This window comes from Grampus griseus, assembly GCF_964374135.1.
Source record: "Grampus griseus genome assembly, chromosome: 11".
NCBI classification, from domain to species: domain Eukaryota; kingdom Metazoa; phylum Chordata; class Mammalia; order Artiodactyla; family Delphinidae; genus Grampus; species Grampus griseus.
Genome location: NC_139005.1, coordinates 77,856,653 through 78,000,831, shown reverse-complemented (window position 1 = coordinate 78,000,831; position 144,179 = coordinate 77,856,653). Strand labels below are relative to the sequence as shown.

Below are 144,179 nucleotides of genomic sequence, written 5' to 3'. Positions count from 1 at the left end.
CTCGCGCTTAGGAACACGAGACAGCACTCCAGCATTGGCTTGGAGGATATTTTAAAAAGCGAAATCACCCACAATAAGCGCGAAAATGTGAAAAACGTGAGACTAAATAAACCACAAAAATGACAAGTATTCACAGTATAAGAAGCAGAAACAAGAAAGCTGAGCTCAACCTCAGCTGTGCAAGTCGAAATTTTTACAGCTCTGTTTGTGTGCACAGATGACCGCAAGTATTGATTTGGGGGCAGAAAAGAAATTTTAGCAAGTAGGCAAACTCACGAATACGAAGTCTGCGACCAATGAGGGTTGACGTGTGTGTGTGTGTGTGTGTGTGTAACATTTGCACTGAGAAAATTTAAGGACCCAAAGGGAAAGGAAAATACATTAGGAAAATATTCATGGAGAAAGGGGGCGGTGAACAGAGGTGAGAGAAGGGGGTCTTCTAGCAGGGACCTGGACGAGTACAGCTGAGCACGGTGAGGTGTGTCTGTGGGAAAGGAAGTGGGGTTTGACTGGAGAAGTTGGCTGCGCTTGGGAGCCAAGAGGAAGCAGCTTGGAAGGGTGGTGGGAACCAGGTGGAAGAGGAAGAATGTGCCTCAGCTTGAGAAATACCTAGACACGTCTGCGGGAGAAGGTGAAGACTGTCAAAATTGTGAGCTTCTTACACGAGTTGCTCAACTCCAAATACTAAGTAAGAGGGGCCTTTGATAAGAAATGACAGAATAATAGTTAGTTCCTCAAACACGGATTTGTAGATGAGAAGACTGTTTAGGAGGAAAGCCATTGGGGCGGGGGGGTCTTTGCTGAAAACATATTTCACCAGCAAGTAGTAATAACAGGCTCTGTTGGCAAAACAAGAGAAATTGGGCTCAAAGCCATCCAATGTCAGACAGAAATTTTGCTTTTGAAAACGCAACCTTGTAGACACTTGTCAAATCCAACTCATGCTTTAGAACAAAAGGTGAAAGTACCTGTTCTGATGAAGTACCACTGGCCTCTTTGTAGGAAAAATGTAAGTAGAGCTGGAATCTCTGAGTCAGGAAAAAAACCCGGTAGAGCTAAACCTTGAAATCAGTCGCACCTAGAAAAGAAACAAGTGACTGAGGGGGAAATAAAGTATGATCTAAACCAGTACTTGCGAAGAATTTTATTCTTATAACTTGAAAACAACTTCCCTCCCTGCCTGATCCACCTTCACAAGTTGGAGGGTTGTTGGGTTTGCGTCCATGACTAGAGATCCTGTGTTACCCCAGTGACTGATTTTTTGCTTGGTGCAGGGGTCCCACGGGAAATTTCCTGGAAAAACGCTGTCCAAACTTCAAAGCAGCACATCAAAACCTGGCTACAATATGTTCACCAAAGACATGTTCTGGAATGTCCATAGCAGGGTTATTCCCAGAACTGAAAATCACTCTGATGTCCATCCACAGTAGAATGGATAAATAAATTGTGGTCTGTCCACACGTGTCATACTACACAGCAATGAGAATGCACAACCTGGAACTGCACACAACAGTATGGAGGGTCCACAGACGTCACGAGCTAAAGAAGTCAGGCACGAGTGGACCTCCTGCACGTTTCCATTTATATAAAGGAAATATAAAGAGCAGGACAGGTAGAAGTAATAAGTTACTGCAAGTCAGGCAGCAGTTACCCCTAGGGAGTGAGATTTATAGAGACTGGAAGGGAATTTGACGGGGCATCTACTGGGGTGGTGGTCATGTTCTGTGTCTCATCTGGCTACTGCTTGCACCGGTGTGTTCAATTCATAAAGTTCAGAGAGTTATACACTTATGTTAGGTGCAATTTTATGAATGGATAGTTTGCTTCAAGAAAAATGTTTTTAAAGTGTATACCATTAGCAAGAGGGTGGTAAGCGCATTCCCTGTTGCAAGCAAACGTATTGCCTGGTGACATCAGAGGACAAGGAAGTGATCAGAGGGTAGTTTTCTCTCTGCCCCATAGTCAACACAGAGCAACGCACCAAGTAGAAGGAAGCCTGGAACCTCATATGAAATCTCATTCATTCATTTACACATTTGTTCATTCATACTACAAACATGCTGTGAGAGAGAAAATATACGTCTGGGACTTATATTTACTGACAGTTGTGAACAGTGCGGTGGAGTGCTGTGCTGGGGATGTCATTAAGGTGTTATGGGCGTACTGATTTGAGGGTCCAGGGCTGTGAACTCCAAGAGAAGGAGTCCTGCCAAGTCTGATTAACTCTGGAACTGAATTTCCTCCAACTTCCAAAGTATCCTTTGAGCCTATAAGGCCGTGGTTTAGTTTAATGTGCCCATGAATCACCTGGGGATCTTGTTAGAATGCAGACTGTGATCCCCTAGGTCCGGGATGGGGGCGGGGCTGACAGCTGCTGGTGCTGGAACCACTCTGTGTGGGTTACCAGAGACTGTCACGTGACCAGAGTGATTCTTGGGCTCGAACCCAGGAGAGCTTGACAATCTCTCTTGTTCAGGCTGGTCTCTCCCGAGGGCACAGACAGAGAAACAAGACAGGCCGTGGTGGGAGACCAGGTAACTGATGAGGCTCTCCTGACCCTGCCTGCTTCCAACCGTGTGAGGGACAGAGAGAGAGGCGGTGCAAGGAGAGGGGGCAGGTGGAGGGGCAGGTGTTTTACGAAACTGGAAGGACTTTGTCTCGTGTTCCTTTCATTTCTGCCTCCCCAGCTGCCCAAACCTTTTCTTGACAGGAAGAACAGACTGGAGATGTGAATGTAAATCTAAAATTCTTACAGAAGGCTGAGGAAGCAAAACCAGATTTGACAGAAAAATGCAGAAACGAGTCAGGGCTGCCTCAACCCTTTGGGGAGCTAAATATAAAAAGAGGTGGCTGAAACCTTCTGTTTTCTCACCCACTGGAAGGAGGTTGTGAAGGGCATCACATATACCTCATTCCATTAGGGAAAGAGATCCTACTAGACTCCCACCCAGACCCAGGCTGGAGGGAAGGGAGGAATCGTCCTGAGAAGGCAGGGGAGGGCCCTGCTGTGGAGCAGCGGGGTGCCGGGCAGCGTGAAGAGGCTTCCAGATCAAGGGAGAGCAAGGGAGAGCAGAGATCTCGGGCAAGTTGTGTTCAGCACGGCTGAAGCGCGGCAGGTGGAGCTGACCGCAGGGCTCCAGAGCCAGGGAACTTCACGTAAATAAGAAGTCACAGATGGCTGTTTTGGGTTCTGCTTGCACGTTTTGGGTCTGGTGACATTATTTTTTTTAAATATCCACAAATCACTTTTTTTGAATAGGTAATATGTTCACATACATCAAAATTCAAAAGGCTTAACAGGTTACTTGGTTGAAATATCTCCCACTCACCTCTGCTTCTTAGCCACGTCACTTCCCCTCCCCACAGGCAAACCATACCATGAGTTTTTTGAGTTTCCTTCCGGAATATTTTACATAGGTATGAGCAAACTTTACATATATTCTCCTTCTCCCTTTTATATAAAAATAGGCAGTCATCCATAATCTTATTCTGTCGGACTCCCTGACCACACACAAGCCCTTATCTTTCCAGTTATGGACCCTGATTCCAACCGTCCTCTGGCCCGCCAGGAACTCTAATCCGCTGCCTCTACCTCTTCATGGTCTCTCACACCTCTGGTGTCTGCACCTTGCCACGCTTCACTAAACCACCCCTAGGCAGCCACGTCTACCCAAAAGGTAGAGAATATCTAGTGCAGATTAGATTAGAAAGAATGCTCTAGCAGAAAACACAAGAGAGGGGGAAGAAAGCCAATCTGATAACTTTTTCCAAATTTATGCAATAGTCCACAATAAAGTGGTGACAAATGGATGGACAAAAGTAAGTATCTCGGGCAAAACTGATAAACCCATCCAACAGAGAGACCAGGTGTCCTGGTAAAGACTGAGTTCCCAGGAGATGATAGAAAACCCAAAATAACTGTCTTAAACCGAGTGGAAGTTATTTCTCTCTTAAGGAGAGGAAATCCAGTCCACAGGGGCCTTCCACAATCACCAGAGACCTGGCTACCTCCAGCCCATAGCTCCTTCTATGCTGCTACTTCACCATCCTCGCAATGGTTCCAACCTCATGATACAACGTGATAGTTAGAGCTTTAGCCATCAAGTCCGCATTCCAGATAGCAGAATAGGCAAAGCATTTATTAAAGAAATCCCTGTTAAGGACACTTCCTAAAAGTCATAACTGACAATTCTGCCTACCTTCCATTGGCCAGAACTTAGTTATATGGCCATAACTTCAAAGAAGTCTGGCAAACGTAGTCTTCTGGGAGGCCACGTATCCAGCTAAACATTGAAGGTTTTACTACTAAAAATGAAAAGAAATATATCCATTGGGGAACAGCTAATGGTCTCTATCATGTCAGATGTATTACCTGGATTTTAGATCCTCTACCCCCAGAATTGTTCTTTCCCAAACACATCTCTGCTTTTTGCCCCATGACTTGATTCTCTTTTTAAATTAATTAATTAATTAATTTTTGGCTGCGTTGGGTCTTCGTTGTTGCGTGCGGGCTTTCTCTAGTTGCGGCGAGAGGGGGCTATTCTTCGTTGCGGTGCGCGGGCTTCTCATTGCCGTGTCTCCTCTTGTTGCGGAGCACGGGCTCTAAGAGTGTGGGCTTCGGTGGTTGAGGCGCGAGGGCCATGCCTTGATTCTTGCTACTATTTCTACCTGGAAAGCTGCCCACCTCCCATTCCCCATGCTCAATCCTACAGCCCTTACCACTTTTCCTATTAAAATCCTGCTTGTCCTTCAAGCCTCATCTCAAATGCTACACCATCCATGTTGTTATTCTTGACCTTCCCTAAAGGGAAAGAACCTGTCCCTCTAGAACTTCATTTATAGTTCTCCTTGGGCCTTGGCCTTCATCTCAACATCATGCTATCTTAGGTCATTGGCATAGCTTATAACAGAGTGTAAATTATCCAGCAGGTAGGACAGAAACTCCCCTCACTCTATTCCAGGTAACCCAGTGTAGTAGAACACACTTAATATCTGCAAACTGTACTGACTATTTAAAGAAGGGAAAGGTCTATGTGAAGTAAGGGGGAAAAGAAATGAGAAGTCTTTATACCCTTTTAAGGAACGTGTTAATGCACCAATTGCAATTCCCTGAATTTCCTGAATGTAAATGCATTTCAAAACATATGATCATTGCTAATGTTGCAGACTCTTTTTAGAGGCCTAATTTAGTGTGATTTGCTTCTCATTTCCCAGGTCTTCCTAAAAACTCATGCTAACAAAACAAGGGGAAAATACGTATTAAAATTATCAAAATAGACAAAATAAAAGCCAGCCGAAATAATGGTACTAGCTAACACATAACAAAGGATTATTCTAGGCCAAGCACAGTGCTGAGCATTTCACAGACGTGATCTCATTTCATCCTTTCAACAACCCCATTAAGGCAGAGGTATCTCAATTGTCCTGAGGGGACTGAGGCCTAGAGGGATTAAGTAACTTTTCAAGGTAGAGTCGCAGGGCAATAGAGCTGAAATACCTCCTGCTCATATGGCTCTGTAAATACATGTGCATTTCTTTTCAGAAAACTTTATGTAACTCATCTTTTTCATCCTTAATAAAATCTCCTTTTGATGGGAGTTTGGGATTAGCAGAGGCAAACTATTATATACAGGATGGACAAACAACAAAGTCCTACTGTATAGCACAGGGAACTATATTCAGTATCCTGTGACAAACCGTAATGGAAAAGAATATGAAAAAGAATATATATATAAAACTAAGTCACTTTGCTGTACAGAAGAAATTAACACAACATTGTAAATCAACTATACTTCTATAAAGTTAAAATCTCCTTTTGTAAATACACCCTGATATTATCTTTATTTTATAGAAGCATGGAAAGCTTCATTTTAAAAACTCAACCCACCATTGGATACGAATAACCCTCCTGTTGTGTGTGAATTGTCAATTTTGTACCCTCTATATTTGGGAGTCAGTGGCATCTTAGAAAACAATTCCTATTGCATAGCTATCTTTTGATTCATCTATTAATCAGTTTGAGGAATTCATTTGTGGTTGTCTGTGGATATCTCTTCTGGAACACAGAGGCGTAAACTCTGTTGGTTACTGGTAATCAATAATGGAAGATGATGATATTGACATTCTTTTATTAAAACAAACAAACTATACTTTCTCAGTAGGAAGATAATTTGATTGTGTATTCTTCTACTAAATCAATTCTACTGCATATTTGTCACCCTAGATTTGGTGACACCAGGAACACTTTTAGGCCTCAAAAAGTGTTTGCTAACGTCAATCATGCCACGGATTCTTAGGTCCTATGGAATTAGGATTTATGCACGTGTAAGGTATTCCATGTCATAATTTAGGATGTTTTTATTTTGTTTTCCTCTGGCTTACAGGGGCCACCACAAGGATACCCAAATGTATAGCCTCTCTTTCTGTTGCTGAGGTCAAATTTAATTGTTAGATCACTTTTATATAGAATGGAGTGACGCAGCACTTTCCAACTGCTCAATTCATCTTCTCTAGAAATCTTTCACCTCTAAACATGTTCAAGTTTCCCTCTCCCTAAAAACATAAAAAGTGCTTTCTCAGCACCATACTCCTCCCTATTCCTCTTTTTTTCTTCCCTTCTCACACTGGCCACACGTCTTGAGAGAACAGCCTCTGCCCTATTTCCTCTCTGCTCTTTTATTGCTCAGTCACTGTTCTGTGGCGCCCACCTTCAACTCAACCACAAAAGTCAACAAAACCACCATCTTCCCACCTCCATCCCACTGCCAAATCCAAGGAAGACTTTTTACTTCTTATTGTAATAGCCCTCTAGGCTGTATTTGACATTGCTGCTTGGTTCTTTCTAGTTTATTTCATGAGTTCCTCTTACTCTAGCACCACCCACCCCCCTTTTAAATAAAATTTCAGCTTTATTGCGGTATAAATGACAAATAAAATGTTAAGATATTTAAAGTGCGCGTCGTGGTGACTTGTTATACGTATACATTGTGAAAGGATTTTTCCCATCCTCTAGCCTTTTTTTCTTAAATTCTGGTGTTCTCCCAGCTTCCCACCTGTTTTCACTGCTCTTTTTACACACTGTCCTTGGGCTGAGTTTACCCACTGTCATAGTTTCACCCACCACATTATGTGATACTCTCATATCTACCTGAAACTTCCCCAGAGCTACTGACTTAAATACCCAAGTGTCTCGAGGACATCTCCACTCTGACTCCCATACATTCTCAAACTCCATTTGTCCCAAATTAAACTTAGAGCTTTCCCACCTAAATCTGTCCTCTTCACGTAGTCTCTTCCTTTGTTTAATGATTATCCAGCCACTGAAGCCAAGAATCTGAGAAATCATCTTAGGCTCCTTCTTAATGTGAAATCACTTATCTCTTAAGTATTCCCTCCATTCCTTCCTCTCTATCTGTACTTATTACATATTACATATTACCTATGTCAGGCCCCCTTCAGCATCTTCTTCCTGGACTATTTTAACAGTGGTTTCCCAACTCTCCTGTCTCTGGTTTTGATACCTCATACCCATTCTCTGAACACTACCACTGTTCCTTTGATAACATGAATCTGACCACGTCACTCCCCTGCTTAAAATTCTTCAATGAGTCCCCCATTCATGCATTCAAGATTAAAGGTCCAGCGGTTCAAGGTCCTTTGACACGCGTGCTTTTCCAATTTTGCCAGTTTCAACTCTGAGGTCCCATGTTTTAGGCAAGTCGTCCTTCAACCCTTCCTCACTTCCAGGATGTCCCAGCTCTGCACTCCCCTTGCGGCCACTGCACACTCATATCATAGAATTCTCTCATTACAGTATGCTGAGGTAATCCTTCTAAGTTTCTAAGGCGGGAATGTGGCTGATTTCCATTTTAGATCTCCAGGGCCTGGAAATGTACATAATGAGCACTAAATAAATACTTGTTGAATGACAGAACTGAGCTCACTTGTACTGGGTTGCCAACATGGAAGCAGTAACAAAACAGCTTTAAAATCTAAATCTTGACGTTGACTCTTTCTTTCACAATTGCTTTTGAAATGTTTGTATGAACATTTTCGTTTTATTAGCGAGGGGGAAAAAGAAAAAATCACTCCCGTGCCTCCCCGTCGGGGAATCGAACCCCGGTCTCCCGCGTGACAGGCGGGGATACTCACCACTATACTAACGAGGAACTGCACGAACGCTGGTTTTCTGGGAGGCCTCTTATCTCTCTTCACCCCGCCCCTTCCTTGCCATTTGCAACTACCAGTAGGCCTGATATTCTTCTACTGCTATTGCAATTTCCAGAGAAGTTGAATGGAACTAAAATGGAAGCGTTCAGTTTGATCTCCCCGCCGCACTTAATTCCATCGGCTTACCCTTCCTCTAACTTCTACTCCCTTCCTTTTCCTCCCCCTCCTCTTCCTCCCCCTTCGGGAGCAATATCAACCCACCTCTGCACCCCTCAACACACACACTCCCAGAGAACAAAGCGCACGCCTTGTCGCGCTGCACCACGGGACTTGTAGTTCCATCCATGCCGTACCGCACTCTCCTCCGACTTTAAAGAACTTCCTTTCCCGGCGGGCGCCGCGAACCCCTCCTCCTCTGCTTTACCTCCCTCCCGCCTTCTCTCGCTCTCAGTCGAGTAGTCAGTCTGGCAGCTGAGTGTTGGGGTGCTGATCGCGTGCAGCGGGACTCCGCACAGCCATGCCCGAGGTAGTGGATACGTGCTCCTTGGCCTCCCCGGCGTCCGTCTGCCGGACCAAGCACCTGCACCTGCGCTGCAGCGTCGATTTTACTCGCCGGGTACTGACCGGGACCGCCGCACTCACCGTCCAGTCCCAGGAGGACAATCTGCGCAGCCTGGTACGGTGGGACAGGCTCCCAGTGCCCGCCTCTCCCCGGCCACCTGCCTCTCGTCTCTCACCCCGCTTCGGCCCCTTCCCGGTCCCACACCCCCGCCTGCTTTGCGCATCCCTCGGTGCTCCTCCGCAGCCCGCAACCCGTGTTCTGCACCTCCTCTTCAGCCCACACTCATTTCTCAGCGTCCCCTTCTTCAGCCCCCACGCACCCCATATCGATCCCTCCCAACCCAACTTGAGTCTCTGCAGTCCTTCCTCACCCACTACGTATACCTGCCTTCTCCTCCACCCCTTCCCCCAAAGCCTCCTTCCCAGTCCCTGGACACATCCCAGGGCCCATTCCACGCCCCGCTTCTCACCCAGCGCTCAAGTTTCATTTTAGCACGAATCCCTCTTCCCCCGCTAATCCTAGTTCCCAGCGCTAATGCCCCCTGTGGTCTCCCCATATCCTCGGCCTGCAGCCCAGAACTCCCTCCTCAGGCCCCAGAATTCTTCCAGTCCCCAGTGCACCTTCCTCAGTCCACAGTCTCAGCTAAGTCTCGGGCCCTATATCCTGCCGATTCTCAGTCCCACCTTTCCCTCCCAGGCCCCTTTATTTCAACCCTCAGGTCTGCCGGATACGACCGATCACCGTCTCCCTGCCAGTTCTCAACCGCCCTAGAGAATTCCCAGCCCTGCTTTGATACTTGCAGTCTCTACTTTCTAACTCCAGATGCACCTCTCTCCGGGTTCATGGTCCTTCCTACCTTTGATTCTTATCACTCTTCTCTTCTAATAATTTAAGCTCTTCAAGCTTCCTAAGGATGTCTCAATACAATTTATTAATAGTTGGTTCCCAGAAGCAAATAATATTGCGCTTCTTAGAAAATGACTTCTACAAGCTCTCTAGCCACTTGAATGACGAAAGACTTGTTTAGATTTGTGGAATGTTATTAAATTATTTTATCTGTACAACATAACCTGTTTTCAGTGTTCTTACTCAAATTGTCTGATAGTATTTGGATTGTACCTATCACCTGAAGAATTTCATAGATAAGTATTTTAGAAATAAGAGGAACAAGAAAAGGCCAGTCACAGTGTATTTTGCATAGAGTAGTATGGCGATAGCTACCAAAGCCCAGCAATAAGCAATCAGATAAGGTATGTTGTAGACTTGATGGAGGGAAATGAATAGAGTCAGTTAATTGGGCGTAATAAGTTTAGATAAGAGTTGGTGGTTTTCATGATTTATTCCTGCTTGAGTAATAGGCCTGTATTTTGAGTTCATTAATATGAACTAATATAGCATGTGAACTTTCTTACTTTGTGATTTAGCAATTTGCTAGACTAATTATGATTTGAAAAATAGGTTGACTCCTCTATGTATTGATTTGCAGTCACCACAAGTACTATAAGGAAAATAAATAATTAAAGCATTATAAGCAAGATGATAACTATTTCCCTATAGGCTGTACTTTGGTCTGCTTCAAGTGCCAGGCTATCGTTTATTGCAGACAGCTTTGCCCAGGCAGGATCAGCTGGACTGAAGTCCTGTTTCAATGCAATATTTCTTTTTATTACAAGAAAGTGAATTTTGATAGTTTATCACTGCTTAATATGACCTTGCACTCTCACTTATTTATAAAAGTAAAACCTTTACCTCTGTTCCATGAGTAAGCAAGAGTCAGGGCGCTTAAATTTTGAAAAGAATGTCCCTTCAGTGTCCCAGTCTAAAAACCTGCCTGTTTTTGCATTCCCCAAATCTCAAGAGAAGATTTTTAAATTACTAATTCCAACTTGTCAACTATCCAGTTTCCTTTGTTTTTCTTTCTTATTACTATTATTGATCAATTGCTTAATAACATTTATCAGTGAAATTTGCAGGGAAATTTCTTAAGTAATTTGGGAGTGATAGCTGAGGTCAGGACTTGAGATATACAGCTTAAACATTGCATCTTCTATTTTCTCTGGGTCCAGGACTTGCTTCATGCATTACTTGGCACGTGCTGTTTCTCCGGCACTGTGTTAAACCCTGGGAATGCAAGCCTAAGTAACTTTTTAAGTAACTTTTTAAGAACCCTCAGTCTAATGGAGAAATAAATCATTATAATGTGGTACAGTAAGCGCTACTGGAGAGGGTCGGGCCAACTGCTATAACAAACACAGAGAATATGAAAATGGTTTCACAAAAAATAGGTATAGTAGTCTTCTGATTCAGAACAGATTTTAAAAGTTTAGGAAATACAGAAAATAGGATGTGTTCCACTGGGAAATGACCCAAATAATTCACCCTTATGGTTATGAGTAGTATAAACGTAAGTAGTTTATATACATAAGATACTCGAAGTTTTTACAACAAATCAGATATTCAGAAATAGGTGCCAAAATATAACAAAGGAGTAACTTATTCTTAAGCTATAAAATCTAATATTTCTGAATATGCAAATGCAGGAAGATATATCAGTCTAATGTAGAGTAAGGGCAACAGTTGAGGGACCCCCAAAAAAGAGAGTACCCCAAAAGAAATAATTGCCCATTGGGAGGGAAACAGATGATACTCATAACAAATTTGGCTGCTCTTAAAAAAAAGAAAAGGAAAGAATAATACAAGCAGGATGGAAATTTCTTCCCAACCAAAAATTGTTGCCTCTAGAGAGATAATAAAATTGTTAAAATTTCCTGAGCTTATCGCCACAGTTAACTGATACAAAAGAAAGGTGACTGGAAAGTGGCTGTTTCTTGGCAGTCTAACTCCTCATGCTATTCCAGGCCAGATTTCAAGGGAAAGATGCCAGAGGTAGGAAGGTTAGTGAGCAGTTCTAATAGTCCGGGCCTGACCTGGGGTGGTGATAGAAGAAAAGAAAAAGCAGGAGGACAGTGTAAAAAACTTGTTAACTGGCTATGCAAGATTGGGAAGTGGGATCAGTTGTGGATTAGTTGAATGTTTCAAACCTCAGGTAAGTTGAGGAGTTCCATCAACAAAATAGAGAAATCAGCAGAGAGAGCAAACTTAGGGGACACAGTGGTGGCTTTGTTTTTAGAATTTCTAGAAGCCTATTAAATATGAGATGACATTTCCCATGGAAATGTCAAGCAGGCAGTTAGAGATATCTGCTGAAGTCCTGGGCAGGGGATGAAGCTATGAAATAGATGGGTAGTCATCTGCACAGAGGTTCTAGGTGAAGATGTGGGCATGAGTGAGAACTAGGGAATGAAGAATACGGTAAGAAAACCAAAAGGCCAAGGCTAGCGCATAGGGACGTATCCATATTTAGGAGTTAGAAAGGAGGGGGAGGGAAAAAGCATTAGACAAGGAGGAGAACCATTGATGTGTAAAGTCAAAGCAGCCAAGGAGAGTGCTTCAAACAGATGCTGCGGTCCATTAGGGCTATGAGCGGCAGAGGTCAAGGTTACTGAACAGAAAAGACCTGTTGTTCAGGAGGACTTCCCTTTCTGTGGCAGAGGAGCTAGAAGACAGATTGAAGAGGGGGAAGGGAGGAGAGATTGATGAGGAATTGGAAGTAGCAACCATAGATTGCCCTTGAAGATTAAGAAAGGAAGGAGAAAAATAGAATAATTAGAGTGACAGAAGGATTGAGTGAAGTTTTAAAAATAATGTGGAAGGCTGGTTTAGGTTGATTGGAAACAGTCTTGTGGTGTAGGAAGATTGAAGATTCTAGAAAAGTAGTTGAGAGATAATGAAAGGGTATGGTTTCTAGGGCACAGATAGAGGATTATTGGGATGGAAAATCCTCAGACACTTGCTGACCCTCCCTTCCTGCCCAGAGCAGTTGTCTTTAATCGGCCATAGCAAGTAGATATGCTCTCCCACTCCTCTATAGGGTCATTTGGTTAGAGTTGCCATACCAAGTTGGGCTTTTTCTAGATACACAACAGCAGTGAGGTACAGTCTACTTATTTGCCTAACAGGTTCCAACATTTGTTTTAATTTGGGGATATATGAAAGTAGTACAGAGCAGTAGGACTATATGAATTCCAGGTAGAAATATATGGTAAGGTATATTGAGGAGTCATGATGAAAGAAACAAGTTATAGATGGATTCTTTCCTAGTAGAGAAGTTAAGTTTTAGGAGACAGAAGCAAAGGCGTTTTAATTTAGATCTGACTTTTACTTAAAGCTGGAAATGTGTGACTGTCCCAGAATTACCTAACGATATATATGCAAATCTTAGAGCCTCCCAAAAATTTAAGGAAGTTTAAAGTCCCATGAATTGGGACCTATGCTAACTTTCAACTCCTTTAATTTCCTGTCTTTCACTATCTTACTCTCCCTAAGCAACTAGTTCTACTCTGTAGTCATTGCATTAGCCTATATGCTATATTAGTTTTCTCTGGTGCCTAAAACTATATTCTTATCATATAAAAATATTAATTTAATTCTAGACTCTGGATACAAAGGACCTTACAATAGAAAAAGTGGTCATCAATGGACAAGAAGTCAAATATGCTCTTGGAGAAAGACAAAGTTACAAAGGATCACCAATGGAAATCTCTCTTCCTATTGCTCTGTGCAAGTACGAATGTTCTCATCTTTCTCTTTTATAGCTAAATAAGGGGGATACATATTTTTATTTAATTTAGATTTTTTTTCATTTCCTATTTTCAGTGTGTGTGTGTGTAGTAACTGATACACCACTCCTACCAATCTGCTGTTCTGATTGAAGCTTATAGTGAAAATTATATGTTCTTAAGATATTAAAGAAATTCATCGTATAAGATACTCCAGAATAGGACTTTTGATAACTGTTAACTTCTTTACTCATCATTTTAGTGATACCTAGAGTGATGGTGGGAGCATGCCACCTAAGGAGGCATTTCAGGGTCACCTGGGAAGCTTTACAAGCTGCACACTTTTCACCTTCTCCCAGAGGCCAGCCACTTTTATTAGTGGAATAACAACAGTGGCAAACATAGAACCATTTCTATGTACTTAAAAAGTGCTGGAAATGTATTCTTTCATCTAATCCTTATAGTAACCCTTTGTGGTATGATCTGCATTTTATAGACGGGGAAAGGAAACCTCAGAGAGAGAAGGTAACTTATTTAAGAAAGTGGTAGCCAGAGCTGTCATATTGGGAGTATATCCCACTCCAAGATATACTGGGGAGGGAGAAAAGGGTGGGAAACCATTGGCCTAGAACAAGGTCAATCTACCCCATCTTTCAGCGGTCAGTGTTTTCATGCATTCTCTTCCCATTTAAGAAAAAGAAAGGAAACTCTCACACATAATTTGTGAGATCTATCATTAACCATATTGTACAGATGAAGCAACTACCGCATAGGGAGGTCAAATAATTTGTCTAAATTCACAGCACCAGTTAGTGGTAGATTCAAGCACAGGCACAGCCCCTCCAGGGCTCTTGCTGTTTCCTCGTTAACAGTGCCGCCCAATCTATCTGGGGTGAAGGACCAGTTTTTGTTAGTTCCAGTCCGCCACAGGCTGATACTTTTGTGAAATGCAATAAGAATGAATTCCTAGGAAGAAGAGATTAAATACAAACACATACATCTTACTATAAGTTCAACAGACATAAGAATTTATTCTCAAGTTCTTGACTTAACTTGTCCAGTAACAGTTTTCAGACTAGCACTGCCCTATGTTATGCTCTGGCACCCACCACGGTGGTAGCTGAAGTTCCAAAATTATTTCTTCTACCTTCCCGCCACTATAAAAGATTACATGATATCACAGAAAAAAAGTTGGGGTATTCAACTAATATTAGTTCCTGTTACATCTTCATAAGCAGTTACCATGTAGAGAAAAGAACCCACAGGCTGGCATTCAGGTAGGAATATGTGAGGCAAACATTCCTAAAACTTACTCTCAATCAGTGATGAGACCTCATAAAATATTATTTATATTATTTGTGTTATTTATGTACTATGAATTCAAATTTTAGTTAGATTGAATTGTACTCTACTAATGTATTTGTTCCTTTCATACAGAAATCAAGAAATTGTTATAGAAATTTCTTTTGAGACATCTCCAAAATCTTCTGCTCTTCAGTGGCTCACTCCTGAACAAACTTCTGGGAAGGAGCACCCCTATCTCTTTAGTCAGTGCCAGGTAAAAAGGACGTGGAATGATTTATTATCCCCAGTTCATGCAGTTGAATGAAGCAAAGTAGACAGTGGTCTTATGGATACATGGGTCTTACCTAAGATAGTACTTTATTTTATCTTATATTATTAAAACTACATATATTTTCATTTATACCTGTCATTATTGACACATTCATATATTACTTTTAAAAAGAAACTTCCTTCAAATTTGAAAACATGTCTACCTAGATTGGACCATCTAGGTCATATTTATATTCACATCCTCAGCACCTAGCATAGAACTTGGCATAGAGTGAGAACTCAATAAATGGTCATAAAATGAAAGGAAAACACTGTTAAACAAAGTAGGTACCGGTTATGAAAATTGCTAACAATAAAGAAGGGGAAAGGGAAAGATCAGATTTCCCATTCCTCTCCAATCACCATTGCCCAGAGGTAACCATTGAGTTGGCGTGTAGCCTTTCCAGATTTTTCTTATACATTTACAAGTGTACATATTATGTAAATATATTGAATGTACCTTTAAAATATGATATGATTTAGACTACATCTGTTTTCTGTTTAACAGCTAAGAATAAAGAACCACATAGAGACAATCTGTCACAAGGATAATAAGTATCAAACTTTCTTCTGAAAAAAAAGACTAATTCTTTTAGTAATCAAATAGTTTACAATTAAAGGAACTCGCTTCATTAAACATTGACTGTATTTCCAAGCACTGTATAAGGTACTTCACATGTTTAATCCTTTTAATATTCCTCTGTGATAGATACTATGGTAGGCTCACATTTGAAAACAAGTCTATCAAAAAGGAAGCAATGTTGACACCTGTATAGACGTGTTTACTTTCTATTGCCAATTGAATTTTTTTTTTTCTAAGAAACTCATAGTTCGCTAATCTGGAAGAGATATCATGTTCTAGGCAAGAATGTACCAATTATGTAGTCTCTGTCTCTTATCTGATTTTCATCAGTAATTCGTATGGAATGTCCGTTGGCAAGAAATGCAAGATTTGTGAGTCAGAAGAATGTGAATTTTGAACATACTATTCCATTTCTTGTTGGACACAGTTTTTGAAACAGAGATTTCAGTTAAATGAAGAAATTACTATAGTTGATAGGAAGCAGGTAGACATGATTTTGTGTGATGAGTTTGCTTACAGCCGTTCTCTATGCATATTTTCCTGGGTTTGGTCTTATCGAGTGAAATACATATAAACCCCACCCCTGGCATTGCTGAGCCACATAACCAGGGACCTTTAAGGAACCCTAAAGGCATATGGTCTTGGAAACTTATTTTGGGAGAGAGAACCAGGTGGTTCTTCTAGTTCTACTTAATCCATCTAGAGGTCGTTTGGGATTTCCTATCTATGAAGAATCTATTAGATTTGAAGTGAAAAGTGCTGGAGTTTGAGGATAGAAGGAAGTTTGCAGAGGCGTGAAGTAGGTCTGGGATTTGTAACAACTTCAGAGAGAGATGTTAGTATCAGTGTTCCTTTAAGCTCAGTAGACCATCTCAGTGAGGCTGGGATTCCTTTGCTCACCAGCAACAGATGCAGACTTATCTGTAAACAGGCCAGGGTATAAAATCATAGGTACTCTGGTCATTCTTAATGGAACTGATCTTTATGACAGATTGATACGGAAGCAAAGAAACACTCTACATATTATGTGAATGAATATGTCTAGATGGTATTGAAAGAGACTTTTCTTTCGCCTTCCTTGTCTTCCTAGTGTTTACTTTCAAAGTTTGCTGCAAGATCAAAATGTCAAGACTGTAACCACATTTCCCAAGCAGAGTTCCTTACAACACTGGCACCCGATTAGACGTTAATAATTAACCAGAGGAAAATGGGTTTTGTGTTGAAATAAGTATGAGAATTCGAACAGGTTTCCTTATTATCGGTCTTTTCAGAACCTTCAGGAGGCTAATGTTCCTAGTGACTCTCCCAGGCATGCAGTGTGCCATGGTTCTCAAATTTACTTCACCAAAGAGCCCTTTTTTGTCAGGGTTCCTAAAGGCTTCTCACTGGGCACTACTATTACTCAGGAATCACTGCCTAACATTGCTTCATGCGTCAGCTGAAACGTGAAGGTTGACCGTTACATTAAAAGGGAAAACCAGATTTTTTTAATCCACAGATCTACTTTTGCTACTTTAAAAGAGCTGAAGAAATGTGAGACATTTTGATCTTTAAAAAGAATGTGTCTAAGAACAATGCTACAATTGTAATGATTTCTTAATGACTTGATTTATGAGACAGGGAAATAGCTGTTTCTTTTTTTTCCTCCCTCTCCCAGGCAATCCATTGTAGAGCAGTTCTTCCCTGCCAGGACACTCCTTCTGTGAAATTAACCTACAGTTCAGAGGTAAACATCACTGAAATTATTCACTGAATTAAATGATCCATACAATTATTTTAATAGGGATTACATTAAATCTGTGGATTTCTTTGGGTAGTATGGACATTTTAACAATATTAATTCTTCCAATCCATGAACACGGGATATCTTTCCAAAATGATCCATATAAGTAAATGTGGTATAAATGAGAAGCAGAGATAAGAATTGAATTTTGTTGTTTTTTTTTGCGGTACGCGGGCCTCTCACTGTTGTGGCCTCTCCCGTTGCGGAGCACAGGCTCCGGACGCGCAGGCTCAGCGGCCATGGCTCACGGGCCCAGCCGCTCTGCGGCATGTGGGATCTTCCCGGACCGGGGCACAAACCCGTGTCCCCTGCATTGGCAGGCGGACTTTCAACCACTGCGCCACCAGGGAAGCCCAGAATTGAATTTTTATAGCTAGAAATACTTTACTTAATTAAATTCTACCTGAAATATGTTAGAAAAAGGCTATGGATCCCATTTTGAATCTCTGTTTTAAAGGCAGTTGCAAACATAAGTATAAAAAAAAGGGGTGTCAGGGACTTCCCTGGCGGTCCAATGGTTAGGACTCCACAGCCGGGGGTGCAGGTTTGATTCCTGGTCGGGGAACTGAGATCCCACATGGTGTATGGCGCAGCCAAAAGATGAAATGAAGTAAATAAATCATTCTGATTTTAAAAGGAATTCAGAATTCTGGACCTAAGAACAAGAATTTGGGAGCAACTTCTTTTAACTTAAAAAAATTGACACTTGTAGGATTAAAGTTTCTATAAATGTACTTTACAGCCTTGTAAATATCTATCTAGGTATCCTAATGGGCATATATTGCAGACTTATCTGTATACATTTCCAACTTAATCTTGTTGTAGGTACTGCTAATCCTTTTAGGAAAAGGTAGACTATAATTAATAAATAAATACTATCCCAGAGGCTAGACTTACTTAGACCAGGCAAATAGAATTGAGGACCAACCTGTATTTATGGGGCCTTCTTGATTCCCATAATCGTTCCACAACCAAACCACCCCTAGCATAGTGCTGCAGAAAACTTTACTTGGAGGCCAAGAATCCCTGGACTCTGGTGCTTTGTGACCGCCTAGAGGGGTGGGATAGGGAGGGTGGGAGGGAGACGCAAGAGGGAGGGGATATGGGGATATATGTATATGTATAGCTGATTCACTTTGTTATAGAGCAGAAACTAACACACCATTGTAAAGCAATTATACGCCAATAAAGATGTTAAAAAAATTTTTTTTAAAAAAGAATCCCTGGACTCTTCTCCACCACTTAATAACTGCATGACCTTGGGCAAGTCTTATGACCTCACAACCTCAGTTGTCTCATCTGTATAACCTATCACTGCCTAAATGAAGGGAGGAAGCAGAACCAAGGTACTTCCTGAATAGTTTTTAGCTCTAGGATCTATGGTTGTTGCAGCACTGATTCTGGAGGTCCTGATTCTGTGCCTGCCTCAGTAATAGCCTTGAGGACTGGGCCGTGCAGGAAGAACATGAAAGCCTAGCCTTGTTGGAATGGATGTTTGCTAGATCATTAATACTCAGGTGATGGTCCTTTATTCTGGCATTCATTAGAAGTAAGACTTGGAGAATCATGGAGATACGGTACACACTTAAGTGACCATACAGTTTGCCCCGTAAGGACCTTTTCCATACAAACTTCCAGAGAAAATTATTTCACATTTCTCAGCAATAAGTTTAAAAGCTTCTCACACTCGTGACCCTTAAAAAGTAGAATTTGTAACTCCAAGTTTATGTTTTAAATATTAAATTTTTCAGAATTGTATTCTCTGATCTAAAGTGAGTATAGCATCCTTTTGAATCTCTTCTGAGGGTGTGGAGGGGAGCAGGGCCGGTGGCTACCATTGCCAGGCATGGTGCTGAGCTCTTCGTTTATATTATTTATTCCTTGCAACAGTCCTATGAAGTATTACCCTCATTTGATGGGGGAAACTGAGGCTCGGGGAAGTTATTTGCCCAAGTGCATGAAGTTAGTAAGTGCAGAGCTGGGATTTTAACCTAGTTTCCAAATGCTCTTAATATGGATGGATGGATGGATAGGTAGATATGTCACCAACATTTTTAAAGAAGCCAGTTTTACGTATTGCCAATTCTAGTTATAAAAGTGATACAGAGGAATGTATTGGGTTCATAGTCTATTGTGTCGATAGTCAAAAAGCAGGGGGAAAGGTTATTTTACATAGAACTTTTCATGTATATCTTTATTTATATCTTTTCCTTCTCAATTAGGTGTCTGTCCCTAAAGAACTGGTTGCACTTATGAGTGCCATTCGTGATGGAGAAGCACCTGACCCAGAAGACGCGAGCAGGAAGATATACAGATTCAGCCAAAAAGTAAGATCTTAGGGTCTAGATTTTGTTTTAGGTGGTGGTGAACTACACATAGCTTTTACCCATCCAGAGAGCAAAATGGCTTTTGAAATATTCCAGAATTTAGAAAGCAGCTCCTGCTTTTTGTTTTCTTCATTTCTTTTTCTTTTGTGCTTTTAAAATCTTTGGTTCTGCTCGCAGCGTTGTACTGAAGTAGGAGGGTGCTGGATAGGCACAGCAGGGGGCGTGCCTGATCCCATTTCCCTGCATCCCAGTCAGTAGCAGGTTTCCTGTTTCTAAGTTACACTTTGACCTGCCCTGGTACCAGAGCTCGGGCGTGTGGTGGTGTATTGTTTACAGATGGAAGAGCTGTCTTAGACCAGAAAGCACTCTGTTACAGTACTTTTAAGTTAAAATTTCTAAGTAGCTGGTAGTTTGACTTGTATCTTTGACCTTTAATGAAGTGTGTGTGTGTGTGTGTGTGTGTGTGTGTGTGTGTGTGTGTGTGTTTATTGATGCTTTTTATTTTTTTATATATTTTTATTGGAGTGTAATTGCTTTACAATGTTGTGTTAGTTTCTACTGTACAACAAAGTGAATCAGCTATATGTATACATATATCCCCATATCACCTCCCTCTTGAGCGTTCCTCACACCCTCCCTATCCCACCCCTCTAGGTCATCACAAAGCATCGAGCTGATCTCCCTGTGCCATGTAGCTGCTTCCCACTAGCTATTTGACATTTGGTAGTGTTTATATGTCAGTGCTACTCTCTCACTTCGTCCCAGCTTACCCTTCCCCCTCCCCGTGTCCTCAAGTCCATTCTCTAGTAGGTCTGCATCTTTATTCCAATCTTGCCCCTAGGTTCTTCAGGACCTTTTTTTTTTTTTTTTTTAAGATTCCATATATATGTGTTAGCATACCGTATTTGTTTTTCTCTTTCTGACTTACTTCGCTCTGTATGACAGACTCTAGGTCCATCCACCTCACTACAAATAACTTAATTTCGTTCCTTTCTATGGCTGAGTAATATTCCATTGTATATATGTGCCACATCTTCTTTATCCATTCATCTGTTGATGGACATCTAGGTTGCTTCCATGTCCTGGCTATTGTAAATAGAGCTGCGGTGAACATTGGGGTGCATGACTCTTCTTGAATTATGGTTTTCTTTCGTCCTCCTTAGCAGAACAGGTAACTAAGCCACAGTGGACAATTTTGCCCCTATCCCAGCTTCTGGGATTCCAAAACCTTCAGCACCCTCTCGTTGCTGGATTGCTTTGTATGTCTCTCAAATATACCAGGAGTGATTTTAAGAAGGAATTTAAAACAAAGTTTTTTAATTCAAGAGAAAATGACAAGAAACTTAAAAGCATAGTTGCCTTTTTATATGTTAATTTTTGTGAAATGCTTAAAATGTACCTTGTAATACTATGTGCAACCATGTTTTTCACATTTCAGAGTCTTCCCTTGCTAATGGGATAAAAGGGAAATAGACGTTTTGAAATGTCTTTACATCGCAGTTTTGAACTACTTGACCCCCTCAAAAATGAGAACCATTTGAGAAGTACAAAAGGAAAGTAATCCACACTAATGTTTGGAGATTTGAAAGGAAATTGACTGACTTCTGAATACAATCTGTCTTATTCTGTAATATTTTTAAACACTAATTCGAGCATTTGGTGTGTTTTTTTGCCACCTTTAGGTTCCGATCCCCTGCTACTTGATCGCTTTGGTTGTTGGAGCTTTAGAAAGCAGGTGAGCCTTTGAACACATTTTGAAGTTTATGAAAAGATTAAACCTTAGGTGTCTTGAACCTCTGTCAGGATTAATTGGTAGATCATTTTTGTATTTCTCAAGATATCAAGCCAACAGCTCTAGAAACATTCAAATCTAATCATGAAATGTAAGCAACAAATTAATTTTAAATCAAAAAAATCTTTACCACTCACCCCTTAGATTTTCCAAGTATTATAGAATGAGCATGGTCTTACCTACCTTTATAGATCTGGAATCTAAGTTTGAACAAGTCACTTCTCATAACCTCCATTTCCTCATCCTTAAAATAATAATATCCCCTTTCCTACTTCATTGGGTGGTTATGTGCAACAAATGAGATAAATTATTTTAAAGCACTTGGAAACCTATAAATATCACAGAAATGTAAGATATTTTGTTAAAATTTTACCAGCAGCTAGAGTGCCCTTCTTTCTTAATTTCTTGTTTGTTCTTATTTCTAAACAACTGAAAATTAAGAATGGCTATAGTAATCACATTCTTTAAATTGCCAGGGATGTGGACACAGTGGACAAATCAGGCAAATATAGATTCCAGGGCTTCCCTGGTGGCGCAGTGGTTGAGAGTCCACCTGCTGATGCAGGGGACACGGGTTCATGCCCCGGTCCGGGAAGATCCTACATGCCACGGAGCGGCTGGGCCCGTGAGCCATGGCCGCTGAGCCTGCGCGTCCGGAGCCTGTGCTCCGCAACGGGAGAGGCCACAACAGTGAGAGGCCCGTGTACCGCAAAAAAAAGAAAAAAAAAAAAAAAATATATATATATATATATGTAGATAGATAGATAGATAGATATAGATATAGATTCCAGTTCCAGCTGTAGCAGTTAACTATCTACATCCTTGGGCAACTCACCTCTCTGAGTTTAACCTTCTTCGCCTAAAAACTGGAAATAATCATGTTTACTTCAAGGGATTTTTGTGAGGATTAACAGACCTAACATATGTAAAGGTCCTGGCCTATAGGAGGCACTCAAAAATGATAATTATAATCATTGTCACAGCAGCTGACAGTTATCGGGTCTCATTAGGTACCAACTCCAAGGCATTATGCCCTTGAATTCTCACAACTCTGTAGAATGGATACAATTACTCTTTCTCATTTTACCAATAAAGAAACTGATGTGTGGTGAGTTTAAATAGCTGGCTCAGAGTCACAGAGCTAGGAAATGTCAGAGCCGGGACCCGTCCTAGACCATCTGACTTTAGAGCCCATGCAGCATAGCCCTCTGCTGTCTGGAGTGGCAGCCACTAACCACATAAGGCTTGAGATGTGCTGGAAGTGTAAAATACACACCGGATTTCTAAAGACTTCATATGAAAAAAAAGAATGCAAAATATTGCATTAATAATCTTTCATGCTGATTACATGTCAAAATGATACTATTTTGGATATATTGGTTTAAACAAAATATATTATTAAAATTAATTTCATCTGCTGCACTTTGCCTTTTTTAAAAAATGTGGCTACTGGACAATTTATAATTACACACGTGGCTCACATCTGTGGCTCTCATTCATTTATATTGGCTAGCACTGGCCACCACTGCTACTCACTGTGGTCTACAAACCAATAGCTTTGGCATCACCTGGGAGCTGGTTAGAAATGAAAGTCCTTGGGTCCTACCCCAGACCTACTGAATCAAAATTTGTATCTGAACAACCTCCCCAGGTAGTTTGTATGCACACTGAAGTCTGAGAGGCCCTGCCCTAGAATCCACTGCCTCTCTGGGCCAGGATATCAAGGCAAAGACTTATTGTTTGGGGTTTGGCACTGCATAACAGTTTTAAGATGAAATTTACATGAAAAAAATATTTTTGAGTTCTAGTCCTATACAAGTGATATATAGTTCTATTTGTTTCTTCTTTTTTTTATTGTGGTTAAAAAAACCCCACAAAATTTACTGTCTCAACCAGTTTTAAATGTATAGTTCAGTAGTCACTAGTGTTAAGTATATTCATGTTGTTGTGAAACAGATCTCCAGAACTTTTTCATCCTGGAAAACTGAAACTCTGTACCCTTTAAACAACAACTCCCATTTCCACCTCCCTCCAGTCCCTGGTAACCATTGTTCTATTTTCTGTCTCTCTGGGTTTGACTATTATATACCTCGTAAGTGGAATCGTAGAGTACTTGTTCTTCTGTAACTGCCTTATTTCACTTAGCATAATGTCCTTAAGTTTCTTCCATGTTACAGCATGTGACAGGATTTCCGTCTCTCTCTGTTTGTTTCTTCTTATTTAAAAGTGTTCAACCTTTAAGTACATAACAGAGTTTACATCCACCCCCTTCTGGAATAATCTCTCACTGAGCCGTGACTGGGTTTCTATAGTTGTAAGATTGAGGGAAGAAACTAGATCCCTACAGGTCTTACCAGAGCCAGTAAGCTAACCTTTGGGGGCGCTTCACATCAAGTTTTCATGTGGCCCAGACTGCACCCCCTTATAGACATGCAGACTTATTACCTCATTTACAACAGGAGGTTTGCACCTCAGAGAAGCCGCTTAGCCTCACCTCCTCCCCATAAGCACGTAGTACATCACACTGCTTCTGTAAGGATTTGTGTACAACAGTTTAAATCGTTCCTAGAACCAGGTGAGTAATTTGCTTTGAATTTCATTTTTATTAAGCTTTTCCATTTTGCAGGCAGATTGGCCCAAGGACATTGGTGTGGTCTGAGAAAGAGCAGGTGGAAAAGTCTGCTTATGAATTTTCTGAGGTTCGTCATAAAGTTACCCTTTTTAATAACTGTGGTAGATGGTAGATTTAAGATTTTGAGTATGAAATGCGATGCTTTTAAGTAATGTGGTAAAAGAATCAAATAGTATATCTTATTTTAGGTGTTTGCAGTTGATGCATTTTTGGGTATCATTTTCATTTAAAATAAGCATCATTAATTCATAGCCTTCACAGAAAGCAATGTACACTTTAAAGAAATTTATTATGGCAATTTGTAAGACATACAAATATATATACATTAATTTTCCAGACTGAATCTATGCTTAAAATTGCAGAAGATCTGGGAGGCCCATATATTTGGGGGCAGTATGACCTATTGGTCCTGCCGCCATCCTTCCCTTATGGCGGCATGGAACATCCTTGCCTCACTTTTGTAACTCCTACTCTGCTGGTAAGTGTAAAGTTTTCTTCATTTGAAGTTGACTTTTCCTCAAACATAAACCTAGATATGAAGAGCCTTAGACTCCTAATAATAAAGACTTTTTTAAATAATAAAAGTCTTTTATTTATGTAACCCTTGTTTCTTATTTGACACTTATTGTGGTTATTATCATCACCTCAACTTTCTAAAGAAAATAATTTGGCCATTTGGGAGGAAAGAACATAGTGTTCAAGGTGCTTTAGCATGCTGGGGGAGGAGGGCTATGTAACAACAGTCTATTGATGAATTGTGTGTCCAAAGAAACTATACCATTTACACTTGGCATATAGGTACTGGTTAAAAAACAAAGCAAAACTCAGTTTACCGTAACTAGGAAAGAATTAGCCCACAGTATATAGCTATATTTTATATGCCTTTGTTCGCTACTTTAAACCCTTCCTAGAACCAAGTGAGTAATGGATTAGCAACTAAATAAGTAAAACACACTATAGGACACTACAGACTTTTCTTAAATATACTGCAGGTAATAAGGAGTGAATGAAGGTACCTAAGAGTGAATAAGAGCGGATATAAAAAAGTAGAAGAGGAGGGCTTCCCTGGTGGCGCAGTGGTTGAGAGTCCGCCTACCAATGCAGGGGACGCAGGTTCGTGCCCCGGTCTGGGAAGATCCCACATGCCGTGGAGCGGCTGGGCCCCGTGAGCCATGGCTGCTGAGCCTGCGCGTCTGGAGCTTGTGCTCCGCAATGGGAGAGGCCACAACACTGAGAGGCCCGCGTACCGCAAAAAAAAAAAAAAAAAAATAGAAGAGAAGAAATGTTTCCTGCAAGTTAATTAGAGACAGGTATACTGGCTCCTGTGGTATTGGAAAAATTCCCAAGATTAGGGAGAGAAAGAATAATGCTATGTTTTAATCCTGCATTTTAAAAAATTTCTTCAGTACATGTTGCTTTTGAACTCTTTGGAGTGCCACAGCAGAAGTACAGTGGACCATAAATGCTGGAATACTATGTCTTGACATAGGCAGTCTTTTAAATATAGTCTGTAATTTGATTTCTGAAATATTAAGGTAATCTTCTTCTTTTTTAGGCAGGTGACAAGTCACTCTCCAACGTAAGTTAAAATTTATTATCATGGTCTTATCCTCAAGAAGTATTAAGTCAAGTGATTTTAAAATATCCATTGTGTCATTATATTGAAGACATGATTATAAAAGATAACTTGGGGATTCTAGCTGCAAGACATTGCTACATGATCAGTAGGATTTAACAGATTTAAGAACATTTTATGGTTTGATCTCTTCATATGTTTATGAAATATTTTTTAATGGAGTGATGTATCCATTTATTATTTTCTAAATAATATTTTGTTTCTAATTTTGTAAACTATACTATACTCTTTTTTATCTTTGGCTAAATTGTGATTTTTTTTTTGCTGAACTGAATAATTCCTTGAATATCTCAGCTAATGTTAAAAAAAACTTGAACAACGTGGAAAAAAATAAATTGAACAATGTGGAATTGGAAGAACTAGAATGCTTACATAATGAGTTATTTTAGGTTAAGATAATCAATTTCACCATTAATCACTTCTACTATTTCCTTTAGGTTATTGCACATGAAATATCTCATAGTTGGACAGGAAATCTAGTGACCAACAAAACTTGGGATCACTTTTGGTAAGATTTATTATTATTATTTCTTTATTGGTTCTTGTTATTGATTTCTTTCCCTGCCTTCCACCACCTTGAATTGGTTTGTGTGTATACCTTTGTTATCATCTCTTTGGTAGACAGGGATTTTTAAAAAATTCTGTAATACTTATCACAATGTCAGGTAGAATAGAGGTTTTCAGTTGACGCTGTTTAGTTCCTGGTATGGTCACATTTTAATACATGGACACATAAAACCAGAGCCCTGGCTTCATTTGCCCTGCTTCCATCTTCTGGGCTGGGCTTCCCATTGTTCTGAACTGAATGCAAGGAAGCCACGCAGAGCAGTCTGCTTAGACCTGAGTATTCATACTTTACAATTGCTTTGCTCTGTAGAAACACCAAAAAGAAAATATCTTGGTGATTGCAGTGCCTTTTTCTCTCAGCTGTGTCAGTGTTTTTATTTTTCAATTATTTTCAGGTTAAATGAAGGACATACTGTATACTTGGAACGCCACATTTGTGGACGGTTGTTTGGTGAAAAGTTCAGACATTTTCATGCTCTGGGAGGATGGGGAGAACTCCAGAATTCGGTAAATGAGTCATACTTTTAAAAGCATTCATCCCAAGTTGTGTAGGTGTTCAAAAATTCAGTTTGTAAAGCAGCTTTACTAAGTAGCAGTAAGAAAGTCATTTTTACCAGTGTGGGAAATCAAGCAGATACTGGTATGATGTTCTGTTGTTACCTGTTAGTCATTATACTGTGTAAGGTCATGTTCATGACCAGTAGGACCTCACTGGGGCTTTGCAATAATATAGTTGGTGACTCTGTTTGAATTTTATTTGGTGTATTTATGTCATTTTTAAATGCCCTCTCCTGAGAGCTGAATTTGCTAACCAGGCATTAAAACATTTTTCTAGTCTTTTATTAAGCAAGAAATATCACGGAACCTTGCGCTAGTAGGCATTCCATTAATAGACTTCCAGAAATGTATACTAACATATCCTAGTTTCCAGTCTCTAGTTTAAGTTCTCAATTCCCCTGAAGTTATGCCATGGAGTGTAGTAACACTTCTTAGTAGCTTGTGTACATGGTGGTAACCAGACTTCATATTTGAACATTCCTCTAATTTTGCGTCTCACAGATAAAGACTTTTGGAGAGACACATCCTTTCACCAAACTTGTGGTTGATCTGACGAACGTAGACCCCGATGTGGCTTATTCTTCAGTTCCCTATGAGAAGGGCTTTGCTTTACTCTTTTACCTTGAACAGCTTCTTGGAGGACCAGGCAAGCAGTTGGCATTTTCTGATTTTTTTGTTTTGAGGGTAACAAAGAATTTAACTGTTGCTTTTGCTCCATTTTATTCTTCCCGTTCATTTTTTATGTAGCCGCTAAAGAAATCTGTATCGTTTTCTAATGTCGCCTCTCTACTTAAAACCTTGACTAACCTCTGCATTCTAAATTATGCTGCTTGACTTATAAAAAGCTCGTCAGTATTTTAAAAACTAGGAAACTAATAAGTGCTCATTGAAAAAAATTGTGTGTGGTACAGAAATTTGTAAGAGTCATAAGTGAGAGTCCTTCAGTTTGGTGTGTATGGCTCCAGATCTTTTTCAAAGTGGAAGTGGACAGACATATATAGATATATATACATATAGTTACTTTAATTACAGAAAATGGATCATACTATATATTTCTTCTACATTTATTTTTTAATTCAACAATATTTTACATACATCCTTCCATGTCAGAATTTATAAATCTATCTTGTGCTTTTTAATGCCATCATAGTATTTCATTATACATGTGTGCTGAGTTTACGTAACTGTCCCCATTGATGGGCATTTAAAAGTACTCTCCTTAGTCAATGGACTTTGAATGCCCTCCCTCGTCTGGATCCATTCTGTCTGTCCAATCTTATTTTCCTCTTTTCAAGTTATACAAAGGTCGTTGGTCTTGGAACTTGTGTTGTGTATTCCTTTTTTGTGTCTTGTGTCATCCCCTTACCTCTAATTAGGATTTCTCTTCTGCCTTCCAACAAATTACGTATGTTCTTCAAGGTACAACTTAAGTCCTACCTCTGTTTTTGAACATTCTTTTACTCTTAAAGTCCTCATTGGTTTCCCTATTTTCTGAATGTTCTCTGTTCTCCGTGGTTTGGTACAATGCAAAGCACCAAAAAATGTGTTAATTACCTTTCTATTAATTGACTTCTTTTTTCTTTTCTTCTTTTTGAAAAACTCTTAGAGGTTTTCCTAGGATTCTTAAAGGCTTATGTTGAGAAATTTTCCTACAAGAGCATAACCACTGATGACTGGAAGGATTTCCTGTATTCCCACTTTAAGGATAAGGTTGGATTCTAAAACCTTTCTTATTGTGCATGTTCAATATATCTTTATTTAATGGCTATTTGTTAGGTTGATTTGAATTACTTAATAGTAGTATTAGTTTAGAATTTAAGATTCAATCTTTCATTCAGTGTTTTCCTGTTTAAATGTGATCTCACCAGTATGAACTAATGTGTAGAATTTTCCTATTTCAGAGCAATCTACAGCAGTATGTTTCAGAAATTTGTGTGTGTACTTAATTTTCCTATTTTATTTAAAAGAACATTACTGATTAACATAAATTTATTTTAGAAAAGAGACTTAGAAATTATCTTGACATGTCAGTGTAGACAAAGTTATAGATTTGAGGTCCTAAAAGTCAGTTTTAGATTTTTTTTTTTTCCAAGAGAAAAGATTGTTCTGTAGCAAACTGGGTGTTCCTTCTGTTCTCAGGTTGATATTCTAAATCAAGTTGATTGGAACGCCTGGCTGTACTCTCCTGGACTGCCCCCTGTGAAGCCCAAGTCAGTACTTACCTACTAATGCTTTTCCTTCTCATTCTCCTAAATCCTAGAGCTCCTCAAAATATCTGAAAGGGTTTTATGCCTTCCTTAAGCTATTACTAGTTTGTGATGAGAGTTGAGTTCATAGGAGTTAGAACCTTAACGCTGAGGTCCAAAAAGTCATTTCCATGATATTATAAATATAAATTAGTTCAGTTCATTGCAGGTAATTATTGAGTGCCTCCTTTCTGCACAAGGATGGTGAGAGATACAGAAAAGAAAAAGATATTGCCCTTTCCTTGAAAACGTTTGCAGTAAGAAAAATAACATAGAAGCATCATGTCCCTCATTACAACAGTGTCATAAGTTACCACCCTCACTTCCAGAGGAGGCACATGAGGCTTAGCTAGGGTAACGTGTCTTGCTGAACGCTGCGCAGCAAGTCATGAGAGTTGAGATTCAAATCCTCGTCATCGTAAGCGCTCCATTACACTGTCTTTTAAACGAAACACCTTCCTCAAATCAGGGACCTGAACCCTGGTCTTCCAAGAATCATATTAGGAGATGCTAACTACTCCATGTTGCAGCCAGGGACTTGCTGTTCCCTCCACCCTGAGTACTCTTTACCCACTTAATTCCAATCACAACTCAAGAACCACTTCCTCACGAAAGCATTCCTTGACCTCTCTAACTAGGCCAAGTCTCCCGTTTCGGGTTTCTCGGTGCTGTGTGTCGCCTCTTCACAGCTCCACAGTCGTAATCTGAGATTTGTGTGAGTGAGTATTAAGTCTTTCTCCTTCACTACATTGAAGCACTATGAGAAACAGGGCTCATACCTGATTCACTCATAACTTTTCTTAGGACCCTGCCCTAAGTAAGGGTTGCTTCCCCTTCCCTGGGCTAATCCTTATTTAACTGTTTTCATTACAATGAGAAGGAAGTTTCAGGCACGAAGAAACAGACCAGCCAAAGGTCTTTTTTTTACTCTCCTGGTGTTCCTTATGAGATCAGTGCTGTCATGTTCTAATTGAAGGTGAGGAACTGCCTGCACAGTCAAGGACCTCTGGTCCCACTTGGTCTTGAGGGCAAACAAAAGGGCTTGCCTACTGTCCACAGCCCACTTCATGAAGATAAACTGGAAGCTGATTCAAAGAAGGTCACTGCTTTGACCCCTTTATTATCTCCCCCAGGGCACAAACTCTCTGAAAGCAAGTTCAGTGGTCACTTCTAATCAAAACTTACCTCATTTAGGCCCTGCAGGGCAGGTACCCCTCTGTTCTCTAACAGTAACGTTTCACAGCAAGTAAGCATGACTTATGGACAAAGAAGGATGTTTTACAAGAATTTTGCACACATTACATGGTCTCTTCCATTGCTGCAAAATGTATGACTTGTTTTCCAAGTTGAGAACACATAAACCTTAGCACAGCTTGCTTTGCTTAATGGTCAGAGTTCGTGAATTCTGCTTTCTTCTGAAAAGAGAGGATCAAAATCACATGATTTTGGAGTCTCCCAAGGGTGTCACCCTTATTTCCCCATTGTCTAGAACAGTGCCTTGTCACACAGCAGTTGCTCGCAGATCTGTTGGATGTTTAGATGGTTGGAACGACAGAAAGGAAAAGGCACGAGAGCAAGGACTTTGTGGTGTTTACCACGTTGTCCTGAGTGCCTGGAACTGTTCCTACCATCGGGGAAACAATACGCTCAACTCAGCCCCAGCCCCTTCAGCATACACTGCAGAAGCATGCGACGGTCTCTGCTGAGATGTTTTGGCATTCTCTCCAAAGAGTAATCCAGGGTTTCATTAATTTGATATCCAGTTGGATTTCTGTGTTCTTAGAGGAGACCAGTAATCTTTAAGTCAGGTAGAAGATTTCCTATTTCCATCACTCTGGAGTTGTTTATCTTTATTTTCAAAGAACTTTGAAATTTAAGTATGTTCTGTAAGTTCAAAATGGCATTGATGCAAAAGCATGTGCTTTTATAAAATGTAACCTCTAATATTCTGAATCTTTGCAGTTATGATATGACTCTGACAAATGCTTGTATTGCCTTAAGTCAAAGATGGATTACTGTGAGTAGTAATGTATGATTTTTGACTCCTTTTTGAATTGTACAAATGTCTCTACTCAGTGAAGTGGGGGAGTGGTGCTTTACTTATGAACTCATGTATTTGGAGTTACTATTCCTAAGTCAAGTTTATCCAAGATGATATTATACCAGCCCTCAACGTGCAAAGTTAAGTTTGAGGGGGAAAACAAATGGATGTTGATGGTATTAGTTCTGATTTTTCTTGCTCTTAAAAGGGAAAGGGGTGGGGGAATATAGGCCTCTTAGAGGAGAGTAAGTGATTTTTAGGAAAGATGAATGGGCTCTTAGAAGAATAGATAGGGAGGTATGATAGTTTGCACCAAAGTTTGTCTGGGTGTGGAGAATAAGAGAGAGGAGTAGAAAGCTCCAGGTATTGGGAGACACATTAAGGGTCAGAGGAAGGAAGAGAAACCAACTCAGGAGTAAGGCAAATCGGGAAAATGGAACAAGAAACCATGGCAAAAAATACCCTAATTTTAAATAAAATATAAACATCTTTTTGGAGATTCTCATAACATCATAACAAAGTTAGAGCATTACTGACTTTTTAGATCTAAGTTCAAGATTTTTTTGTAAGCAAATATAAAATCTAACAACTTCTGGGCTTCCCTGGTGGAGCAGCAGTTGAGAATCTGCCTGCCAATGCAGGGGACACGGGTTCGAGCCCTGGTCTGGGAAGATCCCACATGCCACGGAGCAACTAGGCCCGTGAGCCACAACTACTGAGCCTGCGCGTCTGGAGCCTGTGCTCCGCAACAAGAGAGTCCGCGATAGTGAGAGGCCCGCGTACCGCGATGAAGAGTGGCCCCCGCTTGCCACAACTAGAGAAAGCCCTCGCACAGAAACAAAGACCCAACACAGCAAAAATAAATTAATAAATTAATAAACTCCTACCCCCAACATCTAAAAAAAAAAAAATTCTAACAACTTATCAGAGCAGTAGGCTGGTTGTACACATATGTACCTCCTCTGTCAATACTTTGCCCTCCCCATCTCATCCTTCTCTCTACCCACCTTGCCCTGCCATGTAACCATGACCATGAATTTTGGTTTATCATTCCCCTGCTCTTTGTTTTTACCACTAATAAATATATCCTCAATAGGTAGTTTAAATTTGCATGTTTTTGAGCAGAGAATGAGATCTGTAAGTTCTAATATTTAGGTGAGGTTCTAAAGAGGGAGGAAGTTCTGATATTAAGGGTGTTTTGAAGGGGGAGGAAGATGTAAAATAATGATTCTTTACAAGGATGTATATGCATACATTAAATTTTCTGGAAGGATATACATATTAATATAGGTTCCTGAGAAGTGGGACTTGGAGACAGGGAGCAAAAGCAAAGGAATTTTTCATTTGGTCCTATTTGATTTTTTTTTAACCTTTGCATGTATTTCTTTTAAAGTTAAAAGAAATGCTAGTTTAAAACTATTTTAAAAGATTTTTAAAATACTTATTTTGATAAGCTTTTTTTAATGCTCCTCAATCATTTCCTCAAAGATAATTCGCAGTGAATCCTAAATTGAAAAGTACAGACCCACTTTTTTTTTCCTTAAATGATTTCCAAGATTAAGTGGGGAAAATAGAATGTGTGAAGATGAAGGGAAAGATCTGTTTGTGGCCTTACGAGTTCATTAGTGTGATATTTAAAAGAATATGCAATTTGATTATTTACCCACATTTTCAAATTGGCCTATAAACAGTTGACATGCTTTTTTGTAGCATTTCTTTGCTTTGGAAATCTATATATCGTGAATTGTACAGACGTTGTCAAAAGTTTCCTCCACTGTTACTATTAATAGTCTAATTTGTCTTAAGTAATATAGATTTAGGAGTCATATCAGCTCTTTAAGTTATAGTTACGCCATCTCAGAATGATTAAAATAGCTAACGTTCAAATTTATTTTTTATAATCTTATACATCCTTGTATTTCTATTTCTTAACTTTTACTTTTATGTCAGATAAACCAATACATATTATTGAATCGTACACGAATGGCAGTAATCAGGCAACATTTATTTCAGGGCAAAGAAGATGATTTAAATTCATTCAGCTCAGCAGACCTAAAAGACTTCTCTTCTCATCAGGTGAATGAATTTTTAGCGCAGATGCTCCAGAAAGTAAGTACTAGCTCAAAATATTAGAAATTAAAATGGGCATAAAGGCACAGCATTCATGGTTGAACCCCACTTGGAAAAAATATCCATGTGGAAACTAACAGAAAAAATGGTTTGGTAAAATCCATTCGTTTACTTAAAAACATTTGTTGAATGCCTGCTATGTTTAGCATTGTGCTGAATATAAAAATACGTAAGAAAGAAATATGCCAGGTTCTCAAAAAGTTTATAATCTAGTAGGAAAGGTCTCAAGTGCAAAATTTAGCAACAAAAGGAGGAATTTTAGGTGTCATTTGAGAAAAAAGCGAAGAAGGACTCCCTTCCAACTGGGGTAATCAGGAAGAATTTCGGAGGAGTGGGGCTTGATTTGAGAAGAGCAGAGTCAGCAGGGAGATAGAAGGAGCAGCAAGTGACAGAGTGTGGCAGGAGGAGGAAATCGTGGCCCTGGGAAAGAGGTTAATGAAGAGAACGCTAGAAACACTGCTGGGATCTGATGTGCTGTGTCTTGAATGCCAAGCTAAGAATGTTAGATTTGATTCCAGGCAGTCGCAGAGCATTTAACATTTTTAAAAAGAGAGTCATCTGATGAAATGGTGGATTATGAAGACCATTCCTCTGGTGTTGCGGAGGCTGGATTGACATGAGGAACGCTGGGGGTGAAGTTAGTTGGGAGACTCAGAGGAGTACAGGACAGGCTGGAGGGAGCTGGCGGGAAGGGAAAGAGCAGGACAGTGAGAGGGAGAACACATAGGATGGAGCATGGGGTTTGGGGACTGACTGGGTTGGGGGTTAACAGGAGGGAGTCCAAGCAGATTTGAAGGTTTCAAAGCCAGGTGACTAAAAGAATATGGGAAGCTGAGAGGAGATGCTGTATGTTGAGAGGGAGATAGTGATGGGGTCTTTACTATTACATGACAGGGAGCTCTTAGGTCTAAAGACCTTGAGAGGGATGGAAGAAGACTTTGAACAGAATATCCTATGGAACTGATGCAAAATGAGGAACAGGAATTTAAAGCAACGGGAGTCTTAGAGAACCCATTAGTGCATGAAGCCATCTCCGCGGTTTCACACATTTCTGTAGCCCCGCCTGCCGTGTGGCCTGGAGCCACGAAGAGAGAAAGCATGATGCGCCGACTGGCGAGCAGGCACAGCAAACAGGGGAAAGCAACGAGGTGACCTAGGAGGTGACCTTAACCAGCCGGCCTACGCGGCTGGACTTGGAGATTGGTTGAAACGAAACAATCTGGGAAGGGTCCAAGCAGTCAGTGAGAGCCGAGTGTGGGTGAGCGTCCTGTAAGACGCGGAAGCGGCTGGAGCGGGAGGTTTCCATCTACCTCCGATTCCTCCGCCTGCATCCCGCGGGCACCGCCGACGCTCCGCCTGCCCAAACTGAGCGCTGCTTTCTCTCCTTCACCCAAGCTTGTGCTCCCTGTAGCGCGGGTCAACCTGGGCACGGGAGTTTATGAACCCCCTGAAACTGTACATACAACTTGGTGTTTATACGGTAAATGCATCCCACCCGCCTCAGGAAAGGGTCCGTATTAGTCATTAGATTCTGAAAAGGGTCTGTAATATAAAAGTTTAAAAACTGCTATTTTGTAGGGGTATAGATCATTCAAAAGGGATTTCGGAGGAAACATACAAAGATAAAGCTGGGGGGAATCAGTGAGGAAAAAAATTAACTGATTGAATCTGGAGAACAGAATAAATTTAAGATATTTCAGGTATAAGGAAGAACTTGAAAGACTCTGGAGAGGTTCGGAAAGTTAGTGCTTACATATACCAGAAAGTCTGAACAGAGTACTTCTCATTTACCTCTCCACGTACCTCGCAAATTAAATTATCCCTTGGCTCCTAGTAGAATATCCTTATTCAGAATAAATTTGCACAAAATTTATTTTAGTGTGCATTTGTTTCTTTTATTTTTATCTAACTTATTTCTATTTTATAAAATATTGAGGGTTTTAATCTGGCTAAGAATTTCTCTCCAGCTCCTTTCTTCCAAGGAATCCTGTTGAAATGATACGTTATACTTCTTTATTTTGCTCTAGGCACCTCTTCCATTGGGGCACATAAAGCGAATGCAAGAGGTGTACAACTTCAATGCCATTAACAATTCTGAAATACGATTCAGGTACATCATTTTAACTTGTCTCTGTGGAAGAAAGTGGAAAACTAGTTTCAAAAGTGGAGAAAGGGAAAGCAGCGTATGAGACATACATGAGTCTTGAAAAATCCTTTTCAAATTTACTGCATCTATATACATAATTATAATGGTCTTTAAGGAGTAGTTGCAATATCTGTAAGATGATAGTACTAATTTTTTTGTTAGAATTTATTCTAAGCTTCTCTTGCCTTTAAAAAAATTAGAATTAAAGAATCATTGGTAAATAGGCATTCTTCCTCTTGGGCTCTGAAATGGGAATAGTTAGAACTCTTTGATTCTGTTCATCTTTTTTAATTCAAATTTGTAGCGTGAGCTTAAATCAAAGTTTTATTCCTTCCGAAATTGCATATGTAAGGTCTATAGGCACCTACATAATCCAAACCCTTTAAAACGTATGATCTTTTTCAAGAACCAACTATTCTTCTTTCTCTTCTCCAATTATTGAATGGTATGTATAAGGATTTGAGATTCTCAGAATAAAGACATAACATAAAGTGGTGTACAGTGTAAGTATAATGGGATTATTCATCATTACAAAAGTAATTTTCAGATATACCTGTCATATCCTGCTTCTTTCTCCTCATTTCCTACCCCATACCCCCTAAAAACCCTCCTTTTAGATGGTTACGACTCTGCATTCAATCGAAATGGGAGGAAGCAATTCCTTTGGCTCTAAAAATGGCGACTGAACAAGGAAGAATGAAGTTTACACGACCTTTATTCAAGTAAGAACCAAGTCTCACTATGCTTTGACTTTATATAAGGAATGGGGAAGAAAAATCTTAAACAGATGTTTTTGATGTTGCTAAAATACTTTGAAAAAATGCAAACTAAAAATAATATTTTTAAATTTGTTGAGGATTATAGATACAATTTTAGAATAGGAATTAACACTTCTAAATATTTAAAGTTTGAGATGATTTCATTAGTTTTTTAGAAGGATTATATATGGATTACCTATTATGGGCCAAATAGGGTTAGACCCTGGTGAAAAGGAAATAAATCGAAGATAATCTTATATACACAAAAAGATCTTTAAAAGCAAGTAGAAGATGAGTAGGGAAGGATAAGAAAAAAGTGTCTGAAGTTAAATGCAAGAAGGATCAAACAGGTAAAGCCAAACCTTTTTGATTCAAATGTTGCAATAAGGTAGACTAGGTTGCTTGACATATATTAAAGGAATGCTTGATAAAAGTGAAAAAAGTTGTATCTTGGCAACAAGATACAATTTAAGAATATCTCAGTGAAGTTGTTTTGACTATGAATTTGGCAGGAATTCTGAAAAAAATATAACCAAGACATAAATATCTATTATTAATCTGTTTGCAAGTATAATAAAATTTGCCGAAGTAAGTCAAGTCATTATCCATCTTTCTTTTTTTTTTTTTTTAATGCAGGGACCTTGCTGCCTTTGACAAATCCCACGATCAAGCCATCCGTACCTACCAAGAGCACAAGGCGTGTATGCACCCCGTGACTGCCATGCTTGTGGGGAAAGATTTAAAAGTGGATTAAGGACCTGTCCATTGCTGATTTCAGACATTTCTCTTTTTAAAATTGAATTCATAAAGAAATACAAAATTTCAGCTCACATTGTAACTAAAAATGTCTTTTTAGTTTTGGCTTTTTATTGTTTGGTCAGTGATTTTTTTTTTTTTCATAAATAAAGCTGATCTATCTCCCCTCCCACCCCTGGTGGCATGTTCTTTGTAAAGAGAATTTTAGCAAAGTTTAACCTTTTGATTTATAAATGTTGATTTTTTCATTAATTTCATATTCATTTTCTCCCACTATGGTCACAAGATATGTCAACATATTATTTACCTCTTATTTTAAGCTCTTTAATTTGCATCCGTTGCACACCAAAAATTCAACATAATTAGGATTTTGCTTTTTAAATAACCTTAAAGATAAATACTTGGTTAGATTTGCTCATCACCCAGCTGGTGGACATAGGATGAATTCCCTTAGCAAAATGTATAAACTAGTGGGAGCGCTCTGCTTCTCATACCCGGATCTACCTGCTGTCCTGTTTTCCTGACCGTTAGGGTCAGATGGCCAACCTGAATACCACTGCTTCTCCCCTCAGTTCTACCTGACAGTCTATTCAACCAGCCTCATCTCCTTAGTGGTCAGCAAACTTTCTCCATCCATAAACAGCATACAGCACAGAGAAAGAAAGAGTTAAAAATAACAACAACTTTATCCAAGTGAGAGAGTAACAAAGAACCCCTATGAGTGTAACGCAGTGCCCCAGCACACAGTTTGGGAACCACTGTTGTATTAGTTAGGATTCTTTGATGGTAAGTGACAGCAACCCCAATGACTAGAAGTCAGAAAGGGAAAAGGAGGATTATACTAAGGATACAGGGGAGGGGGAGGTTACCAGAATCAGGACAGACAGAAGGGAACTGACACCAGGACAGCAGAGACATCCATACTCTTATCTCCCATTTCTGTCTCTCTGGTCTACATTGTATAGTCTGGCTACCCCAGCTTTACTGTTGCCAATAGTTCTTACCACATGGAGAGACTGTCTCAATTCCAAACTCCCAAAGGTGAGGCTCTGACCTAGCTTTGGTCCACCCCTGGCCAAATAAACTCTAGCAAAGAGAAATAGTGTCTTAGAGCATAAATGTGGGTGGGGGCATATCATCGCTAAATACCCTCCAGAAGTGCTAATGTAGTATTTAAAAAAAAAAAAAAAGTCTTAAATAGGAGGAAACACTCTGGCCTTCCTGTAATCCTGACTTCTCCCCTGTTCTCACTCTCCCAAATGGTTCTCTCCTTTTGGACATGTTTCTACACTGCAGTGTGCTTCTATTTCTCAGGCTCTGCTCTCACTTGTCTCCATGCCAGGAATATCAGAGGAGAGAGTGCAGCTCAAATCCCTGGTATATAATCACAGTCGAAGTGACTAGACTTTAGCAAATCCATGGACCCAGATGATGCTTTTGGAGGCTTCCCCCCCCCCCATAAGTGTGCCCCATACTCCAAGCTAACGTCATTTTTCAGTTACACTGATTAGTGATACTGAAAGTGAATTGGGGCAAGGGATGCTTGAGGGTGGTCTTGAAGGACGCTATGAAGGAGGAGGAAGGCGCTACAGACAAATGTTTGTAGGAATTCACTTGGGGGCCACTAGAGTCTACACTTACTTCAGCTAAGGAGCATATGTTGAATGGCTTTGTACCAAGCTGGATATACACATAATTTCTGGGTGAACAAAAATAAGTAATTTATACATAATGCTAAAGAAAAAGCACCCCAGAGACGGGCCACTTACCCCAATTGAAGCATTTAGGGAATGCTTCCTGGAGAAGAGAAGGCCTAAACTGAGTCTTAAGGAATAAGAAATATCTAGCCAAGCAAAGAAAGTTGGAAGTGTGTTCCATCTGGATGAAGAAAGAATAACATAAGTAAAGGTATTGACTTATGGGTTTTTTGTGTCATGAATTTGGACAGAGCCAGTGGAAATAGCTTGTCTCTGCTCCACGGTGTCTAGGGCCGGAGCTGGGAATCCTCAAACAGCTGGGCATGACTCAAATTGCTGGGGGCTGGTATGATCAGGTGGCTTCTTCCCTCACATGTCTGATGTCTGGCCTGGGATTACTCAAACTGGGCTCAGCTGGGGCCAGCAACTGGCGTGCCCAAGTAGTTTGGGTTTTCTCATAGCACAGGGGATAGTTGGACTTCTTACTAACCTTTATACATCTGCATTCATCACCAGAGAGTAAGCACCATGAAGGTGGAAGATGTATCTTATTTGTTTCATTCCCGGCACCTAGCATAGTGCTTGGGACGTAACAGGCATTCAAGAATTATGTGTTGGATGAGGTAATGGAGGAGGACAGAAAGTTAAGGTGCTTCACATCTAAGGGCCTCAGTTTTCGGAGACGTAGTTGGTAAGGGCTTCCTCTGAGAATTAGAGGAGGTAGCTATTGAGAAGGTCCTTGAGGAGGGGGATGACTGTTTGGGGAACTCTCTAAGGGGGAGGGGCATTAGGAGGCAGGGCCACCATCTACCCATCGCAAGACTTTCTGTAGCAGAGCCTGCCTCTCCGGGTGAACACAGATGGAAGTTTGTTGCGATAACCCCGGGGGTGGGGGATGGGTGGCGGTTTATTCAGAGTGTAGGAATAGGGTTAGGGTAATAAAGGAATTTCAAAGTGCTGAAGAAAGTGGTCCAGGTGAGTAACTAGGGGACCAGCTTCCAAGGAAAGTAAGGGAGAAAGCCAGTGGGAAGTGCAGAGAAGAAGGCACTGACCGGAAGCCAGGTTCAAGGTCGGAGATGACTGATGTAAGGGGAGAACGGGAAGGCGAGGAGGCTGTGGTCAGAAGGTGGGGTACCGGAATTTAAGATTTCTTATGTGGATGAAATTCAGGTGATGACGAATTCCAGAGTGCGGTCAGGGTGTAGGTGGCTGAAGTGAAAGTTTTAATGAAGCTCAAGGAGGGGCAGCTCTTTCTTTGTACACCTCCCCGGGAGGGTTTCAGAGAAGGACGTTCTGGGTGTGGGTGTTTTCTGTGATATCACAACTGTGTCTCTATTCCCAACAGAAGTCTGTTTTAGTGGAAACAGATTTTTCAGGATTTTTCCACTGGAATAACCCAATCTCTAGACACTGGCTTACTGCCAAAATGCTGCCTAGTTAAAACAGTGCCAACACTTCCTTGATTCCCTTTTCATGCTTTTCAGGGTTCCTTAATACTACTATAATGAATCGGGTGCAGGGAGCAGTAATCTGTGTTGAAGAAGCTTACCTGGATTAGGGATATCCATTCGGGATACCATGATGAAAGAACATTTATAAAGCAACATAGGTATATATTAAAGTCCAAACAACAGTCATCACAAACCCTTCCATAGCATTTCCATTGCACCAGGTGCTGCTCTAAGGGCTTTACATATACGAACTCACTTAATCCTCCCAAAAGCCCTTTGAAATAGGTACTATTATCATCCCCATTTTGTAGGTGAAGAAACAGAGGCCCAGAGAAGTCAAGTAACTTGCCCAAATGTCACACAGCTGGGAAATGGCAGGACCAGGATCTGATCCCAGGTAGATACTGCAAACACTGCAGTGAGGAAATTAGCCCCTTTGCCTTTTGATGAGGAAACAGAGGCTAATCAATAACTTACTGCTCCAGGCTAATAAGCAGTGGAGCTGGAGTCCAAGCGCGGTGGCTGTCACCAAAATGGTGACCTTTAGTTGTGAAAATGATCTCTGGCCTTGCCCTCTCCCTTTGTGGAGGGACAGCTTCAGAAAACCTTCATAGTGGTAAGGGCGGAGTTGCTCAACACGTATTTGGGAATAAACAAATGCATGAAGATTGCCACACTCCCTGGTGTCACAGTTGGCCAGTGAAGAGCATTTTACAGTTGAGTAATTCCAGATAAAGACAGGAACATGGTGTTTATAAGCTGCCCTTAATGGAGGAGAACGCAGACAGAAACCAGGGGAGGGAGGAATCAGGGCCCCTGCGGAGACAGGGCCAGCAGCAGGGTCGGCAGGCTCTAGGACCCGAGGGCGGGAGAACCCAGGCCTTGCTGGCAGCAGACCTGGAGGGCAGGTGGAAAGGCGGCCTGCATCCCACCCTCCTGCCCCTCGCTCAGCTGCAAAAAAATCAAAGGGACACCGTGGGGCGCTCAATAAATATTTGTCCAATGCGTGAATGAGTAAAGGCAAAGGAGGGGGCGTGTTTTGAAAGCCCATCCCACTTCTCCCTATCAACCACACCTCGGTAGTCATTCCCGGATAAAACTCTCCCCTCCCAGTGACTGTCGCCAGCGGACGACCATGCCCAGGTATACGGTGCACGTGCGCGGAGAGTGGCTGGTGGTGCCCTGCCAGGATGCGCAGCTCACGGTGGGCTGGCTGGGCCGGGAGGCCGTGCGGAGGTACATCAAGAACAAGCCAGACAATGGTGGCTTCGCCTCGGTGGACAATGTGAGCTTCCTCGTGCGCCGCTGCAAGGGCCTGGGCCTGCTGGACCACGAGGACCCGCTGGAGGTGGCCCTGGAGGACAACGAGTTCGTGGAAGTGGGTGAGTGGCCGGAAGGAAGGGGTGCGAATCACTCGGCCGGGAGGGACGGTCCCTTGTCCTCCCCAATTGTTGGGGGGGGCGGGGACGGGGAAGGGATTCTCGCACACCCCTGCGAGGAAGGCAGGAGTCTTATCCACCTTTTACAACGAGGCAGCCGACTCGGAAAGGAGGAGACTTCTTACTAGTAGCAAAGACTAGATTTGAACTCAAGACCGCAGGGCTGAAGCCTTTTGCAGTTACCGAATCATTTTGAAAATCCCTTTGCCCTTCAAAAGAACCTCACCAGACTGGAGACCAGTAGCATAGATTTAAAACAAAATTAAATCTATTTTGTTTAATGAAACTATCAAACAAAAGTTTGATAGCTTCCATGGTGGCGCAGTGGTTGAGAGTCCGCCTGCCGATGCAGGGGACACGGCTTCGTGCCCCGGTCCGGGAGGATCCCACATGCCGCGGAGCGGCTGGACCCGTGAGCCATGGCTGCTGAGCCTGCGCGTCCGGAGCCTGTGCTCCGCAACGGGAGAGGCCACAACAGTGAGAGGCCCGCATACCGCAAAACAAAAACAAAAAAACCCCCATAGATTTAAATATTAAATATATTTTAAATATTAAAACAATAGATTTAAAACAAAATAAAGCCGGTGATGGGGATGGAGGTGGGGCTGGATCTTGAACTTTCATTTAAACCCTTTCATGCATGCCTGGCGCCTACATCTCTGCCTTTTGCTCTCCTCCTTTGTAAATTTTAAAGCATGAGAAGTCGTTTTAAAGCAGCCATTTCTGTAGAATTCCGAAGGCAGTTGAAGAGCCCTTTGCTTGGTTTACCAGTAACGCCAAAAGTGGCTCTCCACTGTGATCCCTAAGGGGTCTCTCTTGCATTCTTGTTTCAGTTATAGAAGGGGATGCCATGTCTTCCGACTTCATTCCATCGCAACCAGAAGGAGTTTACCTGTATCCTTTCCTGCAGGCTTGTTGGTCTGCTCTGGGGGCTACTGCTACCAATGATGGGGCTGGGGCTTTTCCACACTACCCAGCATTTTCCTTTACCTGGCTACAGATACAGCAAATACCGGGAACCCGAAAAGGTAAGTTTCAAACCACTTCCTTTTTTTTAAGAAAATGAAGTCCCCCCACCCCTCATTTAAGGAGGGGGAGGGCTAGCAAAATTTATGACCAAGCACCATCAGTGAGGACAGGGCTTTATCCAGCTCTGTGTAATAGGGAAAGGCATTACGCTTTTCCACTTCTCATTTTCCTTCCTCAACCTCCTCTTCAGCAAGCTGTCTTTGTAACTAGCACATGAGTGTTTGACAGCAGTGATAAAATCTCTGACGGGTCAGAGCTTAATTCTGCTTCAGGCTTCCCTACTCTTTTGTTTGAGCGACTAAGCTGTTTGCACTCACGGAGATTCCCTTCTTTTGTGCAGTACATTGCCTTAGATGGGGACAGCCTGACCACAGAGGATCTGGTCAACTTGGGCAAGGGACGCTACAAAATCAAGGTATGCTGGAGGGAGGGGAAGGACATCCTCTGACCTTTTCCGCGGCACGTGTAAATCTTTGACGTGTTCAGCTCTCACCAATGTTTTCCTAGCTCACCCCCACTGCTGAAAAGAAGGTGCAGAACTCCAGGGAAGTCATAGAAAGCATCGTGAAAGAAAAAACTGGTATCCTTTTCTCTTTGTATTACGCAGTTCTTTTTATAGGCTTAAAAGATGCCGCCTGTGTCTAACTGTATAACGTCTGGTTTTTATTCTAGTTGTTTACGGCATTACTACAGGTTTTGGGAAATTTGCCAGAACTGTAATTCCTGTCAGTAAACTAGAGTAAGTTTGATTCCTCCCCACCAAACACACACACAGTCACATGCCACTTATTCTCATTTTGGAGATTTCTTTCAACAACAGAAATAATTAGCATTTGCCCCAATTTACAGATAAGGAGGGTGAGGCTCGGATTAACTCACACATGAGTTGATAAAGAAAACACAGACTTGCTGGTTTCTTCCAGTGCCCCATCATGGCTATTCTGTCCCTCCAAAGACTTAACTATGTTCCCAGCTGAGGGAACATTTTCACGGTGAGGTATCTAAGAGGGTTTTTTCTCTTTCTCTTCCAGGGAGCTCCAGGCCAACCTAGTACGTTCACATTCTTCAGGTAACTCACTCCAAACATTCAGTGCCTCCCAGATCTTGTTTGATTTGAATGAAGTGCAGTCGGTCCTCGGTATCTCCAGGTTCTGCATTCCCAGATTCAACCAGCCTGGGATGTTGGCTGAATCCACAGATTAGGAACCCGGAGATCCTGAGGGCCGACTGTACTACTACATCACTTTATATAAGGGACTTGAACATCCGGGGATTTTGGCATCTGCAGGGGGGTTGGGTTGGGGGCCCTGGAACCAATACCCGGACGACTGCGTAGCACAGTGCCAGGCATCCTTTAACAGCGTCCAGAAGCTAGCGGATTCCAAGGAGTAGGTGCCAGTTCTGCTGCCGGGGTGGGGCAGAGAGGGGGGAAGCAGAAAGCATCACACAAGACCACCTTTCAACTGAATCTCAGAAAAAGGAATGGGCCAGGTGAAAGGATGGGGTTGGCATGGGAGCGTGGATACCGTCGTGCCAAGAGAGTGATGCAGTCAGGGGACGAAATTAAGGCTGGAACTCAGGGAGGGGTTGTTCGGGACGAGGTGAGACGGGAAAGTCTGTCAAGAATCCCATCAGACTGCAAGAGAGCTTGTGCTGAGGAGTCCAGACGCTATTCTAAGGGTATTGAGGAGGGCGGGGCGTTCACTGCCGCTTCCAAGAAGGGCAAGTGAGAAGGCAGAACTGGATTCTCATATCTGTCTGGAAGATGAGACTTGAAGAAGCAAGAGAATCAGGAGAGAAAGTAGTGCAAGTATCTGAGCCAAGACGTGGCGAGAAATCTGAGATGGAGACAGCTGGGAGAAGGAAAAAATTTTGTTTTTCTTGGAGAAAACATCAATTCTGTTTTGTAGGTGTTGGGAAGCCACTAATCCCTGAGAGATGTCGGATGCTCTTGGCTTTAAGGATCAATGTCTTAGCCAAAGGATACAGTGGCATTTCCCTGGAGACTCTCAAACAAGTTATCGAAGTATTTAATGGTAATGCAACAGATACCCAACTGACCCTCCGATGAGGCTGTGTGTGTACCACAGGTAGACTTGATTGATGGGGTGGTGAGAAATTGGTGAGAAAAGAAGACATAAACTAATGCAGATGAGTGGGAAATGAGCTTGGCAAGAAGGAGGTTAGCTAGATGGGGGTGCAAGGTAGGAGTGAGGCAGAGACTCTTTCTCCTGTGGACTTTCACCCATTCTCTATCAGCCTTCACTTAGCATTTGGCATCTTTAAGACTAGAATAAGCCCCTTAAGTCTGGCCTTAAGTTCAGGGCTGGAGGCTCACGGGCCCAGCCGCTCCGCGGCATGTGGGATCTTCCCAGACCGGGGCACGAACCCATGTCCCCCACATCGGCAGGCGGACTCTCAACCACTGAGCCACCAGGGAAGCCCTCCAATAGTTTTTAATGGCTACATACACCAATCAGTCCTATGAAAGTCTCTTAATTCCTACTTGGATCATTTTAAACGTTATGTTCTTAGAAATAAGGCAGCAAAGAATAACAGCTAGCTCCTGATACATCTTTAAGATACACTGCTAGAATTTCTAGAAATTTCTAGGTCAGATTAGAACATGCACAGTAACAGTAAACGAAGGGGCAGAGGACCAAGGAGAAGGAAGAAGTTAAGGGCAGAGGTAGTCATTATGGGGGTACGGGTTCCAGATCACCTTTCCTCCATGCAGTTTGATCTTAATTCTTTATGTACAGTGTTCTCCCAACCCCTTCACACAGGACATCCGAGCATGTCCTGGCTAAAACCTGTAACGCTTCCCGTTGTCCTTAGGATAAAGTCTAAACTTAAAGTGGCTTCCAGAGAAAGCTTTGCTCCCGGGAGGGTCCTCCTTCCTTCCCTCCTTTCCTTCTCTCTTCCCTGCCTTTCTTTCTCTCTTTCTCCCCCTCTCCTTTTTCTTTCTATAGCAGTTCAGCCAGGTCCCTTAAGCATTAGTTGTGCTTGAGGAATTGTCTTTCCCTAAAGCGAGGATGGCCAGAATGAAGTACTCTTGAAGTAATCGGTGCCTCTTTCTCTCCCAGCCTCCTGCCTGCCCTATGTTCCAGAGAAAGGAACCGTTGGTGCCAGTGGAGACCTGGCCCCACTCTCTCATCTTGCTCTCGGGCTAATTGGGGAAGGGAAGATGTGGTCTCCGAAGAGTGGCTGGGCTGACGCTAAATACGTAAGATTTTAATAACAGCTTCCACCTGCAGTAATTTCCCGAGGCTGGACACCAGGTGTACTTGCATGCTTTCCAGCACTCCATCCTTACAGCAGCCCGACAAGGGAGCCAATGTTATCCCTATACTATGGCTGTGACAACCGAAGTTTAGAAGTGTGGACAGTCAGGAGCTCAGCCTTTGCGCAGTACAGATGTCAAATAGGCAAGGCTCTTAGCTTCCATGTGCAACTGTCAACCTTCTGGACTTGGTGATCACCTTGGTAAAAAGGTACAGCAGCCAGTGTTAATTGCGGGAATTTATTCTGCATCTAAAACATTTCCAGTGCCTGTCCAGGAGGCCACATGTTGTTGCAGGTTTATTTACTTGCTGGTCTAATAGGTACAGAGCTGCGGATCATAGCACTGACTTATAACCTCTGGAAAGGAGGCTCCACTCCCCCTTCCACCCCAAACTCTCATCTGGTGGCCAATCAGAAAGGCTTGTTTTTGATAAAGCTTTAACGTTTTCTTCATTCATCTCCAAATTCATCAGAGCAGCCCAAAGAATTTTTTGAAGTGTCGTCTCTGATCTCTTGCTGGGAGGTCCCCTAACAGTAACTGAAGGGGCAGAGGACCAAGGAGGAAGAAGTTAAGGGAACAGATAGTCCTTCGGGGGTTTGGGTTCTAGATCACCTTCCTTCTATGCAGACTGGTCTTCATTACTTCTCTATGTACAGTGTTCCCACAACCACCTTCACTCAGCAAACCCAAACGTGTCCTGGCCAAAACGTGCAATGCTTCTCACTGCCCTCAGGGCGATGTCTAAAATTAAAGTGGCTTACAAGAGTCTTGCTTGTCATATCCACACGCCCCAGCCAAATCCTTCCCCAGCAACATTGTACATCACAGAAGCGAGAGGTGGCCTGCGGCTGGAGTGCCCTGTGTCCTAGGCAGAGGGACGAGCCATGTCCCTTCTTCTCTTCCTGCTTCTGATAAGTCCTCTGAGAAACGTCCCTCTCTGCTCTTCTGGTTCTTTTCCCGATAGGCCCACCCCGTCAAGTCCCTTTTGCCCCTCCTTTGTGCCCTCCCAGCATCTTATGTGATTATTTTCCACGGAACCCTACCCACTTCCTACCTCCAGTTACACTTAACATACTATGACTGTGTTTGCCCTTGAGCTTGTCTGTCTCCATTTTTCCTACCCTCAGCCCCACTCCTGGGACAGAGTTAATCATGTGTTAGATATTCTAACAAGCTTGTGAAATTGACGGAGTCAGTGGTCCTGCCTCTGTGTCTTCCTTCTCCCCTAGAGGGACCTTAACCTAGTGATTGCTTTCACTTCTTTTATTTCAGGGGAAGATCATTCTGCCCATTTCCCCTCAGGATTCTGTGTCCATCTCTTGGGCCCATAAGTCCCTCTTCACTGGTGCTCACACATTTGCCATACAAGTGAGAAGCCCTGCTCTGAGGCTCTGCTAGTGTTCAGACAAGTAGGACGAGGGTGGAGGACTTTTTAGGTCAAGCTCTGGAGGCCAGGGAACGTGGACAGAGTTTGGAGCTCAGCCTTAGCGCACATGCATCTGGATGTGCATCTGCTCAGGAAGCAGCAGTAAAAAAAAAAAAGTGAATCACTAAAGTGGAAACTGAATGCAAAGGACCCAGAAACCAACATTCAGGGTTGATTTTGTAGACACTAGCCCCTGATGTAGGTACAAAAATTACTTGAAAGCTAGGTCTGCTTGCAGACTAAAGAACGGAACTAGAGGATAGACCAGCGAAGATAAACAGAACCAATTCACGTAGGTCTAATCTTTTATAAGACAGACCTTTGGGCTTAAAAAGCCTTTTATTGGATTCCACATGAAATTAGAAATATGCTGGTATTTCATTTGATACCCATTTTTACCTTTTAAATCATTCTACAGGTCCTGGCAGCTCATGGATTGAAACCAATTGTTTTGAAGCCAAAAGAGGTAAGGAGACTAAGGAAAATTTGTTCGCTTTAACAAATCTTTACTTAATAGCTATTTTCAGTCTTAATATCAGCCTCACTGGTATCTTAAAATAAACATAGCTCCCATGTTTGCTTAAGTTGGGCACTGAAGAAAGGGCTCTGCCTTAAGCACTGAAAAGACTCTTCAGGCCACAGATGCCTAGGGGTTCTTTTACAGAAGAACTTAAACTGCAAATCAGGATCTCTAAGGACCCCTAAGAGATGCTGTAAGCCAACGTCCCTTGGGATGCTCTAAGCCAAGAGTCTCGGACCAGAAATTGTTCAAGGTGTCTTGTCTATAATGATGAGAAGTTGAAGAAGAAATGCAGCATAATTAAGAGCTAAAGATTTGATATGCCATCTACATTGGAGCACCACTGCTGCCTTAATGACGGGGACACTTAACAGCTATTCCATTTGCTAGATTTACCCTAATGATTTCACACATGTTAGCACTTCATCCTTGCATCCTTCAATAAGCATTACTGCCCCACACTTTAGAAACCATGGATCAACGTCATTCAACCGACAGGCTAACTTTTCTCTTATGAAAGCAAAAGATAGGAAATCAACTTGCACATACACCTGTTACAACAAACAGCGTTTGGAAACTCTCTCCCCTTCCACAAAGGGTCTGGCGCTCATCAACGGGACGCAGATGATCACCTCCCTGGGCTGTGAAGCTGTGGAGAGGGCCAGCGCCATTGCTCGGCAGGCTGACATAGTGGCGTCCTTGACCCTCGAGGTGTTGAAGGGCACCACCAAAGCCTTCGATACTGGTCAGCATGGCTCTTCCGTTGGTTTGCTATTCATTCAGGCAGAGCTCGGGTGCAGGGGGGGAGGGGAGGCTGGTCAAGGTGTTCAGACGCGGGAGTGGTGGGGGTAGACGGTCGGGAAGAAGAAAATCCAAGTGCCTGTGCCTTCGTAGGACTGCTGCAGCTTCATCTAAGTTACGCCACACTTGACCCTTGAAACGACCGTGTTTCACAGACAAATGCTGACCCAGAGGGTTAAGTGACCTGCCCCAGATCACCAGCTCTGACTCTCATCAAACTACATGTTGTCTTAAGAATCTATGGGCAGGATTTGAGAGCTAGAGTAGGATTAGCACTGATCCCCACTTGAAAATCGGGAGAGAAAAATTGTAGAAGTGGTAGCTTTTCTAGAAAATAATGACTTGGAAAGACTCCCTACTCTTATATGTAGTAGGACCAAAAAAACTATCTAAAAATGACTTAGTTAAATTAGGCCACTATTGAGCTCCCTTCCATTATGAGCCTAAATCTTTTTAGGGTAGGCCCAGTGTCTTGAGTTGAATTCCCAGAGATCTCAACACATAGTTTGCACTCAGATATTTAAAGTAGAAAGAATAAAGTCCATAAGGAAAATCTTGCTTTGGAGTTAAGTTTCTAATCCTGAGTGATGGTTAAGGACCCCTGGACTTTTGAGGGCTGTGTCAGCACAGTGGATGGTTCTGTTCCAGCAATGGTAGTTCATTCAATATAAGAATTGCTCAGACTTTTCCTCTTTCATCAATTCTAGACATTCACGCTGTTCGCCCTCATCGTGGGCAAGTTGAAGTCGCTTTTCGGTTTCGGTCCCTCTTGGACTCAGATCACCACCCATCTGAAATAGCAGGTCTGGGCATGCCTATGTGAGTGAGCTTATTTGCTTTTGGAAATTATTGGAAAGAACTGCTAACATGCCCCCTGCCATCCCTGTATCTTTTCCACAGAAAGTCACAGGTTCTGTGATCGTGTTCAGGACGCTTACACCTTGCGCTGCTGTCCACAGGTAAACAAAAAAGCTAACAAGTTTCTATTCTTTCCCCCAGTTTGTCAGGGTGGGGAATAGAAAGAGAGGAAGGTGTTAGAAAGTCATGTAATGGTCAGTGGTAGTCCAGATTTCATTACTGCCTCTATTAAAAATGATGTCTATGTAATAATTCGACTTTCCAATTATCGTAAAGTTTCTGTTCTATATGGTAAGCTGCTTGTTTCCCTTTGAATTACTTTGTTCAACCCCCGTGTAGAGAAGTCTGACGGACAGCTTGTTGTTTTGGTTTAGTGCCCTAACTTTAAAAAATTCTTAGTAATAGCATCATCCTAACCAGTTAATGGAGTTTTACTGGCTCTACCTGTTAGACAGAACTAGAACCAGTCTGCCAGGAACGTTCATGGGGAAATCTAACCACAATTCAAGGGCATATCCATGGTTAGATCTTATCTGCATTTAATAGGCAGACATAAACCATTATAAATGAATCTGTGAGTCATAACTTTAAATATAAAATGCAGATGACCTGGGTTGGCATGAGGCAACCTACACTGCAGATGTTCCAACTCATTTGCAAATGGCAGTTAAGTGACAGACTAACATGCATCTCAAGAGTGAAACAATATTTCAGGTTGTACCAAGTTCCAATCTGTAGGGTACTGAAGAGTCCTCCCTAGCATAAATACCCTCTTCTCCTTGTTCTCAGCAAGTTCTGTTCTAGCTTAGATTTAAAATGTCTATGGGGAAGAATTGCCAAATTAGCTCCACAGTAAGAAGAAATCCCAGTTTAAATGTTCTTGCTATTCTAATAAGAATATCAGACTATGTGACAGGGACCATTATCAGTGTCTTCCATGTATTAGCTCATTTGATCTTGTCTTCTAGATCCACGGTGTGGTGAACGACACAATAGCATTTGTGAAGAACATCATTACCACAGAAATTAACAGTGCAACAGATAATCCTGTATCTTTTGATGGTTTACTAAGCTGTGATTATAGAATTCCAGCTGGTCATTTTAAGATCTAAGTGATCATTTTGTGTAGCCTCTCTGTTGCTCCGTTTCATAGACTATGTACTTGGGCTCCGAGGTTAAATGCCTTGCTCTAGAGCCGAGCTGGTAAGTGTCAGAGGCAGATCTGTGAACCTAGTCTCAGGTTCGGAGTCTAACGTGCTGTGCTTCCAAAACTGACAGATGAAAGATTAAAGGGGGTATTTCCAACATTGGCTGCAGAGTTTCACGAAGACCTCTGCCCTAAAACCCACTGCTGAGGTTGTTGGTAGAAGGATGAAGATCTACGTCACAAGTGTGATTGTAGAGACCCTGGGTAGGATGGCATTTATGTGAGCCTTCCTAGGGCTAGTGATACCATGGTGCACTAAACAGAGGCAACCTTTTAACACTTACCTAAGTATTGATCAAAGAGTTATAGCTTTCCTCATCCTGAGTTTATTTCTGACATGGAGTTTATTCAAATCAGCGTTGTTCCCATATTTGTACAAAGAAGAGTAACAATGCTTCCGTCTCTCAAGGATGGAGCCCTTCTTTCCCTTCACGGTGTGGGTATCTCAGCGTCATCTTGTTTTTGCTATGGAAGGTCCTGTGATGGCTTAGTTCCCCCAGAAGTCAATGTGATCGGTCAGGAGGCACACAGGCAAAGTCTTCACAGAGACAATACTTCCTTTGAAGACCATCCAACCCCTTAGGAATCTATTTCTCCTACCCCACATCTGCCTCAGTTCTTAACATTGGAGAAAGTAAGCCCTAAAAGCCTTGCACAGCCCGGGCTGGCAGAGAGCAGCTGTATAAGGCTTCTCACTAGACCTTTTCAATGTGGCTTCTCTGACAAGCTTACTTCAGGAGGTGCATTTTATGTCCTCTCAGGTTGTTTTACGGTTAAGTCAGACCCAAGCTAAATACCCCTCAACTCACTAACCCTCCTCAACTCCATCCACCCCCAAATGGAGAAGTAGTTTTCATGAACTCCGTGCATTCTTCTCTCATCTCTTATTTCTTGCACTGTAGAGCAGAGGTATCCATTCTACACTTACATAATTTAGACTTGAAAGGGTATCTTACGGAGTAATAAAAAGCAAAACAAATAAACAAAAATACCATTAAATTACTGGCCAAGAGAGGGAGGATCATTCCCTGCTAAATTCTTCCCCCACCACTTGCCTCAGCAAAAATTTCAGCCAAAAGTCCTTTACTTTCTCAGTGAAAGATTCTTAATTGTTGATGAATTTCCAGTTGGCTAATATTTGGGAGTTCTCCAGCAATACTGGTGTTACCCAAAAGAATATTTTTCTCAATCTTCTGTTGCATATGTAGACCATCTATTACATAGTTTATAGGAGTTAACTTCTAATTGCTATAACCTAGTAGCCAACAAACAAATTTGGAACAACTAGAGAACAACAGATGTTGCTTAAGTTGTAAATTGGTGCAGAGATCACTTGCTCTGAGGATTCAGAGAAAACCAAGGCCTGTGGTTGGGGGCGGGTCCATGGAAAAGGGCAGGAGCTAGGTCTAAGAGGCTCACAGTCATATGCACAGAAAAGGGTAATTCCAAACTTGTTAAGTAACACATGCACCTCTACCTCTTTGGAAGTCAGAACCTTTCCTACACAGAGTGAGTTCCTAGTTAGTAGGTTGTGAATAGTCTTTAGTCCAGTAGGTGAAAATTAGCTCTTTGGAAAGTCTTTTGCTGCCTCTGTCAGGGTTCCTGTTGACTTAAGTAAAATACACGATGGAGTGGAATGATCCCTGAGAGTCTTAATGTTCGGTGAGTCCAAAGTTGCCACTGACTTCAGTGGGTTTGCAGTGACCTCTTGGCCGCCATTTGCTGTGAACACTGGCACAGGATCAGTGAGTAGAAGGTTTGAAAGTTTTCTCAGAATTGATCGTTCCAACGATTTGGTGGTTGCTCATCTGCAAAATCTTCCATTCAGCAGGTTCTTCGATGGAGCACAAGCTCGCAGTGCCCATTGAGGAAACAGAATTTGCTTTTAAACGGGTGTCCTGATCTCTGTTCTTAGTTTCAGGTTATAAACTTTTTGAGGGCAAGTACAGACCACCAGATTAGTAATGTTATGGTGCTTGAGGATCTCTCATCCCAAGAGAAAACATCATTTCATGGTTCATGTTTCTTTGACCCCCAGCTGGGTGGACACAATCATCTTTAAGGTTTTTGTTTTGTTCTGTTTACCTTTGTACCCCTTCATGTCAACACCTGCCTGTGGAAAGACTCTCCTTCTCTCCACCCTACCTTTGTACAAGGGCTACCACCTCAATGTTAGAAATGAGCAACTGGGGAAAGAGTTATACTTGAAGTGATCACCAAGTGTTATGTGAAAGCCTTAACCTATTTTGAAAGATGGTCTTCGCCAGCAGGGGAGAGACTGTTTCTGGAGGAAACTTCCATGGTGAATATCCAGCCAAAGTAAGCTATTTAGAATTGCTCCTGACCCTGAAAGCATATTCTAATACAGGCCGACTGAATCGAGACACTCTTTCAGGCCCTGGACTATTTGGCCATTGGCGTCCATGAACTTGCTGCAATTAGTGAAAGAAGAATTGAAAGGCTCTGCAACCCCTCCCTCAGCGAGCTGCCTGCCTTCCTGGTGGCTGAAGGTGGTCTGAACTCTGGATTCATGATAGCCCACTGCACGGCTGCAGCCCTGGGTAAGGACACTGCACTTTGCCCAGAATGCAAGGCTGGTCGCCTAAAGGCCTTTCCATTTTACCTAAAGTGTCACATTTTGTCTTTGAGATCTAACGTTTTCACCACTTTCATCACGTGCATCCTCAATACAAATGCAGCAGGTTTAGGGGAAAAAAATATAAAATAAAACCTAGGCAACATTATACTGAAACATAATAACACACTAATGAGGTTGTAAATAAGGAGGTTTCCACGATTTTTCTGTAGGAAGCAATGTGACTTCACATGTGAACTTCATCTATGTAGTTTTTTCACTAATCTCAATTTGAAGATTATCAGAAGGAAAAAAGCAAAAGATGTTTATAGCTACTGGTGAAACTTGAACTGATCCAAATGATTAAAGTTTGGATACATTCCGTAAGACATACCAACCACTAAAAATGTAAGGATGTGATGACAACATGCAAAAATGCTTATAAGAAGCAAGATGCCCTCTATGAGAATTGAGCTTTAATGTAGCAGATTTCTGACTCGAGACTGTAAGGGACAGAGACTGTAAGAGACTGTAAGTAACATCGGAATAGAGACTGGCACAAAGGAAGTGCAAAGGGCTTCACTTATATTTACTCAATCATCAAACAATACCAAGAGGCAGGTACTATGATTTCCTCCACTTCAAAGATGAATACTTGAAGATCCAAGAAGTTAAGTGACCTACTCAATACTGCACAGCTAGTGAGAAGTAAAGCAGAATTCAGACCCAGGCATTTTGGCTTGCAAATCTGTGCTCTCACTTCAATTAATGAGGATTTCTTTTTAATCAATACTTAATCCTAAAATATGGTTGCCAAATTTAACAAATAGAAATGCAGGCTGCCCAGTTAAATTTGAATTATTCAGCATATTATCTGGTACTAAAAAATTATTTGTTTTTTTAATCTGAAATTCGAATTTAACTGGGCATTCGGTATTTTTTCTGGCAAACGTACCCAAGAGGCCGGATAGCATAGTGGCTCATAAGAGCATAGACTCTGGGTCCGAATCCCAGCTCTGCCCATTTACCAGCAGCGTGATATGGAGCAAGTCTTTTAATCCTGTTGACCCTCAGTTTACTCCTGTGTAAAATGGGGGTGATAAGTTTACCCAATGGGGCTGTTTTGAGGATTAAATTAATGAATGTGTGGAATACCTTAGAACTGTGCCTAGAGTGTCATGAGCACTAAATTAATATTAGTTGTTGTTACTATTACTACTCACCCCTTCCTCAGTTAAGTCTCACACTAAGACTCAACACAGCCAACAAAGAGCCACTGAGTTCATTTTCTGTCCAGTATTTTCTCTTTACTCACTTACCTCCTTACTAAAATATCCCTCTAAGGGGCAGCAACTTCTCACATTAACATGGGGGGTGGTAACTGATTTTCAGAGAAGCGTTATGAATTTGGGAAGCCTCCTTTGGATGTGTTTAGCTGCCCTAGCTGTCATCTGAAGTTGGTCGGCTTGCTTTCATTGTAATAAAACTGGTGGTTTTCTTTTACTGGCCACTTGTAAGTTACGTTTCTGAACAAGCCCCACCAAACCAGGTGATCCACATAGCAGGTTCAGGGGCCCAGGACTTGCAGTGCTGAAACCTGAAAGTTCTGGGCAAACCAGGATGAGTGGATCACCATAGTTTATAGTATATTATCTCAGGATCCCCTATAGCATAGAAAAGAACTGCAGCTTCACTCAGAGCTGCTCTCAAAGTTCAAAAAAGAGGGGAAAAGACTCTTTGCGTTTGACCTTTCCCAGCTTCTGAAGCTGGGGAGAAGGAACTCTGTGATCTAGGTTCTTGCTACTTAAGGTGTGGTCCTCTAGCCCAAAATACAGCCATCACCGGCAATCTGTTAGAACAGCAGAGTATCAGCCCCCATCTAAAACTCAACATTTGCACTTTTAACAAGACCCAGTGATTCATTTGCACGATAAAGTTTGAGAGACAGCAACCTAGGCCAACTCTAGACTTCCTCCCACCTCCCCAAGACATCCCCGCAGTCATCAAGCCCTTGCTTAAACCCAGTACATCCACTTATGTCATCATTGAACAGTCTCAACTGTAAATCTTCTCGCTCAAGATCTGTGGGTCCAGCCTCAATCCCCAAACGCCACACCTGAATTCTGATCCCACCTCCTCTGGTAACATAATCAGATTGTCCTCCAATACCTGGAAATGACCATCACCTTTTTTATCCCGAGTCTCCCTGTCATGCTAAATGCTTCTAGTGTTTTCAACTTGGCTTTGTAATATGAGGGTTCCCATCCCGGTCTTATCTCAGAACTCACTAGAGTTTTAGAGTCCTTCTCACTTTGGGGAAAAAAAAAAAAAACCCAACCTTCTTCCTTTTCCCAAAGTAACTTTGGACCATCTGGTGCTTTGCTAACGACCAAGAGCTCCTGGAGAGGGTATCCCACACAGAGGAGCACTTTGGGAAGCCATGTGTCATTTTGGCAATTTTTCTATTAGGAACATACGTAAGTATGTCCCTAACTTAACTTCTCTGGCCTCTTGCAGTTTCTGAGAACAAGGCCCTATGCCACCCCTCGTCCGTGGACTCTCTCTCCACCAGTGCCGCCACGGAGGACCATGTCTCCATGGGAGGATGGGCAGCAAGGAAAGCCCTCAGGGTCATTGAGCACGTGGAGCAAGGTAACCCCAGCCAGGCCGGGACGCAGGCCTCGCTGATAAACTATACGCCAGTGGTCCTCAGAGTGGGATCCCCACCGGCAGGATCAGCATCACCTGGGAACTCAGGGCCTGTCCCAGACCTGCTGAATCAGAGACCCTAGGAAAGACAGCAGAACAAGCTGGGTTTAGCAAGCCCTCCAGGTGGTTCTAATGCTCGGTGAAGATTAAGAACCACACCTGCTGGTGAAGCCAGTTCATCAGCTGGCTTCTTTTTTTAATATGAAAATTTTAAAACGTATTCAGAAGTGGAGAGATTAGTACCAGGAACCTTCATATGCCTCACTCTAATTCAACAGTTAACACATTTGCTTCATTTTTTTTTTTCTTTTTTTTACTTTTCCCAAATTATTTTCAAGCAAATCCGTGTTGTCATGTTTTCTTCCTGCATACTTTCTCTCTCAAATACAAACCTCCTTATCCACCATGATGCCATTATCACATCCGACAAAAATCAACAATAAGTCTTGGTATCAAATTTTCCCAAATTACCTCAACGTCTTTACAGTTTGTTCAAATCAGGATTCAAGACCCACCTTTTAAATTTGGTGGCCAAGGTTTTAAGCTTTTCATTTACAACAGTCCCCTCTCCCTTTTTTTAAATTCATGCCATTGAGTAGTTAAAAAACCACGTCAGTTTTCTGACAGAGACTGACATTCTGGATTTACCTGTGAGCTTCCTCGTGGTGGTACTTTTGTTCTCTGTCCCATCATTTCTTGTGTGTTGCAGTTGGTCCTAAAGATTTGACGAGGGCTTCCCTGGTGGCGCAGTGGCTGAGAGTCCGCCTGCCGATACAGGGGACACGGATTTGTGCCCCAGTCCGGGAAGATCCCACATGCCGCGGAGCGGCTGGGCCCGTGAGCCATGGACGCTGAGCCTTCTCAGCAAAGAGAGTTCACAGGTGGAGCCCTGTTGAGTCAACCCCTTCCAGACTTCTTAATCGCTGCTTGTTTGGTTTCTTAAAGGGAAACTGCCTTCCTTTAGGCATTGTTCTCTAAATTCCTAAATTTTTGCAACTGTATTGGAAGCAATTGGCTGACAAAAGAATACCACTATTTTAAGATAAGTGTGAAAGAGTTGAGTATTCTTTTTTTGGTAACAGCTCTGTTGACATATAATTCATATACCATACAATTCACCCATCTAAATTGTACAATTCAGTGGGTTTTAGTAGCGTTGTGAATATATCAGAGTTGTGAGTCAACACCACAATCAACTCTAGAACATGTTCATCAACCCAGAAAGAAACCTTGTACCCTTTACTATCACTCCCTTCTCCTCCCTGTCTGGCCTGGTTCGGGTGGAAAGGCATGCATCACTGAGCACAGTGGATTAAGTGGTGAATGAGGTATTCTCTGCCCTCTTGGGAATTAGAGTCTACCTAAAGAGGAAGACATTGAACAACAACTTGGCAACTCTTTGTAGCACTTAACAAAATCCTGACTAAAGAATTGAGTTATAGGAGGCTGTAACTGAACCTGACCTAGTTTGAAGGGATGAGAAAAGGCATTTCCAAAGGAGTATTTAAGATGAAGACCTGAAACGAATAGAGCCAGCAAACTGGGAAGAGGGGAGCAGTATTTAATAAGGAAAGGGGATGTGTGTGCACAAAATAAATTGTTCTGGGATGCGTCGCAATGATGTACAGATGCCCACACTCAGGAAAGAACTGGGATGGATGATGAAGGGCAGTTCTCTACGTGGAGGCAGCTGACGGCTGCAGGAGGTCAGGTGAGAAGAATACCAGGAACAGAGAGGCGGTTGCACTCAGGGGAAAAGAAGACCTGAAATGTTACCAGCCCACTGGAGGAAGGAGGGAAAACTTTTCAAAGGGAGGAGCTTAAAAGACCCAGTGTGGGGACTTCCCTGGCGGTCCAGGGGTTAAGACTGGGCGCTTCCACTGCAGGGCGCATGGGCTCATCCCCCTGGCTGGGGAGCTAAGATCCACACGCCCTGCGGCGGTCCATAAAAGATCAGGAGTAAGAGAGAGTCTGAAGCCCAAGCACGGACATCAGTCAAGGCCAGGGGATGGTGGGGAGGTGGGAAGGAAGGGGATGTAAGGTCAGGAGAAGCAGTGTTTTCTTAGTGAAAGGGACACAGGTATAGATTAGCCTCAGATGTCGATAAAATGAATAGCGTCAGTTTTGAAAACTTTAAGAAAGTCCTTGCAATATATCTAAGTAGAACTATTACTTATTTGCTCAGGATGGTTTTAGTTCATGTGACTCATACTCTGTTAAGGTGAAGAAAATATTCATGGGAAACTAGAAGGTATCTCCAGGATTCTTAGGATATATTAAGTGTATTTAAATTTTTGGAAGGGAAGGGCGAAGGTGGTTATTAGGCTACTGAATATCAGCTTATTTCAAAATAAACGAGAATCGTATTTTTAAAAATCCAGGTAAATCAAGATACACTGAACCCTTTGCATCTGTATCAATGAAGTGTGTGGTTTTTAAATCCCATCTGATGGCATCAGGGAGAACTTATGGTTGTGAATAGCAACGAAGAGCAGTTAACAGAATGCTGAGAGATGGTTACTCAAGGTTTTCCTGACATGTATCACGTTTATCTTGCAAACCCATCTAAGAAGCTGTCTGTTATATGCACTAGCTAAATCTGCCATTTTCCTACTCACATGTCTCCAACCAAGAGGCCAGCTTTGTGTCATGTGGGTGAGGGCGAATCAGGAAGGTTAGCCAGTTCTGACCTTGAGCTCCAGCTCTATGAAATAAGCACGAGCACTTATTTAATAAGATGCTTTACTTCTCAAAGTTTCCAGTTCCTTACGTGTAAAGTGAGGGGACTGGACTAGAAGATGTGAAGTTTCTTCCAGGTCCTAATGGATTCTGTAACTTCATCCTCTCCCATCGTGACCTGTCTGTACTCACCAGAGTTTGGAATGTGCTTTATAAATTTTAAGACAAGAAGTCAAATGTTTTTAATACTCCATTTTGGTTAACCGCTTAAGTGGCCTGATCAAGAGACCACTTAAGTGGCCTCTAAGATTCTAAATTAACTTCTTGGCAAATAACAGAACCCAAAGTGGTTTAATTTTGAATTATATTTCTATAAAAAATTCTTCATTAGACTATATCGAATGTAGAGAGATTTAGATTTCAATATTCAGAGTGGATCTCAAGGTATGGTACATCCCACAAGCGTTCATAGCTAGGAAAAGACAGTGTAGAGATTGTTTGATCAAGAAACTTAAAGTTGGCAAGATGCCAATGGCTAGAATTTCAGTTTTCGTGGATTCAGGAGCCTTTAAGTTTGAAGGTTTGAAACAGACATTGGAGAATTCGTTCCAGGGCAACCAAAGACTCATCTGCTCATTCACTGGCTCCTTCAATCCTTTGATGAAAGTCTATCTGCCAGGTATTTCAGGCCGTAGGGAACAGTAAGACTGAAAACAAATTAAAATTTACACCAAGGTGGAAATAGGAAACAGGCCATCCATCTTGATCAGCTGAGGGGAGAAGGGGAAAGCTGATGTACCTGGATGGTCCTACCTTTCTCACCATTAAAGGTGCAGCCAAGGGGTTAGAAAAGCACATTTAAGATGGTAACCAAATACCAAGGGATCTTCATTCTACCCATAGACTGGGAGAGCCAACCATCTGTTAGCTGGCTGGCGATGGCCGTCAGCTTGCATGGGATTTATATCCCTCAAGCATGAAGTCAGACTCTAATCAGCCGTCCCCTCGTCCTTCCTTGTTGCAGTGCTGGCCATCGAGCTTCTTGCAGCCTGCCAAGGGATAGAGTTTCTACGTCCTTTGAAAACTACCACTCCACTGGAGAAGGTCTATGACCTGGTGCGCTCAGTTGTAAGGTAAAGTCAGAACAGATTCCTGGAAAGTGACACTGTTTTAGAACTTTGAACCCTGGCAGCAGTTAACGTTGGCTCATGGTTTGATGTGCTGTCTCTGCAGGCCCTGGATAAAAGATCGCTTCATGGCCCCAGACATTGAGGCAGCGCACAGACTGCTCGTAGAGCAGAAGGTAAATTGGCTACTTGGCTTAGTTCTTAGTTTGGGGTCGTTATGGGAAAGCAAAGTGGGAGTGGAGAGTGGAAAAACATTCATATTCTTTTGCTTCCTGGCTGTTCCTTGGAAGTGAACCAAAAGTACTCATGCAACTTTCAAGGTCACTAAGAAACTATTCAATACACTCTTAAGTGTCCCATGTTGCACCCAAACATGGACTATCTAAGGATTAGAAGCTGGAATGAATTTTAAATGGAATTTGGGGACAAGTATTTGTGGGGAGAAAATGAGATGAAAGGTTCATGGATTCCTCCCCATCAAGAAGGTTCTCTCTTATTAAAAATACATTCTCTTTCTGTAATGCTATCGCCACCACCACCACCTGGTTCAGTGACTGCATAGACCTGAAGAGAAAACAAATTTCCCGAGTTTTTATTCAAAGGGATCTGGATGTGTCTAGTGCACCGGTGTGTCCTGCCCCATCACACTGGGTGAGATACAGGGTCTCTTTATTGCTTCTTCCCTCTGGCTACATTGACTGCAGACGCATCTGATAGGGACAGATGCCTAGAATGCAGACTTATTTTTAAAACGTAGTTTTAAAGTTCTTTAGGCCTTTCATTTGTAGGTATCATGTTCCCTAGAATGGCTTGATTTTCCCCTGGAACCATTGCACTGCTCTTGGGGAACAATTGTTTTCCTTTGACCTTCACCCCTGTCATTTCAAAGTGTTCCCTGTACCCTTTGAGGGGAATTCCCTTGCTTGCTGCCAACTTTGGTGCTAGAAGAGAGGTGTGTGAGAGCTCAGCCTTTTTTTTAATTGAAATATGATTGACATATATCATTATATTAGTTTGCAATATAATGATTTGACATTTGCATATATTGCAAAATGGTCACCACAGTACGTCTAGTTACCATGCACTACCACACATAGTTACCATTTTCTTCTCATGGTAAGAACTTTTAAGATCTATTCTCTTAGAAACTTTCAAATATACAGTGCAGTATTATTAACTATAGTCACCAAGCTGTACATGACATCTCCAGGATTTGTTTACTTTATAAGTGGAATTTTGTACCTTTTGACCCCTCCACCCACTCCCCCAATCCCCCGCCTCTGGCAACCACCGATCTGTTCTCTGCATCTATGAGCTCATTTTTTTTTTTTTTTAGATTCCACATATAAGTGAGATCGTACGATATTTGTCTTTCTCTGTCTGACTTATTTCACCTAACATGATGCCCTCAAGATCCATCCATGTTGTTGCAAATGGCAAGAGTTCCTTCTTTTTTAGGGCTGAATAAAATTCCAGTGTGTGTGTGTGTGTGTATGTGTGTCTCACAATTTCTGTATCATTCATCCATTGACGGACACTTAGGTTTCTTCCATACCTTGGCTATTGTAAATAGTTCAGTGAACCTGGGGGTGCAGATATCTTTTCAAGGAGGCTAGCTTTTGAAAGAATACATTTTCTAAGGTAATACAAAAGAATAGGAAATGCTCCTTCCCTGTCAGCGGCCAACCAGATAAAAAGCAGCTATAATATAAACGAAAAGCCGGACTTTAGTTTGAGAAGATGTTATGCTTGAAAGGAAATAGGTTCGTGGGTGGAGGTAAACACTAAACAAGGCTGTGAAACAGTGCTTTTCAAACTGTAAAGTGCACGTGAATTTCTAGGGGATCTTGTTAAAGTGCAGGCTCGGACTCAGTAGGTCTGCAGTGGGGCTGACATTCTGACTTGTCCCAAGCGATGCTGACGCTGCTGGTCCAGGGGCCACGTTCTGAGTAGCAAGGGTCCAAAGAACAGAGGGCGTGTGGCATGGAAAGAGAGCAAAGAGAAAATCCACTGCCTCTTATCATTTAAGGCTTGCCTTAGAAAACACACAGTCCCATCCTTGAGCGACTTTCCTTAATTCCATCCACACTGAATTCTCTAGGCTTCATTTGTTTCCTGGCTTGTTTTGCTTTAGAAGAGTAAAGCAGCTGAAAACCTTCATGGTAACTTTAGAAACATTTTGGACTTTGTATTTTTAAAGCTGTTAAAGCAACCAAAGGCTCATTGACAGATCATGTGTCAAATGGCTTATAATAAAAGCAAGCAAACAGCTGCTGTGTTATCTAGTCAGAGATAATGTTTTGACTTCACATGAAGCTGATGTTTAATGACATGTGAAAACAATGTTGTCAACACTTTGACTTTGTTTTGTCCTTGCATTTCAGGTTTGGGAAGTAGCTGCACCATACATCGAAAAATACAGAATGGAGCATATTCCGGAATCAAGACCTGTTTCTCCAACAGCATTTTCATTGGAATTTCTGCACAGGAAATCGACCAAAATCCCAGAGTCTGAGGATGTTTAATGCTTTTTTGTCACGAATTAGCAGATCAGATGGTACTTAGTTTAACAGCAAACAGTATTATGCTGAAGGAGAGACCTGAGAACTTTCTCAGGTGGATCAATCAATTATCTAGTTCGGTTCTAATACCTGCTCTGGGTAGGCTGGTGACAGTATTACATTTACTAAATCTAGCACTGGTTACAGATGCAGCTGGTGTTTCCAGATTACAGGAGTTTTCTTATTTCCTAATGAAATCTACAGGCCGCTCACTCTAAGGGTGAGAAGACTAACCACAACTGCATGGACCTTTGACTCAATATTAGATGAACTCAAATCTTGAGACAGATTGATGGCATTGTTTTCCAAAAACGTTAGACTTTTGTGAATCTTTTTTTTTTGTTTTGGGTTTTTTTTTTTTTTGCTTTGTCAAACTCTCCACTAGTTAACTTTGGCTGATTGTACTGTGCCATGCTATGATGAATGTTCCTTAATATGTCTTTGTAAACAACACTTTTTAAGTCATAATTAGTTCTTAAGCTGCTTTTTCTTTTATTCATGGAATCATCCTAAAGAATAGTCAATAGGTCAACAAGAGATTCTGTGTAAAGGAGTTAAGGAATGAATATAAAGATTGCTGTGGGAGTGGTTCTCAATGAATTGTGCATTTCATATTTATCAGATGTCACCGCACATATCAGAAAAAGGATTCAGATGCTTAAACTGGAGTAGGAGGTTAGTGTTATTGCTACTAAATTTACCACGTGTTAGTACTCTAGTCACATTCTTGTAATAACCCAGCTTAAGACGCCTCCTCATTTCACAGCTAAGGAATCTGATGTCCAGAAGTTAACCAACCCCCTCTCTATAACAGTAATCATTAAAACAAGGCCCCGTTGACAAAGGTCAGATGCGCCCTAGGATGTTACCCAATCTGTTCCCTCCCCTCCCCGCAAAGAAGATAAAGAACCTGCTGGAAAGGCTTAAGTGTGATTGTCCCGATGAAGGATGGGTCACATGACATCTTGGCTTCCCGAAGCTGTGACTTTGCACCCTTCTGTGCAAACATAAGCAAGGCGCTTTCCAAGTGCAGGAATGTGACCCCACGGCTCTAACAACGGCAGCTGGTCAAGGAAAGGACAGGCACACCTGCCAGCTTGCCTACCCGATTACAGCCTTTTCACGGTAGAGTCTTCTCTTAGGTTGCAGCCTGTCCACAGGAAAGGTAGAGACAGGAGTGCAAACCAAAATTCAGTGAAGCAAAATGTGCTGAGGAACCTGTTCGCCGAAAGGTGGTTCTTCATGCTGTTCTTTGCTGAAATGTAAACACACAAATGAAGTTTATTCATTCTTATCCACGAGCTGCAGTGGAGCCAGTAAACCCAGCGGTTTGATGGCTGTTCGTCACTGGTACGGGGCGGGTTGGTTTCCCACAGGCCCGCGCGGTCCTCCGGGGCCCTCTGTCATTGAGTTTTCTACACAGCTCTGTACTATGCCATCAAGGGAGTTTCCAGGTAAATGTGGAATAAACTAAGTCTCAACTGTCTTATGTCATTGCTGTATTCTTAGATTTTTTTATAACAAAGTTTAACACCTTGTCAGGGAAAGGTTATTCTAACTGCAGTTAATTACATTTCTGAAAGATTTCGTCAGTGAATGTTCACACGGTACAAAGTGTCTCTAGAAAATGTGATTGATTCGGTATACATTCTCTCTCTTCCCCACTGAGCAGCCCAGAAGAGCTGGAGGCATCACGATTTCTGCCCCAGTGAGCTCACCTGGGCTTCTTCACCTGTTCTCTCGGGGCAGCCACAGAGCAAACCCCAAAGCGCAAGGGATTTTCAAGCTTCTTTTGTGCCACATTTGCTAATGTCCTGTTGCCCAAAGCAAGTCACGCATCAAGCCCAAGTGAGTTTGGGAGAGTAACACACAAGGGCGTGGGCGTGTGGTTTGGGGGCTGTAGCTGTCACAGTCTGCCGCATACGTGAAATTCCACACATAACCTGAAAACTTCCCGGGAAGCTACTTTTCATTACTACTTTAAACTTGTGTCTCCTTTCTGAATCTGGTCCCTGGATGATTAGCTTTTTTATTAAACCTTCTAATTATCTCATGAATAGCATGATCATTTTGCATCTGGGGGTTTACTTTGGTTGAAGGTATTAACTTATTAAATGGAAACACTGAAATTATACCAAAAAACAAAACCACAAAAAGAGTTGGAGGAAATTCGTTTCAGCTCAGGGCACAGGCCTGGTTCGTCTCAAGGGGGTCCCATTCCCTTTACTGGGTGATTAGTTCAAGAGACAGCAGAGGTTGCAATTTGGGCCAATGAGACAGAAGAATTTTACTGCAGGCTTGAGAAAACTCTTTCTCTCCTGAGAGCCGTGACAGCCAGGCTTTCTCCCTCTTCTGTATGACCCCAGTGAGAAAGCACAAAGCCCCTCTGGCTGCTGCGAGTCAGCCACACCTGGGGGAACCTGGCCTTGGGGCGCCGCCAACACTGGAGGACAGAACAGAGGGAGGGAAGGGATCTGGGTCTTCAGGATTACTGAGCGGCTGGGTAAACCACTCCTGAAGCCTGTCCTTCCTGTGAAATTCCGAGGGGGAGCTAATGAGCTTCCTTATTTTTTTTTTAACATCTTTATTGGAGTATAATTGCTTTACAATGGTGTGTTAGTTTCTGCTGTAAAACAAAGTGAATCAGCCATACATATACATATATCCCCATATCTCCTCCATCTTGCATCTCCCTCCCACCCTCCCTATCCCACCCCTCTAGGTGGTCACAAAGCACCAAAACACCGAGCTGATCTCCCTGTGCTATGCGGCTGCTTCCCACTAGCCATCTAGTTTACATTTGGTAGTGTATATATGTCCATGCCTCTCTCTCACTTCGTCCCATCTTACCCTTCCCCCTCCCCATGTCCTCAAGTCCATTCTCTACGTCTGCATCTTTATTCCTGTCCTGCCCCTAGGTTCTTCAGAACCATCTTTTTTTTTAGATTCCATATATACACGTTAGCATACGCTATTTGTTCTTCTCTTTCTGAGAATATTTACTTCACTCTGTACGACAGACTCTAGGTCCATCCACCTCACTACAAATAACTCAGTTTCGTTCCGTTTTATGACTGAGTAATATTCCATTGTATATATGTGCCGCATCTTCTTTATCCATTCATCTGTCGATGGACACTTAGGTTGCTTCCATGTCCTGGCTATTGTAAATAGAGCTGCAATGAACATTGTGGTACATGACTCTTTTTGAATGATGATTTTCTCAGGGTATAAGCCCAGTAGTGGGATTGCTGGGTCATATGGTAGTTTTATGTTTAGTTTCTTAAGGAACCTCCCTACTATTCTCCATAGTGGCTGTATCAATTTACATTCCCACCAACAGTGCAAGAGGGTTCCCTTTTCTCCACACCCTCTCCAGCATTTATTGTTTGTAGAATTTTTGATGATGGCCATTCTGACCGCTGTGAGGTGATACCTCATTATAGTTCTGATTTGCATTTCTCTAATGATTAATGATGTTGAGCATCCTTTCATGTGTTTGTTGGCAATCTGTATGTCTTGTTTGGAGAAATGTCTGTTTAGGTCTTCTGCCCATTTTTGGATTGGGTTGTTTGTTTTTTTGACATTGAGCTGCATGAGCTGCTTGTAAATTCTGGAGACTAATCCTTTGTCACTTGCTTCGTTTGCAAATATTTTCTCGGATTTTGAGGGCTGTCTTTTCATCTTGTTTATGTTTTCCTTTGCTGTGCAAAAGCTTTTAAGTTTCATTAGGTCCCATTTGTTTGTCTTTCTTTTTGTTTCCATTTCTCTAGGAGACTGGTCAAAAAGGGTCTTGCTGTGAGGTATGTCATAGAGGAACTTCCTTATTTTTCAAACTAATTCTAGTCAGTGCGTTCACATCTCACTGTGCCATTTCCAGAGCTTTCCACCCAGATTTCTAGCACCTGATACCTCCTACTGTCTCCACCAAAGGACTTGGTTAAGGTGTCTTGCCAGAGTCCACTCACACAGCACATACCTGAGTGCCTACTCTGTTCACTAAAACCAGATTAATCTTTCTACCACAACACTCTTGTACTGGGCCTAACCTGTTCAGAAACTTGCAGTGGCTTCCCCTGACTTTAAGAATGAAGTTCCAGGACTTCCCTGGTGGCACAGTGCTTAAGAATTCGCCTGCCAGTGCGGGGGACACGGGTTCGAGCCTTGGTCAGGGAAGATCCCACATGCCGCAGAGCAACTAAGCCCATGCGCCACAACTACTGAGCCTGTGCTCTGGAGCCCGCGAGCCACAACTACTGAAGCCCGCGTGCCTACAGCCCGTGCTCTGCAACAAAAGAAGCCACCGCAATGAGAAGCCCGTGCACCACAACAAAGAGTAGTCCCCACTCGCCGCAACTAGAGAAAGCCCGCGTGCAGCAACTAAGACCCAACCTGAGTCGATCTGACCTTCCCCGCCCCCACTGAACCCTCCACTCTAGGAAGACTCAGGCATCCCCCCCTTCTGAACACCCCATGATGCTCCATCTCCGGAGCCTTTCCCTCACATCAAAATCTTTCCAATCTCTCAAGCTGAGGATGGCCATGCCCTTTTCCACCCAGCCATGGAATTGTTTCTCGTTGGGTTTCACTTTTCCACTTTACTCCCCCGTAAGCATCATCCATTATATTCCGGAATTCATATGCTTTTTCCAATATACATAACAAGTATTTTCCTTAACACTGCATTCCTGGGTTGGCCTGCTGAGTGTGTTTTAATAAGCAGTTTTCCCTAGGACCGTCTGTATGCTTGTGCAGCCATTCATTAATTCATTCACTGATCGCCTACTATGAACCAGTCACTACACTAGATCCTGGGGACATGACCAGGCCCCTGCCCTCTACTAACACACAATCTAAAGGGAAAGACAGTTTGACTGCAATGCTATAGAGGCTATCATAGAGGGATGGGAGCTTGGTGTGGGGGGCAGTGGCTAGCTCTGACTTCCCACTTAGAGAAGAGAGGGCAAGCACTCCAGGCAGAGGGAACAGTGCTGCAAGGCCTGGAGCAGCAAAGACAAATGGCGATTTTGAGGCACAGTGTGAAAGTCCATGTGGCTAGGGTCTAGACCACAGCCCTTCTCAGACTTGAACGGGCATACAAATACCTGTGGGCTTGTCGAGACCAGGTTCTGCTTCAGCAGGTCTGGAGTAGAACTGAAGTTCTGCATTTCCAGCCAGCTCCTATGAGTTGCAAGAGCTTACAGGACACTGGCCTGGGAGGACTAAAGCAGTTCCAGGTGGGTATCTTCTGCTTTCATTCAAAAAAGACATGAACACTCCTTGTGTAGAGTGAATATCTCCTAGAAAGAAAATAGGAAGTGCTTCACCTTTTTATTCCGTAGTTATAAGGATATACTTCTACGAGGCTTGGGTTCCAGGACAGACCTAATCTTTAGTTTTGGCCTTTATATGTATCTCCTGCATCCCAAACTCCCACCATCGACTAGGAAACCGGTCATAGGGGAGGCGTCTCCCACAGCAACTTGTGCTTCCCACACCCCCTCACGGCTTCTTCACCAAGCATGTGAGGGGCAGAGCTCCAGGTACCCCATGCTTCTAGCCCGTGATAGCGATGTGCACTGTTACCCTTAACCTTCTGACAAGGGGTATCTTGAGTTGATCTATGTTGAATACAGTAAAGCCTCATTGGTCCAGGCTCTATTAACTTGAAATAGGTGATCATTTGGGTACTTAATGTTTACTTCTCTAGTCATTTCTTCATAAATAGGACAAAGTTTTATCATGCAATTGTGATTGTAAGAATGATCAAAGCGTTTAAAAACATTTCAAGTAAACACATGGCTTTAGAAACACTCGTTTATATAATCATCCACTTTTTCTTTATGTAATCCACTTTCTTCTGTAATTTGTTCATTTCCTAAAAGGTTCTAATAGACACCACTGACTGGCTTCCAGGGCTGTAAACAACAACAATAATAGTGACAGCAAACATTTATTGAAAGCTATAGATTTTTTTATACATTTGTAATGTGAAGAATCAAAAACTTTAAAACTTTAAAAAAAATTACATTATTGGATTTGGTCAAAATGCATCCATTACAAGAAGGTCCCTATACTTGTGTACAAAATGACAAGTCCTGAGCTCTGCTGTGAAGCTCTATTGCAAGGGTTGAGAAGAAAACAGAAGAATACCCTCCCTCAGAGGACCCTAATGCATTCGAAGAGCATCTAGAAAGACACACTGTGTGGGGAAAAGAAAAACTATTTGCTTATTACAGATGGCTACATTTTAGCTTAGTTTGTGGCATTTGACTTGGATTTCCCACTCCCCCCCACAATTTTCAGTAAATATAGTTTAAGAATTGAAATTTGAAAAGTAGAAGCACAATTGGAATTTTAAGCCATGTCCACCTATTTGCCAATCTGCATTTCCCCACAAAGGCATTTCTGTGATACTCCATCATATTAATCTGCAGAATATTTATAGAAAATCTTTGTGAAGTAATTTAATCCTTTGAGATTATCATCACCAATGGTTTACTTGCTTATACGTCCAGGTGCACATGTTAAAATAAGTGAATCCCCTGGGTTTTTCAAGTGGATAAACAAAATACAGAAATAGATTTAAGTGACATCATTCTGGTAAACTACTAAGGTATTTTAACTTTTAATATAACTGTATTGACTTAAACAGTAGAACAGTGTGCTCTTTCCTTACAGATCAATCATTTTTTATAGATGACTTTTCCTTTAGCTATAACATAATCAATTAATTCGTGATGGCCTCCAAACTGGTAAATCAAATGCTCCCATCTAGAAAGAAATCAAACATAAATGGATACAAGTCAAAATTATCACTCTGTCAATAAATGCTAATTTCAAAATACATTCTCTAAAAATTTTTTTACACTTAGTAGTTAATATTTGGGCTTTTTAAAAAATTGTAGAGTACTATGATAATTAGTCTATGATAAATCCAATATTGTTTAATGATATTAAGTATTTGATCTTAAAATATTTGATTCACATTAGAACAATGACTCCAGATCAGTGCTTCTCAAACTTTAGCATGTATCTTTTTCACCTAGAAGACTTTTTAAGACAGAGATGCTAGGCCCACTCCTGGAGTTTCTGGTTTGGTAGACTGTCCAAGAGGCCTGAGAAGTTGCATTTCCAACAAATTCTCAGAGGATGCCCTTGCTGCTGGGACTGCACTTTGAGAACCACTGTTCTGGGCTAGCAGTTGGCAAACTGTGGTCTGTGGGCCAAATCTGGCCTGCTGCTTGCTTTTTATTGTCCTTGAGCTAAGATAGTCTTGTTTGAGGTTTTCTAAATTAGGACTTAAAATGAAAAACAAAGACAATAATATTCTGTGACATAAAAATTATATAAAATTCAAATTTCAATGTCCATAAATAAAGTGTTATTGGAACAGTAAAAAAAAAAAAAAATTTGCTTCAGTTAAATGATGCATGAGTGGTAACACCAGCATCACTCTCGATAGAGACAATGGCTTATTACCCTTGAGAGTAGAATTATGATGGAGACACTCTCTTCTGTTGAACATGAGGTCCAAGGCCTGGCAGAGGCTTGCTAGGGTCCAGACACCATAGGATTCACAACTTTAAGATTTAGAACAATAAAACTCAACTTGTTACGCTGGAGGCCCAGGAGGCAGCAGGCTGTGAGTGAGTAATACAAAACAAGAGGCAGGAAAACTGAAGCAAGGCTTTTGGGATCCAGCAGGAATGAGAAGTCAGAGAGGTAATGAATCAGAACCAGGATGACAAGCCAGAGCTGGGACCTGTGTGGCCCAACACAAGCAGAAAAGGTCAGAACCCAAGAAGAAAAACAAACACAGGCCAGAGGGCACAAGTCCAAAGTCCAGGTAAACAGAGCAGAAACCTGGAGATCTACGAAAGATATAAGATGGATGAAGAGACCAGAAAAGTTGGTCTACCCTGCAGTTTAGGACCTGGAGGGAGACTTTTTGCTTAGAAAGGGGTGACACTAAGAAGACTGGGTAGCTGCTGAGCTTATACAGAGCCTGACACTAATAATCAGTGGAAAAGGGATTTAAACCAAGTCTCCATATTACAGTGGGCATACAATAAAATGGCTCAGCTGGGAGAACACGCACCTGGATGAATTGATGATAATGAGATCTCCCCGTTTGCCTACTTCCAAAGATCCATGAGTGTGAGATTTTCCCAGGGCATAAGCGGCATTGATGGTGGCAGCGGCCAAGGCCTCGGGCATGGACATTCTCATGTTCACACAGGCCAGATGCATGACCATCGGCTAAGACGGGAAAAGAAAAGCATTGGAGGAAAGCAACAAAACGGCAGCTGCCACCTAGGACATTTCTCAACACAGCACAACAAATAATGATAGTTAAATGTGTAAGTGGAGCTGGCTAAATCAGTATGAGAAAAGTTACATTTACATTTACACGTAAAGATCCTTATGCTTTGGGAAAGATTCGTTTATTATAGAGATTACTTACCCACCCACCCCCTATATGTATTTAATATTTATTTATTACTTTTCCAGGCCACTTACTGTGTACAATGAAGCTCACCTCCACATTTACTCACTAAAACTTACTAAACTTCCTTGAGCTTATGCAATTCTGAGAGGGGAAATAGGTTACTATAAAACCACAAGGCCCAGAGGCTGCATCAAAGCATAGTATCAATAGAACCTTCTCTCTTCTCTCTCAGCCTGGAGGCATTCAAGTGGCACAGAAATACCCAATTACACTGCTGTCCACACTCTTTTCTTGTTTCACAGGAAAATCTTTTCAGATCTTTGAAACATTTTAACAGTTAGTGAAATATTTTAAAATTATTTATATGCTTCGTAGAAGTTTCATAGACTATGAAAGGCACATTAAAAATAATTACCATTGCAAAACAATACGCATTAGGGTTGAAATCACTGCCCAGAGCGACTATTACCCCTTCATCTAACATTTTCCTGGCTCGAGGCTGCTTCAGTCTAAGGAGAGGGAAAAAAATGATGTCAGTCTCTAGAAGTGGAACTTTTGAAGAACAGATGTTCAGAGTTGAAGCAGACTTAAAGATATCCAACCCCTTCGTGTTCTGGAAGAAGAAACAGAAACTCAAGCTTCAGTGATTAGTAGTGGCGTCCAGCAGAAGCCCAGGACTCCTGATTTTTATCAGCCTGCTTTTGAAATCACTTGGCTGTGGCTAGCTTTTTAAATTTGGGATTATCATGACAATCTTTATATATATTCAGAGGTTCTTGCAAAGGAAGAAAACTTAAAATTGTTTTCAAATGTAATAAACTTTTTTTGACTCCCAAATATAAACAATGAGGTTTAAATAATGCTTTTTAAATTAACATTTTACAATTTTTTGTTCATATCTCTCCCTCTCCTTTTTTTGGGAGGGAGAGAGGGGGTCTCAAACATTATTATAGGTCCTTTAAATTTTTGAAGGCCCAAGAAACTAATATGTAACATATTTGTGCTTCTTCCTGGATTGGGTATCTCCCTGACCTCCTTACAAGCTTTTTTTGTTTGTTTTTTTTGTTTTTGCGGTACGTGGGCCTCTCACTGTTGTGGCCTCTCCCGTCGCGGAGCACAGGCTCCGGACGCACAGGCTCAGCGGCCATGGCTCACAGGCCCAGCTGCTCCACGGCATGTGGCATCTTCGCGGACTGGGGCACGAACCGTGTCCCCTGTATCGGCAGGCGGACTCTCAACCACTGCGCCACCAGGGAAGCCCTTGCGAGCTTTTTAAAGTAACTGCTCTAAGAGGAAGTTCAGAGGCCTATCTGCCTATCACCAGGTATTACTGGAACAAACAGTTAATTTTCCTGGCAGGTTGGGCTTTCTCAGACAGGTATTCTAAGGGGGCCTGGGCTCATTCTAGGGAGGCATCCTGGAGCTGTTAGAAACTATGCCAGTGTTTGTTCAAGTCTTATAATGTTGGGGAAGGTGGGTGAATAAAATCATTTGTGCTAAGAACCTGTAGGTTTATAGGCAAGATTGAGGCTTAGTGGAGAGAGGGGCTCAGAGGAGCCTGAATGAAGTTTGGTCAAGGAGAGACCTCCGCTGGAAAGCCTTCCCAGTCACCTTGTTGGCCCTCATTTCCTCTGGCTTCCCCAGCACCCCACACCCCTCCATTTTAGAAACAATAGCTATTGCTTCATGACAATGATAGTGGACTGGTACTCAGCCATTATGAACCTGTACTGCCCAGGAGCTGTCTTTAAATAAAGCTGCTGAGGGTAACCCTGACCCCTCCTTTGAGACCCTACTCTAGCCTTAAGTTCAATTTGATTGGTCGGTTGGTTGTAAAGTACTGAGACTATATTACACCTGCCCCTCTGCTGGCAAGTCCAGCAGGGGCTAAGGATCACTGAAAGGATTATTTCTTTTTCTTATAATTTGTCCCAGCACCCAGTCCTGTCTCTGGCTAATTAGTATTTTTGATTGAATGAATGAATGATACTGTTCTATTCTAGGAGTGTACTAAATATGGCAAAGAATGGAATAACTTTATTATTAATAATAATTATATTAATTATTAATACTAATTCTGTGCTCAGAGTAGGTTCTCTTTATGTTTTATACGAAGTCCACCTAAGTTTGGCATTCGAGGCTCCCCACAAACTGAGCCCACACTTCTTTCAGGCCCTCCTTTCTCATCCCTGCCCTACCCAATACTGCACTCGAACCACTGGGGTTTTCTATTTGTACATTTCTGAGTCTGCCGTTCTCCTTGCCTAGAATATCCACCTCTCCCTGAAATGCATTCATATTCCCAGGCCCAGCTCACCTCTCACCCACCCATGCTCACTTTCCCTGGTCACTCAGCCAGAAGTGATTATCCTTTTCATTACCTCTATAGGTATTACTGTCTATTCACTTATCATGTTTCATATGCTTAGACTGCAAATTCCGTGAAGGACCATGTGTGTCTTATTCACCATTGTGTCTCTAGTACCAGTACAGTGCCTGCTATTAATAGCTGATTGATTATGTTTTGTTAAAGGAATTCTTTAATTTTTTATTATTGTGTTTTCATTGCACCTCAGTTTTATTTTCTCCCCAAAATACAGGGACTTCTTGGCAGCTTCAATGAAAAGCATATGGTAACTAACACATGGAGATCAATAAAACTTGCCTGGTCATTAATTCAGCCAGAGTCATTCTAAAACCATCCCATTAGTGAAAACTCTGTGCCAGGTACTAAAGCCTCAGAGTCATCCTTGAGTCATTTCTCACAGTCCACATCCAACCCATCAGAAAATCTTGTTGGCTCCCCCTTAAAACTATATCCAGAATCCAACTCATTTTTATATCCCTCTGCTACCACCTTGGATCCAAGTCACCATCATTGCTTGCTAGGATATTTGTTAAGACCATCCTAACTGGCTTTCCTGCTTCTACCCTCAAGCCCCTTAAAATATATTCTCTTCCTAGCAGCCAGAGGGATGTTTTAGAAAAATAAGTTAGATCGTGTCGCCGTGCTTTGAACCACTCTCAGTGGCTTCCCGTGGGCTTGCTGTCTGCACAATGAACTCAGCCCTTCAAGAACTGCCCCTCTTTCTGGCCTCGTCTCCTAACTCTCTCTGCCTGGCTTGTGCCTCTCTGGCCTCACTCTTGCTGTTCCTCAAATACTCTCAGTGCATTTCTACCACTGCACTCACCATCCATCCACTCAGAGCACTCTTCTAGTTATCCCGGCTCCTTCCCCCAGATATGGCTTGCTCCCTCACTTCCTGGAGGTCTTTTCCCAAATGTCCCCTCCTCCAAAAGCCTTCCCTGACCACCCTAAAAACACAGCACCCTCCCCTCAAACACTCTCTATCCTCTCGTCTCACCTGGATTGTTTTCACAGCACCAAGCATCACCTGACATTTTCTATGTTCGTTGGTCGGTTTGCACATTGTCTGTCTCTCCCCATTAGAATGTAAGCTCCTTGAGGACAAGACTCTGTTTTACTCGTGGCTGGATCCACAGTGCCTAGAACAGTGCCTGACAAGTAGTGGGCCTCCAACACGCGTGTTGAATACAGAAATTAATCAAGGATTGGGGGTACAGAGGTGACACTTGCCCTTGAAGCATTCCCAATCTACGACAGGCAGTTTCCAGGACCACTTAAAATAGTGTTTCTCTGCTAGGACAATGCGTGAGAGAGGTGGGTGAAGCAGAGATACAGAGTGAGGAAAGGGTAGACGTTAAAATTTCCCTGCCAGTCACTCTGACGGCCTCCCCTCCCTTTCCCGAACTACTTAAGGAGGAAAATTATATGTATGTACAAGGCAGTAAAATTATAAAGGGGGCTCCAGATAAGCTAAGGTGAATGTGTCCTGAATAAATTTAAATATTATATACAGAGATGCATAAAATAATGATTAAAAGAAGGCCTTGAGTGGCATAAGGCAATGGTTATTCTGGAAATGAGAGTCAAGAGAGTTCAGGGCGCAGCGGGGAAACCTACAGGTTCCTCCTGATGGAGAGATCAGAGAAATACAGAAACAGAGAAGCCAGAGAAGAGCATGGCTTTCTCTTTGGTTGCCCCTGTCATCCAAACAGGATGTTAAACCCATCTTGTGGTGATGGCACGTGGCAGCTGCCACTGGCATAGGGACGAAGTGCAGACTTTTAATGCTGAACTGCCCTCCAGCACCGCAGGTCTCAGATTTTTGCTCTGTCTTAAGAGATTCAAGGTGAGTTAAAGGAATCCTTTTCTTTTGTAAAAACTTATTCCTTGGGTGGTGGAAAGTTAACCAGATTAAGTCTTGATTGATCACTCTGATGACTATTGAGATATGCAAGAAAAGCAGCTGATCATACTGAGAATAGTTATTGATGGATATTTCCTGACGGTAACCTACATTATGTCTACTCTTTAAGAGAATAGTAATAAGAGAAATGTATAATATTTTATATATATAGGTGTATAAAATCATAATAAATTTGAAAAAAGCACTGCAATATTCCTTTCCTCTCCCTTATAAAAGTTACTTGAACCTGTTTTTCCAATCACTCAGGCAGAGTTTCTCAATCGCAGCAAAATTAATGTCTTGGACTGGATGATTCTTTGTTGTAGAAGGTTTTTCTGTGCACTGTAGGATGTTTAGCAACATCTCTGGCCTCTACCCACTAGATGCCAGTGACACCACCTAGTTGTGACAACCAAAAATGTCTCCAGATACTGTCAAATATCCCCTGAGGAGCAAAATCACTCCAAGTTTGAGAACCACTGTCCTAAGGCCATAACTGCGGAATCACGCCCCTCCCCACAAAAAACCATGTATCACAACCGCAGAGAAAGCACCCAGTCCTAAGAGGAAATCAACTGCCTCTTGAATGCTGGACCTTCTGACCACAACTTCGGTGGCTGTCATGGAAGTGGTTCAATGAGTCAGGAGACCTCAGGTCTCATATTTGAACTGGAGCAATCGTCGTGATAAAAGATGGACTACACGGACTCAATCCATTGAGGGCACACAGCCAAATCCCCAGGCAGATGCCACAAAATATACTTTAGACATCTCCTCTTTCCTCCCACTCCCAGGATTTATGAGGATTATGGTCCCCACTCGTATCCTCTTAGAAAGCAGCTCATTCAGATTCAGAATACTGTGAAATATCCCTAATATCTTATGCATAAAGCCTTTAAAGTATAAAGCCTATATCACTATTTTCTAATTATAAAAGTAATGCATATTGATTTTTAATTGGAGAATTCCAAAAATGAGGAAGAAAGAAAATGAAAGCGCCACTCTCCCCAGGAATCCCACCACTCAAACACAATTTGGGTCTAAGCTCCCTCCTCGGGGTAATTCATTACAAATATCATACCAGTATTAGCATCTTCCATGAGCTAAGTTTTCCTGATCTGCATTTTTTTTTTTTTTTTTGCGGTACGTGGGCCTCTCACTGTTGTGGCCTCTCCCGTTGCGGAGCACAGGCTCCGGACGCGCAGGCTCAGCGGCCATGGCTCACGGGCCCAGCCGCTCCGCAGTATGTGGGATCTTCCTGGACCGGGGCACGAACCCACGTCCCCCGCATCGGCAGGCGGACTTTCAACAACTGCGCCACCAGGGAAGCCCCTGATCTGCATTTTTAAGGGATTTGTAAGGGTGATGAATATTTGGGCATCTTGGAAGTCTGTGTGTCCACAGCTTATACTTGCAGCTCTCATGTTGGGGGGAGAAACAACCTCACCTCAGCATGTAGGCCGTGGTGGGCAGGAGGACAGCAGAGCACCTGGCCGCTGCCATGGCAGCAATGCCTTCATCACTCACTTCTTCCAGGTGACTGATTGCCTGGGCTCCCAGTTCCACCCCGAGCTAAACAGAATGGGCAGAGAGACAGAGAGAAGTTTCACCAACAGCAACAACAAATCGATAACGTGCCAGCAAATGGTTTTTCCTGCAAAAATAAACAGCACTCTATTATTAAGATTTCTTGCCAACTACCTCTCACGAGCACAAGCTCGGTGATCTGAAGTCGGCAGTGTGGTCAAGTGGATCCAGAGATATTTAGGAGGAGAATTGGGAGGACTTGCTGGTTGGCTGAAATGCAGTAGGTGAGGGGGAGGGAGGAGTCAAAATGATATCCAGGATCTCGACTGAGGCAACAGATGGATAATGACGTCATTCACTGGGGCAGGAAACACGGGACAAGATTTGGACCTGATATTAAGAGATCATATTGAACGCGTGGTGGTCGAGACACATGTAGACTATCTACATCTGTATTTATGCCCCAAGGGCAGTTGTTTATGTAGCTCCAGGGCTTAGAGGAAAGAGCTAGACCCCCAACTGCAGGGATCTGGTGCGTCTTACTGCTGAATTCTCAGTGCCTAGAACAATGCCCAGCACACAGCAGATACTCAACTATTTGTAGAAAGCATGAATAAATTAATCTGGAAAAGACACATAGATGTGAAAATCCTCCTGTGGCTATTAATGGTATGCTCCACTAAAAGCCCTCTGGATGCTGCCACAGAAAGACCCTAGAAGCTACCTGTGAAATTAACAGACTGAGCTAGGGTGGCTTTGCGTGCCAATCAAAATAGGTTGTGAATTTAGTGAATGAGATCACAGAGGTACTTCTTTTTTCTACTAGTATCACCAGGAGGAAATAATAAAAGTAAATGATCAGCAAAAAAGTCTGGGATTCCAAGGCTCAACCACACCAACCTGCACATATTTCAAACAAGTTTCCCCATTCTCTATCTTTTCAGATGGTTACTCCTTCCTTTGAACAAACTCATTAAGTTTTCCACAGCACGAGTGTCGACAAAGGAAAAGCAAAAGGTCACCCATACCTCAGCAGCCTTCATTGGGTGGAGTTCATCCCCATGGAAGTTAATCTGTAACCCTATATCTTTCCCACTTTGAAGAATCCTTCTGGTGGAATCGAGATCAAAGACGCCCTTCTCACAGAACACATCTATATTGTCAACGCGTATTTCCCCATTTCTGCCAAGTTCCTTCAGCTTTGGGAGGTGGTTATTGATGATGTCATCAGCGGCTTCAGTAGCAGTTTTTCCTCTGAGGGAAGAAGAAAGTGAGATTACCGTGGGCAAGTGTTTTTTTTTAAATTGGAGAAAGGTTTTTTTTGGCACTTGGAGAATCTGAGAAATTGTAGGTAAATGACCCCAAGCCTCAGAAAGGTAAAGAGAAGATCAAAGCTATAACTCAGGACTCTTAGCAATCCGGATGAGCCTACATAGCAGAGGTATTGATAAGACTTCTGTATACACTGACCCTACAGGCAGAGACTCAGATGGTTCATCCATTCTGGCACATCTGGGTTGCCTTTGGGAATGCCTGGCTGAAAAACTGAATCTTCTTGTCAAGGACACGTAGAGGACATCCTGGATGCTTCCTTGACAACCCAACCGTGAGCCCCTTATCTGGGCCAAGCTGTTTCTAGGAGCATCTGCCTAAGGCTTTCTGCCTCATCAGACATAGGGGAAGAAGATAGTAGGAGGCCCTGAAATTCTTTCTAAGATTCTGGGGTAGTTATATATGAGAAAGGTCTGGGCTTTTGAAGTCAGACACAGAGCTGCGCCACTTGCTAGCCGTATGACTTTGGACACATGATGTAGACGTCATTTGGCCTCCTCTGGGCCTCAGGCTTTATCTTCGGGGATCAGGATCAGACCTCAGAGGCTCACTGGCAGATGGAGAAATTTCCTGTAAAACTTTAGCCTTGTGTTTGGCACACAGAAGGCTCTCAGCAAAAACCATCTGGGTGGGTAGATAGAGGTGGGCTCTGAGGAGACACGTACTTATATATGCTGTTTCTAATTCTCGAGACAACCATATAGGATAAGCGTGTTATTTAGCTGGTTTAAAGATAAGCAATTCATGTTCAGAAAAGTTAAGTGATCAAAACTTAACTCAAAATCACCCAGCTGGAAGTAGCTAAGCTAGACTCAAACCCAGGTCTGGTGTCCCTCCAAAGCCTGAGACTTTTCTGCCATGTCACATTGTCTTTCCTACTAAAAAAAAAAACAGACTATAATAGACAGGATAACCCAAAAGTCTTAGTGCAGTTTCAAGCCATAATAATTTCAGAAGTATAAATGCTAAAAACATACAACAAACATCATTGGAAATATTAAGTATTTATATTTCTTTTCTACTTAGTTCTGTAAATTTTTCATAATAATTTCAATGTTAATTTTTTTAGTTCCTTTGATTAAAGATGGTAAATGAAATATTAACATTAAAATTTTCTTTGTCAAAGTTCACAGAACTAAATAAATGTACACATTTTTTAATGATTAACCTTAAAAGATTTAATTAACTTATTAATATGACTTAATTAAATGGGCTATTTATGTGATTAAACCATTTTTGTAAGCCTGCAGCATTTATTATCTAAGTTAGTTATCACAACTTAAAACTGCACTAAGACTTTGGAGACACCTGCGAATTTTCAAGTCCTGGATTTCTTTTGGATCGTTTGGTTCTGGGACTGCAGGCTTTCTGATCTAGTAATTCCGGGATGGATGAGATGCAGACACAGAAGGGGAGAGAATTCTCCACAGCAAATCCATACAGGAGGAACTTTCTAGGTAAAGAGGAAAGTTGAAAAAAACATTTACAGCATTAAAACAAAAATGTTTGCTGCTAAACAAGCAAACAGATGAACAAAAATAAAAACCTCCCTACGTCATCTTGACATCAAGATTTGATCTACCTCCCACGGGGTGTTACTCAATTCCTGAAGTGCCTTTGGGCTCACTGTCATGGGAAACTATTTACATAAATATCTGTCATTTTAAAGGACCTATCAGGGGAATTTCTTTTTGTTAACCAAGAGTTTTGAACATCTCCTCTTCCTTCACTATTAAGGGACTTGCAAACGAATGGGGTCTGGTGGGGCCCGCCTTCCTAAACCCATGTGTGTGAGATGCCTGAAGGTTGGAATCAGAACACCTTTCCAAAGGCTCTACTGGTCCCTCTGCAAGAGCTAATGTGCTGGTGCACCTTCACTCCCTGGAGAACACAGCCCCACTTAGGCACCACAGGAGCCTTTCTGCGTTCTCAGTACCCTGAGTTAAACCCCGGTCCCTTCGGCTGAGGTTACTTTGGCACCGAGTGAGCCCCGCAGTAAGTGGCTGAGATGCTGATGTCCAGCTCCCGCCGGGCGCGCTCAATCACGCGTAGCATCTTGAGCTCCGTCTCCAGGCTGAGGCCGTATCCGCTCTTGCACTCCACCAGCGTTGTCCCCGCCCTCATCATGCACCCAAGCCGCTGCTGGAAGGAACTGAACAGCTCCTCCTCCGAGGCCTGGCGCGTGCGCTCCACCGTGAAGTTGATCCCTCCTCCAGCCTGGTGGATATCCATGTATGTGGCTCCTGCCAACTGAACACACGGTTCACCCTTAGGTCTGCAAAATGCAGGGAGGTTGCAGGCAGCTCTACAGAACCTACGTACAGAGATGATATTCGACATGGTTGACAATCGATATGGCACAGACACCAACCGATCAGGAAGGATGGTGGGGCACCATCCTTCTGGAAGTCCCTACTCTGCCAGGGTGGTGGGGAGTTGCAGGGGTCAGAGGTGTTTCAGGAAGGGATTGGGATGGCAGAAATGGGAGATGTGGGGAGGACTTGGGGCCTCAGGCTAGCGACAGTTTACCAACAGGTACAAAAGTATTTCGGTATTTTAACAAGCCAGTCAGTCTCGGTGTGTACCAGCTAGTCTCGGTACCTATGAGAAAGCAAAGCTTAGGCGATTAGGGACCTCACTGTGGTTATTCAAGTCCCCACTAAGAGACCCAGAGCATTTCCACCCCTCAGTATCTGGCCACCTAGAGTTTCGGGCCTGACCTCTGTCACTCAAGCAAATAAAGAGGCTCTTTCTGGGATCCCACGGGACCCTTGTTACTCTGGGCAGCAGGGAGTGTGGGGCAAACAAAGTGTGCCCGCCTGCGGGGCTCCCTTAGTCACACCCTTCCCTTTTGTTCTTAATTCTGTCACGTTCAAGTTATTGCAAACTTGAGCTTTTAAGGAAAGTTTCAATGGTTTTATAATAAATGATCTTTGTTCATTTCGTGTTAAAAAAAAAACAACACCTGATGGGTTTGGCCCTTTTTGCATCACTTTCTGCATCATCGAATGAGAGAATTGGACCGTAAATCTCTAAGGTTGATTTTTGGCTCTGAAATTCAATGATTTAAGAAAGTCTTAAAAACAGTTCTAGATTGTTGAAAAAGGTAGACAATTTTTGAAGAAATTTTTTCTTTTTCTGAAATAATCCAATTTAGTTGTTAGGCTGCCCAGGTTTTTAAAAAACAGTGTGAAGAAAAGACACGGAGGGAACAACCTGAAAAGGCTACGTACTGTAGGATTCCAAGTCTATGACATTCTGGAAAAGGCAAAACTATGGAGACAGTAGAAAGATCAGTGGTTGCCAGGGACTGGGGCGAGACAGGGATGAATAGGCAGAGCAGAGAAGATTTTTGGGGCAGTAAAATTACTCTGTATGATACTACAATGGTGGGGGCATGTCATTACACATTTGCCCAAACCTAAAGGATGCACAACACCAAGAGTCAACAGTCATGAAAGCTATCAACTCTGGGTGATGATGATGTGTCAATGTAGGTTCATCCATGGTAACAAATGTACCACTCTGGTCAGGGATGTTGAAAATGGAAAAGGCTGTGCTTTGGGCAGGGGGCAGGGAGCAGTGGTATATGGGAAATCTCTGTACCTTTCATTCAATTGTTCTGTGAACCTAAAACTACTCTAAAAAATAAAGTCTACTAAAAACAAGGAAATAAACAATGTGAAAATGGCTCAAACCAGGGATTTGAGGGTTGACTGCAGCTAATTAATGACTGACAAAGACTACAATTTATGTTTCTTAATAAGTTTCATTTTTCTGGAAAAAAAGTGGGAACAATATAAGACATTTTATTTTTGTGATTAATAATATGTTTTTCCAAGTTTGACCCCAATGAATGGTGATTTTCAAACTGTTTCCTGGAGTCCCTTCAAAGGCTACAGAGGGATGGAATGAGGAAAAGAAAAGAGAGGAGAAATTAGTGAGCAAAGCAGGTCAGCTCTATTTTAAAAGGAGGATTCGGCAGCTAAAACAGCTTGAAAACTATTATACTTGAAATGACTGACAGCCCTGGGCACAGTATAAAGATTTGGTACCAAGTTATAAATTGGTTAATTTTGTTGTAATTGATTTCCATAGTCCAAGCCAGTAAAAATATCCGTTAAAAAGACATGTAAACATTTGTTGTAAAGCCTAACAGCCTACAAACTCTAGAAAACCACGTCTATATTTGTGCTTTATTTTGATTTGCTATCGTTTATTGCAGTTACCTTCATCGCAAACTCATGAACTCTTTCACCAGCCCATACTGGATGTGTGTGTGCATCCACTAAACCTGTAATCAATAAATCAAATCACGTTTAAAGTTAAGAAACAGAAAGCACTTAGACAGCAGGCAGACTCTACTATACAGTTCTTAGGAAAGCACGATGGTGGTCAGCCATCTTGGAGGAGGGTGGAGAAGGGAGAATTTGTCTGAGTGGTTCCAGGAAGACTCCCTGCATGGTTGGTCTAGAAGGCTCTAATGGAGGAGGGTGACTCAACATGATGAAAATATCCCCTAAAGAAATACAGCTCCTTTTGCCCAATAAATCCATGCTCACCAAGCAACCTTTTAAAACAGGATGTCAAACCTATTAGCTGAGCAAAACCAAGGAAGAATCTGGGTGTGAAAAAGAATAATACTATCCCTACCCTCAACTTTGAGCAGGAAAAGTATAAAATCAGAAAGATGAATCTTTCTTTAAGAAAGAAAAATATTTTAATTAAAGAGAAACTATAAAATGGTCACTTGAAACTTTTGTTTATCCCAGTACAATTTGGTAAAGTCCGTCCTTCCAGAACATTCAAAGTGCCTTATAGATTAAATGGCTCATTAGTGGTTCCGATCAGAGTAAAATCAAAAGTCCCTACCATACATTCTCTACCATATTCTGCTCTTTCTCATGAGGTTTCACCCTGACTTTCTCTCCTGACCCCCAAGGGCCAGATAGTAGAAGCTCTGTCAGATGCGCACAGCACACAAGTATAAATCCTAGCCTCTGTGTTTGCGCAGAACTCAAAATTTGTGAAATTTGTTTCAGAGGATTACATAAAGCCATAAAACATAGAAAATGTAGGAGATAATGGTTAATAAACTGATTCTGTTATCAATCACTGAAGATACAAATGAACTTCAATGAAATCTCTAGGGTTTCTTGGTTTATGTTTTTTCGCCTGGAGATGGGTCCTTTGTTTCATACTCTATACAAATTTAGAGTATATTCTGGAATTACAGAGAGCAATTTGCTGTCTTTTCCTCCCCTATGCCATGGATTAATAAAATTCTTCCAACAGCTTTTGAACCCAAGCCCAGCACAGCTGGTTCTCTTCAACATATGAGTGGGAAGAAGTGGAGTGAACGAATGGGTGTGACTCCCAGCTTGCCCTTCACCTGTTTAGAGATCTTGGGTAAGATATTTCACCCCTAAACATCAGTGTTCTAATCTGCAATGTGTAGATAATGATACTTACCTTCCAGGGCAGTTCGGTTTCATTCAACATGAAAGTGTGTTTGTAAAGCAGCTAGACATTTACTAGTAGAAATTCAATAAATGGTAGCTATTATATTTTCATATCATTGTGAAACCTTGTTTAAAACAAGCTACTACTCTTCCTCTTTACACTACTAAAACTGCTTTCAGGGCTTTACTGAAAAAGAGGTTAATACCTGGCAAGATGCATTTCCCGGAACAGTCAATTCTTTCTTGAAATGTTTCTTCTGAAAACTGTTTTTGGATAGCATCAGCAGGACCGATGGCTTTTATGAACCCATCTCTGGAAAAAAAATCAAGAAATTATTACTAACTTTGGGGGAAATATTGTGAAAATTTTGACCAATGATCACATTATTGATGCCTTTTGGTGTCAGTCAATATTTATTGTATTTCCTTCTCGAGTGTGTGTCTTTGGAAATTGACTCTAGCCACATGCAAGGCAAAAAGTCAAATCAGGTGTAGCAGAGATTGCTAATTGTTCCCCAAGATCAATGTTCCCTTTTCCCACAGTGCTAGATTCCTAAATTTTAGCTGGAGGCATGACCACCCAGAATAAAGACCACCTTTCCAGCGTCTCCCATCAGCCAGGTGTGGCCACGTGACTAAGTTCTAGCCAATAGGATCGTTTTCTCTGCCTACTTCCTACTGGCTGGAATGTAGACACCATAATGAGAGATGGCACAGCAATCCTGGATGTTGGAGTGCCTGTGAGCAAGAGGGCAGTGCTCAGCTGAGCAAGACAGTAGGGGTCGGGTCTGGATCCTCTGTGGAGTACGGCCATCAACTAGCTCTAGGTTCCTACATCCATGCAATTCTGTTAACTCATTTTAACAAGTTTTTGACAGTAACACTGGGAATGTTTTTATTTCTTTGTTAATTAAAAACAAACACACACAGAGTCCCTAAAAGAGGGGCTCTTACACAACCCTAAGCAGATTCAGATAAGGGATGAGACTTGTGTAATCGCAGTGCCATGGGCTCTCCAATCCAGATGGGCACCCAACCCCCATTACCACTCCAAGTCCACCCTTCCAAACTTTGGCTGTTCTTTTATTCTCAGAAGTGTAAATGAAAATAACTGAAAATGTCCTCTCTATCTGGTGGCTGAATCTTAATTATCTATCACCCCAAACCATCGCCATCTGAACGTTTTCTGTGGTTCTCAAGCTTTGGGGTGCAGACGAAGTGGGTGGGAGACGTGCTTTGTAAAAATTCAGATCTCAGAACTCCACCCATAGAGATCCTGATTCAAAAGACCTGGGGATAGGTGGGGACTGGGTGGAGGGGATTGGATGAAGGTAGTCAAAATGTACAAACTTCCAATTATAAGATAAATAAGTACTAGGGATGTAATGTACAGCATGATAAATATAATGAACACTGCTGTATGTTACTTATGAAAGTTGTTCAAAGAATAAGTCCTAGGAGTTCTGGTCACAAGGAAAAAATTTTTTTCTACTTCTTTGAATTTGTATCTATATGAGAGGATGGATGTTCACTATACTTACTGGTAATCATTTCAAGATGTATGTAAGTCAAATCGTGCTGTTCACCTTAAATCTATACAGTGCTGTATGCCAATTATATCTCAAGAAAACTTGAAAAAAGAAAAAAGATCTGGGGATGGGGGGGCGGCATCAGAAGTCTGTCTTTAAAAAAAAAAAATCTCAGGCCGTCTGAGTCAGGTGGTCCCCCGTCCGCACTTCAAGAAGCATTGGAGAGAACCCCTACGCCTTCAGATTGCTGCAATTATATTTTATCAGCAGAAGCGGGATCTTGACGCTCCCCAGTGGGATGTGCAGCTTGAGAGAGGTTTCTTCAACTGAATGACAACCGGAGGCGGCCAAATACATTAGCAACAGGCGCCTAAAAGGCAGGCGTGTCAATGACTCCCTGGGTGCGAAAAGGCTGTTACCGCGTTCCCCTCCACAGCGCACAAGTTACAGAAAGAGCACCAAGCTGGGCCTTGGCTGACCAGTGCCCCACAGCACACGACCCGGGTCGCCAGCAGCTCCAGAGCGCGCGGCCACTTACGTGCCCACCACCAGGCTGGCGCCCTCCAGCACCGCCAGGCTGCGCAGCGCGTCCCGCGCCAGGAAGCGCTCGCCGCGGGCGCACACCAGCACCACTTGCCGCGCGTTCTCCAGCAGGAGGCGGTGGCCGTCCGCCATGTCGCTGCGCACTGCAGGTCTAGCAGAGGCTGTGCGGCTCCTGCCGCTGGCGGCCGGCGGTAGAGGGGACAGGTCCGCAGGCGGCGCCGCCCCGGGGCCAGCAAGGAGGGGCGGGGCGGGGGCGGGGGCGGGCGCTCGTAGCAGCTGCCAGTCCAGACCGCCGGGGATGCGCGCCTCCCCCCACTACGAACCGGCAAGAAGAGTACCAGCAACGAGAATGATGATTAGTAATAAACGTTATAATGGAATCTTCTCTTTCCTGTTCGCTTTGTTCATGCTCTGGGTAAACGTGGTAGAGAGTCCTGTCCCTACTTTACAGGTAAGGAAACTGCGGCTCTGCGGAGGGGAGAGAGAAAGGCGGGCTGCGACGATCACGTGACCTGGCGGAAAGGAGTCACCGAGGGCGAGGGGGCCCGGAGTGGGCAGAATGGGGGAGGAGGGGGACCTGGGTAGGGGCAGGGGCCGGAACCTGAGACAGAGTCCCGGGAGGGGACAGAGTGGGGAGAAACCTCTGACCAGAAACTCGCGGCAGCCTGGGACTCGGGGGGCCGCCCGCAGAGGGAACCCGGGGATGGGGAGGAGAGGGAGGCGGGGGGGGGGGGGGGTCGCTCCAGGGTCCGCGCGACCGCGAGTACCGCGCACTTTGCGGTTGGCCCGCTCCGCTCCCGGATCCACTACCACACGGTCCCCGAGATGAAGGAGGAGCAGGGCAGGGGAGGATAGAGCCGAGACTAAAAAATCGATTGGCGCCTTCGCTCATCTTCCCCTATCCTTCCGCCTTCCTGAAGGATAGGTTGGAACGGCTCCTGAATGCAAACTCGTCGAGGTAAGATTGGTTTCAGCTCAGTGTCGCCCACCGCAACTGTATCCGGTGGGGCCTGCCCTCACCGAGATTGGAGACCGAATTAAGTTTGTTTAAAGAAGATGGTCTGTAATTCTTAGCCACATCTCTTCCTGCCTGTCAGTTGCTGTGAATACACTGGCAGGCACTGGGTTTTGAGTTTCTCAAATATTTTATTTTGTTTATACACTTTTATTAGAAGCTCTGTGTTAGGCCTTTCAGGACATTCAAAGATAGGAAGGCCCTTTCCCTGCCCAGCAAAAACTTTACAATCAAAAGGAAGACACTTTATGGACGCAAATAGCATACGATAAAAGAAAGCTGCGGCCAGCAAAACCACAAAATCTAAAAGTCCATTTTTTGTCACTATAAAGCCATTTAAAAACGAAGAACAGAAAGCAAAAACGCCTTTAAATGAACACAATAAATACGAATATACTTAAGCTTCATATTACGGCCATGAAAGAGACAGATCAGACAGGTAGGAAAGAGAGAAGAAGAAGAGGGGGGGAGAATTAAATAGATACTGTGAATAAAAGAGACCCTAAAGGGGAAAAAAATTCATAGATTACTCACAGCTCAGACACACAATCAGAAACAGATGTGTGTCTTTCAGAGTTTTAAAAAGAAAGGTATAATATATACAGAGAAATAATACTGTAAGAGAAGTATAAAATCCAAACGGAACTTCTTGAACAACCATAGAAACAGTGGAAAACAGAAACACATAAAGTCACTAATTCATAGAGAAATATTAACATTTTGTTTATAAAATTTCTGCTAAAGACTAGAATCTGCTACATTTTGCAATTATAGGCATATTTGCAGATGTTGCAATTAGAGGTATAAACTAAGCACGGGGTGAAATTATAGGCACATAGAAGGCTGTGGGGTTCAGTAAACTTGTCGTAATCCCACTTCTGTAATTTATGAGCTATTTGACCTTGGGCAATTTACTTAATTTCTCTAAGCCTCATTTTCCTCATCCATATCATGGGAATAATTGATTCTACTTTATGGACTTGTTTGAGCTTTAAATAAGATGAAATGTAAATCACTCGGCCCAGTGCCTAGCTCTAAAGAAGTATTATTATTATTACTGTTAGTTTATTTTAATCCTGCTATTTGCCTTGCTGGTCAATTAAGTTAAAGATTTGATTTCAACCAACAGTCCTTCAAAGAATATACCATGTTCTTAAAGCGTACAAGCTCTTGGTAAATCTAAAAGAAATCATACTTTTTCTTCACGGGAATTTATATCTGTGGGTGAACTGAGTGTATCCAATTACAGTCCAGATAGACAACATTCCCCAAAAAGCTCCTGCAAACAAGAAGTTTGCAGAAGCAAGAAGGTTAAGAGTGGACTTCTCTCCTCCGGTCATTGTTAAATAATCATAGAGGGGTGAGGATAACACATTTTTCCTCAGAAATAACCAGCATCCCTGTAGCACTTTTTGGTTCACAAAGTACTTTTCACATCATGGGACTCAAATTGGCTATTTCTTTCCCCTACTCTTCCTTCCTCTTGAACTCCAGTAATATTTTCAGTTTGCAAAAGGTGCCGTCAGAAATGTCAACAGAAAAGCCCATACCAAATAGCTAGCTTGACGCCAGCAGGTCCTTAAAGGTCAAGCTGAAGGTAATTTCCTCACCGTCACGCTCTGCTTCTGACCTAATGAAAAGAGGCGGGTCCCAGAGCAGGCCAAGGACCTAGTGGCTCCCGGCTTTCCTGTAAATAAAAAATTGCTAGTGCTGGTCTCCACACACTATCCCAGGACACAGTTCACAGCCCTTTCTCCTAGTATTTGTCCAACTGGGCCGGAATGAGGTGGGAAAAACTTGAAAGGCATTGAGTCTGAGAGAATCTGTCTAAATCTTCATTTGCACGTGGGGGACAAACAGAGCTTTCTATCTCCTAATAGGAGAATCTGCAAATCCATTTTCATTGAATTGTAGAGAGAGTCGTCGAGAAAATCAAACACAAACTGCTTCAGAAAACATGTGCTAGATATTGCTACTGTGAATTCATTTAGAATTGGTCTAGGACTTTAGGTTTGGACATTATAAAACCCCATTCCTAGGGCTTCCCTGGTGGCGCAGTGGTTGAGAGTCCGCCTGCCGAGGCAGGGGACACGGGTTCGTGCCCTGGTCCAGGAAGATCCCACATGCCGCGGAGCGGCTGGGCCCGTGAGCCATGGCCGCTGAGCCTGCGCGTCCGGAGCCTGTGCTCCGCGACGGGAGAGGCCACAGCAGTGAGAGGCCCGTGTACCGCAAAAAAAAAAAAAATTCCTCTTTCTCCACTTCCACAAAGATTGGAATAATAAGAATCAGCCCTAAGGTGAGTCAGATTCCCAAATTTGTATGGATATTGGTGGTCAATTCCTCTCAAACGACCGGGTTTCAATAACTTTAATTCAGGGTTCCTTAGGAAAGCTAGTTGTCACTTACCTCTCCTATTCTTTTCAAGTGCTGTGGTTATTCACAAGACAAAGTGGACCAGAAAGAGGACAGATCTGGATATCTACTCTGAAGAAAGTATAAGCAATTATCTCCCTATCAGTCTATCATCAGTAGGCACTTCCCATACATTACCTGTGCTTGGAAATTGCAACAAGGCTGTAAGAAAGGTATGAGTATCCACACTTGATAGAAGCAGCAGCTAAGGTGCACTGAGTTTACTCGGGTAGGCCTAAGAGAAAGAGCTGGGTGGAGTCAGAGGCAGGATTCAAACCTGCCTGTTCCCAAAGGCCAGGGTCTTTCCACAGTGCCATTCGTGCTGCCCCTACAATGACACGCATCAAAGGACCTGACTCAGTCTTTTATATAATGTGGTAACCACGTGTGATTGCATAATGTTAGAATAATGCAAGAATTAAACCAACCTGCATGGTGTTCACTTGCAAGAACAGTATATTTTATACCCACATCCCCTTAGATGTCTAATATTGATAGATATCTCAAACTTACCATGTTCTAACCTGAAACTTCGCTCTTCCCACCCACCCCTTTCCCCAGAGACAGCCTTCTCTGTCTCTGTTGATGGCAACTCCATTCTTTATTTCCTGGGCTCTTTATCTCATACCCCACATCCAAACCACCAGCCAGTCATGTAGTCTCTACTTTCCAGATATATCTAGAATTTGAGCGCCTCTCACCACTTCCACTACTATCCCGAGACCCCATAAGCTCTTGCCTCTCGATGGCTGTAACCTCCCAACAGGCCTCCCGACTTGACCCTCAACCTCTTCTATAGTCTCTTCTCAGCTCAGCAGTCAGAGTGATTCATTTAATGATCTTTATTCCACTGAGTAAATGACCTACAGGGCCCTTGTTGTCTCTTTGGCCTTGGCTGTCACTCCCCTCCGTTCACTGTGCTTAAGCTCCACTGGTTTCCTTGCTGTTTCTCAAACACACCAAGTATCTTCCCTCCTTAGAGCGCTTTCTCCATGAGCTTACACTTACATAACACTTACTGTGCTCCTGATGCTGTCCAAAGGGCGGGACATATGCTAACTAACTCCCCTAACAATTCCACAAGGTAGGTGCTATTCTTACCATCTCTTTTGAAAGAGGGGGAAATTGAGGGGTGAGGATGAAGGAGCATAATGAGAGTCCATGCTCTTAATCACAAGCCTGTAAAACTGATGGCTTGCAATCACACACCACCATTTTCAATCCCTGGTTTTCTGAGCTCTTTATCTTTTTCATCCATCAGAAGTTGGATTTGTACATGTCTTTTAGATGTGAATTTGCACGCATTTGCTGTGCAATCCAGCAACATTTTCCCTCTCATTTGGGTACAGAGCCTTTGTTTAGTCATTCTGCTATTTTTATTTTGCACAACGAAGACATTCACCAGCTTCTACTTATTTTTCCTGGTTGGTACACCATATTGGTTTAGTTCGGGAACTTTATAATCCCTTCCTAAGCATAGCTGGTTCTCTTCTTCTCCTTTATGGTCATCACCAGCCCTTCATTAATCAATAGGGGGATTAATACATATGGAAATATAGGAGTATAACAACTTCTAGAGACCACTGATTCTCTTTACGTGTGCTATGAATTACCCAAGAGATGAAGTAAGAGCAGACGTCTGCTATTAGCAGTTGGCTTAGAGGAAAGAGAACTTCCAGTTTTTCTATGAGTGAAAAAGTGCCAGAACCTATGGATAAAGGTGTTTATTGCAGATAGACTTTGAGGATAAAGGGAATGAGAGTAGGGATGAGGAAGGGAGTGAATTTAAATAGAAGAATTGAAGAGGGGGAAATGTGACAAGAAAGAGGTGAGCAGAATCTTAAGGGTGGGGATGAGTGCTGAGCATAAATTTAAGAAAATCTCCTGCAAATCTTTAGTATTAGCCATCCAAATTGCAAATACATCAACCCAACAGATTGTTATCAATTTTTCACCAACCTTGCTTTTCTACCTGTCAGAATGAACCTAATGCCTGTGAAAAAACTTCAGTAATCTGGAAAAGTATAGTATCAATGTTGTAGGTTTTTATTAATATTTTCTCTTTTATACGCTTTAATATATTTTTTTTCTCCTGTTCATCTTTGTGTTTATAGTCACTAGAAGTAAAAACACAGGCTAATGAGTAATGATTAGCACCTGGTAGCTCCCATTTACTGAATTCATCCCGTATTCTAGGCATCCTGCTTGGTTGTTTATGTACAACCTCATTGAATCCTCATGAAAGCCTTAAGAGGTGGAACTGTTATTCCCATTTTATGGAAGGAAACTGAGGCTCAGAGATGCTAAGGGATTAAAATGTAGGCTCCATGAAAACAATGGTTTTTATCTTTTTTTGTTGTTCTTTTAAAAAAAAATTGCCCTCTCTCCAGCACCCAGAACCGTGCCTGACACACAGTAGGCAGAAATATATTTTGAATGTTAAATGAACTTGCTTACATATCTGTAAGTACCAAATCAAGATTCAAAATCAGATTTGTCCACTCCAAAGTCTGCATTCCTGATCATCTGCTACAGTGCTGCTGGGACATTTGGGTCTTAAATGTGACTCGTTGAGATTACGGAGGCTTATGTCAATATTTAAATGGGCAGGACTTCCCTGGTGCACAGTGGTTGAGAATCCGCCTGCCAATGCAGGGGACACGGGTTCAAGCCCTGGTCCAGGAAGATCCCACATGCCGCGGAGCAATTAAGCCCGTGTGCCACAACTACTGAGCCTGTGCTCTGGAGCCCCGGAGCCACAACTACTGAGCCCATGTGCCACAACTACTGAAGCCCGCTCACCTAGAGCCCATGCCCCACAACAAGAGAAGCCACCGCAACAAGAAGCCCGTGCACCGAAACGAAGAGTAGCCCCCACTCACTGCAATTAGAGAAAGCCCGCGTGCAGCAACGAAGACCCAACACAGCCAAAAATAAATTAATTAAAACAAAAGTATTTAAACGGGCAACCTGAGATAGGATGTTTTGTCCCATTGTTCCTGTTGTGAGCACACCCTTTTATATAAACTCCTGAATACCTTTTTCCCTCAAATGAAAACATCATTGCTATTTTTTTCATTGTAAAAATTACATAAGCTCATTGAGAAATTTGAATGATACAAAAAATATATATAAAAATCTGGACAAGGATTAGCGTGAGGCAAGTGAGGTACTTGCCTTGGGTGCAAAATTTAAGGGGGAGGCAAAAACTCAGCAATCAGAATAAGCAACATTTTAATTCACTATTGTAAGAAATTAAAATTAATGCAAAAAAATCCATGATGAATAAAATATCAAAATTTTAAATAAAGACAAGATCAGTGGGCTGGGACGAAGGCGTGGCAAGTAAGGCACTCACTCTCAGGGTCATACAAGTACAGAAGCAGATCCATGGTTCCGATTTCATGAGGTTTGCTTTGCTTATCACTAGAAGTAAAGGTTGATTACAAAAAATTTTTTAAATCCTAATTAGAATGAGGGGAAAAAAATCTAGAAATGCTTACTAACCAATTCAGCTGTGAGGTCATGGTTTTCTGCATGTGTTCTATAGTTTGAAAGTATCCGATATTGAGAAAAGATTCAAGAAATGGGAAGCCTGATTTTTTTTAATGTCTACTGGGGAGGTCCATTTGCTCTCAAGTTTTCAGTTCCACAGAACCAATCCTTTCAAATCGGTGGAATCTCCAAGAGACCTGCATTTTGAGCAAGACGAGATCGTGAAAATAAAACCAGAGCACTTTCCAGTCTCCTGTTTGTGAAGTTTATGTTTAATCAAGGTTGAACGTTCCGATCTTTGTGCTCAGCTTCATATGAGAAGGAATTGAAAACTGGCACAATCCTTCAGACAAAAGAACTTGAAGTTGCTTGTTTAACGAATTAGTAATGAGAAAAGGGCTTGTTGCACATGATAATTTTATATACAATCACTATTTTAACACATTATTTTCGTATATTAGAAATTCTGTTAAACTTTTTCGCTTGGGCAGGAAAAATTTATGAACACAGCATGAAAATCTACCAAAAGTCTACTTTTTCATCCCGAATGAAGAATCGTTCATACCTGGGCCAAATGGGAATCTTCGCTGACACAGGTGGTACCTCAACTGAAAAACCGGGGCTAGATCCCACTCTTAGTCTCAGATTTACAGAAGGTAAGGCTAAATTACTGTTTGATTAAGAATATTGTTTTGAATATTTACTGTTAATGTTAGGTTTGGGGGCTTTTCTGGAGGTGAGAAAATGAAGTATGCAGTCTCATAATATGGTAGCGGGTCTTTGTAAATGGGGGTTGAGAGTTGGGAGAAAATCTATTTTAAATAAGAAAACATACCTTTTCCAAGAAATAGACTTGGGTTTCCCTGGTGGTCCAGTGGTTAAGACTCCATGCTTCCACTGCAGGGGGCGCGGGTTCCATCCCTGGTCAGGGAAGTTCAGCAGCTGCGAAAAGAAATAGACTATGACTCATTTTCATGGCTCTAAGGAAGAAGGTCACAGCCAAAATGATACAGTATTAGAGCTATTAGCTCTGCCTTTTACACTCAGTTCTACCTTTTACACTCATCTCATTTCAGATGTAGAAATACAGAAACTTTCTAAAGTGGAGCCTTGACTGTTCAGGCCGTGAAACTCTTACGTCCAGAATTGAGAAGCTCATAGAATTAAGCAAGTTTGCCTGTTGTTGAAAAAATCATAACCTGTTTTAATGTTCTTTGAAGTCAACCTGTTAAAATAGTACAAGCTATTCATTATTGCTCTATGAATGAGGGCAATCTGGTCATCAAAATATCATGGGCGTTTCTTACTCATCAGATCAAGAAGTGTCTATAAATGAGATTGATAGCAGTTTGAAGCTAATGAGGTTAAAGTGGTTAATGGTACGATGATGGAGTCATAAAATCTTCCCCCAAATGTGTCTTGTCCAAATTTTTAAATTGAAAATTAAAAGGAAGGAAGGATGAACACACATGGAGTGCCCAGCATTTGCTGTGGTAACTAAAAAAAAAAATTTCTTTGGCTCCCAAAATCCATGTACTTTCCCAAATTGTGGAAAACAAAAAAATCTTCAGAGAACAAGAAAATCACTTAGGAAAGGACTTTGAATTCAATAATTAATGTAGAAGAAGGAAGCCATGTTAACTTATTTAGAAGCTCTTGGAGGTGCATATTCTGCACTGTAATTGTATGAAAAATAGGCAAATGCTGGGCAACACGGTGATACCAGGGACTATACCTTTCTGCCACTTGTTAGCTGTGCAGTCTTGGGCGAGCATCTTGACATCTCTGAGCTTCAGGACCTCACATACAGAATGGGGATAGTAATAAGAACCTTACTGGGGTTATTAATAGAATTAAATTATATATTTTAAAAGTCTAGTGAAGTTCCTGGAATATGGGCATAAAATAAATGGTAGCTAATATTATTAAAGTAATTTTTCAGTGGTTACGAAAAGGTTTATCTGAAGGTATTTTTTTTAAGTCAGATACATACTGTATGTAATAATTTAATTACATACCTTTTATTTTATACAACATCTTTGAGGGATAATGAATCAAACCTAAGTCTATTTCAATTTTCTTTAAAGGTGCAGACACAAAAAGGACTGTCCATGAATTTATTAAAGACCACAGAGACAGATTTATGCTCGAGGTAGTTAAAATAATTTCTTTCTCCCATTAGCCAAATAGAAGACTTCCTGCATATACCTGCCAAATTTTCACCTGGACATTTTATTTTTCCATTTCATGCCCCAGATACATTGCCTTTCCTACCTTGAAGATCTAGCCTCTTCTAAACCCACTTCATTCGGGGCTTTTGTTCTCATCATTCCACCAGCACCACTTCCATTGCCAAATTCAAATGGTCATTTCACAGTCTTCCCTCTACTCACTTCCAGCAGGTATTGGCCCAGGTGATCACCCTCCCTTGAAACACTTTCTTCAGCTGGTTTCTGGGCCTCTCTATGTCTTGGTTCTTCCATGGCACTGGCAGCTCACTCCTTCATAATTTTCTTGTTCCTCTTCACCCTGATCTCCAAATGCTGGAATGACCAGGGCTCACACCTCACCCCACGCTCTATCTACCCTTCTCCAGGCTGGAGGCTTTAAATTCTACTGCCCTGTTAACAGCTTCCAAGTTTACTTCTCTAGCCTGATCTTCTTTCCTGAACTCCAGACTCACAAACGCAACTCCAGACTCAACAACTGTAATCGTAGTTCTTAACATCTCTACTTAGATGCTCCATAGGCATCTCAAACTTTGCATTGCCAGAGCTGCCCCTGCTATACCCTTCCTGCCCCTGCAGATTGGAATCTCAGGCAGTGCTCCCTATCTCTGTAAACAGCAATTCCATTTTTCCAGTTGTTTATGCCCAAAACATTGGAGTTATCCTCAACTCCTCCTTCTTACAGCCCACACCCAAATATCCTTTGGAATATATTTTTTTCCAACTATATCTGTAATCACACTATTTTTCATGACCTCCTCTGCTGCCACTGTGGTCCGTGTTGCCAGTAGCTCTCGCATGAATTACTTTAGACCTTCTGAACACAGGTCTTGCACGTTTGCTCTCTGAACTCAGCCTGTCCTCCACACCTGCCCCTCCTTTGCTGAAAACCTCTGGTGACTTTTCTGGTCCCCAGCTCACTCGCTCTCTGACCTCATTCCTACCACTCTCTACTCTGTCACTCTGCTCCAGCCACACTGGCCTCCTTGCTGTTCCTGGGACACACCAATCATGCTCTTGCCTCAGGACTTTTGCACAGGAGGCTTTTCCTTCTGGGAGGAACACTTCTCCCTCAGATATCTGCATGCTTTGCGTCCTACTTCCTTCCAGTCTCTGTTTAACGTTCACCATATCAGTGAGGCTTTCCTGGGCTAAACCCCTGCCCTTGCCCACTGGACCACTTGTTCTCCTTTAATCGACACCCTTGCTCTACTAGAATGAATACTTCGTAAAAGCAACGCTGTTTATTTTGGTCACTGCTCTATCAGTACCACTTAAAACAGACCTAGGGGGCTTCCCTGGTGGCGCAGTGGTTGAGAGTCCACCTGCCAATGCAGGGCACACGGGTTCGTGCCCTGGTCCGGGAAGATCCCACATGCCGCGGAGCGGCTGCGCCCATGAGCCATGGCTGCTGAGCCTGTGCTCCAGAACGGGAGAGGCCACAACAGTGAGAGGCCCGCGTACTGCAAAAAAAAAAAAAAAAAAAAAAACAGACCTGGCACACACCAGGCACTCAGTAACTACTTGGCAAACAAAGTAATAAATGAAATATCTTGGGGTTTTAAACTTGGAGTATCTAACTTTTGGTTGTTGTTTCTTTAAAGTTATCTCATTTCCATATTCTAATCCATTTATATTATAATATATGTGGCTTTGTTTATACTTTATTTTTCATGCATGGCATTAAAAACCCAAGTGGATTCTTATATTATGTACTAAAAAAAAAAAAAAGCAGCTAGCTATCAAGGTTGTATTTGGGGATCTAAACAGGATGCTCTGAGGCTGGTTAAACACCCCCCCCCTACCCCCTTGGAGGAATCACTGGAACCTGACTCTCCCATGGTACTTCCTACAGGAAAGCTTTTGTGGCTACAGACAGCCCAATTTCCCAAGGCCCAGAAAGTATTGGAGGGACACTGAATAATACTAAGTAGACTTGCTCTTTGGAGCGATATGGACCACCACCTCCTTTTTTTAGGATAGAGCCTGAGGGGATACGTAGCTATTTTGATCTGCAGAACCATTTTGGAACAACATTGAACCTCTTTATAAAAGTGAAAGAAAGGCATAAGTCCCCGTTCTAACTATCCTGAAAATAAAATCCCTACATGCAATGAAGGCTGTAGCCCCAAGATTGGGCATACTGTTATTTCTAATACAAGTGATCACAGACCAGGCCAGTTATTTTTCCCTTTGTTGTGAGACCATGGAAATGTGCTAGAAATGTGGAATCATGTTCTTGATGCACTTCTGTTTTCAATATTCCTAGTATGCTCTGTCAACCAAAAGAAACACAATTCAGAAGTTTGAAAAACACGCAATAATGAAGGAAAGACAATTCATGAAAGCAGAAAAAAAGCTCGAAGAAGACGCAATGGCCTTTGAAGAGTTCCTTCGAGAAAACGACCAGAGATCTGTAGATGCTCTTAAAATGTTCGTTTTTTCACTCTGGCCAGATCGCCTTTTTCCCTCCTTCTTTCTTCTTTTTAGTTTCTCAGAACACAGCCCAATACAAAGCAAACTAACAAATCTGTTTCTTTTCAGGGCAGCACAAGAAACTATAAACAAACTCCAAATGACAGCAGAGCTGAAGAAGGCGAGTATGGAGGTACAGTTGATGAAAAGGTGAGGCCGGGCACCGTCTTCTCCTCATCAAGTGTCCTTGCCCCACTGAAACCTACTTGTGCCTGGCAAGACCTCAGTGGGACTAATCCTTATCAGTTGATGATTTCATAAGTATTATCACATTTTAAAAATAAGTAATCTGTCGATCAAGGATTATCTCTACCTGGGTGCCAGGACACAGTGACCTCTGGCTGAAACATTTCTCTAACTTGTCATTACAGAAACCAAGAAATTAGTTGAAAAGAAGTAAAGCAATGTTAGGGGTAAACAATAAATTATTTTCTAAGTGTCCTTTTATCTTCATTCTAAGGCACTGTTCTTCCCCCATTTTACCATCTCTGAAATTGGGGTGCTTTTATATTTTTACAGTCATCATACAATTATAATTGGGAGTATTTTTTATATTTATACTTACACTTGGTTGAAACTAACTTGGTTGATATTAAAAACTGGATTTATGTACCAATTTTTCTTAAGTCAATCTCCCAAGGCAGTAGAAATAAAAGCAAAAAATAAACAAATTGGACATAGGCAAACTTACAAGCTTTTGTAAAGCCAAAGGAAACAATAGACAAGATGAAAAGACAGCCTACAGACTGGGAGAAAATATTTGCAAATGATGCAACGGACAAGGGCTAAATTTCCAAAAAATACAAACAGCTCAAATAAGACAATAACCAAAATACAACCCAATCGAAAAACGGGCAGAAGATCTAAAGAGACATTTCTCCAAAGAAGACATACAGATGGGGACTTCCCTGGCAGTCCAGTGGTTAAGACTCTGCGTTCCCAATGCAGGGGGCATGGGTTCGATCCCTGGTTGGGGAGCTAAGATCCCACATGCTGCCCGGTGCAGCCTAAAAACAAAACAAAACAAAAAAACCCACAGATGGCCAACAGGCATATGAAAAGATGCTCAACATCTCTAATTCTTAGAGAAATGCAAATCAAAACTACAGTGAGGTACCATCTCACAATGGTCATAATGGCCATCATTAAAAAGTCTACAAGTAGGGCTTCCCTGGTGGCGCAGTGGTTGAGAGTCCGCCTGCCGATGCAGGGGACACGAGTTCGTGCCCCGGTCCGGGAAGATCCCACATGCCGCGGAGCGGCTGGGCCCGTGAGCCATGGCCGCTAAGCCTGCGCGTCTGGAGCCTGTGCTCCGCAACGGGAGAGGCCACAACAGTGAGAGGCCCGCGTACTGCAAAAAAAAAAAAAAAAAAAAAAAGCCTACAAGTAACAAATGCTGACGAGGATGAGGAGAAAAAGGAACCCTCCAACACAGTTGATAGAAAGGTAAATTGGTGTAGCCACAATGGAAAACAGTACGGAGGTTCCTCAAAAAACTAAAAATAGAGTTACCATATGATACAGTAATCCTACTCCTGAGCATAAATCCAGAGAAAACCATAATTCGAAAAGATACACACACCCGATGTTCATTGCAGCACTATTGACAGTAGCCAAGACATGGCAACAACCTAAATGTCCATTGACAGATGACTGGATAAAGAAGCTGTGGTACATATACACAATGGAATACCACTCAGCCATAAAAAGGAATGAAATAATGCCATTTGCAGCAGCATGGATGGACCTAGAGATTATCATACTAAGTGGAGTAAGTCAGAAAGAGAAAGACAAATACCATATGTCACTTATATGTGGAATCTAAAATATGACGTGAATGAACTTATCTACAAAACAGAAACAGACTAACAGACATAGAGAACAGGTTTGTGGTTGCCAAGGTGGGGGGAGGGGGGAGGAGGAGGGAAGGATTGGAAGTTTGGGATTAGCAGATGCAAACTATTCTGTATAGAATGGATAAACAACAAGGTCCTACTGTATAGCACAGGGAACTATATTCAATATCCTGTGATAAAACATAATGGAAAAGAATATGAAAAATAATGTATCTGTATATAGATAATCGAATCACTTTGCTGTACAGTAGAAATTAACAAATTGTAAACTATACTTCAATAAAATAAAATTTTTCAAAAAAGAGTAAAAAACTGGGATTTATAATGACAAAAATTACAGAAGCAGGAGTTGGGATAAAATTATTCTAATACCAGCTACTCTTTTTAAACCTTGGATATTTTCTTCTATGGTCAAGTGGATGTCAACTTGATCTAATTTTAAATATCTCAAGAAGCTTCCTTCTGTCACATCCTTAAACAGAAATTTCACGATCCAGGAGACACTTGGTCTTGGTATCGAGTCATGCTAAAACTTGTTTTTTCTTTTTGAGGACTCAGTGTTTCTCTCTTTTCTAAAACTAAGTCCTAGACTTACATCCCAGACTTTTTTGGGAGGAAGACAATAGCTTGTCTGAAACACAGCAAATGAACTGGATGACAGTTTCTTGGAAACTATTGCTACTAACAAAATGTGTGTTTCAAACGCATTCTGGCTTCAGCAGCCTCTTTCGTCAGGAGCCTAAGGTTGAAAGTGCTCCAAGTTGAAGAATCCTGTCCTACCTTCCTTCCCTCCATGATGTAATTAGAAGATTCTCTTTATAGAACTAGAGTACCAGCCTCTATGTTTGCATAAAGTACAGTAACTATACACAATTGCCACCCAGTTAAACCTTCCAAACAGCCTGGCCATAGAGAACTTGCTTGTCGTTTATGTGTCTTGTCACACTAAAAAGGTGCAAAAGGTCATGAAAAACAGGCTGCTAACAGAGCAAAGAGATGCAAGCATCTGCTATATATTTCCTCTTCTCTTTTTGGGCTCAGGATGACCCACAGAGGCCCTCTGCTGAAGGGAGGGCTGGACATCTGTTTACACAGAGAAAGGGAGCTTATTCTGAAGCTTTTGCTTGGAAGCTGTGCAGTTGTAGCCATTTTAATCCTGTTCTTTGTAGAATATCAGAGAGGCTTTCAGTCTAAAAATACTGTGGTGGTAGAATGAGGGGTTCCCAACATCTTTTGACGGCTGATACATGAGCCCGCCATTTATTGACTCTTGAATATCACTCCCAGCAGGACTTAAGGGAGGTTCTGAGCAAAAGAAGTACTGAGGCTGAAGATAGAGGAGTAATATTGATAAGGGTATTGACAAGGGTATGGATAAGGCAGGCTCTGAAGGATAAGAGTGGAGCTCCCTTTCACAAGGACCTTCATTGTTATTTTCAACATTCCTTCTGGGTCCATTTTGTAACATGATTTTATGGGAAAGCAATGCGAGGCTGGGGGAAGGCTTTCTGTCCAAGTCACCGGGTATTGCTGAGAGTGTGAGCATCTGAGTCAGACAGACCCAGGTTTGTGTGCTGACTTTGCTCATTTACCACACAGATGACTTCGCAAGTCATTTATTTCTTTTTCCAAAAGATAGGAATAACAATATGTATTATTATTATTATCATCAGTATTATCCTGTACTGAGGATGAAATCATACATGCAATGTGCCTTGCATATTACCCGGTCCATAGATGCTCGCTGAGTGTTAGTTTCCCTTCTTCTTCTTACATAAGTGCCATCTTTTGCTGTCTTCTAATTTCTCCCTATGTCTGAAATTTAACACAATATTTCCCTCAGAAATAAGGAGAGTAAATCTATTGTTACCAAGCAAGGGCTCACTGCCTGATGCACATAGCACCCAATACTATGGCACGGGCTTTTGAGAAATGAAAGAGCTTTACTGCGAGGTTGACTGACAAGGAGGCAGGAGGCAGGGCTAAAATCCGTCTCCCTGATCCAGGGTTTGGGGCGAAATGTGAGGGGTTGGGGGAATAAGCTGATTGGCTAGTCTTAAGTCAGTCCACATAAGCTACTCGAGCTGCTAGAAGCCAGATTTTCCTCATTTAAGGACTCTTCTCTTTGTAAAGGGCTCTGGTGGCAACATTTCTATTCTTTAAGTTCGTAGACTGAAGATTCTTTGTTCTGGGGTCATCCTGGAGACATGGGTTCCTGTCTAGCACATGCACGGTGCCGTCTTTAAAATAACTCAAAGTTTGATGAATCAACAACCTATTTGAGGCAAACCAGTTTAAGTTGGTCAATGTTGTTGTTGTTGTTGTTTTTAATATTTATTTATTTATTTTTGGCTGCGTTGGGTCTTTGCTGCTGTGCGCGTGGCTTTCTCTAGTTGGGTTGAGCGGGGGCTACTCTTCGTTGCGGTGCGCGGGCTTCTCATTGCGGTGGCTTCTCTTGTGGCGGAGCATGGGCTCTAGGTAGGTGGGCTTCAGCAGTTGTGGCACGCGGGCTCAGTAGTTGTGGCTCACGGGCTCTAGAGCGCAGGCTCAGTAGTTGTGGTGCACGGGCTTAGTTGCTCCGCGGCATGTGGGATCTTCCCGGACCAGGGCTCGAACCCATGTCCCCTGCATTGGCAGGCGGGTTCTTAACCACTGCGTCACCAGGGAAGCCCCTGGTCAATGTTTTACATGCTGTTTCAGTTTCCTTTGTCTTTGTACACCTCCTCAGTCTTGAGGGAAAGAGGGCAAGACCGCCCTACCTGCTCCCTGCTGATTAAAGGGCTTAGATTTTTATAAGAGGAATGAAATTGTTTTGCACTTAAATGTAACTACTTATGAGTCCCACCTTGAACTCTTACGTCTTGGCAATCATCATGCGAGCTGGGGAGGCCTTTTTAAAATAAAATGCAGACAATAAGTACAAAATTTGATGAGTAAAAGGATTAACTCTAAGATACACAGAACTATAACTCCTAATTTTAACAGTCCTTCAAAAATGGACCTTATTTCTTTGGGAATGCAAGAAAATATGTTATTTTGAGTGATTGAATTTGGATTTATACAGGCCTGATCTGGACTCAGGTTGAAGCTGTCTGCATTTCTCTTCCTGGCCAGGTGGAGCCTTAGCTCTCCTGTTTCTTTTGGAGAAGTAATTTAAGGTCAGTTAAGGGTTCACAAGTGTAATGAGCGTGGGGAAATCAGTAGTGGGTTTCCCTCCCGTGTTAGGACGGTTGGGTCCTCCTGTTTCCTCCAGTCCATGGAGAGTGTGCCCTGTTTGGGAATTGTCCATTCCACTCAGGTTGCAGCTGATTCTCAGGGTGTTGATTTTTCCAAGTTTTAAGGAGGACCCAATCCCCTGAGATTATGCAGTGCAGGGGAATGTCTGTGGGAAACATTTATGGACTAGAAACATATTTAGATAGAGCAGATAAAGTAACACCTAGAGGGCTCCCCTGGTGGCGCAGTGGTTGAGAGTCTGCCTGCCCATGCAGGGGACGCGGGTTCGTGCCCCAGTCCGGGAAGATCCCACATGCCGCGGAGCGGCTGGGCCCGTGAGCCATGGCCGCTGAGCCTGTGCGTCTGGAGCCTGTGTTCTGCAACGGGAGAGGCCACAACAGTGAAAGGCCCATGTACCACAAAAAAAAAAAAAAAAAAAAAAAAAAAGTAACACCTAGAGACTGTACACATTCTATAGTATCTAATTCTTTTATAGTATGATCATTTTCAAGACTACAATAATACTTAGTCTTCAGGAAGTGTCTCCCATATAACATTTCATAAGGGCTCAACTGGAACTTACTTCTAGGGGCTACCCTTACCCTAAGCAGGGAAACTGGTATAAGACCTTAGCCCAAGTTAAGTGGATTTCCTTACATATTAATGCAATTGTCTTTAAAGGTACGATTCATCTTTTCAGTCTTTCCCGTAGACTGAGGTCTCCATGAAGCATGTAACTTCCATGGTATTCTGAGGGTTGCAGACACCCCTTGAGTTACCTCTGTTGTCATTTAATTGAATGAAGCAACCCCAAACGAGGGATAATTTCTTTCAGTAAGGCCTCTGTTACCTTGGAAGCTTTGTCTGTCCAACGTGGAAAAGCTTCGACCCATCCTGTGAAGGTGTCCACAAATACCAGCATATATTAAAGTCTATTTGCCAGTCATTTCCTGGTTCTGTCTGTCGGGTTTGCACCCCTTTTATTACTGTGGGTGGCCCGGTTTTAGTATTTTTCTGGCGCAGATCCTGCAATTCTGTATTACCTTTTAAATGGTCCTTTGCATCTGTGGACCAACAATAAACTGTCGTAGACAATGATAGGTTGCCTCCCTCCCATGATGCATTCCTTGATGTAGATGAGTAGTAATTCTTTCCATTAAATGAGCACTAGTCCCTATTCAGTATAAATCCAGCCTTGTTTGGTTGTTTGGTACTGATCACCCTCTAAGTCTTGAGAATCAGCATGAAATCCCCCTTACTCTGTTCTCTCTGAATCCATTTCTAAATACTGAGCTTGAACAGGAGTAAGTGGAATGAGTGCTAGGGCCTTAGGATCTGGGTTTGGGGTTCTGGCTGCCCATTTCGTAGCCTGATCAGCCAGAATATTTCCTTTAGCTCTATTAATATCAGTCTTTAGGTGGCCCGGGCAATGTACTATGGCTACTTCTTCCAGCATTATAATAGAGTCTAATAAGGCCAGTATCTCCTCTTAATTTCTTCCCTTCCTGATGTTAGTAGATGTCTCTCTTTCCACATGGCCCCATGGGCATGCATGACAGAGAAGGCATACTCAGTATAAATGGTTACCTTTTTCTTAGCTCTGAGGCACAGGGCTCTTACGAGGGCTGTGAGCTCTGCCTTCTGGGCAGACGTACCTGGAGGGAGGGCTTCTGCTTCTAAGGTTCCTGAGGAGTTACTACTGTGTACCCCGCCTTCTGGAGTCCCCAGTCCACGAAGCTGCTCCCGATCATAAACATATTCATATCTGCATTTTCTAAAGGCTGATGAGTTAGGTTAGGACAGCTAGAACAGACTTCTTCAGTCATTTGTATGGTATGAGATGCCTTACGGCATTCCACAGTGCACTTAATGGCTCATTGTCATGTCCTTCAAGAGCCTCGTACAGGGGTTTGGCCATGAGTCCAAAGTTAGGAATCCAAATATTACAAAACCCAGCCGTTCCTAAGAATCCTAGCAATCGCCTTCTGGTCGTGGGTACAGCTACCCTAGCTAACGCTTCCCTTCGATCCAGCAATAAGGGATCTTTTCCTTTTGATAACTCAAATCCTAGGTATTTTACAGTCGGTTGAGAAATTTGCGCTTTTCCCCTGGAGACTTTGTCCCCAGTCTGCCAGAAAGTTTAAAGTGAGGGTTGCATTTTGGTCTGAAGTTTCCTTAGTTTTACTAGAAGCAAAGTATAAGGATTTGGCATCACGGGATGTATATTCTCTACAGTTTGGTTAATGGCTTTCAAATTCTGTACAAAACAATAATCTCTGGCCCCGGGTTTTTGTACCAGCAGGATTGGAGAGTTATATGGGGATTGACGAGGTCCGATTAATTGGCATTTAAGAAAGGTGGTTATCAGAGGGTTTACACCTTTCTTTGAATGCCTGTTTAAAGTGTATTGCTTTAAATTGGGAGCCTTGGTGCCTGGATGGAGTTTTACTACTATTGAGTCAGGCATCTTGACTCTCCCTGGCCTTCCTGCAGCCCAAACATCCGCTCTTACCTTTTGTGGAATTTCCTCAAGGACGGGTCTCCCAGTTGTAATAGTGCAGCTCAGAGGGCGCAGGTTTGATCTGGGAGTACTTTAATGTCTGGTGAGAAAATCATTTAATTTTGTTAGTAGATCTTGCCCCAACAAGGGAATGGGGGCATCAGGCATGTACAGAAAGCTGGGCTTTAAATATGTTTTTTTTCCAGTTACATAGATCAGAGGTAGAAAAGGGGGGAGTGCACAGATACCAACCCCCTGGGTTGACCTTGGTCATCTAGATCGGCAGGAACTTGTCTTAAGGGATATTGCCCTGCCTGAGGCAGAGGACCACGTGGACTCAATTGAATACGCTGACATGTACGGGGAGGGGAGTCGATCCCTTCTGACTCTCTGGTAAGGAGGGTATGAGGGTAGGGCTGGTTGTGGCTGTAGGAGGATTGCTGGTAGAAGTCTTGGCACGCCACGCAGGACTTCCCCCTTCGTATGGCGGGAGGGCCACAGGGCGCCCAAGGCGAAGCCAAATGGAGTAAGTCGAGATCATCATTAGGCTCTGACTGCAGGCAAGACAGGCTTTTCCTGAGGGTCTTGCCTCTGAACCATGATTTTACATCTATTCTGCAAATTCTTATTGTGATATAAAGACCTAATTTGGTTACACTGGTGAAAAAATTGCAAAATAAGTTAGAAAAAACAGTCAAGTGACTTGTACCTGCTACCTCTTGATCTGAGGAAAGTTGATATTCATAGTGCAAGGCAGAGCTGATGGTAGGACAGCCAAGATTTCTCCATGTGGAAGTCCATCCTCTGGAGGAAAAAAAAGCCCCTTCGTGAAGCAGGAGCTCTGTTGTTGGCTGACCGGGCTGCCTCCATCGTTCTGCTCCAAGCACTTTACTTCTTGGCCAGCAAAAACACGGAGGAGCCTGGAACAACTGCCGTTAGCAAATGCCTGCTGCCTCTTCCCAGCCTCCATGGATTGGGCCCGACGTCAGTCTTATCAGAGACTCGACGTCCGTGGGATGCAATGCTGGCTGCACCTGGAAAACCCTTGCGTTCATGGGAGATGAAGGAAAGCACCAGGGTTTGCCAATCTGGGGCTCAGGGCATACTTTGTTCCTTTGTAGGAAGCACCTGGGCACACTCAGGGCTTGCCCCCTCAATGATTCCACCTTAGTGCTGATTCTGAGGGGTTAGCTGGCCCCCCTGAGAATGCACGTTTGGAGAGAGTGTGCAAACAAGCAACTCATAAGTCAACAGTTAGCCGGTACCCCAGGTTTCAAACCCAAGAGCTGAGAACAGTCTACGGATTGCAAACCTCTAGAAAATGGCCCTCCCTCACTCCCGCCGACCCCACCCCACCCAGAACAGCAGACAGCCTCAAGAGGTATGAGGGAGGAAGCAAGCACCGTACAATTTGGGAACCAATTTCTTCTCCTAGTTGGTTTCTGGAAAGGAGCAAGCAAATGAAGTAGTGACTATTCACAACTTGGCTGTATGAATTCCCCCGAGAATCCAATGAGGAGTCAAAGATGGCCAGCATGGATGTGAGGGTTCACTTAGGGAACGCTGGAAACTTTCCATTAGAGGTGATTGCCAAGAACTGTGGCTTGAAAGTCACGCATGCTACCAGCTGCTGAGGAAGCTGCCCGGCAGCTCCAAGCCTGTAGTCAATTTGGCCAGAGGCTCCTAATAATTCTCCCCTGTGTGCTAAGGGCAGGCTTGCCTATTGCAGAGGGGCCTGTGAAAGTCCAGACTGTCTCCCTCGCCAGTTCAGAAAACTTACCCGATGAGGAGGAGGGTGAGAGAGGTGACTGGACCACCTTGAAGAAAGTGAAGTGAGGAGGCTGTCTTAGACTCAGTTGGAGCTGAATTTGAGAGAGGAATTCAGGAAGATACAGGCTGAAATACCCAAGCCCTCACTTCCTTTCTGAGCATGTTGGTGTTTAATCTTCCTGGTAGACGACCAAAACATTTTACCTCCCCAGCAGAGATCACAGATGAGCTAATCTAGACCTCTGGGCTATTTCTAGGTGGAATGCATTCAGCCCAAGGCCTCCATGTATGTAGTCCATGGCCTTAAGCACCACCACCAATGTTTGTTCCTCCAAGCAAACTTTCCTTTTACATAGAGAGAGACTTAAAAGCAGTTCAATGCTAACTCCCTGTTAGTTTGGCTCATGCAAAATAGGGTTAAAATTCTCAGTAAGGGAAAACCAAAATGTGTCCAATTATATAGAATTCCTTTAACCCAAGAACAGGGTATGTTCCTCTGGGATGGAGGATTTTCCTGCTTTACACGCCCTCATTTCTCCTTTACCCTCTCACCCCAACAAGGTAATCAGGGCTGGTTCCATTAAGAATGCACCCCTGTATCAATACCTTCGGGCAATCATATTAGGGACAAGTGAGAAAAAAACCCCCACACCTCCATAAGGCAAGGTTTCTAGTCAGGGAGCAATGTCTTTGGTCTCCTGAGTCAGAGGGCCCTCATTCATATCTGGTTTAATAAAGTTCTGGTACAGTCATACAAGAGCCAACCGCTATCAGCCAATCCTAACAAATAAAACAGTCAGACACAGACAAACATAGATAAACAATGAAACCAAAGGCCTGGGACTCTAACCCCATCCTTTGAGTACCTCAGTGGCTAGAACCTTTTATATTGTCTCCCTTAATATGGGACTCTAACCCATGATCTTGGCCTTGGGACTCTAACCCAAGGTTTGGGAATCTAACCCAACAAAAATCTCCCCAGGTTGGAGCTCTAAATTATAATCCCAACAAGGTTATTAGACAGGCACAGGTGCATTTTAATGAGCTTACTCGCCCAAAAGACCTCTGATCCAGGAGTTGCTTCTTTTCTCAAAAGTGAAAGTAGCACCAAGGAAGCTGGAGTGCCAGGCTGGGGAAGCAGGAACCTGACAGGTGACCCTCTAGACAGATTCGGTCTAGGTAGCCACTCTGGATTGGTGGCAAGGCACACACTCCACTAAGGGCCACAGTGCCTCTGGCAGGCACTCAGAAGACCTATGTCCCTTTGTGGTCGCCAAAATTGTTCCAGGCAAGGGCTCGCTGCCCGATGCGCATAGAAGCCAATACTACGGCACCGGCTTTTGAGAAAAGAAAGAGCTTTATTGAGAGGTTGACAGGCAAGGAGACAGATTTGAGAGGCTTGCCTCCTGTCATCTTGCCGCTCAACCTCTCAGTAAAGCTCTTTCTTTTCTCAAAAGCCGGTGCCATAGTACTGGCATCTATGCGCACTGGGCAGTGAGGCCTTGCCCAGTAACACGATCATCAGTCTATTCTATGTGTGCATATCCTCGGGCATGTTTTATTCAAATAACATTCCTACAGGTTTCTTTTTATAAATTTATTTATTTATGGCTGCATTGGTTGCTTCTTAGGGGCTTTCTCTAGTTGTGGTGAGCGGGGGCTACTCTTCGTTGCAATATGCAGCCTTCTCATTGCAGTGGCTTCTCTTGTTGCGGAGCATGGGCTCTAGGCACGCGGGCTTCAGTGGTCGTGGCACATGGGCTCAGTAGTTGTGGCTCGCAGGCTCTAGAGTACGGGCTCAGTAGTTGTGGCGCACGGGCTTAGTTGCTCCGCAGCATGTGGGATCTGCCCGGACCAGGGCTTGAACCCATGTCCCCTGCATTGGCAGGCGGATTCTTAACCACTGTGTAACGAGGGAAGCCGTCCTACAGGTTTCTTGCCTCTTGTCTCATATCTTATTGAAGCCCTTTTTTTTTTTTTTTTTTTGCGGTACGCGGGCCTCTCACTGTTGTGGCCTCTCCCATTGTGGAGCACAGGCTCCGGACGCGCAGGCTCAGCGGCCATGGCTCACGGGCCCAGCCGCTCCGCGGCATGTGGGGTCTTCCCAGACCGGGGCACGAACCCGTGTCCCCTGCATCGGCAGGCGGACGCTCAACCACTGCGCCACCAGGGAAGCCCGAAGCCCATATTTTTATGGCCATATTTACAATATTTGTTAAACAAATTGTTATTCAAATACATGACCAAGAAAATGACTTTTGTAAAATGTTTTTTAAAAAATGAACATGATTTCACACAGGTATATCTAATCATATCTTTATTTCTTTTGAGTAGTGAAATAGCAAAAACAGAATTCCTCCTTAAAGAGTACATGCACTATGGATTTTTTCTGCTGAAACTGTCTCCAAAACAATGGCAAATCCAGCAAGCAACGAAAAGGGTGTCAAAGAATAAAGAAAATGTGAATGTCAAGCTTCCAAGTATAATGACAAGTAAGTCCCATATTCTTAAATTCAATTAAGTAAATATCCCTAATTCTAAAATATTCTGCCTCAATGTTTGTTTTTTATTAAATAGTCAGAATTTTTATTTTAAGCAGAACCTGAACAATCCCACTATCCCACTATCTCTGATATTATAAATTATTAATTTGGAAATTCAGGTTAATTTCAGATATGAAGTAATAAAAATATATACATGGAGGGCTTCCCTGGTGGCGCAGTGGTTGAGAGTCCACCTGCTGATGCAGGGGACATGGGTTTGTGCCCAGGTCCGGGAAGATCCCACATGCCGCGGAGCGGCTGGGCCCGTGAGCCATGGCCGCTGAACCTGTGCGTCCAGAGCCTGTGCTCCGCAATGGGAGAGGCCACAACAGTGAGAGGCCCGTGTACCGCAAAAAAAAAAAAAAAAAAAAGTATTTGTTTATCTTTCTAGATGAACCTCAGAATCATTATGCGAAGTTCTACCTAACCCAACACCCAACTCCCTGACCAATTTTTTGTAACATTTTTATTATAATTCCATAAAACATAATTAATTTCAGAAAAATTGGCAGCTTTACAAAATCAACCTTCCTATCTAAAAACATGACACATTTCTCATTTGTCAAATCTCCTGGTCACACAATTAAGGTTAGAGGATCTGGAGTAGAGTGTAGGGGAGGGGGGTGGAGGAAGTAGGTAGTGGGGTCAATGTCTTCTTCTCTTTAAAATCTTGAATATAGAAGTCACTCAGTTTAAATAACATCCCTTAACAAGACGTTTTAGTAATATGTGTTCCAGTATCAGTTTAAAAGCTTAAGATGGTCATTTATGGCGGTGGTAGAATCCACTGGTTCTTCATCCATTTTCTTTCCTTCCCCCACTCACCATGTATATATTGGAGGCATACAACGTATCGGGTTCTTTTTAAGACTCTGAGTACACAAAGACCAATAGGACATAGTTCTGCACCCTGGACCTATACTATACAATACAATACAATAGGGCAAACGATACAGCAGTGATAGTGAGGGGTCTGGGAGCAAAAGCAAAAAATGTGATCTATGCCTGAGGCATTTAGAACAGTCTTTTTATATATATATATAAATTTATTTATTTATTTTTGGCTGTGTTGGGTCTTCATTGCTGCACGCGGGCTTTCTCTAGTTGCAGTGAGCGGGGGCTTCTCTTGTTGTGGAGCTCGGGCTCTAGGCATGCGGCCTTCAGTAGTTGTGGCATGCGGGCTCAGTAGTTGTGGTGCATGGGCTCAGTAGTTGTGGCGCATGGGCTTAGTTGCTCCATGGCGTGTGGCATCTTCCCAGACCAGGGATCGAAACTTTGTCCCCTGCATTGGCAGGCGGATTCTTAACCACTGTGCCACCAGGGAAGTCCCAGAAGAGTCTTTAAGAGGAGGTGATGTTTGAGCTGGATTTTGAAGAATAAGTAGGAACTTCCCAGGTAGAGGGTGGGAGAGTGGGACCTGCTGTGGTTTCAAGACAGAATAGCAGAAAGGGTGACTGGAAGTCACAAGAGCACAGGCATGAGGAAGTGTGGCCTGGCTGTGGGGGGGACCTGGGGGTCAGTGGATGGAGAGACCCAAGACCAGTTTTGCCCACTTCTCAGTTTCAGACCAGGGTCAGGCCCAGACACTGGTGTCAGGGGAATGAGTGCATGGGCGACTTGTATGGGCCTATGGTAGGTCTCTCCACAAGATGTAAAAATTGAAGTCCATCATTTTTATTTTATATATTGATCTTTTAAAATCTCTGATTAGAAATATGTATGATTAGGTAAAAATAGAACCATGGTTTATATTTCACCATCTATGTCCCTGATTTGTGACCTTTAATAGTTGTGCCACGTTTTTGACAAAATGCACCCCCCCACCCCAAACAGTGCCTTTGATTTTATGCTTGGAACCAAAAGTAGTAGAATAAAAGAGCTCTATTTCCTATACGATTATTATTCTAATAATAATTTTTAAAAAGTAATGGGCATATCGGTGCAGAAAAAATGAATATCTTGTACCAAATAACAAGGACTCACTTCTAATTATGTTATTTTTTTCACTTCCACCATCACCAATGACATGGACTTCGCCTGGACATTTTGAACAGCAAAACCGCGCAAGACGACCACTCCCACCCAGGAGCAAAAGAAATCATCCTTATCAAAGTACAGTACATATTGATTAACTCTCTTGAAAACTGTGAATTTTTTTTTTAAGCAAATATTTCTTTTAGCCTTTCTTTAACATACGTACCATGTATCCACACCCACCGTTAACAGATGCCGGAGGTAGTGGTTCTATGTGCTCCTGAGGTGACCAAGCTTTCATAGGCCTCCCTGCATCCTTTGATGAGGGCCTACAACTGCTATCTGCAGAAACTGCTTGTGCCCTGCATCTTGGGTCTTTGCCTCTCAGAATTCACTGCCCAGTTGTTTGAATCCACTGCTGACTTGTGTGTTTGCAATTTTACCATGTCATTCAAAATTGCTGCAATGAGACTATAAAGCATTTTTTGTTTCTTCCCTTATTTGATTATTGACTCATTTATACTCATTATTTCATAAATTGGTAGTTCTCAACCCTAGCTACCCCAGGGGAGCTTTTAAGAAAATATATTGATGTTTAGGATGGGTACACCAGCCCCAAAGGAAGGATCTGGGCCAGCACTGTATTATCCATGACAAAAGCCAACACAGATACTGTGCTCTGAATTCCAGGGGCTCTGGGGTGACTGCACTTCTGTGGCATTTAGGAGTCACTGTTTTGTTGTGTTTTTAATTAAATTTTCATTTTGAGATAATTGTAGATTCACACGCAGTTGTAAGAAAAAAATACAGAGAGGCCCCACTACAGTTCACCCAGTTTCCCCCAATAGTAACATCTTACAAAATTGTAATATGATATCACAACCAGGATATTGACATCAACAGAGTCAAGACACAATCAAATACAGAATATCATAAGGATTCTTCATGTTGATGCACACAGTAATACTCAAACGTCACATTCATTCTCTCAGAAAGCTCACCACTCTCCTAGTTTCTTTCATTTACTCAGCACATATTTATTGAGTGCCCTGCAGGGCCAGCAATAAATAAAAGACAGTCTCTGCCCTCCAGGGGCTTACCATCTAGTGAGGGAGACAGACGAGGAATTTGTCAGTTACACTATAATGTGATAAGGCCATTGGAAGGATAAGCTCAGGGTGCCACAGGCATGCAAAGGAAGGACTCTCAGCCCAGATGAGAGGTGAGAGACTCAGAAAGCAAGGGCGGGATCAGTGAACACCCTCCAGATCAGGTGGCATCTAAGCTGCTCCTGGTGAGGAGGAGGGGTCAGTGAGGACACTCTGGAAGAGGGAGGGGCCTTCTGGGACAGGGGTGACGGCATTTGGCTCTGTTCAGAATGGCTGGGCCGCAGGGTGCAAGTGGGTGAGGCTCGAGGGGTAAATAGGTATTGCATCATGAACAGGGAAGCAGTGGTGCCATCCAAAGGAGTCTATGTTTTGTTCCAAGTGCCCTGGGGAGCCACTGAGGGTTTTAGCAAGTGTGTGACAGAGACCCAATCAGATCTGCATTTTAGAAAATTGGACATGGTGGTATTTTAAAGAATAAAATGGACAGGGATGAAACTAGAAATAAAATGGACAGGGATGAAACTCCTAAATGGACAGGCCAGTTAGGAGCCTATTGTCACAGTTCATCAGGTGAGAGATAATGGACTGCCTCAACCAGACAGTGGCAGCGGGAACGAAGAAGGAAAGGCTGTGGGACACATCAGGGAAGTGGTATTGACAGGCGTCCCCTACACTTTGGGGGAAGTGTGAGGAAAAGAGAGTGGCCACAGACAACTCCCAAATTTCTAGTGTGGCAACCGGGTGTATGATGTTGTCATTCAATGATATTGGGAACACAGTAAGGGGAGCAAGCCTGGCAGGAGGATAAAGAGTGTGATTTTGGATGTGTCTGTTTGAGCTCCCCAGGGGACACCCAAGTGGATACTGGTGTCCAGTTAGAGGCTGGCCATTGAAGTCCAGAGCTCAAGAGAAAGAGAGAGAGATGTGAGAGTTAGTATATTAGCAGTGGTTGAATCTGTGAGAGAGGATGAGATCAGCCCAAAAGAATGGTTAGAATGAGAGGCAAGAAGGCTGAGGAACCAGAGACCCAAAGAAAAGGAACCCCAAAAGGTAAAAGTATCAGAGAGGTGGGAGGTTGATTAGAAAATGCTATCACTGAGTCCAAGAAGAGTGGCATGGACAGCAGTACCAAATGCTTTCTCAGGGGATGTTTCCCAAATATTCATTTACTTCTATGGCCCTTTCTCAGTTTTCCTACAACTTATTTCCAATTGCCTAACGGGCAGCTCCAGGTAGGTTATTTTGTCCCCTCAAACTCAACATGAACAAAGCAGATCTTAATCTTGTTCTTATCCCATCCTTTAACCGTTTTCCTCCCTGTTAGTGCAACCTCCATTATTCCAGGCTCACAAACTACAAGCATTGGAGTCATCTTTGTCTCTTCTGGTTTGGCCCCAGTAGCTCTATTCTTGGTTACCATGAATTCTTTCTTTCATGCATCTCTAGATTCTCCTCCCAAGCCCCACCCATTTACTCACTTTTCCCATCATCACTACCCTCTACTTGAAAGTGTTACTTACCTAGATCACACCAACAGCCGCCTTACTCTCTCCTTAGTCCCTGCCCCTTTTAATATTCCAATCATTTTCAATTTATCCTTCTTAAAGGATTTTTCCAGAGCCACCTTGCAAGCCATATAATTATTCTTTAAGGATGTACCTCATCACCCACCCACCCCCAACCAACATTTCCTCAGCCTGATCAGAAGATATTTTAAAAGGTAAAATCTACTCTTAAAAAGACAAATATTGTGTTACTTGGAACACACGTTTTGTTTTGAGCACTAGAGCACATGTTTAGTTTCTCAAGAATACTGCCTTAAAAAGGACAAAGCAGATGTAGCAATGTAGATTGTCATGTGTTTGTTTTTTCTAAATTTTTTTAAAATTTGAAATTTTATAGGTGCACCTCAAATAATTGGTATCATGTGGCATGGCCCTTCCTTGTGGTCTGTTTGCATATGTCACCCTTGTCTGGGACTGAATCTGATTTTCTTTTGCATACTCATGGAATCCATGGATTCCTGCAATCAGCAATTCCCTAAAAGGCTAAACAGGCTATTGAAAAGAACTATGTTACCGTTAGGTTCCAAAGACAATTTAGAAATGAAAGCGAATCTGTTGACAGAAAGTGGCTCAGAAATCAGGCATTTTCTTTTTCTTTTACAGCCGAGCTGAAAGTATCAGTTCAGAAGACAGTTCGGAATTCTTTTTAGATGATGATATGGACTATGATCTGGTAACCAGATTATCTTTCTTGATTTAAAAATTGTGTTTGGTGAAAAGTATAAATGCTCATTTCTTCTTTTGAAATTAAAATGTCCTATTCCAAATATTTCACAACTTTCCAGAAGAAAATATGATTTTGATACTGTTCTCCAGTTATATACAGTTCATCTTTGTCATCAGACATTTAATGAAAAATAAATGTCAGGACTTCCCTGGTGGTCCAGTGGTTAAGACTCCGTGCTTCCACTGCAGGGGACATGGGTTCCATCCCTGGTCGGGGAACTAAGATCCCGCATGCTACACGGTGTGGCCAAAAGATAAAAAAAAATAATAATAAAAATAAATAAATAAAGGTCTATAAGAAGGTAACAATTTAGGAGATATACATTATCTACAGTCTTCCTATAAAAATAACCACCTTCTGACTGTTTATCATTTTATTGGGGCTTGAGGTATGCTGGGCAGCTGGACTGTGAGATAAATTGACCTTCAACAAAACAGCCCTGTATGGCTACAACCCTGACTTTGAGCTAATCCCACACTATATACAACCACAGAAACTCAAAACGAATGAAAAACACTTGAAATCACCATCCATGTATTATGTATAACATACCTTATCCAAGTCTTTTTTTCTTAATTGTAGAAAAAACATAATTTACCATCTTAACCATTTTTAAGTGTATGGTACTGTAGTGTTAGCTATAAGCACACTGATGTGTAACAGACCTCTAGAACTTTTTCACCTTGCAAAACTGAAACTATACACCAATTGAACAACTCCCCTATGCCCACTCCCTCTAGCAACCACGTTCTACTTTACATTTCTAAGAGTTTGATTACTTTATATACCTCGTAAAAGTGGAATCATGCAGTATTTGTCTTTCATGACTGGCTTATTTCGCTTAGTCTCATGTCCTCATGTCTTCCAGGTTTATCCATATTGTAGCAAATGACAGGATTTCCTTTTTTTTTAAGGCTGAATGGATATACCACATTTTCTTTACCCATCCATCCGTCTATGGACATTTAGGTTACTTCCACCTCTTGGCTATAGTAAATATGATGAACATGGGTGTGCAAATATTCAAGTCATCTTGCTAATAATTAAATTTACTTAAAGTAATATAAACTTATACTTAAAATTTTGGAAAATAGAAAATCATTAAAATGTGGGGAGAAAATGACCTCCACTTAGCCTCCTGTCTTTCTCGTTCTTCTGTTCCTCTCCCCTTACCTTTCTGTAGACCTGCCTTTTCCCTTTTTCCTGCCCTTGCCTCCTCCTCTGCTCCATCCCTTCTTCCTTCTCTTTTCCTCACCCTCTTCCTTTTCCCCTTCCCTAATAACCTTGATCTCCCCCCAACACCCAAAGTGCTCTCTTCCTGAAGGCCAGCTCTCATGTGGAAATAGGCTCCTTTGTCAATCTCTGCCCATGTCTCCCTCATAATCAGAACGGTATTCCTTTACCCCACTGTTTCTTCCCTAGATGTCACATGTACACAGGTAGCATGTTTTTAAGCGAATTATATTCTTCATTATTGATTGATTAGGAGCCAGAACTTTATTTCAAAGAACCCGAAGAGTTACTTCAGGTCCTCACAGAGCTGGAAGAGCAGAATCTTACTTTGGTACAATACTCCCAAGATGTAGATGAAAATCTTAAAGATGTAAATAAAAAAGAAAAACTTATACAGGATAAAATGTAAGTCATTAAAAACAAGTAGACTTATTCTATTAACCGATTTCTAACCAGAGATAAAGTCCAACTCATTTATGCATGGCCCTTCCTTGTGGTCTCTCTGGATTTAGGATGGGATTTTTGTTAATAATAGTTTACACTGAAGAGTGGAAAAGGTAGAAGTTATATTTACACAGAATAGACTGGCTTTAGTTTAATTTTAGTCCCTACTTTTCACTTGTCAAAATATTTTCCTAGCTAGCAATAATAAGAGACAATTTAAAAGATTAGAAAGAATTGAAATGTCACCTACTGCCTTAATTTTTGTTCAATACAGTTTTATGCTATCATCTGGCTAATCAATTCATGCTTTGGATAATGCTAATAAATGCCTTTTACTTGGCTGTGACTCTCAGCAAAAGTTTTTTTTGTGTGTGACTTAAATATATCATTTTATAATGTACATATTGATATATCAGGGCTACTATAAAAAAGGATTTCTGTTGGGAAGGAGGCTGGATTTGATGACTCACAAAATTCCTTTCTACTCTAAAATTTTATATGATTACAATTTTGGAAAATAGCTTCAAGTTGCAGAGAATAGACCTTTATATCTACTCATTCTAAAAATGTGTAGAACCTTTTTTGGGAAGAGTCTTCTGGATCAGAAGACAGCAATCATTTTAAACAGTTAAGTCAAACTACATTGAACTTTGGAACATATTAACTTGTTCATAAGTTAAGAACCTAAAACCATAATCTCATAATCACCCAGTAGACTACTGTATCCTTTTAATCCTTGTCTCCTCTCTCCCAGTCCTCAGTGTATGGGGCCCCCGCCCTGACAATATGATTTGAGGGGATGGGGTGGGTATGGTTGGGCAGGAAAAGGGGATCTATATCAGAATCTCTAAGTGAGTAGTCAGGAGTCTGTACTTTACCCAGTGGCTCCTCAGATATTCTGATTATCAGCCAGGTTTGAGAACGCTGACATACTAGGTCACACAGCTTGGGCTCCCGATACCTCAGCTCTGCTGCTTTCTATTTGGGGGACTCGGGGGAACCACAGAAGTGGAGGTGGGGTGAGAAAAATGCTTCCTGATGGAAGTTAAAAAGCATCTGTGCATTTATTTTTCTCACTTTAACCTGAAAAGTTGCATGTACTTTGTCAATGTCTTAAAATATAAACTTGTATTTGGCTTGCTAGACATAGGATGTTGACACATGATCTGGAGGGAGTGCTGAAGCTCCTGACTGATGGCTTATTTCACTAAACCACAAATTACAGACAAGGGTCTCTTTCTTCTTTTGCAATAGAAATACCAACATAGAGTTTCTTTTGGAACACAAGGAAATGCTTAAGGTTAACTGTGTAAGAGAAGAGGAAAAAGCAGCAGAACTGGAATTAAGGTCCCGGCTATTTAGTTTTGGAGAATGTAATTCAGATGCTCAGGTAATCATTCTTTGCCTGTAGTAATTTTATTTTGGCTCATGATATTAATAATCTGCATTCCCTGTGTATTAAGCATTGGAATAGGGGAATTAAAGCAAACCACAAGTCCCAGGTTGATGATGGAGCCCAGAAAGCAGCTTGGAAATAATTACCTTGTCAATATGTAATAGCTAATTTCACAGTAGATAGAAAGCATTTAAATTGGCATTGGAGTTCTCTTAAAATGTTACAAAGTATGATGCTGAGATTTCCCCGCCTATAAATACATTTCTTTTAGTCAGTATACATATTACCATACATATGAAGTATTTCACTACCTGTGATCATTTTGGTATTAATTTGAGGGGCAAATAATTAACAGAGGAATCACTGAATCAGCACTGAAAGGAATTATCTTCCCAACAGTGAGCTTGTAATAGATTGTGGCCTCTTTCGGGTCTGCATAGATCCACGTGTGCTTATCTGTTTGCGTGCTGGTTTCTCCCAGCTCCATGCAAACCCCAGGGTAGGGGTTGTCTTACCCTATCTAGTCAGCTAAGTTTAGTGTCCTCATAAAGTAAGTGCTCAATAAATGTTTGTTGAATGAATGATTAGGTTAGTTTTAAGACCCATAACAAACTCCAGCTAACAATGGTTTTCTTGTAAAAATCTCAAATGAATAAAATTCAAAACTCATATGTGAGACTAATATCACAATTATAGTTATGAACTTGATTTTCAAACACAGGTAGATTTAAGGGGACTCTATCAGAAGATGACTATGCTCCCCTGCCCATAGGTGGGCAGGGTTATAAAAGACAAACCTGTTTATGGCTCCTTCACAGCCCACATTTCCTAGGGTGGCATAACACCCGGAGGTAGGAGGGGATAGGACTGTGCACTGCCAGAGCAGGAAGTGTGATGACAGCCACCTCTCAGTTCTTCAATGCTGGGGTTTTTTTTAAACCTTTTTTAAAATTGTGGTAAAATATACACAACATAAAATTTACAAGTTAACCATTTTAAGCGTACAATTCAGTGGCATTAAGTATATTTGCAATATTGCATAAGCATCACCATTATCTATTTACAGAATTTTTCATCATCCCAAACAGAAACTCTGTACCCATGAAATAATAATTCCCCATTCCCCCACCTTCCAGCTTCTGGTAACCTCTGTTCTACTTTCTGTCTCTATAAAGTTGCCTCATATATATGGAAGCATACAGTATCTGGACTTCTGTTTATGGCTTATTTCACTTAGCATGTTTTCAAGGTTCATCCATGTTGTAGCATGCATCAGAATTTCATTCCTTTTTACAGCCAAATAATATTCTGCTGTATTTTTATACCACAGTTTGTCTATCCATTCATCTGTTGATAGACACTTGGGTTGTTTCCACCCTTCAATTCTGTTTTAAATAATTCTGAAACTGAGTAACATGAAAAATGTCAGGTAAATATCAGTGGTATCTCCCCGTGCCCTCCACCAAGCCCCTTTCATCCAAATTTAGGGTGGCTATGAAAAAAAGTGGCATTTCAATACTCAAACTTTGAAGCAACCAGAGCCCTAAATGGAGAAGATAGAATTGATCTGAAAATTACTTTTTTAAGGACTAAGACATTTGGGTCACAAGTGTAATTTTGGCATCCGTGTATTATATACTCTGGGAAAATGGAGCTAATAATTCACAGTGTCTCCCAAAAATGTGAAATGTTGGGGCAGAGAAGCAGAGGCAGAGCAGGACAATTGGCAGGGGAAAGTATTCTTTTCTAAGAATTTTCCAGCTTCCCCACTCCCATTCTTTTCATATGTTGAAATGTGCAAAACATAATCCTTTATGAGTGAATAAGCATAGCTGTGTCTAATTTTAATATTCATAAATTATCATAGGTATTTTGGAGCTATGAGTATTTTATTCTTTCAAAATTTCCACACTCTTAACTGTACTTAATCCCCTAAAAACATTTTTCCTTGATTCAATATTTTACTTTTAAAATAAAATTTTAAACTCAACTATAATGTAATACTGAAAAGTGCACAGATCCTAAGTTTATCTCTCAAGGAATTTCCTCAAGGTGAACACACCATTACCACCCCCAGAAGCCTCCCGCATGCCCCGTTCCAGTCTCTGCCATACACCCAAGATGACCACTATCTTTACTTCTCTCACCATCGATTAGCTTTCATGTTTTTGAACTTTATATAAATGGAATCATGTAATATGTCTGGCTTGTCTGGTTTCTTCCTCTCAACATTATGTTTGTGAGATTTATACATGTTGTTTTGTGCAGTTGTTTATCGAACATGAAATGGAATGTAAGCTATTCCGTTGTTCAATTTGCAGAACGTCCTCATCTCTCGTTTTATCGTTCTTGGGCACAGGGAGCTAATCAAGTTCAATTGCAAAAGTTGTTTACAGTCAGCACTCAGCAGAACATAACATGGATTAGAATTACAGAATCCTTGAGTTGGAAAGGACTTTAAAGGTCATCTAGACATCTACCCCCTCGCCTATCCAGTTTTGATACAACTATTTCTCCTAATCATTGCTCTGGTCAGATCACTTCCCATTCACTGCTGAAGGCATCCAGAGTTCGTATCCAGTATTCTGAGCCTTTCACGGTCCTGTCCCGATCCTGTCCCGCTACACAGCAGGAAGCAGCATCTCCTCCCACTTCTTGCAGCCTCTCTTGGCTGCTCCTCCTCCGAGGTGCTCTGGGCTGGGCCCGCCATCTGGTGGCAGCTCCAGGGATGGGACTGATGCTTTACTTCTCTGTCATCTGTAGGCCTGTGCCTTGAGCTCCCTTTTTCCTTGTCCTTCTGCTCTGTTGGGCCAGGCCCTCAATCTATTTTTCATACATGAGTATTTTCTTTAACCTCATTCCCCAATCCTACTTCTTACACTGTTCTTAACTTGTTATCTTAATAAAATATCTCTACTTGTCTTTTCCTCTCCTGTTTAACAGGCAGAACTTAAAAAGAAAACAAGACATGCTGAAAGGTCGCTGCCCATCCATCTCTAAAGCTCTTTCTAAGTGTTCAAGAGGTTTCCCCACAAAACTTCCATCAACTTACTAATCATTCTCATATTAAAGATGTTTTCTCAGAATATATATTTTTAATGACCCACATTACAGTAATTTTTTCCATATCCAAGTACAATATTTTAGCCCTTTGATGAGTTATACTTTTTTCCTTTTATATTTTTCTATACATCTAAAGTTTCTAAAAGGAATGTGTTAATATAAATAGGAATACAATAAATGTTATTTAGAAAGGGAAAGAAAAAAGCTTTATGGCAAATAGGACTTTTGCTTTTTTATACTTTTTCCTTTAACATTATTTTGTATTTCTCCAAATTTCCTAGAAGAAGCATATTTTAAATATAAATAGGGAATACAGTAAGTGTTACTTTAGAAGAAAAACGGGGGACTTTATGGCAAACAGGACCATCAGAAAGCTTGTTAAACTAGGTGGGACAGACAAGCTGTTTGAAGTAAACTATTGGTAACAGATCTTGACTTGTAATTAAGTGTTGGTGGCTCTGTAATGAATCTGTGGTTTCAGGAGGGGTCTCCCATGGCTCCTGGAGCTACATCTGTCTTGAGGATTATTTGTCCTTGGCTTTATGGTGATTCTCATCTTCCTGAGCAGAAGCAGGAATGAGGGCAGGATGCTACCTGGAGAACGATTTACTTTGCTCAGTTTATTGAGATCCTTTTATCTGCGAATGCCGGGTACACACTGGAGAGACAGAAAGTTTCCTTACGGTCCCGAAACATGTTACCTACAAGCTCGAGCATCTCTACCAACAGTTAAAACGGCACAGTGGCCAGGTACAGGGATCAGCAAGGTTTGGCCTAAGCCTCTGCTTAGACTGGAGTACTAGAATGGCTTCCCAGTGGAGAGAATGAAAAAACTCCTCAAAAGATTTTACAGGCCAGCTTAGGAATCTGTTTGCTTGTAACTTTTTTTTTCCTTAGAGAATGCATTCATTTAATCAGCAAACATTTATTAAGTGCACAGTTATGTGCAAGGTGCTGCTTTAGATATAAGTGTAAAAATAAGAAATAGCTCCTGCCTTCCAGGTGCTTACAGTCTAGGAGGGGAGATAAGGCATGTATGCAAATAACTATCATACAGGATTATAGTTTTAGCAAATTAGAATAGTAAGGGCAAAAAAGGGAGCTCACACACTGTGCTGCTAGGAAATGCGTTAGAGTGGGGAAAAAAAGGATTTAAAATGTTTATGTAGTGTCTACTTGAATGAGAATGATACAGAAAACATTCAAGCAAAAAGACAATCTGTCCTATTAAGTTATTTTTATACCTAGACTGAAATATTTTTAAAGAAAATAATCCAAGGTGTTACTATAGTAATGATCTGACTATAAATTATAACATAAATTCAATGCTGCATTTTCTCACTGTTCTATGTTGTACTAAAGTTTTTCTTTTAAAAAAGGAAATACTTAGAAGAACATAAAAGCCTTTTTCATTATAATATAGTAAAAGGGAATTTTACGTTTATTGAATGAACAAGAAAATAGTAATGAAATTTTATGTTTTCTGCTCTCCTTTTCTTCTCAACCTCAGGAAAAACTGATAGACTCTCTTAGTAAAAAAATTAATCAAGTATACAAAGTCTGCATTGGAGATGCTGAGGTTGGCAGCCTCAACCCAGTTCAAAAGCTGGTAAAAGTAGAGTCTCGCCTGGTGGAACTGAGTGATCTCATTGAATCCATTCCCAAAGAAACCGTGGAGGCAATTGAGAGGATGAAACAGAAAGAACGACGGCAAAAGTACAGTCACTGTCTTACGATATAAATGTAGTGAAAGACTTAATGAGAAGCTGTTTTGCTTGGATTCCACACACATTAAGGAAGTCTATTATACAGCAAGTCTCTATTATACGCAATATAGAGACACAGTGGAATCAAACCCAGCCCTGCCCTCCTCATGGAGCTATTATTTAGTGTGGAGACATCCATATTCTTACGAAATAAACATCTCGTTATCAATGGTAAAACGAGCACTGTGAAGGAGAGAGTTCATCAGGGGCAAATGACATAGTTTCGGATGGGCAAGGGGTCCTTCTAGCCTGAAAAAGTGAATTTTCAGAGTGAATATTCACTACTTACATGAAAATTTTCAAAGGGCTATAATGTAGAAGGAGAACTATACTTGTGGTGAAGGGCCCAAGACTAGAATTAGGAGCCTTTCATTGGAAAACTACAGGGAGACTCAACCTATGAAGGAATTGTTTGAAAGTTAGAGCCATGTAATGAGGGTTTTCCTCAGTTCCTAACTGCCAACACTTAACATACATCACATTTACTCATTAACTCATTTATTCCTCAAGATAATCTCATGAAGATTGCCATCCCTGGAACACATACCACCACCCTCACCTCCACCCCTGCCCAGCCCCCATGTCCCCACATCTTTGCCTAGCTTGGGGCCTTTCCCGGAGAATTCACTGATTTAGAAATTTCCATACCAAGTTAAATAAGGATTTTATGTACATACTACCTTTGAGGCAATGATTATTATAAATATAATATGATCCCTAGTATAATGTAGCATATAGAGAATGCTTATAGGTGGAATAATGTTCTTGTTATAGCAAAAAAACATGTTGGCAGGCATACTAGAACTATGGCTATGAGCATGGGCATTAGAGCTGACCTGCCTGGGTTCAATCCAGGTTCTGCCATTTACAACTTTTGTGACCTTAGGCAGGCCACACAACCTCTCTTAAGTTTCAGTTTCCTTATCTGTAAAATGGCAGTAATAATGGAACTTATCTCACAGGGTTGTTGTGAGGATTAAATTAAATAATCTATGTAAAGCGCTAAAGCATGCTTGGCATATAGTAAGTACTCAAAGAGTAGCCATTAATATTAGATACTTTGTTACTGCTTACGTTACTGGGGTGGGGGGGATATGGTTTCCTCCATATAAAAACAAAGTCCAGAATATATTAAGGTGATCCTGATGGGATTTTATTGAATATGAAGCAATTTTTTTAAGAAATCATAAATGAAAATCACTCCTTCCAGAAGATGACCTTTGACTAATTATACTAAGAGCATTTGCATCTTGTAATTACTACTATTTCCAGTACTGATACATGAACCTAATTCCAATTACTTTTCTTATCAAAAGGAGAATTTTACTGGATTTTTCCCATGGTTTGGAGGCACCTAACGTAACACCTAATTTTGCATAAAAAATGTTCAGTGAATGTTATATTGATAATTATATACATCCATACAAAAGCTATCACTTGTCCAGTGGTTATTCTGTACCAGGCATTGGACTAGACAGTTTGCATTAAGTCAGCTCATTTAATTTTATCCTCATAACAACTCTGAAGAGAACAAAGACAAATACTATTTCTTGGCCTTAATTTGAGGATAACATTCAAAAAGATTTACTGGAAAGTATGTTTTTGTGGTTATCCATTGAACTATATACACTTGTGATCTGTGTACTTTTCTCCACATTATACTTCAATAAAAAGGTTTAAAAAGAGGGGGAAATAGCTGGAAATTAATTCAAGTGGCTGCCATACGGATTAACTGCGAAGTACCGAACTGTAAATGGAGTGATGAGAAAGCTTTGCTGAGGTGCTTGTTTTAGACCAAGATTTGGATAGATTTTACTTCTTCCAAAATGGTGACATGCATTTTCTTCCCATTTCAACACAAACAGGATTTGTTGTTGAAATTTCACCTGAATATTCAAAACCCATAGATTTGGGTGAAGATGAAGTATTATTTTCATTTAACCTTAAAGGAAACTTTATAATATTTACATAATTCTTTACCAAATAGTAATGATGTAGGTCTTTTTTACTTTCTGTGATTTATAGTTAGAACAATGTCTTCCCCTCTTGACAGGTTGCGTGAAGAGAAAGTGAAAGAAAAACAAAAACACCAGGAGGAAAGGCTAAAAACTGCTCTGGAAAGAGCAGGAGCACAACCAAAGAAAAAGGTTTGTGTTTTGTTATTAATAGGTTCCACTACATCAATGTGTGAGGGCTTCTGTGGTGCAAAAACAAAATACCTAACTCATCTAATTTATCCAGGTTAAACTTCAGTAAGATTGCTAACAGCTTAAATTGATCTCTCTCTGGTTCCTTGCTACTTTTAGAATGATTCAAATTACTGGTTCTACAGTTCTCCATTAGACTTTTTGGTAAAAGAAACCTCTCCCCTCTCCTCTTTTTCTTTAGCTCCAGGTGCCATGAAACTAGAGAATTTAAAAAATAATAGTAAGTGAATTACATATTACTGGAAGGGTCTTTTAATCCTCACACTGTAAAAATAATGAGACTTATAGTTGAAGTTAAAATAATTTACCCAGAGTCACTTCAGATTTAGCAGCAGAATCTGACCAGAAGCCAAGGTTCTTCATATTTCAAGATTATCTGTTCAGTAAGTTTAGAATTGGGCAGTCACAGAGTGCACGTGGTCTATGACTCCCCCTAGGTGTGAAGAGCCTTTTGTTTCCATATGCCACTCTCCCTCCTCTGAGCTAGAGTCTGAAGTATGTTCCAGGAAGGCAATCTCATAGTTAACTGCAAAGCTAATATGGACATTGATTCTCACCATAGTCACAGCTAACCTATAGTGAATGCTTCTGTGCCTCACAACCAGCCTTTGAGGTAAGTACTTAAAGTTCTGAAGTATGGTAACTGTTAATATGTACTATGTCAAAAAGTGATGATTAATTTTATTTAAATAAGCATTTCATCTTTAAAAGGGTCTGTACTTATCGTTCAACTCTGCTTCTCTTGAGAAGTTCAACTCTAACTTCTCTTCTTCTAAGAGAGAACCATTCATCACCCTGCTACATGTATATACTATTATTTACTAAACTCACCAAATTAAAGTGATTATTTTTTAATATATCCATCTTTCCTTTTAGACCATGAATGAGTTTTATGATCTTTGTATCCCCAATGCCTGGCACATAGTGGACACTCAATAAATGCTTACTGAATTAACAGACTAAAAATGAGAATGAAAACTAAATCTGGAAGAAAATTGGAGAAAGAATGTTGATAAGTCAACAATGTATGAAGACCTCTGAAAGAAGATTTTACTCTTTCAGAGGACATTTAGGACATTTCATCACTGGCAATTTTCCCAGACAGAAATTAATAACAAAGGTTATCAAAGGAGATCATCACCAGTGAGGGAAAAAATATGACATTAGGAAAGGAATTCAAGGATTCCAGTCGTCTAAGGATATTTTTGTTGTTATAATGAGGGGAGGACTGCTAGTGCTATTTAGTTCTCTGGAGTCAGGAATGTCAAACATTCTGCAATGCAGGGGACAGTCACACACAGGGTTGGTGCCCCTTTTGAGGCACAATGGAAATGTCCCATCAAATTTCATGTCTAACAGAACAGTTTTCTTATACATTTAATTTATACAAATTCAGATATAAAGGCAAAACAAAAAATAAATAAATGAATAAGGAGAAGGGGGAGAAAAGACTCAAAGAGAAAGATTAGTATGATATACTTGAGTATATGCTCCAGAGAGAATAAATAGGTATGAACTGGGGTATTCCTAAGCCTCTCCTGGTGGGACCAAGAGCCAACAGGATTTCTCGTGCCTAAGAAAATAGTACATGGTTTTCTCAAGGTTTTGTTTAACAGGATTTTTTTTTTTTTTTTTTTTGCGGTACGCGGGCCTCTCACCGCAGCGGCCTCTCCCGCCGGGGAGCACAGGCTCCGGACGCGCAGGCCCAGCGGCCATGGCCCACGGGCCCAGCCGCTCCGCGGCACGCGGGACCCTCCCAGACCGGGGCACGAACCCGCGCTCCCCGCATCGGCAGGCGGACCCACAACCACTGCGCCACCAGGGAAGCCCTAACAGGATTTTTAAATGCCAGTCAGCTGTGGCTTAACAGAGGAAAGTGGTCTCTTTGAACCAATGGAGTAGAAATTAGCTATGGCAGTTACTGAGAAATGAAGTGTTGGCCTCAAACATGGAGTTTCTCTAAGCTTAGCATACCTGAAACACAAGCTATCTGATGACTTTATCTAAATCCTCCCACTTGCCCATAAAACCTAACTGCCCTGTCTTCTGCATACCATGGTGCTCCATTCGTTACTTAACTTTGCCTGCATTTGGACATCCATTAGGTTATCAATCCCTTTGTAATTGAGATTATTTACTATTTTAAACTATATTATTCTTCAGAAAAATCAAGTTAATATTAGTATTTTAGTTACACTTCAATAGAAAATGGTTATATGAAAATATTAACTACTTTTTCTTTTGTTTCAGCTGGGAAGACAACTTATGTACCGCTCAAAACCTCCATCTGCTAACAAACGTGAACTACTTTTAGTCAAGGATACAAGAACAAAATCACTGGAGGAAGAATATTTTTTCACTTGAATAGGAGCAGTAAGACATTTATAACCAGAATGCTTTAGGCATATTTTGCAGATTTTTGCTTTTCAGTAATGGCAATATTCTGCCCCACACACAGGCCTAACCAATTTCAGGAAGACAGGTCCTTACTCTAAAAGGCTCTTAGGATTGGAAATGGGAGTTATTTTCTTTTGTTGAAGACCTTTATTATCCACATCCTAACCATTATTCCATATAGCTAAACATTTATACTTTCTGTTGTCCCAGGTGGGGATACACATCCAAAGTGACCTTACTGATGTAACTGTATGGTGAATGACCATTTAAGTGCAATAATGGCATTCTGACAACCTAAGACTTTAAATAATCTTTTTTTTTTTCAACCAGTCCACAGGAAAGTTCATAGTGTCAATTTTATCACTGTGGAGTATACATTTTAACAATGTGCAACTCTAAAATACTGATTTGAGGAGTTTAAAACTTAAATGAAAACTACTAGATTATGTTCTCATGAGAACATAATGAGACATAACCAACCATGAGACTGATTTTTAATTCACATTAAGGGGTTCTGTTCAGAAAACTTAATTCTCTTAAGTGAACAAACAGTATGTCTTCAGCCTACATGTCAGTTCACAATTTCTGTTGTGTTCTATACTCAAAACCATCTTAATTTTCAGGTGACGTTTCAATTTTAGCTGTAATGTGCATATCATTTAGCTCACGTTGATATAGAATTAACATGTAATTTATTGACTAGTAAGTAAAAGTCTATATTAACTCTAATAAAATATTTAACTTTATATGTGTCAAAAGTGGCTCAAAAATAACTCTAAAAGAAACAGTTGCTTTTAAAAGGTCTCAGTTAATATACAATTACAAGGGATAAAATTGACTTTCATAAACATTTATAGAGCATATAAATAAATTTCCCTTATAGAAAAAAAATACAGCATTGGGCTTACATGAAAACCAACTTGAATAAAGTTGGGTGGCTTTTAAAGCATTAGTTCTGTGAATAATTTTTCAACTGTTTCAACATTTGAGCTCTGCATGTAAATATCTGAATATGAATAGCTCACAGTCAAGTTGAAAAACAAACAAATCTTTATTGTCTACAAATATATATAAAAAAAATTCCCCCCGAAAGATGCTATTCTCTCATTTCCCCATCTTCTTCTTCTTCTTCAACACCCCTGATATAAAGGACATTATTACACCTGTAAACAGAAAAACAGTCCATTTTGTTGTTCCAACAAGAAACCATATAAGATCTGAATTACTACGTTTATTAGATTTTTTCATTACAAAAATATTAATGCTAAAATTACAATACATCATTTCTTTCTCTTTTAAAAAAAATTTTACCTTTGGTTTGTTAAAGAGCACATGACACTCATTTTTATACCATGCAGTTGTTATAAAATGGTATCTTTATGACCTTCCAAAGGGAATAATGACTAGAATTTGGAGATGTGAAGCTAGTTCTAGAAAATAAGTGTAATACGAATCCCTAATAGCAGCCAGACCCACCTAAAATTCAAAACCAAGCTCTTGCAACTAAAACCACTGAAAAAGGTACAGTTAAGAGCTAGAAAGTTTAATATCAACACTAGAAAAACCTTAAGAATGAACAACTCCCAAATATTTAAATCTGCTTTGACAAGTTTAACAATTTCAAGAATCTTGAAGTCTAGTTGTAGAATGTTATGTTAAAATTAATAGTGATTAAAAAAAAGTAATTCTGAGATTGGGGCACTAATAGTTTATTTAAACAGGTATTTTTACTGCTCACCAGTAACTCCTTATATAAACTACTGATGTTTTGTTACCTTATTAAAACTTCACCCAGATGTCCAGATAATGCTCCATCTATGTATTCTTCTGTGTTTGCAAGCTTTAAATAAAAAGAAAATATATTAGTATAATCACACAAGAGGAAAATAGTATTATACACCTAATATTGGTGAGAGAACTTATTAACAGAGAACTTTCGGTACCAATGACTCACATTTACCTACAATAATTAGAAGATTAGTTTTCTATTACTACTGTAGTACTTTTTGGTTTCATATAAACATTCAGTAAAGTTAACATTGATGGATGTAGAACTGATATATAATAAAGCTCATTTCAACACAATTTTTTAAATCTCAATAATGTAATATTTCTTTCTATTAAACATTAAAACAACATGTCAAGGAAGACAGTCTCCAATTTATGAATAAGCTGTGAATAATTCAGGTCTAAAGAAACAGACGTTAACTTTTCTCAGAGTAATAGCATTATATCATATTGAGGAACCCAAAGGGTACAAAAGCTATGGCTAAAATACCAAATACTCTTATATTAGTCAACAACCAAACTAAAGAACTGAATAAGAATTTTTAAAAATTATGTGCTAATAAACAGGAAAAAAATAAGTTCTTAAGAGGAGATTTAATTAAGAGTGACCTTTATAGTTACTTTAGAGAACTCTATTATTTCTAATTTTACATCAAAATGTTTAGCTTTCCTTTTACATAAAGATAATAAACTTTACTTATAATTTAAAAAAATTACAATCAGTGCTACTGGGACTCACAAAAGAAATGAACAAGATAGAAAGGAAACAGGGAAGTTTCCTTCATTAACTAGGCAAGTGGGCAAAGGGAAAGAAAAATAGGTCTTAGAGAGGATATAAGGTAAGGCATTTAAAACATGTTAATGAATTAATAATGCTACTGGATATTATTCCTTCTCCTATAGAGAACAAAAAATAACCTCTTATACTCAGGGGATATGGTTTTGTCTGAAATTGTTGCCAACAATTAGTTTTGTATGCAATAGCTCTCAGAAATAATGTATTAACGTCAACTAATTTTTTTTTAAAGTGATTATTTCCGGCAGATGTTCACCACCAACATTTAAACTGGTTTCTAAATTATAATAATGCTCCAAAGGCCTTCTACCACACTTTAAAAAAATTGAACTATAGCTGATTTACAATACTGTGTTAGTTTCAGGTGCTCAGCAAAGTAATTCAGTTACCCCATTCTTCAGATTCTTTTCCATTATAGGTTATTATAAGATATTGAATATAGTTATAGTTCCCTGTTTTATACAGTGGGTCCTTGTTGTTTATCTATTTTATACACAGCAGTGTGTATCTGTTAATCCCAAGCTCCTAATTTATCTCTCCCCCACTCCTTCCCCTTTGGTAACCATAGGTTTGTTTTCTGTCTCTGAGTCTGTTTCTGTTTTATAAATAAGTTCATTTGTATCATATTTTAGATTTCACATTTAAGTGATATCATATGATATTTGCCATTTTCTGTCTGACTTCCTTCACTTAGTATGATCATCTTTAGGTCCATCCATGTTGCTGCAAATGGCATTACTGCATTCTTTTTATGGCTGAGTAATATTCCATTGTGTGTGTGTGATACATATGTACCACATCTTCTTTATTCACTCATCTGTCAATGGACATTTAGGTTACTTCCATCCATGTCTTGGTTATTATAAACAGTACTGCTATGAACACTGGGGTGCATGTATCTTTTTGAATTAGTGTTTTCTCCAGATATATGCCCAGGAGTGGGACTGCTGGGTCATATGGTAACTCTATTTTTTGTTTGTTTGTTTGTTTTTGTGGTACGCGGGCCTCTCACTGTTGTGGCCTCTCCCATTGTGGAGCACAGGCTCCAGACGCGCAGGCTCAGCGACCATGGCTCACGGGCCCAGCCACTCTGCGGCATGTGGGATCTTCCAGGACCGGGGCACGAACCCGTGTCCCCTGCATCGGCAGGCGTACTCTCAACCACTGCACCACCAGGGAAGCCCACTCTATTTTTTAGGTTTTTTTTTTTTTTTTTCCCGGTACGCGGGCCTCTCACTGTTGTGGCCTCTCGCGTTGCGGAGCACAAGCTCTGGACGCGCAGGCCCAGCGGCCGTGGCTCCGGACGCGCAGGCCCAGCGGCCGTGGCTCCGGACGCGCAGGCTCAGCGGCCATGGCTCACGGGCCCAGCCGCTCCGCGGCATGTAGGATCTTCCCAGACCGGGGCACAAACCCGTGTCCCCTGCATCAGCAGGCGGACTCTCAACCACTGCGCCACCAGGGAAGCCCTATTTTTTAGATTTTTAAGGAACTCCCCCCATACTGTTCTCCATAGTGGCTCCACCAATTTACATTCCCACCAACAGTGTAGGAGGGTTCCCTTTTCTCCACACCCTCTCCAGCATTTATTATAGACTTTTTGATGATGGCCATTCTGACCAGTGTGAGGTGATACCTCACTGTAGTTTTGATTTGTATTTTTCTAATAATTAGTGATGTTGAGCATCTTTTCATGTGACTTTTGGCCATCTGTATGTCTTCTTTGGAGAAATGTCTATTTAGGTCTTCTGCCCATTTTTTGATTGGGTTGTTTGGTTTTGTTTTTTTGATATTGAGTTGTATGAGCTGTTTGTATATTATCACATTTTAAATAAAATCCAAAATTCTTACAATCCCTTAAAAGGTCTTCCATGACTACCATTCCAATCTTTCTATCATACTTCCTGTAACTCACTCTGCCCTCACCTTCTTGTTGTGCCTTGAAAAGAAAAAGCATGTTTCTGCCGCAAAGCCTTTGCAACTTGCTGTTCCCTCAGATTGGGATGCTCCTTCCCCAAACACTCTCTTTAGTTGCTCACTCAATTCTGGTCTCTGTTTAAATTTACTTCCTCAGAGAGGCTTTCCCTGGCTATCCTATCTAATACTGTACACTCTTGTCACCCTCTTCCATTTCTGCTTTTTCTCCATAGCATCTATCATTACCTGATACCATATCACATTATATTACCATCTCCCATCACTAAAACACAAACTTCTTGAGGACAGGGACTTTTGTTTTTGTTCACTGGTGTATTCACAGTGCCAGGCACATAGGGGCTCTCAGTAAATAATCACTGAGTGAACAAACTCAAAAGCATCACCAATGCGGTTAGTTACTCAGAGATACATTTCATAACTCTGGCAGGTTCACTAGGAAGCCATATTACTTCTAAAACCAAGTATTTGGTGGGTATTCTTTATCCCTTTCTTTTAATGAGATATAGTTCTTTATAAAATTCTCTTTTAAAGTATACAAGTCACTGGTTTTTAGTATATTCATAAAGTTATGTAATTATCACCACTATCTAAGTCTGGAACATTTTCAGCACAATGGATATAGTCTTCAGATTTCTCTATGGCCTTGGTAAATGATTCCTGCTTAGGGAATTTTCCAGACCAAAACCATGCTCTATAAGAACTTTGGGGACCTGAGCATTGTCTGTTCAGGTGGTAAACTCTTAAATTAAGGAAAATGTCAGCTTTGGGCCTACAAGTGCTCCTGTTAGTACTTTGCCTACTGCACTATCAGTTTGGAATACTTGGGAGTCATGATTGGTTTGACCACCTATCTAGGTACCCTTTAAAGTTCACTCATCAGCCATTAATCAGTCACATAAATACCTGCGCTTCAGGAAAATATAACCTCAAACTCTTTCTTCAAAAACCTGGCTGAAAACTATTGAATTAAACAACAAAAAAACCAAACACCCCAATTTAAAAATGAACAAAGGACATGAACAGGCATTTCTCCAAAGATATGTAAATGACCAATAAGCACATAAAAAGATCTTAACATCACTAATCATTAAGTAAATGCAAATCGAAACAATGAGATACCACTTCACACTCATTAGGATGACTATTAAAAAAAACAACAGAAAATAACAAGTGTTGGTGAGGATGTTAAGAAACTGGATCCCTTGTACATTGTCGGTGGAATGTAAAATGATGCAGCTGCTGTGGAAAACAGTCTGGCACTTCCTCAAAAAATTAAACAAAGAATTACTGTATGATACAGCAATTCCACTTCTGAATATAGACTCAGAAGAACTGAAAGTAGAGACTCTGATATTTGTACACCTATGTTCACTGAACTATTCACAACAGTCAAAAGGTGGAAACAATTCAAATATTCACCAACAGAAGAACGATTAAAATGAGGTAGAGTTGACCCTTGAACAACACAGGTTTGAGATCGCATGAACAAGCTGATGCAGAACCACGGATACGGAAGGCCAAGTATGGACTCAAGCATCTGTGAATTTCAGTATACCAGGCAGGTCCTGGAACCAATCCCCCAAGGATACTGAGGGACCGCTACACACAATGGAATATTTCAACCATAAAAAGGAATGAAATTCTGATACATGCTACAACATGGATGAACCCTGAAAACACCATGCTGAATGAAATAAGCCAGACACACAAGGACAAATATTGTAGGATTCCACTTATATGAGGTTCCTAGAATAAAGACAAAAAGAACAGTGTTTACCAGGAGGCAAAGGGAATGGGGAGTTATTGTTTAATGGGTACAGAGTTTCCCTTCGGGATGATGAAAAAGTTCTTTAAATGGATAATGGTGATGGATGCACAACCATGTGAATGCGGTTAATGCCACTGAGTTGCACACTTGAAAATGGTTAAAGTGGTAAATTTTCTGCTATATATATTTTACCTCAATTAAAAACAAAAAACAAAACGTGGCTGAAACATTTACAGAAGCTAGTTTAATAGACAAGTAGCCAGTTCATCAATTCTTTTGGTCAGTCTGTCTTCTCCCTCAAGAATTGCTTTTATCGGGCTTCCCTGGTGGCACAGTGGTTGAGAGTCCGCCTGCCGATGCAGGGGACACGGGTTCGTGCCCCGGTCCGGGAAGATCCCACATGCCGCGGAGCGGCTGGGGCCGTGAGCCATGGCCGCTGAGCCTGCGCGTCCGGAGCGGGTGCTCCGCAACGGGAGAGGCCACAACAGTGAGAGGCCCGCGTACCGCAAAAAAAAAAAAAAAAAAAAAATTGCTTTTATCAAATTACTTTGATGTTGTACATTTAGCATTCATCAAAAGACTTAAGAATTTCACTGGAAAAGTTTCTCTCAGAGCTAAGTGCTGGGAAAAGTTTTGCTTTTTCTGCGAACTCTAGTGTATTTGTCTTATGGCATTGTGAATCAAATGTCTGAGCTCTTCTTACTTTTAACCGCTAGGAGTCAAATCCGTGCTTGAATTTTGCTTTAATATGTCTCATACATAGTTATCACAGTTACAACACCCTCCTTGGCCTTGACTTATTCCTGAATTTTGCTCTGTGTTTGTCAATTAAACTAATTACAACTTTGTAAGTCACACTAAACCTTTGAGGAGTCAGGTGAAGAAAAATAAATACAATTTAATGATCTTTGTAACTCTTCAGCTTACCTGCATGTTCATATAGCCATCTACAGACACCAGGTAGCCTTTGTACTCCATTCCCCACTTAAGCTTCACCATTACTGGCTTTCCTGTTAATCCATTGAGGAAAGGTTTGGGATTGAGGGGCAAACTCTGCACAAAGAACAAAAAAAGAACCCAATTGATTATTTTTCCTTAGTTTGGCTTCCATTACCTACTCTCTTCTCTATCAAATCAGCAATATTTTATAGTATCCAAATGAAGCAAAACTCTTGTTTCCCTCTCACATTATTACATAATTTTCACTTTTGTTGAAGAGCATCAGAGAAACTTAAATACCCAGTTAGCCAATTTCACCTTCAATCCATCAAGACTTGTAGAAGTATTCATTGTTCACTTAAGAAACACTGAACACCTAATATGCATCACTCACTGTTCCAAGGCCATAAAGAAACAAAGGTAAAGGCAGAAAAAAGAAAAAAAAAAAGCAGATAACAGTCCCTGTCCTCAGGCCCACAGTGGGAGGGGGGAGGGCCAAAACACATGCAAATAGACAATTATTTTGCAATGTAGTAAGAGAAGATATGCTATGTACAAGGGTACCAAACAATCAAACAATCCAGGTTAAAAGAAAAGGAAGAGTTGCCTGAAATATAAGTAATGCCTCTGTTTTAAAGGATGAGAGGTATTTCCAGAGGGAAAAGGGCTGATCTGGTGGGGTGGGGGTGGGGGTACCTATGTAAAAGGAGGGAAGAGTGAATGAACAAGGGATCTCAGGGACACACAAATTAGTTTTGTATGAGGCTACAGGAGGAGGCAGGGACAGATCATGCTCCACGATCTTCAACTGAATTCCAGGAGCTAGGACTGGGTCTTCTTTGACTTTGCAGTGCCTCCTACATATGGGCAATCACTTAATGTTTGTTTATTCAGCTAACCGGTAGTACCCCCAGTGAATTCAGACTTTTCTTCCTTTCCTCATCTGCTCACTCATCGGCCAAAGAAAGAAAACCAATAACCTTGGCTACTAAACCCTCTAGAATAAGCACATTCACAGTGATCTCAAATGGGTCTCCAGTTTTCACTCATCTTTCTCCAACTTATTAGCCACATGGCAAGTATTATTTTTATCATACCATGTCTCTGCTTAAAATGCTCGATGGCTTCCAACTGCACTTGGAGTGGAACCCAGACCTCCTAAAACGGCCTAAGAGGTCTTGCCCGACCCCATCTCATGACCACTATTCCTGCAGGCGGCTGTGGCTTTCTCAATTCCTCCAGCTAGTCAGGTGTTCCTTCCGGCCTCACAGCCTGTGTTCCTGTTCCCTGAGCTTGAGGTACACACGCTTCCTCCTGCTCTTCACGGGGCTGCATTCCACATCTCTTAGATTTCAGGTTCAATCCCTCCTCCAAGGGATGCCACCTGTAACCACTCTTCTAACGTACCTCGGCGCCCCCTCACAGCACCGTTTGCTCCCTTCTTAGCAGTTAACGTTATTCGAAATTATGTATTTATCGTTGTTTGATTAATGTCTGAGTTAACCTAGAGCAGGGTCCGCATCAGTACTTTTTATCCTATATTCCTAGCACCTAGAACGTTACCTGGCCCTGGCAGGCGGCAGGCGCTCAGTAAAGCTTTGCTAAACGAACAGGAGAATGCTCAAAGCCTGGGCTCTGTATTCCAAAGGGCTGCAGGGCCCCCCAACCTCACGGGACGAAAGCGGATTGTGGAGTGTGATAAATGGGACGTGAAAAACCGCTGCATTTTTACCCCAGCCCTGTGGCCCCAGGCAGCAAGGACACCTCAGGCTCGGATACAAAACGAAGACGGGGAAGGGGGCAGGGGCACTCCTGGGGAGGGGAGCGCTTCGGAAGGAGGGCGCGCCTCAGACACCCAGAGCAGGGAGAAAGGGGCTGGCCACCCGGCGCGCCGCGCCTCACGCGGATGAATGGGAAACGCGCGAACCAACCACCAGGCCCGGCAAGGCTGGTCGCCCGCCCTCTCTCTCTCACGGGACGCTGGCCGCTCTTTTTCTCCTTACCATCGCGACTACTGCTGCAGTAGTGGGCAAATGCTGCAGGCTACTCGCCGCCGACCCAGCTGTCGTCCGACCCTCGTGACTGGAGTAGCCACAGCAGGGTCCCCGGCCGCGTAGCTTCCAGAGAAATGGCCGCCAAATAGCAGCGTGACCTTTCACCTCCGACTACCTCTCTTCTGGCTTCTGTGATTGGACGCAAAGAGGTGCGTGCTGATTGGAGGAGGTGGCTGGGCATGTCTCCTGGCAACCAGCTGCGCCGAGTGGGTGCGCGCCTCCATGGCAGTGCGCGGGCCTCTGGGAAACCGGCTGCTCCAAGCCAACGGGAGGATATCTGCGAGGCTGCAAATGCCGTGAGGCGGCTCTGGTTTCTCGTTTGCTCACCTACCTCGAGGGTGCACTGTGTACCCTGTAGAGTGGACGTGATGTCTTGCCAACTTGGCTAGTGGGGGCTTCCTTTGTCCTCGTACACCTGGGAGAACGAATTTGGGGCTCTCGGGTTTCCTCCTCACTTTCCCACAGAATCTGTGCTGGGAGGTCTCCTCTGACACGGTCGCCTTCTCTCTGTTCTGTAATGCTCAATGCTCATGTCAACCCACTTCAGGGGAAGTGGGAGAAGCAAGACTAGATAGGCTAAGGGACGTGAAACGCACCGAAGTAAGTCAAGTACAGAATATATTTCAGATGAGGTTACATGGAGTCTAGAACATGGTGTGGTGGGCTCCCGCTCCATCTGTTTCTTTTGCGTTGTGAGCAGAGGCCCGCTACAGTCTTTATACTGCACTTATAGCAGAAGGTGGAGGATGTTTACGCTATCACGGATTGATCCTTCCAATATAAGAGTGGAATTGTTGGGTCATACAGTAATTCTGTACTTGACTTTTTGGGGAGCTACCAAACTACTTTCCACAATGCCTGCACCATTTTACATTCCCACTAGCAATGTATGAGATTTCTAATTTCCCCACATTCTCACCAACACTTATTTACCATTAAAAAATATTATCATAGTCGTCCTAGTAATCCTAATAATAATAAGCCGTCTCATTGTGGGTTTGATTTGTATTTCCCTAATGACTAATGATGTGGAGCAACTTTTCATGTGCTTATTGGCCACTTGTATATCTTTGGAGAAATGTCTGTTCAAGTCCTGTATGCCTTTTTATATGTTCTATTTCTGGAACCCTTGAATGTATTGCCTAATTTGAAAAGTCATGTGACCATTCTGGGTCTCAGTTTCTTCGCTGATAACAATGAAGGGATTGGACTCGATCGGGGTTTTCAACCTCAATACTAGTGACATTTGGGGCCAGACAATTCTTGTTGTGGGGACTGCCCTTTGTATTGTAGAATGGATGTATTGTAGCAGTATCCCCAGCCTCTACCAAGTAGATGCCAGTTGCAACGCCCTCCCTCCAAGTTGTGACAACCAAAATATCTCCAGACATTGCCCAGTGTCTTCTGGAGGGCACAGTCGTCCCCTGTTGAAAACCACTGGATTAGATCCATGATTTGTAAACACAGGCCACAGACTTGGATCACTTTGCAGGTAGTATTGAGGCTTTGCAAACTATTTGTATTATTAAAAAATAAACAAAACAACTAACAAATCGTACATTTATTTAACAGGGACTGTATAAGAATGATGAAAACCTGATGCTTCTCTGCTTTTGATTAGAATGAAATCAACTCAAAATACAAATACTAGTTGATAATCATGGATCAGAAGCTCTGATTGACATTTATATGTATCTGATTTATAAAAATGGGAAAGAAAATTGTCAATAAATGATGTTTTTTAGCTTCATAAATCATAGATTCAGTTTGGGGGGAGGGTAGATAATAAAACCCTTTGCGGGTAAAAAGCTGGGAACCCCTCAGCTAGCTGACCAGTGTTAAATACTGACTTTAAACACAGTTCGGTTCTTTGCCGTACTTCCACAAGGTGGCAGTGGTGAGTTTTGAGTAAAATTTCTAATCATACAGGCACTTGGAAGTTAATCTGTTCAAAAGGGGACTTCACTGTTCTCAAAACACAAACGACCCACTACTGGGCATATACCCTGAGAAAACCATAATTCAAAAAGAATCATGTACCAAAATGTTCATTGCAGCTCTATTTACAATAGCCTGGAGATGGAAACAACCTAAGTGTCCATCATTGGATGAATGGATAAAGAAGATGTGTGGCACATATATACAATGGAATATTACTCAGCCATAAAAAGAAACGAAATTGCGCTATTTGTAATGAGGTGGATGGACCTAGAGTCTGTCATACAGAGTGAAGTAAGTCAGAAAGAGAAAGACAAATACCGTAAGCTAACACATATATATGGAATTTAAGAAAAAAAAATGTCATGAAGAACCTAGGGGTAAGACAGGAATAAAGACACAGACCTACTAGAGAATGGAGTTGAGGATATGGGGAGGGGGAAGGGTAAGCTGTGACAAAGTGAGAGAGTGGCATGGACATATATACACTACCAAATGTAAAACAGATAGCTAGTGGGAAGCAGCTGCATAGCACAGGGAGATCAGCTTGGTGCTTTGTGGTCACCTAGAGGGGTGGGATAGGGAGGGTGGGAGGGAGGGAGACGCAAGAGGGAAGAGATATGGGAACATATGTATATGTATAACTGATTCATTGTTATAAAGCAGAAACTAACACACCATTGTAAAGCAATTATACTCCAATAAAGATGTAAAAAAAAAAACAAACGAAACAGAACAAAACCACATAGAACTTCTCCCACAGTCTCCTGTGCTGTACAGTCTCCATCCCCCTCACCCCTCAAATGTTTCCAGTGAATCAAATTTTTAAAAATAAGCTTGTTATTCTACTTTTCATCTGTTACCCACCTTGTTGCTAGAAGTATCTCTAACCTCCCCTTCTCCAAAATAAAATGAAAATCTGGACATACTACTCTGCTACCTTTTTTTGGTTCCCATTTACCAGCGGCCTAAAACAAGTTCCTTCCCAAAGTTTCTTTCCAGCTTTATGTCTTTCCGTTCTGTCCTACAAACCACAAAGCTGGCCTTTGAATCACAGGCCATGTTTGTTTTTGTTTTTGTTTTTTTACAACTCCATGTACTTACACATGATACTCTCTCCATCTAGAAATCCTTTCTCCTGTTTGCTTTGCCTGGAAAATTCTTATCTCCATGATCCAATTCAAATGGGCACTTTAGGTCTGAAGACTTCTCTTAAACTTCCCCAGGCCATTAGTTATTCTGTCACATGGTTCTACACCATCTATCCTGTTTTAACACCAGCTACCCTCTATTTTAGAGAAAAAAAGATTTTGTTCATTAACTCATTTGTTGCTGTTACATTTCATTCCCTAGTGCAATACACATCATTTTCCACATTCTGTTGGCTAGAACACAGTCACATGACCTCACCTAAGTCCAATGGAGGCTGGGAAATGTGCTTTGTCAGTGCACAGGAGGAAAAAGGCAACGTGAACACAGAGTGGTCTCTGCCACACTCAGAAATTCTACTCTAACAATTAGGTTAGTTTTTACAATTTTGCCTAACCTCTTATATGCCATCTGTTTACACTCATTCCATTTTAGGCTGTATATCAATATGTTATCCAGCTTCATTATCACCTTTCATTGTCCTGGGGTATTTATCAACTATAATTCCAATGCTGAAATAACTACTGTTAAATTTTGTTATCATCTCTTTTCTCTATGTATAAGTGTATGTATTTTGATATAGTTGGAATAATATATAAATTTTTATCCTATTTGACTTAACATTACAGTAAAAATAATTTCTCTTTCTTAGGAATGTTTCAGTGTCAATATTTTTAATGGCTGCATAACATTTATCATATATTTAGATATACCCTAATTGTTGGGATTTAAGTTGTTTCTTGATTTGTTACTATATAAAATATCAATCTAGGAATATTCTATTTATGTATGTATATTTCTTTCCTTTATGTCCATGTATCTCTGTACAAGTCATTCTGTAACATGGGTGCCTCTGTGCTACTAGAGGTAGTTTAGCGCAAAGTGTGTGGACTCTGGAATAGGCACTGCTTGAGTTCAAGTTCCTTCGTGGGCCTTCTGACTTTGAGTTCTTCATTTGTATAGTGGGGCCAACGGTAGTCTCTACCTCCTGAGGTTTGGGATGACTAAATTAGTTAATAATTAAAAGAGATCCTTTCCTTCTTGAAACTTTCATTCATTTATTCAGCAAATATATATTGTGTCACAACGTGCTGATCATTATTCTAGGGGCTGTGGATGCAACTGTTCCAAAAGGAAGGAACAATCTGTGGGAGAAACCCAACCAAAAAGCAAAGAAATAATTACAACTATTATGTGCTGAAAGGAAGTGAACTGGGCGGGGAGATAGAGAAACGGTATGGTGGAAAGTGAAACCAACTCAGATAAGGAAGTTCTATTTTGCCTAAATTTGTCTAAAGACCAGACTGCCAAATGACGAATATACCAAAAATTGCTAAATATCTAAAACAGGTTGTTCAGAATGTTCCCTACAATGGTTTCACTGTCAGTGAGTGGCCAGGGTAGAGGCAAAGCTCCAGTTTACAAAAATAGAGAAGACAGCAAAACCTTTCTGATGGAAAGTTTACCCTCAAAGAGGGCTAGGCATCCTCAGATGAAATGCACGCAAAACTGCTGAACCCATAAATCCTTGGAGGAAAACAGCTGTGGCAAAATGACTGCAGTGAATCTTGCATGTAATGAAAATTTCAAAAGCAATCAGTAATTCAGCAAGTGTGCGTTTAGTGAATTGACTTCCTTCTGGAAGTCAGAGAAGGCTTTTCTGAGGAGGTGATGTTTAACCTGAGGCCAAAACTATGAGAAGGCATAAAAACTCCTCTATTCGTAATAATTGGACTACTCACATAGTACATGTTATAGATCGTTCTGTATTGTGGTATTCGTGTACATGTATTTGACATCCTACTATAAGTTCCTTAAGTGCAAGGTAAACAAAAATTCAGTATTTGGTTACTGCTAGATGAGGACTGAGTGTGGTGAGACAAACAAAAGTGTCTGCGGGGCCATTCCTGTGGCTGTCTGTGGGTTGCTTGGTAGTAAGCTTGCTGGGCTTGGTGGCTCCTTGCCCTCTCTCTGCAAGGGTTCCAGGTGCTAGCACAGCTAGGCAACTAGCGTTCCCAGCACTGGCATGGAACAACCCTGAGCAGCTGGCAACCAAGCTCGAAGACCAGTTTTCCTCTACATGCAAGGCTGTTCTCGCAAGGAGGGGGCAGGCAAGTTTGCTTTTCTGAAGCACAACCCTTGAAGTATCTAGCCATGCCAAGCCCACACATATCTGTCCATGGGATGCCAAACAGGCCGCTGACCCTTCTGCCTGCAGATTCCTGCCCGCAGTGTTTGGCCCTAGCCCTTCACTCAACTGGATAACACCCAAGGCAGTGTTTCACTTTGCCGATATTGAGTGAATGAATGAACACATGGAAGAAAATGATGACCAGACTCAGCTCTGATCTAGATGATCCCACAGGCATACTACAGTATAAGTATAGGTGAGGAAAGCAATAAAGCCTTGAAACTGCAGTCTTAATGCTTGTTTCTCTTCTCCCAAACAGGGAGCTCCGCTGAAGATGCTACATTTGTTAAGCATAAGGTATCGCTGCTCTTTCTAGTCTTAATTTAGGTTGATGCTTTCAGAGAAGGAAAACCTTGCCAATGGTATGTGGCTTTTTTTTTCTTTTGCTTCCACCTATAATAAGTTAATTGTGTATGGAACATAAAATAAATATTAAAGAATACATTGATAATCTGTTATGGTCAGTTATTTCCTCTTTTATTCCCATCTTTTCTCTTCCCTTTTCTTCTCTCCCCTTTCGTTCCTTTTCTTCAGTAAGCATCTATTTATCACTGACTCTATTACAGGCTCTGGGGATACAGAGATTAACAAATAGAGGCTTGGTTCCTGCCCATGTGGAACTAACTGGACCCAGTTAACAAAAGGAAGAAGAAAAAACACTTTCAAGGCAAGGAAAGGAAGGCAGAGTAGAAAAAAGTGAACTACAAGGGACTAAGCAACATCTTTTATTTTTTCCTACCTCGGTCCTACTCAAATCCTTACACAGTTTTTCCTTGCTATGTGCTGTCTTCTCCCAGCTTCTCATAAATCCCACTTGCAATAATCATCAAAGGGTTCCACTGATATTACAGCAAGTTAACCATTTATTTTATCATATTTTCCAAGATGATCCTCAAAAACTTCTAGGAAAAGAGAAAACAGTACCTTTACAGCAGAGAAACTGGGCAAACACTGCCTTAACTAAGCAATGAAGGTCAAGATGACCAGTGATGTCTGTGGATCTCATTTAATCTGCCAAATGTGTATGCTCTCCTTTGCCGGTTAACGATGAATGAACCATCTTTGAAACTAAAGGAAGTTCTGTGCGCGAAGGGACTTCTGAAAGTTTTGGGGTCCTCGAGTTATTTCCTTTCTCCTTCAACCCTCTCCTCATCCATCCCTGCTCTCTGCTGAGACTGTCTTTTCTACTTTGAGCTTGATTTAGTGCATTTGGCCTACCAGTCAGGGCCACTTCCATTGCCATCATGCTTAACAGAAGTTGCTTTAAAATTGTTTTTATTAGAGTTTCAGACTATGTCAAACATACAGAAAAAGTGCAGAAAATAATGTGGCAACATGAAACACACTCCATCTCTGATTTAGCACATTCTAACATTTTGCCATATTTGTCTCCCACGCCACCCCACACTCTTTAACGTAGAGAAGTTCCATCCCTTCATCTCATTTTACAGCTCCCGACCACAATGCCAGTACTGCCCCTTTGAGAGGGACTGCAGGCTGCGTACCTAGATCTGAAATTGACCACGCCTATCTTTAGCTTTTCTAGAACTTGTTCAACTTCAGCTTTTCCCGAAATTGCCAAACTGTTCTTCAAAGTGAATTTGTATTATTTAGGGTTCTTCAGAGAAACAGGATCAGGAGGTTCTGTGTATATACACACGGACACATGACACACAAAAACACAGGCACACACACACACAGATTATATCATATACGTATAACATGGAGAGAGAGACAGACAGAGACAGACAGATTTTACTGAATGGGCTCACAAGATTGTGAGGGCAGACAAGTCCAAAATTTGTGGGGCAGGCCAGCAGGCTAGAGATTCAGGTAAGAGTTGATGTTACAGGCTTGAGCCTGAAATCTGCAGGGCAGCTCAGCAACTGAAAATTTAGGCAGGGCGGTCTTGGGGCAGAATTGCTTTTTTCAAGAAACCTCAGTCTTTGCTCTTAAGTCCTTTAACTGATTGGATGAAGCCCATCCACATCATGGAGGGCAATCTGCTTTACTCAAGCTCTACTGATTTAAAGGTTAATCACATCTAAAAATATACCTTCATAGCAACATCTGGACTGCTGTCTGACCAAGCAACCAGACACCATAACCTAGCCAAGATGACACATCAAATTAACGATCACAGGGTTGTACCAATTTACACTCCTACCAGCACTGTTTGAGAGTTCTTGTTGCTTCACAGCATTACAAACCCTTGTAATTTTGCCAACCTGCTTAGTGTGAACAGGCATCTCGTATTAATTTGGATTTCCCTGACTACTAGAAAACTGAGCATCTTTTGTACGTTTACTGATCTGAGTTTTCTCTTTCATTATTTGCCTGTTTAAATCCCTTGTCCAATTTTACATTGGTTCTTTGCCTTTTTCTCATTGACGTATAAGATTCTTTTATAATTCTGGTTAAAAATACCTCATAGGTTATATACATTGCAACTTTCTTCATCTTGGCTGTAGATTTTAGTCACCTGGGGAGCTTTTAAAACTCTAGGCACCTCAGCTGTATCTTCATCCACGTAAAATCAGAATCTCTGGGAATGGAACCTATGAATCAGTACTTTTAAAAGCTCCCCAGGTGGTGACTATGTGCTTCTGAGAAACACTGTCCCAGACTGTCGCCTGAACTTTGATTTTGCCTATGGTATCTTCTGCCACACAGAAAATTTTGATTTTAATGTTTTCATTTCACTAATCATTTTCTTTATAGTTTCTGCTTTTCATTTGGTTTACTTTTTTTCTTTACCCAAAGTCACTAAAATATTTCCCTATATTTTCTTCTCCCCATCTCTTTTGTAAATTAAAATTTTGCGACAAGA

General features: G+C 41.7%; 5 protein-coding genes across 6 annotated transcripts; 3 read left to right on the top strand and 2 right to left on the bottom strand.

The window, feature by feature from the left end:
• The first annotated feature begins 8,632 nt into the window (after positions 1–8,632).
• On the top strand, positions 8,633–37,092 carry LTA4H (leukotriene A4 hydrolase). Of its 2 annotated transcripts, XM_082666779.1 has the most exons (19): positions 8,633–8,845; positions 13,225–13,355; positions 14,788–14,908; positions 17,205–17,273; positions 19,553–19,657; positions 21,340–21,392; positions 24,076–24,148; positions 24,419–24,559; positions 25,637–25,660; positions 26,155–26,225; positions 26,680–26,791; positions 27,344–27,488; positions 28,449–28,552; positions 28,982–29,052; positions 31,051–31,105; positions 33,143–33,238; positions 35,287–35,369; positions 36,023–36,127; positions 36,800–37,092. In XM_082666779.1, exons 1-19 carry the CDS (start codon positions 8,687–8,689, stop codon positions 36,915–36,917), a joined length of 1,836 nt encoding a protein of 611 aa, XP_082522905.1. In that variant the 5' UTR covers positions 8,633–8,686; the 3' UTR covers positions 36,918–37,092. The 2 variants fall into 2 exon arrangements, with proteins under 2 accessions (XP_082522905.1, XP_082522906.1); XM_082666780.1 differs by lacking the exon at positions 24,419–24,559.
• Positions 37,093–41,172: 4,080 nt separating this feature from the next.
• HAL (histidine ammonia-lyase) lies at positions 41,173–64,294 on the top strand. The gene is made up of 20 exons (XM_082665795.1): positions 41,173–41,449; positions 42,340–42,400; positions 42,507–42,534; positions 42,876–42,950; positions 43,043–43,115; positions 43,208–43,274; positions 43,567–43,604; positions 44,446–44,571; positions 45,622–45,761; positions 47,666–47,713; positions 48,365–48,512; positions 49,276–49,371; positions 49,469–49,527; positions 50,395–50,475; positions 52,887–52,952; positions 53,029–53,194; positions 55,726–55,860; positions 59,621–59,729; positions 59,830–59,899; positions 62,108–64,294. Exons 1-20 carry the CDS (start codon positions 41,203–41,205, stop codon positions 62,246–62,248), a joined length of 1,974 nt encoding a protein of 657 aa, XP_082521921.1. The 5' UTR covers positions 41,173–41,202; the 3' UTR covers positions 62,249–64,294.
• Positions 64,295–68,224: 3,930 nt separating this feature from the next.
• Positions 68,225–85,577, bottom strand: AMDHD1 (amidohydrolase domain containing 1). Its single transcript, XM_082666380.1, has 9 exons — positions 85,396–85,577; positions 83,535–83,641; positions 82,096–82,160; positions 79,839–80,116; positions 77,563–77,788; positions 76,455–76,579; positions 71,152–71,245; positions 70,386–70,546; positions 68,225–69,058 (listed from the first exon to the last, which is right to left on the bottom strand). Exons 1-9 carry the CDS (start codon positions 85,530–85,532, stop codon positions 68,971–68,973), a joined length of 1,281 nt encoding a protein of 426 aa, XP_082522506.1. The 5' UTR covers positions 85,533–85,577; the 3' UTR covers positions 68,225–68,970.
• Positions 85,531–126,758, top strand: CCDC38 (coiled-coil domain containing 38; the record flags this gene model as incomplete). The annotated part of the gene is given in 17 exon segments (XM_082666179.1): positions 85,531–85,851; positions 92,814–92,826; positions 92,829–92,978; positions 94,410–94,474; positions 96,820–96,983; positions 97,095–97,175; positions 108,702–108,859; positions 110,965–111,022; positions 114,162–114,231; positions 115,772–115,923; positions 117,217–117,352; positions 120,990–120,998; positions 121,002–121,083; positions 121,086–121,171; positions 121,932–122,137; positions 124,241–124,334; positions 126,645–126,758. Coding segments are annotated over 17 exon segments (1,959 nt in total).
• Positions 126,759–127,823: 1,065 nt separating this feature from the next.
• SNRPF (small nuclear ribonucleoprotein polypeptide F) lies at positions 127,824–136,168 on the bottom strand. Its single transcript, XM_082666778.1, has 4 exons — positions 136,021–136,168; positions 134,006–134,131; positions 128,567–128,631; positions 127,824–127,954 (listed from the first exon to the last, which is right to left on the bottom strand). The coding sequence occupies exons 1-4, from the start codon at positions 136,021–136,023 to the stop codon at positions 127,888–127,890; spliced, it is 261 nt and encodes an 86-aa protein (XP_082522904.1). The 5' UTR covers positions 136,024–136,168; the 3' UTR covers positions 127,824–127,887.
• Between the last annotated feature and the right edge of the window lie 8,011 nt (positions 136,169–144,179).

Bases quoted from the DNA above. Each gene is read 5' to 3' on its own strand.
- LTA4H (XM_082666779.1), top strand. From the start codon at position 8,687: ATGCCCGAGGTAGTGGATACGTGCTCCTTGGCCTCCCCGGCGTCCGTC. The intron at 25,661-26,154 runs GTAAGTTAAAAT...TATTTCCTTTAG, and splicing joins GTGACAAGTCACTCTCCAAC to GTTATTGCACATGAAATATC. The intron at 26,792-27,343 runs GTAAATGAGTCA...TGCGTCTCACAG, and splicing joins GGGGAGAACTCCAGAATTCG to ATAAAGACTTTTGGAGAGAC.
- HAL (XM_082665795.1), top strand. From the start codon at position 41,203: ATGCCCAGGTATACGGTGCACGTGCGCGGAGAGTGGCTGGTGGTGCCC. The intron at 42,401-42,506 runs GTATCCTTTCCT...ACCTGGCTACAG, and splicing joins CAACCAGAAGGAGTTTACCT to ATACAGCAAATACCGGGAAC. The intron at 59,900-62,107 runs GTAAATTGGCTA...CTTGCATTTCAG, and splicing joins GACTGCTCGTAGAGCAGAAG to GTTTGGGAAGTAGCTGCACC.
- AMDHD1 (XM_082666380.1), bottom strand. From the start codon at position 85,532: ATGGCGGACGGCCACCGCCTCCTGCTGGAGAACGCGCGGCAAGTGGTG. The intron at 82,161-83,534 runs GTATTAACCTCT...TATTGATTACAG, and splicing joins CGGGAAATGCATCTTGCCAG to GTTTAGTGGATGCACACACA. The intron at 80,117-82,095 runs GTAACTGCAATA...CCGTGTGTTCAG, and splicing joins TTCATGAGTTTGCGATGAAG to TTGGCAGGAGCCACATACAT.
- SNRPF (XM_082666778.1), bottom strand. The intron at 128,632-134,005 runs GTAAGCTGAAGA...TTTTATTTAAAG, and splicing joins ATGGCTATATGAACATGCAG to CTTGCAAACACAGAAGAATA. The intron at 127,955-128,566 runs GTAACAAAACAT...TTCTGTTTACAG, and splicing joins CTGGGTGAAGTTTTAATAAG to GTGTAATAATGTCCTTTATA.